Source organism: Symphalangus syndactylus, chromosome 1 (genome assembly GCF_028878055.3).
Source record: "Symphalangus syndactylus isolate Jambi chromosome 1, NHGRI_mSymSyn1-v2.1_pri, whole genome shotgun sequence".
Classification (NCBI taxonomy): domain Eukaryota; kingdom Metazoa; phylum Chordata; class Mammalia; order Primates; family Hylobatidae; genus Symphalangus; species Symphalangus syndactylus.
In genome coordinates this window covers 76,648,513-76,792,691 of record NC_072423.2, presented here as the reverse complement: position 1 = coordinate 76,792,691, position 144,179 = coordinate 76,648,513, and the positions used below count along the sequence as shown (strand labels likewise).

Genomic DNA, 144,179 nt, shown 5'->3' with positions numbered 1-144,179 from the left:
TGGGCTAGGGGGATGACCCTCTCCATGTAGACCATGCGATCCTGCAGGGCCTGCAGCTCCCAGTCCTTGCTGCTGTTCTGCAGCTTCACCTTCTGCAGAATCCCCATGAGCTTGTCGACGTGGGTCCGGAGGTCCTCCACCTCCACCCCTTGGGTTCCCTCCTTGCTGCCACCACCACTGCCAGCTCCACCTCCTTCCTCCTCACCCACGGTGTCCCAGACATCCTGGGCCACAGCCCTCCAGGCATCTCTGGGGCCCTCTGGCTTGCCATAGGTGTGACACAACTCCCACACCTTGAGGGTGGCCAGGGCCTCAATCTCAGCCCGCCCGTGATGGAAGTAAGCCAGGGCCACCTCATAGCAGATCTTCTTCACCTCCTGCATCTTCAGGTCAGGCATGGTGGCCCAGTGGGGGTCTTTGCCCTGCATCCTTTGTCAATGGGGGATCTGATATACTCTGCAAGGGGCCCTGTGCCTACCACCACCAACCACAGTGAGGCGAGCCGCTGGGCCGCAGGCTCTAGCCTCCAGCAGCTAGCCAAAGAGCAGCTCTTGCTGATGGCCGCCTCCTACCACTCTAACCATAACTGTGGTCTCTGTGGCCATCTTCTTTGACTACAAGGGAATAAAACTAGATATCAATAAGAAGAGTAATTTTGGAAACCATACAATCACATGGAAGTTAAACAATACACTCCTGAATGAATGACTAGTGGGTCATTGAAGAAGATACTAAGATGGCAATTGAAAAATTTCTTGAAACAAATGGTAATGAAAACATAATATACCAAAACTTATGATACACAGAAAGCAGTAGAAAGGCAGAAATTTTTAGCTGTAAGTGCCTACCATCCAAACAGAAGAAAAACTTCAAATAAACAATACATCTTAAAGAATTAGTAAAGTAAGAACAAACTAAACCCAACATAAATAATAAAGATCGTAGCAGGAATAAAATTGAAATGAAAAAAATACACAAGATTAAACAAAAAGTTGGTTTTCTGGAAAGTTAAACAAAATTGACAAACTTTTAGTCAGGCTAACTAAGAAAAAATAGAGAAGATTCAAATAAATAAAATCAAGAGACAAAAAGAGGAGACATTACAACTGATACTTCAGAAATTCAAAGGATCATAACTGGCTATTTAACAGGCCAATAAATCGGAAAGCCTAGTAGAAATTGACAAATTCCTAGATGCATGCAGTCTACCCTGGTTGAACCATGAAAACATCCAAGACCTGAACAGATCGGTGGTAACAAGTAATCAGATTGAAGTCATCAGGAAGTCTCCCAGTAAAGAAAAGCCCAGGAACTGATGGCTTCACTGCTGATGGCTTCACACCACACATTTACAGATCTAGTACCAATCCTACTCACACTATTTTAAAAAACAGGAGGGAATACTTCCAAACTTATTCTATGAGGCCATTATTAACCTGATACCAAAATCAGACACAAAGACATCAAAAAAGCAAACTACAGGCCAGTATCTCTAATATTGGTGCAAAAATCCTCAACAAAATACCAGCAAATCAAATTCAACAATACATTAAAAAGATAATTGGTCATGATTAAGTGGGATTAAATTCAACAATACATTAAAAAAAATTCATCATGATTAAGTATCCCTGGGATGCAAGGGCCATTCAACACACAATCAGTGTGATACACCATATCAACTGAATAAAGGACAAAAACCATATGATCATGTCAATTGAAACTGAAAAAGCATTTGATAAAATTCAACATCGCTTCATGCTATAAATCATCAAAAAACCAGGTACAGCAGAAACATACCTCACCATAATAAAAACCACATGAGAGAGACCCACAGCTAGAATCACATGGAATGGGGATATATGGAAAGCCTTTCCTCTAAGATTGGAACATGATAAGGATGCCCACTGTCACCACTGTTATTTAACATAGTACTGGAAATCCTAGCGAATGCAAAATCCTAGCTAAAGCACACCCAAACCGTCCCCTTCCCTGCACCGTGAGCATTGCAGCACCCCATAGCCCGCTCAACCCAAAACCCCCCACGTTACCCCGTGGGCAGTGCAGCCCTGGATAGTACCCTTAACCCACCTCACTGCTGCTGGCAATACAGCCTGGGATAGCGACCCCAACACGCTCCTCGCTGAGGGCAGTGCAACCCCGGATAGGGCCCCCAACCCACCCCCTGGTGCAGGCAGCACAGCCCCAGATAGCACACCCAACCAGCCACCCAAGGCGGGCAGTGACACCTGAGATAGGGCCCCAACCCACCCCAGGCTGCAGGCAGTGCGGCCCTGGATAGCGCACCTACCCCTTTGCCTTTCTCTGTTCTGGCAGACTGCAGCGTCTGTCCCTGCCACCAACCACAGCAAGGCGAGGCAGCAAGGCGAGCCAGCGAGGCCAGCCATAGTCCCGCAAGCTCCAGCCTCCAGCATGTGGCAGAGGGCACCTCCTACTCCAAGCTGGGAATGCAGCAGCTAGGAAGGCAGGCACAGATGAGGCTGGAATGGCATGACCCGTTAACATGCTTTGTATACCAAGTTTATAAACTACATGTTTTGATTGGAATGAAAGGAAAACAGCTAGGCCAACTCTGATTGGACTTTATCTTCTCATTCTGATTGGTTATTCTAAGACTTGCTCTCATCCAATCAGAACATGAAAATAAAGTTCTATTAGAATAGGTCTAGCAGTTTTCTCTCATCCAATCCAGGAACCTCACTTGCATAACCTCAGTATATAATGCATGCTAAGGGGGAGTCCCGCCGTTGCGGGCTGTTCTTTGTCAATCTGTCCAGCCGCTCAGTTTGCAGCTTAGAGGAGGTGGAAGTGGACTCCCCTGCCGCATGCTGGAGGCTGGAGCCTGTGGCACCAGGGCTTGCATCTGCATGGTGTGTGACGGTGATGGAGACTACAGAGCATATGGAGTGGTAGGAGGCAGCTGGCAGTGAGAGCTACTTCTGTGCCTGGCTAAAGGAAGGGAGGAAGAAGGAGGCACCTACTGCAGGCTGGAGGCTAGAGCCTATGGGACTGTGGCTGGCCTTGCTGGCTCACCTCACTGGCTCGCCTAGCTGGGGTTGGCGGCAGCGATGGACACTGCAGCCGGCCAGAGTGTAGAAAGGCGATGGGGTAGGTGTGCTACCCGGGGCCACACTGCCCACGGCCGGGATCTGGTTGGGGTGCTGTTCTTGGCAGCACCACTTTAGGTGTGTTAGGGTGTTATCCTGGGCATCACTACTTTAGGTGTGCTATCTGGGGCTGCACTGCCTGCTGCTGGAGTTGGGGGGGGTTGTCAGCACTATCCTGGGCTGTATTGCCGGCAGCAGTAGGGCTGGTTGGGGGCACTATGGGTGCTACACTTCCCACAACAGGGAGCAGGTTGGGGCTGCTATTGTGGTTACACTGCCAGGTGTGGGGGTGTGGGGACTGGTTGGGGCTCTGACTGGTCCAGCTTCTTTGCCCACAGTGGGGTGGGGATGCTATCCAGGGCTGCACTGCCCATGGCGGGGGGCTTGTTGGGGGCGCTATCTGGGGCTGCAAGGCCAGCAGCAGGGCATAGGTTAGGGGCAGTATCACATGCTACATGGCTGGTAGGGGGTGGGGTGGAGAGGTTGGGGGGTGCAGGGAGGTGCTTGGAGGGGGGTTTTCCAGCATTATCAGGGCCAGACCGCCCATGATAGAGGGTGGGTTGGGTGCACTATTGGGCGATTCACTGCCAGCAGCAAGGGGTAGTTTGGGGGGTATCCTTCCAGTGGCAGGTGGGGTGGTGAGGTGGGTTGTGGGCACTGGAGGGGGACTGCACTGCGGTCAATGGGGGTGAGTTAGGGGCGCTATCAGCTGCTGCACTGCCTGTGGTGGGGGTTGAGTTTGGTGCGCAGTTGGGGACTACACTGCCAGCAGTGGCATATGGGATGGGGCGCTATCAGGGGCTACGTTGCCTGTGGTGGGGTGCGGGTTGGGTGTGCTATCCAGGACGTCATTCCCCATGGCTGGGGGATGGTTGGCGGTGCCATCCGCTATCTGGGGCTGCACTGCCTATTGTGGGGAGCGGGTTGGGGGCCTTAAGGATCCGTGGCTGCACTGTTCATGGCGGGGAGCAGGGGCATCACTACCTGCAGCGGCGGGGGGTGGTGGTACTGTTTGGGGGTCCTATCCGTGGCTGCATGGCCCACGGGAGGGGGCAGGTTGGGGGAGTTATCTGGTGCTGCAACGTCTGAGGTGGGGACGGGTTGGAGGCACTGTTGGGTGCTAAACTGCAGTGGTGAAGGCCGGGTGTCAGGGGTGCTATCCTGGGGCCAAGAGTGGGGTGGCGGGTTAGGGGTACTATCAGAGCTACCCTGCTGGTGGCGGCAGAGTTTGCAGCAACGGCAGTGGCCTCCAAGGAAGGAGACTTCCTCCTCTCCCTGGACTCCAGACTCTCGAGGGCGACCTCCTGCTACTGCTTGAGCACAGGGAGCGCACAGCATTTCCGTGGGAATCCTGAACGTGGCAGGGCCTCCATACCCGCTGTGGTTCTGATGGCCTGGGGCTGCTGCTCGCCTCGCTGTGGTTGGTGGTGGCCACGGAGACTGCAGCACGCCAGAGTGGTAGGAGGACTGCCAGCTGCGGCCGTGGCAGGGGCGGGGCTGCGGCAGTGGCCAGGTGATAGGAGCTTTGTAGGGTGGGCCAGTGCATTGAGAGCAACAGTAGCGATGGTTGTACTGACATCAGCGCTGGTGGGGACAGCAGCAGCAAGTCTGGGGGCCAGGAAGGGGCAGTAAGAGCACTGCAGGGCCTGCCCGGCCAGGCCTTGGGTGGGTAGGAAGCTTCGGGTGCTGTACCACGGGCTTCAGTGGAAGCAAGGGAGGAACAGCCAGGGCAAGGAGGAGTCCTCCCCCTTCTCCTGCAGTCTCTGGAGGGCGCCCTCCTCTGCATGAGCCAGGTGTGAGTGTCAGCATATTATCTCACTCTTTTTTTTTTTTTTCTGAGACGGAGTCTCACTCTGTCACCTGGGCTGGAGTGCAGTGGCGTGATCTCAGCTCACTGCAACCTCCGCCTCCCAGGTTCAAGCTGTTCTCCTGCCTTAGCCCCCTAAGTAGAGTAGCTGGGACTGTGGGCGCTAATTTTTGTATTTTTAATGGAGACTGGGTTTCACCATGTTGGCCAGGCTGGTCTCAAACTCCTGACCTCAGGTGATCCACCCGCCTTGCTATTATCTCACTATTAACAAAATTTAGGACGTGACTACTTGTATATCTTTTTGCTTTTTTTGTTGTTGTTGTTGATATTGGACTTATTCAAATTTCATGAATCAGGGAGAGGAGAAAGTTGTCATAATAGGCCTTCTAATTCCCTCCTCTGTTCTTTTTCCTTCCTTCCAGTCTGTGTTTTCTTCTCGGTATCATCATCTTGTTCCTTCTCCTGTTTTCTTTTTCCCAAACAATGGCCTTAACAAACAACAAACCATAACTGAGTTTTAAGAATAAATTACTTGTTAGTGTGTTGTATTTTAAAAATAATCTGCCCATAACTATGTTTTAGTGATGAGGAAAAAATTAGTTGCATAATTATTTAGTTACTTGAGTAGCTATGCTTTCATGATCCTGTTAATGTGTCCTGACTCCTCACTCACCAGGTGTCCCAGGAGCCCAGACTCCTCACCAGTTGTCCTGGGAGCCCTGACTCCTAACTCACCATGTGTCCCGAAGGGCCCTGGACACCCTTTTGTCCCTTGGGTCCGGCTGGGCCCTGACAAAGGAGTAAATGAGGTCATAGAGAGGTCAAGAGGTCACACATGGGATCAAAGGGTTGAGTCAGCTTCCTGGCTGAGGATCAGAGTCTCCCTGGGGGGTCTCTTTGCCCTGGAGAGACAGTTTCAAGTCCAGTGGGAGGGGGCAAAGGTCAGAGCTCATGGGGTCACTCACTGTGGCTCCTTTGGCTTTTTTTGGGCCCAAAGGTCCCTGTGAGATGAGGAACCGTCACTGCAGGGGAAGGACGGGACTCGGAGGAGTGCAGAGGCCAGGTCCCGAGTCCATAGGAGCCTTGGGTTACCACAGCAGGGGCAGGCATCAGAGAATTTGGGGACTTCGGAGCCCAGGAAGTATGAGGAGGAACCACTGGAGGTGTGAGGACAAATGGGGACCCTGAGGACTCGACGTGTTACACTGGAGGTCATGGGAGAAAACAGTAGGGCTCAGGGGATTTATTGGAGGAACAGAGGGTTGTGTCACGGAGACGCCAGGATCCCTCCAGGACCAATGGGGCTGGATGCTCCTGGAATACCCTAGGGAAGGTAGGGGGCTGGCTCAACTGGGTCCTCCTCCCACCTCTTCCCCAGCCTCTGCTTCCTCCCTGACAGCTAAGTCTCAACCCCACCCCTCCCCACCCCCAATCTGAATCCCACAGGCCCTCTACTCACCACTCACCCTCTGCCAAGGGCAGCCCTGAGGGCCAGGAAGGCCCCATCTTCCTTCTCTCCCTGCTTCCTTGGGGACCTGATCAGTCCAACGAGACCTGGGTGCCCCTAGAGAAGGGAGCAGGTGGCCAGGGGGATGCAGGAGGAGTCACGCACATGGGGGAGAAGGGCCAAGTTACAGAGAGGGACAGGGCACAGGGTCTCTGAGTGGCCCTCCCTGAGCAGGGACCCCATGGCCTGGCACTGGGGACCTGGAGCAGAGCAGGGGCCTTGGGGTCCCATAGGCTTCAGGGCTGAGGGTGATGGAGCGACACCTGGCTGTGTATGTGTGTCACTCACCTTCTCTCCCTTGGCTCCAGGATTGCCCCTGAGGCCAGGAAGCCCTGGGGGTCCCTGTGAGAAGTCCCTCTCTGCCAGGCAGAGGTGAGACCAAGTTCTCCCTATTGCCTCCCACTTCCTCCAGGGCCTCAGCTTGCTGCCCTAGGACACAGGCCCTCATCCCTCACCAGCCCCATCCCAGTCACTCATCAGTCACAAGACTGGAAGGCCTGGCCAGTGGCTCCAGCTTGGCATTGCTGACCCTGCAGATCTGAGGGGACTACAGGGGTGAGGAGGAGGAGCGTCCCCATGCCACACCCCTCCCATGGCCCCTCTCCCTCTCCCCAACCCCAGCCCTGCCCTGCTATGATTCACACTTAGCCCGGGAGCCCTTCAGACCACCAGCGCCAGTCCTCCCTGCTGACCCTGTGGGACCCTGTCTCCCCTGGGGCACCCACAGCATTGTCAGCATCTGGAACACACAGAAGGAGTGTGCATGTGTGAATGCACTGTGTGTGTGCAGTGTGTATGTGTGTGCAGTGTGTGTACATGTGTGCAGTGTGCATGTGTATGCAATGTGTGCATGTCTGTGCAGTGTGTGTACAGTGTGAGTGTGCAATGTGTGTACAGTGTGTGAGTGTGTAGTGTGTGTGTGTGTGTGTGTGTGTAGTGTGCCTGCCTTACTCCTGAAGGGCAGTGGAGGGGGTGTGAACTGGGGCAGGGGTTCAAGGTAGAAGGGGTGAGGCAGGAAGAGGAGCCAAACCCCAGGAGCCTCTCTAACATGGCCTCATGCTCAGACACAGGTCTTTCCTCTGCTGCGCTGGACCACAGTCACAGCCACTCTTGCTTCATTGGAACGCTGAGATCCATCTTTGTTCCTGAAAGCACATCCCCGGAGGTGGAGTACGGACGGAATTATAACAATTCTCCCTTTCTAGTGATTTGCCACTTAGGAAGTAATTTGCTTAGAGATTTTAATCTCATTTTTATTTCATTATATCATGAAGTTCATGTAAGAATGAGTAGGATGAAAGCTTATACAAGCCTCTTAGAATTTCATATAAACCAGAGAACTGATCCATTATAGAAGCAGAGTGTAGTAACAGTCTGAAGTCAAGTTTAAGCAGTTTTCTGGGCAAATGTAATGCTTATGAGACAGTGCAGGAAACTCCTATTCATCTAGCTTTGAAATCACTGAAATTATGGTTACTGGAAATGTCTTCTGTAGTCAACTTTTATGAGAAAGAGACAGAAGACAAATAAACAAATGGGTATCAGAGGTTTGTTTTTAAAGTAGCTTTCAGAGCATATCATGGAGCCCAGTCAAAGGCAGCTCAGAATTTCAGACTTACACAGTAAAGTTCTATTCTTCATAATGAAGAACACGGCCATATGCTTATGTATTTTCTAAATTGTCTAAAACAGATGGCTTTATTTTGTATAGTTTTGCTGTTCTCTGTGTTATAGTTCTTTGAAAAGTAAAATCTATGTATGGATTTTATAATAACTGCATTTACACAAATACGCAGTCAGCCAGCTTGCCTCTCCATGCACTCACAGCTTATGAGTCCTGCCTGAACTCCCCGCCTTCCTGCCCATCCCGTGCTGCACATCCCCTGCTGCACATCTGGCCCCAGGACAGTCGTCTTCTGTTTCCTCTGCTCTCAGAGTCCTCTGTCTGTTCATACCATGCTCCTCTACCAGTGCTCAGGGTCTTCTCACTTAGCTACTAAGGAATCTTGAAATGTCCTTTCCTCTGTGTTGTCAGCCTCTGCTCAGCCCCTGGTTCTTACTCTTTAGTTTATAAGGACTCCCATGGGTCTTGCGCTAAAGGACCACCTTGTCCTTTGGCCTCACCTCATCTTCCAGTTTGTCTGTCTCACCTCCCACCTGCATTCTCATCCCTTTCCATCTCTGTTTTTTTCTGGCTTTTTAAAAGAGAAGTCTGTCCTCATTGTCTCCCCTTCTCTACCTTCCATTTAGTTCACAACTCACTGCTCCATCACACTTATCTTTTCCACAATTCCACTGAAACTTTTTTGATACACATCACCAATTTTCTCCAAAAGGCCTGTGATGAATGATCACCTCTAACCAAAACTGGCCTCTCCTAGATTTGACTCCCTCTTTCTTAAAACTCCTCCATGCACATCCTTTGTTTGCTTGTTTGTTTGTTTGTTGAGATGGAGTTTCGCTCTTGTTGCCCAGGCTGGAGTGCAATGGCAGGATCTCAGCTCACTGCAACCTCTGCCTCCCAGGTTAAGCAATTCTCCTGCCTCAGCCTCCTGAGTAGCTGGTATTACAGGTGCCCACCACCACGCCCGGCTAATTTTTGTATTTTTAGTAGAGACAGGGTTTCATCATGTTGGCCAGGCTGGTCTCGAACTCCTGACCTCAGGTGCTCCGACACCCTCGGCCTCCCAGACTGCTGGGATTTCAGGCCTGAGCCACAGTGAATGGCCTGCACATTCTCATATCTCCTTTTGTTGTCTTAAGTAGTTCCTTTTTCTTGATCTGCTCTTTAAATATTGTTAATTTTCCCCAGATTCTATGATTGGCCATCTTGTGTCTCTAAATACTCTTACTGAAGTAGCAGAAAAAGAGCACAAAACTTGAAGTCATGGAAACCTGGGTATGAATGAGTCGTAAGAGCATGTTCACTATATTTTCAACAAAATTGCATGAAGGCTGTGTCTGAGTTTTCTCATCACTTTTTTTTTTTTTTTAACCAAAAACCAAAACCAGCTTCCATTTACTGATGGGCCCCACCCCCTGACGTCCTGGGGAGAGAGGCCCCCCAAAGAGCCTTTCTCTCCTGGGACAAAATACAAATGGCAGGAAGGGTCCATACAGAAAAGAACGTCTCTGAGGTCCTTGCGTTTTTAATAAAATGGTAAGAGTCTTTCGTGTGGGGCCTCCCAGCTGGGCAAGCCTTGATTGGCCAGGAGTCCAGGTGCCTGAGGTGTGACCTCAGCCCCTCACCCTGAGCAGGGGCTCTGGGCAGAAGCCTAGGCCCGCAGAGGCCCGGGGCTGCCGCCCCATCACACGCTCATGGTCATCCCTGGCGAGTACTGGCCCGCCGTGGTCATGGTCTTGCTCTGGCCCCCGGCCGCCCCGCCGGGGCTTGCCCGCCAGGCCCCTCCGGCCCGACGCCGCCGCGGTGGGCGGGAGTCAACGCAGTCGCGTACGCTTTCGCTCGGGAACGGGTGCAGGAAGGTCCCGGCGGCCGCCATCTAGCCGTCCTCCCGCGGGGTGCCGGGGGCGTTGCTCAGGCCGGCACGGCGCCAGGGGAGCTCTTCGGCAACCTATCCATGTCGCCCAAGCCCAGGGATCCGTTCACATGGTGAGGCTCCATTGCGCTCATGGCGGCCATGGGGCCCTCCAGGCCAGGGCCGAGCGGGAAATTAGCCCTTCTGGGGCCCGGCCCGATGGGGTTCATGATAGTGTACATGTTTTCGCTGGAGTTGGTACAATCTCCAGGGCTAGGCATGATGGATGTTCCAGGGGGCCCACCTCCTCCTGGGGGTCCAGTGTAGCTGCCAGGGGATGAGGAGGAGTAGGGGATCGAGTTTCTACTGGGGCTGGCCCACGGGCCATGAACTCCTGGGGCCATGTTCATGGCAGGCAGGCCTGGGCCAGCAAGGGAGTTGGGTGGGGGTCGCATGCCGCCTCCATACCTCTGGGGCCCCACGCTGACCATGCCGCAAGGAGGCGTCACCCTCTGCATTGGGCCGCCCATGCTTGGATGCCCCTGGGCTCTTGGGGAGGGCTCCATGGCGCCAGGGAGGAGGGGCTGGGAGCCGGGGAAGCCTGCGGGAGGCTGACTTGGCATCCACAGGGTGGGCCGGGGGCCCCCGGGAAGGGCGGTGACATGAAGGGCTGACCGTGAGGCCCCATCATGGGGGCGTTGGGGTTGTGGGGGGACGGCTGGGAGCCGGGGGGGGCCCTGGAAGAAGCCAGCTGCCATGAGGCCTGCGGCCATTGCGTCACCTGGGGCCATACTCCCCATCACAGGGCTGGGGGCGGCTGCAGCGCTACAGTCCTGGAAGGCCTTGGCCTCGCCAGAGTGCTCGCAGGCCTCTCTTCCGTCAGGCGCTGCGCAGTACAGGTCCCAGAAGACGCACCACCAGGAGTGCAGGAACCCGGGGCGCTCCCGCAGCCTGTTGTTCTTCTCCCATCAGATCTCAGACAGGAAGGTCTGGGCTGACTTCTGGGCACCGATGTGCAGCAGGTACTCATAGACGTACAGCGCCAACCACCTTCCGGCCAGAAGAGCCTCTTCTCCAAAATGACCCAGAGGCTGGGCAGAGGGGACAGTCATCTTTGTGGAGGGGTGGGGCATCCCAAGTCAGCTTCTCGCGGGCCTGGCTGTCGGAGAGCACGGCCGAACCCTTGCCCCCTTGGCGTACATGTTGCTCCACGCCGCCGTCGGGGCCCACACCTGTCAGGCGGCGCCGCGGGCCACGCTCGCCGTCGCCATAGCTACCCCGTGCCCCGGGCCTCACAGCCCCGAGCCCCGGGCGGGCACCGTGGGCATCGTCCGTGCAGGGGAGCTCCAGATGGCGGCAGCGGCGGCTCCAGCTCCGGCCTCGGCCGCAGGGTGGCTTTTTTTCTTCTCATCACATTTTATCAAAAATCTAATTTTAATGTCACATACTACCCACTATATTTAAATGTCACATACTACCCACTATATTTAAATAGTATAATTTTATAATTACTGCATATTTAGGCTATTTCCGGTGTTCATGTTGGATATTGCCAGGAATTTTCAGTCCCTAACTGTTCCGATAACTTTTTGCTGACGAGTGCTGTATCTCCTGAAAGACACTGGGCTGTGGGAGTTGGCTTCTTTCTTTCTATGATTCCCAGCACACACACTATGCACACACTCTCTTACCGCCCAATTGCCCCGTTGTTTCTGAGAGTGGGACTAGATGTAGAAAGATATAGAAGTCAGGGGAAGGTGGGGTGATCATGATAATGATAAGAGCAAGAGTCTGGCTTTCTCAGAAGGAGGCTTCTATTCAGGAAGGACAAAGTTGCCCAGTTTCTATTTAGTGCGAATCTTGTGTTTCTGAATTAGGGGGAACACTGTGGGAAAAGAATGAAATATACTTGTATCTTTTTTAAGGCTGGCTTGTTTGCTTGGTTTCCATGGGAGACATACGCATACAACACTATAATTTGAGTTTTGCAATTCAGTTAAACTGACCTACTAGTGAAAATTCCTTTACGATTCTATTTTCAAGGTTCTTAAAGGGATTTTTACTAGTAGCTCAACTTTGTGTGTTTGTGTGTGTGTGTGTGTGTGTCTACTTTCCAGTGTGTCTACATCTACTTTAGTGGGAATTGGTAGAGGAAGCATTATAGACTGCCAATCAGAACCAATCTTAAACCAGAAATCTTGTAGTCAAAGATTATCTTGGAAAATTCATTATTTGATGACGGAGTTAATTATTTAGGATTCACGTTTCTTTTGAGAGTAATATGAAAGTAAGTTTTGGAGAGAAACAATGTTAAGGTGTTGCAGCACCCTCCGTGCATAGATGAGAGTGTTGAAGCATGGATGTTTGTGAACAGACCTTCCCTAGTCTCTACAAAGAGTGAGTAGGTGTGGCAGAGTCTTTTCAGCCTGACTGGCCAACCCAAAATGAGGGCATAACACATGTGTTGAGCTCATTCAATACCTTCTGGAGTTGAGCTATTTGGATATAAAAAATTGCTAAGGGCCAAAGAAACAAATATAATATTTGTTTGCACTTACTGGGACAACGAAAGAAAATTGAAAAATTCAAAAGCTAAAATGGTAGAAATTAATAATGATAAACATTCATCAGTTCTGTTCAGGGAAGTTAGTATATGAAATTTTTAACCTAAAGGGCAAATGTCTTGGCTGCACATATGCCATATTTGGGATTAAAGGATTAAAGACAAACATCTAATAGAAGAGACAATTCACACAACACACAAATAAAATGTTAAAATTGCTGACAAACCTAAGAAAGTTTATTACTAATTATAAAAATATAAGCTAAAATAAAATGTTTTGTAAAAGATAAAACAGATTTATAAAAACTCAATTCAATTGAGCACATATATTTGAATAAATTCGAGGGTTAGAATTTTGATAGTGTTAATCAAAATTTTACGTATACATGTAATTATACTTCTACGAATTTGCCCTAAAGGAATAATTGAATGAATGTTCAAAGATATAGGTAAAGTTGCATATCGCATTCTTATGTATAATAGCAAAACTGTAGATATAAATTTATATACGAATCAGAAATTAAATTTTGTTAAGTTATGGAACACTATATAAGCAGTAAAGTGATTACATGGCTATATTTGTAGACATAGAGTTAATTATATATTAATATGTAATTAAAGCAGGATTCAAAACAGAGTGGTCGTATTTTATATGTGCTGGTCTTAGTGTGTGGGAGTGTCTATGCAAAAATAAAAGACTTTTAGTATTTTTATGTTTTGTAAATCATTATGATATTTTACAAATAAGGAAAAATATAAAGCTATTTATTTTGAAAAGTGCACTATTGAACATATGTTGATAGTGAAACTGATGAATTCTGACTTTTGTCTTTTATGAAGGGATCACCCACCCATCATATAAGATGATAAAATATTAAGACATTATGAAAACTGACAAAGGATATATGGTTGATAAAAAGCAAAATATAAACAACAGCAATTGTCATATACTTATGGGGGTGCCATCTAGATATTTATGATCAGATCAGGGAAAATAGACATTGCAAGGGAATTAGGTAGATGTGAAAAATGATATTTAAAAAATAGTGTCATTAAATATGAAAACTATTAATTAAGGGATGATAAGTAATGTTTTGTCTTACCTCTACCTTTTACAATTACTTTTAATCAATTAATGATAAATCTCGTGTGGGAAATAGGACTTGGAAAATTTTATAGTTCTCACCATTTAACCTAAAAGGCTGAAATTACTTATTTGCTGAGAAAATTGTGTTACTCAGGTACATATCATCCATTAGAGTAGCCATTTCTGGGGTTAAACAGATTTCAGCTAAATTTCAACAGAAGATCATCTTAGTATTGCCAAAGTAAAATGTCACTATTGGTTAATTGAGAAGAAAAATCTATTTTTCTCTTAGAATTTCACATTATGTTCAATGTTCAATGCATGGTAAAAAATCTTGGCTCCTTTGATTAGATATGAAAATCTCTTCCTCTGAAGAGTTAAAAATAATGTAAATGAAGCTTCTGGCAGAAGAGCTATGAGTGGTACAATTTCCTGATATTTTAGTTTCATCACCAATTTCCATGCCAGGCCACATGTTCAGCTGCCTGGCAGCCTCTACAGTATGTGAAAATATTTCCCTTTTTATAGGAATATGCTGGCAACAAACCACCACTTCCATGAATTATTAATCCTTTTCTGCTGATTATTTTGAAGAAGCAGAGGGGCAGGTCCACATTCAGGTGGCTCTCAGTGGCTGTAACATGCTTCATGAAAAACTGTTGAATTAGATGAAAACTGTGCTTCCTTTGACCACCAGTTTTACCACTACATTAGATAACCTAGAGGGAAAACGGAGTTACTTTTTTCTGTAGTAAAAATTGAGCAATGAATCCATTGAAAGAATGATTGGTAAAAGTAATCGATGAAGAAACATGACCAAGTTAATAATGAATTTACAATATGAAGACAGAGATGTCTGCTTTTCCAGTGATGATGTTCATGAAAATATAAAACTGCAAAATGAAAGGAGCCTGTTAAAAACCATTTTGTGGCCAGGCGCAGTGGCTCACACCTGTAATTCCAGCTCTTTGGGAGGCCGAGGTGGGCAGATCAAGAGGTCATGAGATCGAGACCATCCTGGCCAACATGGTGAAATCCCATCTCTACTAAAAACACAAAAATTAGCTGGGCATGGTGGCACGTGCCTGTAGTCCCAGCTATTCGGGAGGCTGAGGCAGGAGAATCGCTTGAACCTGGAAGACGGAGGTTGCAGTGAGCCAAGATTGGGCCACTGCACTCCAGCCTGGGCAACAGAGCCAGACTCTGTCTCAAAAAAAAAAAAAAAAACCCTTTTGTGTTATATTAAGGGAGGAGAAAGACTGAAGAGTAACTTGTCTAAAGAAATAAAGATAACCAGAGGCAGAGCTGTTACTAGAATTCAAATGTCTGATTTCAAGTAATAAGCAAAGCCCTGTGATTTTAAACCACTATTACAGAAAAATCAGAGGAAATAAAAAATAATCGCCCTTGTTCCATCAGCTGTGGAGAGTATATTGGTGAATGACCTTTTGTCTATGTATATTTGCACAGAACGAACTATCCCTGTGCTTGTGGAGTGTTAAACAAAATTAACACAGGAGAATTCTCAGGGCCTGGATGGAAGGTCGTGTGTGAGGAGGTTTGATGACAGAGAACTTCTATAGGCATTCACAGGCTTCCAGAATTCATCATCAGACACTAAAACTTTGTGGAATAAAAAAGGGGTTTGTTTTTTTTTTAATTATAACCAGATGGCAGAAGGAAGACGCATGATAGGGAGAAGAATAAAAACAGGAATATGGAGAAGGAAGGGGAGACTAGAACACAGTCCCCAAGATAAGACGATCCAATGAGTAAATAAGAACATTGGCCCTGGGGTCCCTAATCTCTAACTCTTGGTTTCCTCACCTGAAAAAGGGGTGTAGTAATAGTACTAATTTCACAGAGTATTTGAGAAGTTTAAGTTAGCTAATATATAGGAAGTTAGCACCTACTTGGTAAGGGATTAATAACTGTAAACTATTTTATTGCTGTGTTAATTTGGGGGAAACGCCACTCTTGATTTAAAATAGGACTAAAGATGGCTAGAAATTGTTTGTTGTTGTTGTTGTTGTTGTTTTTGAGAAGGAGTCTCGCTCTGTCACCCAGGCTGGAGTGCAGTGGCGCGGTCTCGGCTCACTGCAAGCTCCGCCTCCTGGGTTCACGCCATTCTCCTGCCTCAGCCTCCCGAGTAGCTGGGACTACAGGCGCCCACCACCACGCCCAGCTAATTTTTTTATATTTTTAGTAGAGACGGGGTTTCACCGTGTTAGCCAGGATGGTCTCAATCTCCTGACCTTGTGATCCGCCCACTTTGGCCTCCCAAAGTGCTGGGATCACAGGCATGAGCCACCGCACCCGGCCTAGAAATTGTTAAACATGCTTCCTCACAACCTAAAATTTGGATGCTCAAGGAATTGTTCTTATTTTCATTGTCTATATTGAGTGCTCTTTGAGATACAGGTATCAGAGCCCCAACTTAAAATGAGAATAGGTGACCCAGGTTATTTTTTCTTCCCTGTAACTGGGAAGTGAGGGAAGGCAAGGGCATCCTGATGGAGTGCACAGAGGCAGATGGGGATGCCATGAGGAGTCAGCCTCCGTTCTCCATCCCTGCTTCCCTCTGCACACGTGACCCATTCTTCCCTCTTACACACTGGCTGTTGTATGTGGCAGCAAACTTGGTCATGAGTGAGCCTGGCTTTCTGGCAGCTGAGGAGAGAGAGCTTCCTACAAGATAGGTGGAGAAACTGGCAGAGGTTCCATCTTAACCCCATGTAGCTAATTGTGGTGCAGCAATGTTATCAGAGAGGAGGCAAAATGGAAGCCACAGAGGTTGACAGGAAGATAAGGTGGAAGAAGGAGGATGAGAGGAGAATGGACAGGCAGAGCTGGGTTCATTCGTAAAGGGGCAATGGCTGGTTTACTTATTGAGGAGGAAACATCCTACCTGAAAGGAGTTTAAAGGCTGGTTTGTCACCCTGGACACACGTGGTAGACCCTGGGACCTGCTGTGCAGCTGAATGCAATTTAGTCCAAGGTTTGTTTACTGTCTCTGGACTCTGCCATCTTCCACTCTGCATTTCAATTCTGTTGACTGGATACTGGATCTACAGAGGACTGTTTCTGAAAGTGAAGAATCACAATTCATTATTTCTAACTGCTTCTTCTAAGATTTGAAAGGAAAAAATCCCTTCTATGAATTACAGTTGGCTCTCCGTATCCATGGGTTCTGCACCCACAAATTCAACTGATCTCAGACCAAAAGTATTTGAAAAAGCATATTTGAAAAAAATACAACAATAAAAACAATACAAATGTAAAAAAAGTACAATATAACAACTATTTACATAGCATTTATATCTATTACTAGGTATTATAATTAATCTACAGATGATTTGAAGTATGCAGGGGATACAAGGTTATATACAAATTCTACACTGTTTTATATCAGGGATGTGAACACTTGCAGATTTTGGGGTCCACAGGGGTCCTGGAATTAATTCCCTGTGGATACTGAGAGATGACTGGACCTCCATTCTCCATGCTATATATTTTCCTTTTAATTATTGTTGCTGTTTCGGTTTCCCTGAAAAATACAACGTTTTAAACTTCTCTATATTATAAATCTCATTTAAAAAGTGTTGAATCAAGGAAGTCTGCCAGCTACTTCTTTCCCCGTGTTGGACTGCTTTGGCGAAAGTGAGTAGTATTTCCTTACCATGTAAAGCATGGTTAATGGCTTTAAAAGAATTCCCCAGCAACTGAATAACGGGCTGCCAGAAATATTCTTGGTGCTAAAGGATCTGGACGTGTCTGTTCCATTTATTGTGTGTTTCTTGTTTCATCATGACTAAGTGTTCACAAAAGACATAAAAATCCAAACCTCTAGGGTATGTGGAGTTTGAGGGCAGAAACCATATTTTAATATATCTAGTCTCATACCTAGCATATTAACATGGTTAGGAAAGTATCAATGGCAAAAAATGATGAACCTGTGGTATGTCGGATACTATAATTATTAATTAAGTTGATTTCTGGTGAATAGAAAGAAGTCGTTCTGCCACTGCTGTTGTGCCTGGTTAAGTGGCCTAATGTTTATTCTCAGGAGTACTGAGTGTCTTGCCCTGAAACCTTTTGACTTGTCCTGCCTGTTTGAATAAGTTTACATTTTGCAGAAATAGGAAAGTGGGTCTTATTTTTAAATTAAAACACGCTGTTAAAAAAGCCTGTTAAAACACTCCCTGTTAAAAAAGACAATGTAGGGGCTGGGCGCGGTGGCTCACGCTTGTAATCCCAGCACTTTGGGAGGCCGAGGCAGGCGGATCACGAGGTCAGGAGATCGAGGCCATCCTGGCTAACATGGTGAAACCCCGTCTCTACTAAAAAATACAAAACAATTAGCCAGGCGTGGTGGTGGGCGCCTGTAGTCCCAGCTACTCAGGAGGCTGAGGCAGGAGAATGGTGTGAACCCGGGAGGTGGAGCTTGCAGTGAGCCGAGATTGCGCCACTGCACTCCATCCTGGGCGACAGAGCGAAAAAAAAAAAAAAGACAATGTAGTATAGCAAAATCATTTAAATTAAAAAATTTACCTGAATAATAAATGGAACCTATTAAGAAAAAAATTGAACCTATTAAAAAATAGGAATAATACTGAAATATCTGAGAAAATAATGGAAATGCAGAAAAATGTAAAAGGTGCTTTGTTTCTTCCATGAAGCAAGAGAAGTCAAGGCGAGCAGCATCTCACCCTCCTCACTGTCCAATCCTTCCCTCACTCTGGGGACCCTCCACACTTGGCCTGTGCTTGGCCACCTGGTTCTCACTTTGGTAGGAGATTCTCATCTCTCCCACCTCGTAGTCTAGGCAGGCAGTTGCCATTGGCCTTGAACACATTGTGGCTTCCACAGGTTATGTATTCTCTGCCAGTCTCTTAATTGCTAGGATTTCAGGGGCAGAATAATTGTCTGAGAATTACACATTGTACATATGTATCAAAATATCACACTGTTCCCATAAATATGTGCAATTATTATGTGTCGATTAAAAATAACACTATTTTTTAAAAGAATTCCTGAGAAAAGGATTCTTAATTGTTTTGCATGTGACTCACAGGACAGAAGACATTCACATGGGACCCACTCCCCTGGGCCAGGGGCCAAGAGAAATTCCTGGGCTGGTTAGCTGAAAGTCTGTGTTTTTTTTTACTCCTACTCAGCAAAACATACTGGAATTCAGCCGGAGAAGAATGACTTCATGTGAGAATATAAGCCTGAATCTACTTTAAATGTGTGTGTGTGTGTGTGTCTAATCCACATCCAAAATTTAGTCCTTTATTATTTATCAAAATGATTTAAAACACTCCATCATGACCAACTAGTATGAACCCAGGTCCCCTGGCAAAACCCCAAGATCATGATCTCCTGGGACTAGTTGAGTCCTTAGAGAAGGCCAGAGAATTGGCCCTGGGGCCTCCCACTCCTCTTGAGGAAGCCTAATGTCTAGGAGACACTGAGTGGCCGTCCGAAGATGAAGCCTTTGAGGCAGAGTTCTCAAGAAATAAACCTAAGCACCGTAGAGTTTAATTTGACTTTAGAAAAAGAAGCCAGGTAGCTTTTCGGCTGCCTTTTAGCTGGGGACTCAGTGCTGAACCCACCATTTCCTATAGACAGAAGTAACTCTATCAGAAAGGCAGTAATTATCAATAACTACCGGCTGTGATTATCAAGCAACTAGTGCACAACACAATTTATGAATTTAGGGCTAGGTGGGTATTTACCTGCAATAGTTACTGAAATCAAAATATGTTTACCATTGATTAAGCATCAGGAAAATGTAAACAAATGCCACGGGTTAGCACAAATCCTTAATTTTGGTAAATGCAGAATTTTTATTAAAAAGGTTTTTCCTAAAATTTAGCACTTTTACTTATATCAGGTACTCAGAAAATTATTATATGCCTGTGATGTAGGGAAGAAGATTACATACAAAAATTGTATAACATCTTTTTTATACCCAGCTGTCCTTCTCTTATGGATTTGGATATACTGTTCTTGATATCAGTTGGAATAGCATTTTTGTGTTCTTCTGATTTAACACATTTAGCTTAGAAAGAAAAAGAAAATGTGAATTCTGTGCTCAACACTGGTAAGATAAAGGCATGATGGGTGATGTGTTGGAACTTCAGTGTCACCTGGCTTTCCAGATTGCTCCACAAAATTACAAGTTGAATTTTAGAACGTACAGCTGTTTGATTATGTTTAACAGGAGAGTTCCACCATATTTCTCTGAGCAAGACACACTTAGATTTTTAGAGAATTATTGAAGTGGCCTAATGCTTTACCAGAGGGGTTGGCATAGAGAGTTCTGTCACATGCAGATTTTGTTGTTTTGTTTTTTCGAGATGGAGTTTTGCTTGTCGCCCAGGCTGGAGTGCAATGGTGCGATCTTGACTCACTGCAACCTCTGCCTCCATGTTCAAGTGATTCTCCTGCCTCAGTCTTCTGAGTAGCTGGGATTACAGGCGCCCACCACCATACCCGGCTAATTTTTGTATTTTTAGTTGAGACAGGGTTTCACCATGTTGGCCAGGCTGGTCTCGAACTTCTGACCTCAGGTGATCTGCCTGCCTTGGCCTTCCAGAGTGCTGGATTACAGACGTTAGCCATTGCGGCCGGCCACATTGCAGGTTATATGCACTTAAATCCCTATGTGGACTCAACTTCTGTAAATGCAGACTTTTTATTAAATTTTCTGTACTCTACAAAGGCCATCTGGGACTGGAGGTGGGGAATAATGCATTTGAAGAAAAACCAGTCATCCTACCTAAACATAAAACCAAATATCTAGCATGTGTGGAAAAGCCAGACAAAACTGAGTCCTTGATGTGCGCTGATTATGTGTCTCCCTTCCATTACAGGCTCAACATGGGAAGAGACATTCCAGCAGATCAGCTTTGAAAGGTAAGCAAGGGTTAGCATGTCTCCATTTTAGTTACTCTTGTCTTCTAAGTAATTTCTTCTAAGTAATTTATTGATTATAAATCAATAGTCCTGTCACCACCCTTTTGGTAACTGTATGACCTTGATCAAGTCATCATTTTGCCCCTCTGAATCTCAATTTCTTCGTAGAGCATTACTTCATAAAGCCTTGCCTGCACACAGAGTGGAAATAAAGATAGAATGGGGCAATTGATGTGAAAACACCTCTTGAACTGTAAAACAGTACACAAAGTAAGTTATGGAATTAGAGAATCCCAGGAAATGGTTGACTCTCCCCTAGCTTCATCACCTCATTTGCCATAATCAATTCTACAGTTTTAGAACAGAAAAGTTTATATTTGTATTGATGTCTTCCCAATTATTAAAATTGTTAGATCTTTTTAGCTTTAAGTGAAAATCTAAGATGATGTTTTTCTTAGCTAAGAGCATCTCCACACCAGCATCTCCCCAAAAGAAACGAAAATAGACTCATTAAAACATCAGAAAATGTGCTGGTAGGTCAATGCAGTTTCTTTTCTTTTTTCTCTCTCTTTCCTTTCCTTTTCTTTTCTTTCTCTTTTCTCCTTCCTTCCTTCTTTCTTTTCTTTTTTTTTTTTTGAGACAGGGACTTGCTCTGTCACCCAGGCTGGAGTACACTGGCATGATCTCGGCTCACTGCAACCTCTGCCTCCTGGGTTCAAGTGATTCTCTTGCCTCAGCCTCCCAAGTAGCTGGGATCTCAGGCACCCACCACCACACCCCGCTAATTTTTGTATTTTTAGTAGAGATGGGGTTTCACTATGTTGGCCACACTGGTCTTGTACTCCTGACCTCAGCTGATCTGCCCACCTCGGCCTCCCAAAGTGTTGGGATTACGGGCATGAGCCACTGCACCTGGCCAGTCAATGCAGTTTCTAAACCACCTGCCCTTGGAATTGAAGGGCAGCATTTTGCACAGCTTTCTGCCAGTGATATTTAGCATCTTATCTCAAAGTTTCAATGGAAATATGGCTATTGAAAGAAAAAAAGTCATTTTAATTTTATTTTACTTTCACAGTAGGTTTTGACTAGTTCTTTTTATCATAGTGAAAATATGTTTTTCTCTGTATTGATCAAGCTGACACAGCACTTAAAGGATATAAAGGAAATAATAAAGTACTTGAAAATGCATTATTTCTCTTGTAGCAATAGAGAATAGCACATCACCAGACCCACTGTGGTAGCACTTTCTTTGCCATTTGTTACATGATTCAAGGATGATTTATTCCTCTACCTACACTTCCAGTCACATCAGTACCATCGCTGTTTGCTGTCTCAGTAATTGCTCATAATTCTTAAGGTATTGGGGGAAGTTGATTTGGGATGGTCAGATCCCACAGGCCAACTTAAAGAATGGAAAGTCATGCCCAGCTTCAGTTCCGTGTGAAATCTTTTTCCAAAGCATCTTTCCCTTGATCCTTCTTTCATATTATCAAACATCTCAAACATACACAAAAATAGAGATAATAGTAGAAAAAGGTCACCTATCCACTCCCCAGCTCCAATAAGTCTTTGCCACATTTACTTTATGTATTTATTTTGGCTGAAACATTTTAAAGTAAAGATCTCAGATACTATGTCATTTCATCCCTACATAGGTCAGCTTCATCACCTCATATGTCATAATCAATTCTATAGTTTTAGTGCAGCCATTTCTGGGGTTAAACAGATTTCAGCTAAATTTCAACAGAAGATCATCTTAATATTGGCAAAGTAAAATGTTACTATTGGTTAATTGGGGGCCCTATCTGGGGCTGCACTGCCCTTGGCGGGGAGCGGGTTGGGGGCGTTATCCCGGACTGTATTGCCAGCAGCAGTGAGGTGGGTTAAGGGTGCTATCTAGGGCTGCACTGCCCACGGGGGCGGGTGGGGTGTTTCGGGTTGAGGGCGCTATGGGGTGCTGCAGAGCCTACGGTGCGGGGAGGGGGCGGTTTGGGGGTGCTTTAGCTAGGAGTTTGCTTTAGCTAGGATTTCCAGTACTATGTTAAATAACAGTGGTGACAGTGGGCATCCTTATCATGTTCCAGATCTTAGAGAAAGAACTTTCCATATATCCCCATTCCATGTGATTCTAGCTGTGGGTCTCTCTCGTGTGGTTTTTCTTATGGTGAGATATGTTTCTTCTGTACGCAGATTTTTGATGATTTGTAGCATGAAGGGATGTTGAATTTCATCAGATGCTTTTTCAGTTTCAATTGACATGATCAAACGGTTTTTGTCCTTTATTCGGTTGATATGGTGTATCACACTGATTGTGTGTTGAATGGCCCTTGCATCCCAGGGATACATCCCACTTGATCATGGTGAATTATCTTTTTAATGTATTGTTGAATTTGATTTGCTGGTATTTTGTTGAGGATTTTTGTATCAATATTAGAGATACTGGCCTGTAGTTTCCTTGTTTGATGTCTTTGTCTGATTTTGGTATTGGGGCAATAATGGCCTCATAGAATAAGTTTGGAAGTATTCCCTCCTGTTTTTCAAAATAGTTTTGAGTAGGATTGGTACTAGGTCTGCCCTCCTGTTTTTCAAAATAGCTTTGAGTAGTATTGGTACTAGGTCTGTAAATGTGTGGTGTGAAGCCATCAGCAGTGAAGACATCGGTTCCTGGGCTTTTCTTTACTGGGAGACTTTTCCTGATGGCTTCAATCTCATTACCTGTTACCGATCTGTTCAGGCCTTGGATGTTTTCGTGGTTCAAACTAGGTAGATTGTATGCATCTAGGAATTTGTCAGTTTCTGCTAGGTTTTCCAATTTACTGGCCTATTAAATATCTAGTTACGATCCTTTGAATTTCTGAAGTATCAGTTGTAATGTCTCTTTTTTTTATCTCTTGATTTTATTTATTTGAATCTTCTCTCTTTTTGCTTAGTTAGCCTGACTAAAAGTTTGTCAATTTTGTTTAACTTCCCAGAAAACCAACTTTTTGTTTAATCTTGTGTATTTTCTTCATTTCAATTTTATTTCTGCTACGATCTTTACTATTTCTTTTCTTATTTTGGGTTTAGTTTGTTCTTTACTAGTTGTTTAAGATGTATTGTTTATTTGAAGTTTTTCTTCTGTTTGGATGGTAGGCACTTATAGCTATAAATTTCTGCCTTTCTACTGCTTTTTGTGTATCATAAGTTTTGGTGTATTGTGTTTTCATTACTACTTGTTTCAAGAAATTTTTCAATTGCCATCTTAGTATCTTCATTGATCCACTAGTCATTCATTCATGAACGTATTGTTTAACTTCCATGTGATTGTATGGTTTCCAAAATCACTCCTTTTATTTATATCTAGTTTTATTCCTTTGTAGTCAAAGAAGATGGCCATGGAGACAGCAGCGTGGTTGAAGTGGTAGGAGGCGGCCGTCACCAAGAGCTGCTCTGTGCCTGGCTGCTGGAGGCTAGAGCCTGTGGCCCAGTGGCTCGCCTACTGTGGTTGGTGGTGGTGGTGACAGAGACTGCAGCAGTATCAGAGTGGTAGGACAGGGGCTATCTGGGGCTGGACTTCTCACAGTGGAGGGTGCGTTGGGGGTGCTCTCCGAGGCGTCACTGCCTGTGTTGGGGGTACCTGTTGGCAGCACTATACGGGGCTGCACTGCCCATGGTGGGGAGTGGGTTATGGGTGCTCTCTGGGGCTGCAGTGCCCATGGAGGAGACAGGTTAGGGGCACTAATCAGGTACTACGCTGCTGGTGGCTTTGTAGGGGGTGGAAGTGGGGGGCGCTATTGAGGCAGGACTAGCCATGGAGGGTGGCTAGTTGGGTGCTGTTGGGGGCTGCACTGCTGGCAGCGGTCAGCAGAGGTGGCAGCGACAGTGGTGGCATCCAAGGAAGGAGCAGTTCTCCTCTCCCTGGACTCCACACTCCAGAGGGCGACCTCCTGTTGCTCATACTGGGGAGCGTGGCAGGTGCACAGTGTTTCCGTGGGAATCCTGAGCATGGCAGAGCCCCCACACCCGCCATGGTTACTGGGCCTATGCATGCTGGGTCTGTGCCACAGAGACTGCCTGGCACCTCTGGGTATGGAGTAGCGGACACCACGGGGAACAGGGCCCTGTGTGTGGAGGCATCCAGAAAGGGAATTGGCACCTGGATGCAGAGGGTTGCCTTGATCTCTGAGTTTCTGCTGCTCCTGCTCCCCGAGGAGTGCAGCCCCAGTGGGCCCAGCAGTTCCTGTGGAGTGGGGAGCTGGGCTTTGTGGTGTCTCCAGCACCCATCTTAGGCCCCAGTTCCTGGCCAGCTTGGGCCAAAAGGAGAGGCTGGACTTTGGAGGCTGGGTGTGAGTGCCTTTGCTGAAACTGGCCTCTGCCACCCAGTGGCCGGCATGACAAGGTGAGGCTCTGACGCTACCACCCCTTACATCTTCCTCTAGGCTCTTCTGGCTTTGTCTGCCCAGCTGCTCCGTGCCAGGAGGAGGAGGAGACACCTGCTGTACGCTGAAGGTTGCAACACTGCAGCTCGCCTCTCTGCAGCATGCCAGAGAGGTAGGAGGGTGGCAACACTAGGAGGGCAGGTGGCAGCAGCCAGGGTGACGGCAGGCCTATGGCAGTGGCGGAGCTGCGGTGGTGGCCAGGTGGCAGGAGCCTTGTAGGGAGGGCCGGTGCATTGGCATTCAGCCTGGCTCCGCCCTGTCTTGGACTGCCCTACTGTTACCTGGCTGTCTTGGCCCTGCCCTGCCCTGCCCTGGCCCCACCCTGGCCCTGTCTTAGCCCTGTGTTATTGTGTCCCTGCCCTGGCCCTACCCTTGCACTGGCCCTTCCCTGGTTCAGGTCCTGGCCCTGCCTCTGCCCTGGACCTTCCCTGAATCTGTGCTGGCCTGGCCTTGGCTCTGATCTGCCCCTTGTGCTGACCCTGGGCCTGCCATGGCCCTGGCCCTGCCAAAGGTCATGGTCCTGGTCCTGTTCTGGCCCTGACCTGGACTTGGACATGTCCTGGCCCTGATTTGTCCCAGCCCTGCCTTGGCCCATCCCTGCCCTGGCCCCACCATGGCCCTGCCCTTTTTGCCCTCTGCTGGCAATGACTTCACCCTGCCATGGCCCAGTCGTGCCATTGCCCTGCCTACCCTGCCCTGGTTGTCCCCTGGCCCTTCCTGGCACTGGCCACTCCGTGGGCCTGCCCTGACTCTGCCGTGGCTTTTGCCCGGCCCTCACTATGGCCTGGTTCTGGCCCTGTCCTGGCCCCGCCCAGGCCCTGGCCCTGACCCTGGTCCTTCCATATCCCTGGCCCTGCTGCTGCCATATCCCTGGGCTGGGACCTGGCCCTGCCAGGGACGTGCCCTGACTCTGCCATGGCTCTGGCCCTACTCTGCCTTGGTCCTGGTCCCAACCTAGACCTTTTCCTGGCTCTGCCCTGGCCATGGTCGTTTCCTGGTTCTGAGCTGGCACTGGTCGGCCCCTGGTCTTGGCACGACATGCCCTGTCGTGCTCTGGCTGTGTCATCACCCTGCCCTGGACCTGACCTTGTCCTACTCTGGTTTGACCCTGCCATGGACCTACCTTGGCCCTCACACTAGCCTTGGCTAGGCCATGCTCTGGACCTGGCCCCAGCCCAGACCTGGTCCTGGCCCTGGCCCTGGCCCTTGCCCTGGCCTTCGTCTTGCCATAGCCCTGGCCCTGGCCCTGAACTGGACTTGGAGATGTCCTGGCCTTGAAGTGACCTGGCCCTGCCTTGGCCTGTCCCTGCCCTGCCCCTACCATTGCCTTGCCCTGTTCTGCCCTGTCCCGGCAGTGACCCAGCCTTGCCATTTCCCTGCCCTACCCTGACTTGGCCATTCCCTGGCTCGGCTCTGGACCTGGCTGTGCCCTGGACATGCCCTGACACTGCCTCAGCCCTGGCACTAGCCTGGCCCTGCCTTGGCATCATGGGCCCTGCCCTCTCTATGGACCAGCTCTGGTCCTGTCCTGCACTGGCCATGCCATGCCCTGCCCTCCCCTGACTCAGCCCTGGCCTTGGCCTTGCCCCTGGTCCTGCCTATTTCTGGTCCTGTCCCTACCCTGGCCTTGGCCCTGACCCTTACCCTGCTCTGGCCCTGCCCTGGCCCTGCCCTTGTTCTGGCCCTGTCCTTGTTCTGGCCCTGCCCTTGCCCTACCCCAGCCCCTGGCCGTGTCATGGCCCTGCCCTGGACCTGTCCTGGCCCTGGCCCTTCCCTGCTTGAGACCTTGCCCTGGCCCTGGCCCTGACCCTGAAATGCCTGGCCCTACCCTGGTCTTGCACTGCTTGGCCCTTCCCCTGATTCTGGCCCTGTCACTGTCCTAGCCCCAGCCCTGTCGCTGGTCTTGCCATGGCCCAGACCCTTCCATGGCCCTGCCCTGACCCTGTTCTGGACCCTGGTTGTGCCGTGAACCTGCACTGTCCTTGCTCGTGTTTTGCTCCTGCCCCGAACCTGGTCCTGCCCTTGCCATGGCCATGGCCCTGCCCTGGCCATTCCCTGGCCCTGCCCCGGTATTGGCAATGTTCTGGCCCTGCCCTGGCTCCTAACTGCTGTGGTTTTCCCTTGGCCCTGTGCTACCCTGGCCCTGCCTCTGCCTTGGCTCTGCTCTGGGCAAGGCCTTGGCCTTCAGCCTGGCCCCGCCTGGACCTGCCCTTCCATTACCTGGCTTGTCCTGGTCCTGCCCTGCCCTGCCCAGGACCTTCCCTGAACCTGCACTGGCCCTGCCTTGGCTCTGGCCCCGTCTCTTGTCGTGACCCTGGTCCTGCCAATGGTCATGGTCCTGGTCCTGTTCTGGCCCTGAGCTGGCGTTGGACGTGTCCTGGCCCTGATTTGTCCTGGCCCTGCCTTGGCCCATTCCTGCCCTGGCTGCACCATGGCCCTGCCTGTTCTGCCCTCTCCTGGTGCTGACCTCACCCTGCCATGGCCATTGGTACCGTTGCCCTGCTTTATCCTGCCCTCGTTGTGCCCTGGCCATACCTGGCGCTGGCCCCTCCCTGGACCCGCCCTGGCCCTGCCTTGGCTTTTGCCCTGCCCTTATGGCCTGGTTCTGGCCCTGTCAAGGACCTGCCCTGACTCTGCCATGGCCCTGGTCCTGGCCCTGCTCTGCCGTGGTCCTGGCCCTGACCCAGACCCTTTCTTGGCTCTGTCCTGGCCCTGGCCTTTTCCTGGCCCTGAGCTGGCACCGGTCTGCCCCTGGTTTTGGCACCACCCTGCCCTGCCGTGCTCTGGCTGTGTCATCACCCTGCCCTGGCCCTGTCCTTGCCCTGCTCTGTCTTTGACCCTGCCCTGGCCCTACCTTAGCCCTCACTCTAGTTTTGTCTGGGCCTTGTCTTGGGCCTGGCCATAGCACAGACCTGGCTGTGGCCCTGGCCCTACCATGGCTCTGCCCTTACCATGGCCCTGCCCCAGACCCTGGCCCTGCCAGGTACCTGTCCTGGCCCTGCTCTGGGCCTAGCTTTTTTCCTGGTCCTTAGATGACCCTGGCCCTGCCCTTGCCCTTCCCCTTTTCCTGGCACTGGCCTTGGACATGACCGTGGTCCTAACCCTGGGCCTGCCCTGGAGCTGCCACTGTCTTGGCCCTGCCTTGGCCTTACACTTACCCTGCTCCCGGCTCTGGCCTTGCCCCCGGCCCTAGATGTGCCCTGGTTGGCCCTGCCCTGCCTTCCCCCTGTGCTACCCTGGGTCTGCTGTACCCTCCCCTGCCCTGAGTTTGGCCCTGCCCTGACTCCGCCTTGGCCTTCACACTGGCCCTAGCACAGACCTGGCCCTAGCCCTGGCCTTGGCCTGGCATTGACCCCTGCTCCTGACCTTGATCCTGCCATGGCCCTGGCCCTGGCCCTGTCTTGGCCCTGGCCCTGAACTGGTTCTACCCTAACCCTGACAGATTACATTAGAATATTATTTAAAATTTTTATTTTAGATTTTTAAGATAACTATAGTAGTAATAATATATCATATGCTATTTATAATAGTAATAGTATCTGTAGTAGTTAATAATCACTAAAATTTTAACCAGTACTTTCTTTGCTCCTGGTACTGTTCTAAGAGTATAGCTGTATAAATTTGTATATATGTGAGGCATTAATTCTCACAATAACTCTATAGGCTAGGTACTTACAGCATCCCCACTTCCAAATGTAAGAAACAAGCATAAAGAGGTTAAATATTTGGCCTGGTGCAGTGGCTCACACCTGTAATCCTAGCACTTTGGGAGGCCAAGGCTGTCGCATCTCTTGAGCTCAGGAGTTCGGGACCAGCCTGGGCAACATTGTGAAACCCTGTCTCTACTAAAAATGCACAAAAATAGGTGATTGATTTGTTTACATTCCTTATAGGATTCTGGTTATAAAACATTGGTCAGATACACAAGTTTGCACACACTTTCTTCCATTCCGTAGCTTGTCTGTTCAGTTGTTTGGTGATGGCTTTTGCTCTGAATCAGCTCTTTCAGAAGTTTATTAGATCCCACTTGTTAAGCCCTATTGTTTTGGCGTTGCTGTTGGGAAACTCAGCCTTATCAATTCTTTGCCCAAGCCCATGTCAAAAATGGTATTTCTCAGGTTTTCTTGTAGGATTTTTATAGCTCAAGGCCTTCCATTGGCATCCTTCATTTGCCTTGAGTTGATTTTTGTATAGGGTGAAGGTAAGGGCCCAGGGATATTCCTTTGCACATGGCTGTGCACTTTCCCATCACCATTGATTCGATAGAGAGTCCTTTCCGCATGGCTTATCTTCCTGGATGTTATCAAAGATCAGGTGGTTTTTGGTGCGTGGGTGTACTTGTGAGTCCTCTTTTCTGTTCCAGTGGTCTGTGTGGTGGAAACGGGTCCCTAGCTTTTCCCTGACATTGGAAATTGGGGAGCGTGATGCATGCGATGGAGTCTGGATGTCTTAGGATTGCTTTGGAAATTTAGGAAATTTCATGGTCTCATGTGAGTTTTACCATTGCTTATTCATATTTCTTAAATCACATTTGACAAATAGTAAATGATTACACTGCGAGGGTAGATTGGGACATGTTGGTCCACGCGTACACTGTGGAATGATGACATCATGCTATTGAGTGTCTCCATGACCTCATACCACTGTGAAAATTTCTTTGTGGAGGCCGGGCACAGTGGCTCACGCCTGTAATCCCAGCACTTTGGGAGGCCGAGGCAGGCAGATCACGAGGTCAGGAGTTTGAGACCAGCCTGACCAACATGGTGAAACCCCATCTCTACTAAAAATACAAAAATTAGCCAGGTGTGGTGATGCATGCCTGTAATCCCAGCTACTCAGGAGGCTGAGGCAGCAGAATCATTTGAACCTGGGAGGCGAAGGTTGTAGTGAGCCAAGATTGGCCACTGCACTCCAGCCTGGGTGACTGAGCAAGACTCCGTCTCAAGAAAGAAAAAGAAAAAGAAAAAGAAAATTTCTTTGTGACGAGAACATTCTGAATCCTCCTTTTCAAGCTTTTTGGAACGAGGTGCGATGATGCCATGAACCGTCATCAATCTGCTGTGGAATAGAAGAGCGGAATTCCTCCCTGTCATCTGAATGTTACTTTGTACCTGTTTCCAGTCCCTGCTCAAGTCTTCTCTTCCGCCCCCCATCTCTGGTAACCAGAGCTGGGGCTGTGCTTTCCTGCCCGGTGGAGCTTTGGCTGATGGAAAGGTCTGTCTAGGGACAGGGGGCAGGGTGGAGAAGGAGGCTCCAGGAGGCCCCTGCCCCTGTGCGCAGGCAGAGCAGGCTGTGTTCCAGGAGCCCGGCCTGATTGAGGAACACAGGTGGATTGGTGAGAGCACGAGGGGTTGGGGAAATGCCTGGCTTTTTTTTTTCCAAAGTTGGGAATGAGGGGTCCTCCCCTTCCCATGAGGAACCTTTATTTGTCCCAACTGAGGAGTGGGTGTGGGGTGTTAAATTTAAGATTTGAAATAGGTTGGGATGCCGTACAGGGGGGTCCGGGAAGCGGCCTGGGGCCAGGCAGCAGGTCAGTGCACCTGAAGCTGGGGGTGCCCATGGCAGAGCCCTCCTGGTGGGTCAGGGGGTGGGCCAGCTTCTCTGCCTCCTGCTCCACTGATTGGCTCCCGTACCCCGTGTCTTCCTTCATCTCTGCTGTGCTGGGCAGCTTGTCTCAGGTCTCTGGACCCCTCAGCAGCCTCACTCCCTCCTTTAGGCCAATGCCAGACAGCGCCTCCAGCAGACCTGCCAGGTCCTCGCCAGCCAGCTCATAGCTGTGCAGGAGTCTGTCACTGGGTGAGGCCGTCTGTTGGTACATGTCCACCAGGCTGTGCAGCCCCAGCTGCTCTGCCAGCTCTGCCCAGCTGCCCTGGGCTTCTGGCCTGTCTAGCAGCTGCTCCAGGTTCTGCAGGGCTGTGTCACCAAGTGACAGCCCTGGCCCTGCAGGACTGGGTGGGGTCAGGGGCAGCTAGCTCCATGGTGTTCAGAGTGGCATTTAGCAGCAAGGTCTTCACCTTGGTGCTGTGGATAAGGTTGAGGCATGTGGCCCTGGAAGCTGCTTTGGGTGTCCTTCTCAGGCCCCTCTGAGTCCGAGTCGTTATCAGAGGTAGGGGGTGAGGGCAGTGGGCACAGGGGCTCCTCGTTCTCAGCATAGATGTCAGCACTAGCCTTCAGAAGGAGGGTGAGGGTTGGGGACTCCAGTCCAGCTGCCAGGTGCAGGGATGTGTTTCCCACAAAGGTGTGAGCATTCCCATTGGCCCGAAGCTTGGTGACCAGATGGGTGACCAACCCCGGCTCCTCCATCTCTGTGGCTAGATGCAAGGCTGTTTGGCCCCCCTGCCGCTCTGTGGCCTCCACTTCAGCCCCGCTGTCCACCAGCAGATCCAGGCACTCGGGGCTTTGGGCTCGGGCCGCCAGGTGTACTGCAAAGTCAGGCATGTGCAACAGCCGACGCACAGCGGGAGCTGCGCTCCAAAGCAGTGCATGCAGCAGCTCGGAGGCATTAGTGCCGGCCTGCAGTGCCAGGTGCATGGCTGAGTCTCCATGCCGATCAGCAGTGCTGGGTCTGCACCCACCTGAAGCAGAAAGCTCACCACCCTCATCTGCCTGGTGATCATTGCCAGGTGCAGGGGTGTCTGGTGCAGGTGGTTGGTGAGGTTGACGATGCCAAGGTGCTTGGTGTGGTAGATGACATGGGCTATGTGTTTGATGACCCTAGTCGGCCCATGGATGATGGACAGGTGTAGTGGCATGTCTCTGTTCTTGTCCTGCTCCAGCAGGTGGCATTGTCCCGCCAGCAGTGCGCGGGCGTCCGTGGTGACACCATAGTTGAGTAGGGCCCGGGCACTGCGCTGTGCCGTGCCACACCAGGCCGAAGAGCGTTGTACTCTTGGGCTCACTGCAGCATCTCCGGGGCCTGCGGCTGGCACTGGGGAGGGGTCCTGGAAGGGGCTAGGGCTATGGCCATGCAGGGCCAAGGCTAGGGCTAGGGCCAGGTCCGCACTAGGGCCAGTGTGAGGGCCAAAGCAGGATCAGGGCAGAGCCAAAGGCAGGGCAGGGCAGGGCAGGGTAGAACAGGCCCAGGGTAGCACAGGGCGAAGGAAGGGCAGGACCAACCAAGGCAGATCTGTGGCTCTGCAGCTTCCTCCTCGGAGTCCTTGCCAGGCACCGAAAGCCTGGCTTTTTTTTTTTTTTTTTTTTTTTTTCAGACGGAGTCTCGCTTTGTCGCCCAGGCTGGAGTGCAGTGGCGTGATCTCGGTTCACTGCAAGCTTTGCCTCCCAGGTTCACGCCATTCTCCTGCCTCAGCCTCCCAAGTAGCTGGGACTACAGGCGCCCGCCACCATGCCCCTAATTTTTTGTATTTTTAGTAGAGACGGGGTTTCACCGTGTTAGCCAAGATGGTCTGGATTTTCTGACCTCGTGATCCGCCTGCCGCGGCCTCCCAAAGTGCTGGAATCACAGGCGTGCGCCACCCAGCAGGCGGCGCTCGCGAGAGTGCGCGGCTCCCGCGAAGGGCCTCGTGGGCAGGCTGAGGTGCGCATGTGCCCTGGTGCCTAACGGTTTTGGGGTGGGGGGGCGTCACCAGCAGGTAGCGCCCGTGAGTGGAGGGCGCCAGGCTCAGGGCTGTTTCTCCGCGGATGGCCTCGTGGGCCGGCTGAGATGCGCATGCGCGCGGGTGCCTAACGGCTCTGCTGGGCTAGGTGCTCCTCCGAGCGGCTGGAGACTGGAGTGTCCCTGACGGAGGTTGCGGCTGGACCTGGTTACGTGCTGGTGCTGTGCTCCAGAGCGGCAGAAAACGAGTGGGAGCTGAGGTGTCTTGAAGCCGTCCCTCAGCCTGGGAGAAGATCTTTGGCTTCAGGATGGGGGTCAGGGAGTCGTTCCTGGGGGCCTGCAGGAGACGCATGGCTACCTGGAGGGAGAATCGTGGCAAGGATGGCTTCTCAAATCCTGGGTACCGAGTCCGGCAGAAGGATCTGGGCATGATCCACAAAGCTGCCATCGCAGGTGACCTGAACAAGGTGATGGAGAGCATCTTGCTCAGGCTGAATGACGTGAACGACAGGGACAAGAAGAACAGGTAAGGGGAACAGGAAGCCGGCGCTGGGGGCTGCGGAAGGAGGCCTGGGGATATGGGAGAAGCCCCTGTTCCTGGTTTCGGGATGGGGGAGATACGGTGCGGGGTGAAGGCATGGGTGAGGTGGAAGTCAGGTGAGGGTGGGTGGGGTGGGGGACTGTGCTGGGGAGTGGCTGGGGGGCGTTGGATGTTGGGGGGACTGTGGTGGGGGTAGAGTTGGGTGGGGGACTGTGGTGGGGAGTGGAGTGAGGGTTGGATGGGGCGGGGGACTGGTTGGGGGTGGGATGGGGTTGGGGACTGTGGTGGGGAGTGGCTGGGGCGTTGGATGTTGGGGGGGACGGTGGTGGGGGTAGAGTTGGGTGGGGGATTGGTGGGAAGTGGAGTTGGGTGGGGGTTGGATGGAGTGGAGGACTGGTGTGGGGGTGGGTGGGGTGGGGGACTGTGGTGGGGGGTAGAGTTGGGTGAGGGACTGTGGTGGGGAGTTGAGTGGAGTGAGGGTTGGATGGGGTGGGGGTTGGATGGAGTGAGGGGACTGGTGGGGGCTAGAGTTGGGTAGGATGTGGGTAGGATGCAAGGGTGGGTGTGGGGGTGGGGTGAGTGCTGTCACCAAGGGCACTGGGCTTTCTACTCTGGCAGGCTCAGCAGCACCTGGGATGTGGAAACCTTGCCTTTCTTCACAAAAAAAGTAACTATTTGTTCTGAAGGCAGAGGGATAACATACTATTTGATGTTTACAATTACATGCGTCGTTGTATGTTTTGGGACTGTGCACTACAGTTGCCTAAAACGACGTCTCACACTCATAGGACTGCTCTACATTTGGCGTGTGCCCATCGCCGTCCAGGAGTGGTAGCTGACTTGGTGGCCAGAAAATGCCAGCTTAACCTCACTGACAGTAAAAACAGGACAGCTCTGATCAAGGTATATGGTAGTCAACTCTTTCAGCATGGGATGGATTTAATTTAAATTCACAGAATAAACTTGAAATGTAACTAGTTGGTGAATCCTGTGGAAGATTTCCTAGAATTTACAGTCTATTTCTTGGTCTAATACTGACAGGCTGTACAATGTCAAGAAGAAGTTTGTGCATCCATCCTGCTGGAACATGGTGCCGACCCAAATGTTAGAGATATGTACGGCAACACTGCTCTGCACTATGCCATTGATAATGAGAATATATCAATGGCAGGGAAACTGCTTGCATATGGTGCAGATATTGAAGCAAGAAGCCAGGTATGATCAACCAATGTTCTTTTCAAAATATTTCAAGTATATTTGTTTTACCATTGACATATGATTTTTTTTAGTAAAACATCTGAAACTAGAAGGAAATAATTACATGCAAATATTTGCTTTACATACAACTATTTAAAAACACATTCATAACAAATATGAAAACACGAGGTCTGTAGTCTAAATGTGTCCCATAGATTTAGTTTAGTTTACCTCCATAAGTTGTGTCAACATGTAAAATTTAGGAAACTCATACACATGTCTAGATTTCGGGCTTCTCTTAAAGGATCACATCTGGATTCCCTTGAGCTCATATCACTGTTCAGTATGCTGTGCAGCGGTTATTCCTTTATGTGAGGCATATGTGCTCCAGTCGGCTACTGTGCCTTCCAGACACCCTAGGAGGGGTATCTATCTGAAAGGGAAGGAGCAGCATGTGGGCAAGCACAGTGGAGTGAGAAGGAAGGGATTGCTTTTTATTTACTTTCTGCTTCATGTTTAAGTTCATAGGCTCTTAACATAAGGTTTTCAGTTCAGTTGGGAAGTATGTAATTTTGTGAATTATAAATTGTTTTTGCTGTTTTGCAGGGTGAACATACATCACTTTTGCTCGCTGTAAATAGGAAAAAAGAGCAAATGGTGGCATTTTTGTTGAAGAAAAAACCAGATTTAACTGCAATAGATAATTTTGGAAGGTACAATAGTTCTTTTTTTGTTCATTTTTAAACCTGAGTGGTGTTCTAGAGTGGTAACAGTCACTTGTCAGAAATATTAAATTGATAAGAGTAACTTATTATTATTGGGATAGAGAGAAATACCAGCACAAGTCATCAGGTAGAAAAACAATTATTTGGACTGGGCAACATAAAAAATAGTGTATTGCAGGATTTGTCTTCTCTTATTATATTGACTGATGTTTGTTGATGGATGAGATGATACTTTGAGTCATATGATTTTATATTAACTAAAGGGATTTCATATTGGTTTTACTTGTTTTAAAAGTGTAGACTTCAGCTTTTAGTTTACTTTGTGACTCAATATTGAAATTTCTTAACTCTTTTATAGTAGTTTCAACCTCTGCTTCTTACATGCTTTTCCTTTAAAAATACTATGTTAAAGATAAATTCGAGTTGAAAATCATTTTGTCTCTCGGATGACTCTTTGCTTTAGCTTGCTTTCTCTCAAAAATATTAATGTTAGGTTATTCCTAAGTGACTATTAATTGCTATTGCCAGATACTGTGGGTTCATTGGGTTTTTTCTTCTTTTTACTTCTAGTGTATTTTGAGGTTATTTTTAATTAGTATGGGCAGAGAGAAAAAGATAGCTTCAACTGGGTAAACTTTTCTTTTAATGACTACAAGCCATGGGTGAAAATGAGAAAAAAGAGATAGGCTATAGATTCACACAAGACTGGGTTTAATTCTTAGCTTTTCTGCTTACTAGATGTGTGACCTTGGGAACATTACTTATCACCAAGTGTTTTCCTTTATGAAAAAAGAGGATAATAATATATCCTTCAAGGATGGTTGTGTATAAGTAATATATGTATATATGGCATTTAATCCAGTGCCTCGCACATGATTATCAGCATTATTAACTGAAACTACTGTGGCTATTATTAGCATTATTATTATTGTTTTAAACCTGCAGATAGCTCTTATTGACCCCACGCTCATTTTGAATTACAATATATTATATTGGACTAGGGAAGAAATGGATAATTTTTCACTTAAATTTTTAGCTACTTTAGATAAGTGACCTGAGCATAGCATTCTGCCCATCAAAGACTTTACTTTAGCAACTTCTGCTATGTCATATCCCAGTGGGACAAGAGGCTTCCTTGTTGTTCCTTCTGTTTGGCTTTGGTGGCAATTTACAAAGATGAACCCTTGAGCACCCAAGATGTTTGTGTTTATTAGTACATATAATTGGTTAATTCTGCATGGACAGGCATATTAAATTGGTAAAGTTTATAAATTTAGCTTTTAACATAACTTTGCTAAAGTTCCTAAGCATGAAATTATCTCTCTTATTTTAGAACAGCCCTCATACTTGCTGCTCGTAATGGATCAACAAGTATAGTCTACCAGCTTCTTCAGCACAATATTGATGTCTTTTGCCAAGATATATCTGGATGGACTGCAGAAGACTATGCTGTTGCTTCTAAATTTCAAGCGTAAGTGTTTAAAAGGCTAGTGAACACTAAATTGAGGTTTAAAGTAATTGCAACCATTGCATGTTATACATCATGTGAGATCTCATAGTTTGGTTCAGGTAGTTTTGGAGTGGCAGTGAGTTAGTCCACTTCATCAGCCAGAAATCAAGCATAAGACTAGACAAGTTATAAGTAGCAATGAGTGTAGGATTCTTTAACTCAAGACTCTTAAGACTTTTATGCTTAGGGATTCTAATGTTTTCCATTTCATTCCAAGTATAACCCCTACGCATGGGATAAAATGATTTTTATAATTAGTTATGAGTCTTGAAGTGTCCAGTGTATCAGAAAATGTTGGACTATCTCCTGGGAGCTATCTCCTATACCCTCCACCTTGAATTTTTCAAGAACCTAAGAGGTTCCCTAAGTCTGAGGAAGACAATCATGTTTTACAAGTCAGTGGGGGGTGGCGGGGGGGGAAGGACATTCTGATTATTTTGTTCTTTCTATGGATTCTGTTACTGCTTTTTGCCATTGAAACTGCTCCTGCAGTCTGGCAAAGATTGACCTTTGCCACCAGGATGCCCCTTCTGATTCAGATCCTCAGTCTTTATAGTAATCTATACATGGGCTTCCAAGTCACATCTTATAGTTCACCTGAATATGCTTATATGCCCAGCTGTTGTTTCCAAAGCACCAGTACCCTGCTCTGGCTGCTGGACATCCTACCTTTACCCACACACGTAGTGAGCAAATTTACCCTTCCCTCCATACTCAAAACTTCATGTGGAGCCCACATCTTAGCCTGGAATCCTAGACCTTCATGGTAAGTTATTCTGTGAGTCCCTTGTTTGTCTTCTCTCTAGCAAATATTAGTTGGGATAGTTCTAAGCTGTTAGAGATGTTCAGATAGTGTTGCAGGAAGATATCAAAGTTTTTTCTTCTTTGTTACCAGATTTTTACCCCAAGCCCCTTTATATCTTATGTAGCAGCTTTTCTTAGATAGAGGAAGGTCTCATGTTATCCGCAGTGGGCACCAACTTGTGGTTGGCCCCTTGAGTGATCTGTTTTCCATAATAATAAAAATCTCCCAGCCCGCTTGCTTCTCTACCTGAAGTTTTTAAAATGTCTTCAAATATTACGTCATAGGAAGTCATTATTCAGAATTATCTCAGTCTCAAGTAGGTGAGTTGGACTGAACAGAGCCAAGCTTCATCCATGACTGATCAGCATCCATTTATAAAAGTAGGGCTTTGTGCTTGCTTCGCAGCACATATTCTAAAGTTGGACCAATACAGAGAAAATTAGCATGGCCCCTGCATAAGCATGACACACTAATCTGTGAAGCAGTCCATATTTTACACAGTTACAAGAAGGCCATTTGACTAGTTTGCTGACAAGTTCCCAGAAAACAGTGTGAGTCAAAGCAAAATAGGTGCTAGCCAATAATGAAATTACGCATTTTCATTACAAAAACATTGGGGTAAGGTAATCTATGAAACGAGAATGGAGCTGAGTAACTCGTGGTGTGTTGTGTGCAAATATATTGCTAGTATGTATCTCAGAAATGAGAGAATAACCACTTGCATCTCCTTCATGACACTTCAAAAATATGAGGGTTTTTGTCTTCCACGTCAGTTGGAGATGACCATGGAGAGGAAGCATCATTCTAACAAAGATCTGCTGGTTCAGAGTTAGAGTCTATAGAGGAAAAATAGTAGTAGTCCAAGCCAGGTCTTGACATCTGTTAGCTTTCTGCCTTTGGTGTGATTGATGACATAAGTAACAATGGATAATCATGTTATCTATTTTAATGAGACAATCTATTTATCAATTTAGTTACAAACTGTGAAATAGTTGAGATGTCCTGAATCATAAGCTACAAATAATAGAACAAGTAACAAGCAAAATTAGGACTTAACATTTTCAAAAGATCATAACATTTTAATATTAGAACATATGGGAAAATACACATTGGGTTTCATCTGGGATTCCAAAATAATTTCAGCAAAAAAGTTCAAGAACAAATTATTCCATCGCTTTACTATTTCTCTGAGCACATTAAAATGTGGTTTCATTAAACGTTTATAATAACCTAGTGAATAAGGTAGTAAAACCTTCATTCTTTAGAAGAAGACATTGAGCCTAAGAGAAGCAACTTGTTCAAGAACAAATACCCGTTGGTCCTATTATGAGTCAGATCATTTTCCATTATGTCAACTTCACATGAGTTAATTTACTGAGTTATACTGTCCTCACTTCATACTTTTTTCTTCTTTAATTAGAAGCTTAATAAGAGTTTTGTAGAGCTTACAAACTAAAAGTGTGTAATTAAAGTTCTGATATTGTTTGATATACTCTTAAGAATTTAATGTATTTGGTAAAGTTTTTCATATCAGTATTAAAATGGTAATTGTATTTACTGCATTTTGATACATAGCATTCGTGGACTAATTTCTGAATATAAAGCAAACAAGAGACGTAAAAGTCTTCAAAATAGCGATCCAGGTATGACTTCTGATAGTGAATTCCTCTCGATGGTCCTGTCATAGACAAAAAAGTAAGAGGAAGGAAGTTTTGATCACAAAACAGCAGTTTAAAAAAACCACTGTAAATTGAATGTATATTTTTTAATTACTTTCTTAGTAATCTAGATTTCAGAATTATTTAAAAAGTTACTTGTAGGCAATTTATAATCTCAAGCAGTATTATCTGAAAAAAATTCATTATCATAGTTTCTGAAATTCTAGATGATATTTTTGTGTAAATAAGAAAAAAGATTAAGTTAGTATGTGGTATGTTTTCTTTCTAGTCACCATATGATGAATTAGACTTGTTATAAAATTGGATATTTTAATTTATAAAATAAATGCTTTGCATTTAGTAAATACATATTAGAGCTGAGCCTTGAGCAGTGTGGGATTTAGGGGTACCAGTCCCCCATTCAGTTTGAAATCTGTGTATAACTTTGGACTCCCCCCTAAAACTTAACTACTCATGGCTTACTGTTGACTAGAAACCTTACTGATTATACAGTTAATTAAGACATATTAGTTATATGTATTACATACTATACTGTTACTACAATAAAGTAAGCTAGAGGAAAAGAAACTTATAAAGAAAATCATAATGAAGAAAGAATATATTTTTATTCAGTGGAAAGTGGATCATCATAAAGCTTTTCATCCTCAGAGTCTTCAAGTTGGCTAGGCTGAGGAGGAGTAGGAGGTGGAGGGAGATTGATCTTGCCATCTCAGGTGGCAAAGGCAGAAGAAAGTCTGCAGATAAGTAGACCCTTGCAGTTCAAACCTGTGTTGTTCAGAGATCAACTCTGACATAGTGATTTGTGTCACTCAAAAAGTAACTGTCTTTAAAGTAAGAATTTCAATGAGACCTTTCTGGTAGCATGAATAAACATCAATAAGAACTGTACCAATACTAACAGGATGTTATTTTTTAAAGATACCTACTGGGTAGAGAAGTCAGAAAATAAATTCCTTATTGAGAAGCACAGGCCATGTTACCTATTCTTATACCAAGAATGTCTCACTAGTATTGACTTAATTCCCTCCAAGTGGAAATAAAATGAGATATATTTACTTCGTTAGCGTGAGATTTGTTCTATCTGCTAGTTAATTGTCATGATAACATCAATTTTGTTAGAAGAAGACAGTCTGTTACCATTAGCTAAAAGATTATTATAATAATAATCGAATAGCCCAACTCTAGGCTCAGCACATTATAGTAAAAGTACAGCAACCATTACCAGAACAGACCAGTGGCTGCCTCTTTGAGGTAGGACACATGCTCTGCCACACAGCCCCACAACTTAAAAATACGTGTAGGATAATGGTATAATTAAGTATGATGTGTTTCATTAAAGATATGCCACAGCACTCTCACATAAGTTTTGACATTTATCCTCTCAGGATCATGATTTGCTATTCTTACTGAAAAACACTTTTTTTTTTGCAAGCCATTGGGTTCGTTTTGGAATATGTGTACTTTTCTTTTTTTAATTATACAACATTTTATTTAAAAACAATTCATAGAATACATTTTCACATTAGAGATTCCCATAGTGGGAAAATAACAATGTATTACTTATAGTTTCATATTCATGGACAGATTGTTTCAGAACAAGTAAAACACATTTGAGAATTGAGTCTCAGTTTAGAATTTGTAATATTTTGATAGGTCTACAAGGGGAACCTTGCCCTTAAATGGAACTTCTCTATATTCAGAAGCACTCCAAGCTTTTCTTCCTAAGATTTAGAAATTCATAATGTGAGATATCAGCATTTCCTAATTTTAAAATTTCCCTAGTATATGTAACCATCAGTTGGTGGTATCTACTGAATAGAGAGGGAAGGTTTCAAAAACTGAACACTCTGCGACATTTTTATTCATGAATTAACAGTATTTCCCTTTGTCCATTATTCCCAGGGCAAAAACAGAAGTTTGATCATATATTAATAGTAATAAAGCTGAATTCTCTTTAAGAGATTGATAAAAGGCAAAAGCTCATATCATGTTTAGTTATACTGTGACTCTTATGAGAAGCTGGGAGGCAACCCCATTAACTCACTGCAATACAAAACTCAGTCTCACAATTTCTTAGTCATAATTCCTCTCAAACATTTTCCTCAAATATTAAATTTGGAAAACAGTCTTGTGATTAAGAGAAAAAGGCTGTCCACCAATGGATTTACCCTGTTATTTCTTCCTTATTGTGAGTTGAATGGCATGACAAAGCAGAGGCAACGAGGCATACATCAGTTCTTCAAAGTATTAAGTCAGAAAGGTCAGAGCTTCCACAGCGTGGCAACAGCTTTGCAGATGCCCGCGTCATGATAGTTGAAATAGCAAAGCCCAGCAAAGGTTAAAGCTGAAAGTGCCAGAATCTCTGCCTTGGGAGCTTTCTGCAAGGCATCCCCATGAACATAGTAACAACTCGTCCAAGGCCTCAGTAACTATGAAGAGTGAGGGTTGCAGCCAGGAGTGGAGTCGGTCACAGAGCCAAGGATTCAAATAAGCAGCTGGAAGCAGGCCCAGGAGCAAAACACTGAGGACCCTCTCACTAGTCCAGTGGAGAGACGCAACCTGGGAACCTGAATGGTGGCTCGGTGACAAGCCAATGTACTGCACTCCACACCATTCTGGGGTAGGTCGGTTCTGAAGTAATGCTGAGATATGAACAGGTCTGACCACTGGGGTTTGCAGCAACAGAGCTCGGCCTCCTTGGGCACCGCAAAGGGTACTCAGTCTCCAGAGAACCGCCATCTCATTCCTGAAGACTCAAGATCATCCACCAACCCCCACTTTCTATTTTAGTTATAGTCAGTTAAAACATAAACTCACTTTTGAAACCTTAACTGCATGTTTTATGAAACCTGTATTATATAAAACTGTTTATCTGGGGAAAGAGCCAGAATCAAAGCAGAGTTTACACAGGTGTTGAAAAATGAAATTTGTCAGAATAGTAGAGGAAAACATGTCAGATATAATGAACGGGGTGTATATGGATGAAGGTATAAGCAGTAACAGTCATATTGGAAGTTACTCATAATGAGAAGCAGGTTTAGTGTGTTATTATAAAGGTAATATTAGGAAGTAAAGAACAATATATAGTGTTAGTTAATCTGTTAATACTGGATTTTCAAATTTTGTTTTTCTGATGGTTTTGTTCATTTATGTTGGGTGGATTCATTTGTGAGCGAATCTTTGAGATGTTGGTCTATGGCTTGAATCTGGTGACATCTTGTGTCTTGCCAAGTAGTTTGTTGAAGTTTTGGAGAACTAGAAGTAATTCTTAAGAAGTAGATATATCGCTAAAGATTAAGCTTCATTAAAATTCTCAATTTATAAAAGAAAAATGTATGTTATTTTCTATTTTTATAAAGACTAAAGTTTTTATCTAATTGTTCTAAGTAGTTCATTTTAACTAAATATATGGATTTGTGAGCAGAACAAAACTTAGAAATGACATCAGAGGGAGAGCAAGAAAGGCTTGAAGGATGTGAAAGTAGCCAGCCACAGGTATGTAAAAATTTAATTTCAAATTTCTGGTTTTCTTTGGTAATGTAGCATAATCCAAATGAAACTACTTTTGGACTAGCCTTTTAGAATCAATTGAATATAATTTAATAGTTAATTTTAATAACATTTTAACTGTTTATAAAACTTAAAGTGTTCTAAGGATCTACAGTGATTTACAGCTAATATTAACCTCGGAACTGAGGCAAAAAGTTCCTGAATATTGTTTGCTGTTCCATTTTTATAACCTAATATAATAAAGAAGGTAATATCAAATATTGAATTATAATTTTAAGCAATAAAAATTATGAATAATTTAACAGTGATGGCTGCTGAGTTGGATTCCTGTTAAATAAGAAATCATTGCCAATGGTCCAAAATTTGCAGTTTTATATTACTGGTGACTAATACCAAGATTAAAAACGTATTCTCCATTGTGATCTCTTACTAATTTCAGTATCTATGTTCAGGGCAGAATGAGGTCATAAAATCAACCCAACTCTACCTATCAAGAGAATCAGACCTTGCAAAATGGCACTTTTGGTGTTCGGGTTCGAGCAAAAATGTTCCCAATTTATTTCAACATAGGATATCTGCAAATATTGTTAAATTTTTAAAATCAACTGTCATTTGTGCACCTGAAAATTTATTAGAACTTGACTTAAGCCTATAGTTTATATAGCTATATAACACTATCATATTACAGTATATAATTTGAATTAAAATGTAAGAATTTGCTTTTCTTTTGATTGGTGTTGATTTTGATTCCTAATAATCTAAAGTTTGCCTACTCACCAGTTAGTAATCTTTGGAAAAAACACTCAAATGTGCACTTTGGGTATCACTATTTCCAGTACAGTGAGATAAAATCTTGTTAAGTGAAGATGCCTTTGTACTACTAAAAATAATCTCTTATTTTCATTTTCTGTAAATCTATCGCACAATGAATTAATGTTACTCCAAACACTGTCAAAGTAAAGTTTGATAGTTTGTGTTTTTCTTATATTTTAGGCTTATGCAAACTTTTTTTCACTTTTTGGTTACAAGACAGTAATTTGGGATTAGGTAAACATAGATTAAGAAATTTAACAGTTAAATTTTCATTTTTTCCATACTTCATTATTTAAAGACAAAGTTATCCTTAAAACATATACCCTGACAGAAAAGACATCTGACAAACAACACTCATAATCTTCCACTTTCACATCTGCAAAAAATGTCTCAACAAACAGAAGTGAACAAGTATTGTAATAGCATATATCTGTATATACAAGACTCCCTTATGTGCAAAAGTATGAGGAAAATGTGGATCAAACAAGACAAATGAGGTGAAAAAACTTTAAAACTCATCAAAATTGAGTTAAAGCAGAATTTGAGTGAAATTTGTGAAGAATACAAAACTGCTGCCTCGTTTTTAGGAAGAGCCACTCCATGATAACTCTACAGGAATAGCAAACTTAAAGAAAATACCCTCAAATTTGACAAATAATGCACCTGATTGTCAGGAAAAGATGTATCTGGAGTGTTCATCTAATATGTATTCCTAATATTTCCTGTTTAAAAATAGTGCAGCCTCATAAATGTCTTTTGATCTCATTTATACTCTTGGTCTCCAGAATTTGCTTGCCAGTCATCTTCTGATTTTTATTTAAATGAAAATAAAGTATACTGTGAAAATAGTAACAAACCAGACACAGAACATGCTTTTAACATAGACCAGGAGAATTTTATAATGACACAAAAAGTACAAAAGCAAGGAACCCAGAAGTAGTTGCCATTGAAATAAAAGAAGACCAAGAGTGTTATAGGTACATGATGAAAAAATCACCAACATAACATTAATTGCAAATTGGACATCAGAAATGTGCCTCAGTTTAGTGATCCAACAAGCCTTTTAGATTTGTGGCTTACCTGCTCCAGAGAAATTAAGTATGTGAGAAAAAAAAAAAACCATAGTGTTTCTGTTGTTACAGACACTTAATAAGAATACAAAACCAATACAGAACTTGTTCCAGAAACCATTATATCATAATTACAGTACAAATAACTATAAAAGAATAGAACTTGGATTAGAAAATGTGCATGCTTCTCCACCACACAGTGACAGAGCATCAAAAGTACATCTAGAAGAATAGTTACAGCACAATATACAAAGACCTAAGAATGAGGCACGCATATTACAGCTAGAGTTCCAGCCCTTGTGGCTGCTTTCATGGTCTGATGTTGAGTGCCTGCAGCTTTTCCAGGTGCACAGTATGAGCTGTCAGTGGATCTACCTTTTTGGGGTCTGGAAGATGGTTGCTCTCTTCTCACAGCTCTTCTTAGAAAGAAAAAAGAAAAGTTCAGAAAGATTTATAGGGTCACTTGCTGCTACTCGTTTTTTTTTCTCTTGACCAATTATTTGGTGCATTCTAATTTTTTACTTATGAAAAGCTCTTATGTAAAATCGGGTTATCTATATACATAATTGTGTGTAGAAATAGATTATTTCTCAATTTAAATGATAGGAGTTCAGGAAAACATTCTATAATGTTCATTACTTAATCAACCCAAGTCTGTCTGTCCATTTTACAAGTGGCAATAGGGACTGGGAAAAAACTAATCTATTCATATATCATGGATATAGACACTTGTAAACTAGGGTTAGCCTATAGGAAATTGCTTAAAAATTTAATAAGCTCTAGGGTTTAATTTTTCCTTATTGACTTAAAGATGAATTGCACTTACTTAAAGTGGGAAATCAGTGCGAAAAAAGCAATGACTGAGAAGTGCTATAAAAATGTATCTGTCCTTGAGAGTTGGAACAAATATTCATGGGCAAAGGAATCTGTATGTTGTGCTTTCAGGTGTGCAAGTTGATCCATTTAACTCAATGTTAAGGCTTATAATTTCATCATGACAACCTTAAGTATGTTTGAAAACAAATGTATATAGATATCTCCATCTATTTTTTAATCACAACTTCCACATGTTTCTGTTAAAGCAGATCTTAATGTGATTTTGTTTAATAGAGCATAAGTTTTAGCATGTATAACTTTATTATGTCAGTACCGTGGACTCTCAGCCAAAAATTTAGTATTTGACTCCAAAGTAGAAACCTGATTTCGGTACACTGAGTTTTAAAGATGGACAAAAATCTGGTGATGTTCACCTTAAAAAGTAAAAGTAGATGAGGCCTCTCAGCCCCTTCTGAGGCATTACGTTACTTTCCCAGAGTTACACTTTTAATTCTTCTGATTAATTTGATGAATTTATCGGTAATTTATCTGATTCAGCATTATGAAACAGTATTATCAGGTATTGTGCAATAAAATGCTAGAAAATGCCAGGGGCTTTAGATGAATCATTTAATCTTTTTTGATAATGGGGCCAAAGTAGATAATCACTTACACTGTATATCCTCCAGCTATAAAATGTCATGGTTACTGAATGTGAAATTTGGGAAGCATCTCATTTTCCAGAACTCTAAAGTAGCATCTCAGCAGTTTCACTCTGCTTCTTTTGTGGTTTCAAATTTTGGTTCTTGTACTTCAGCAAGCACCTTCACATTTCTGATATCCTAGGATCCAAAGGGAAAAAGTAAAATAAAAGACAGTGGGAAAAGAAAGCTTACTGCAGAAAGGGGAAAGCTTCCTTTCTGTTCTTGAAGCCCCACAATGTCACATCCTCTAACTCTGGCCGTTTAGTGTAAACTCCAGGAGGTAAAGATAGAAGAGGACAGATTCGATGGCTTTGTCTTTTTATTTCTCTATTTCTGCTTGTCACAAGGACACCAGGGGGTGAAAATGTATATTAGACAGCAGTGGGAATAAAAGCACAAATTCGGAATGGGCCCATTTTGAAAGTTTTGAAAATTTTATTCACTCAGAAATAAATCAGACTTCATATGAATTTCAATAAAAATTATAATATAACATATATATAATGAAAAAGTAAGCACAAGTATTTTATCATGTCATGACTAATATGACAGACTGAGTCAAGTGATTAAATGAATGAACACAAAAAAGTTATTTCTATTGGATAAAATAATGACAATTATTCTCAGTATGAAACTTTCATTGAAGGTTGAAGAAAAAATGAAGAAATGCAGAAATAAGAAAACGGAAGTGTCAAGAAACGTACATGCTGATGACAGTGACAATTATAATGACGATGTTGATGAATTAATTCACAAAATAAAGAACAGAAAACCTGATAATCATCAATTTCCCGAGGAGGAGAATGACAAGTTTGATAGGTAATCCTGTAGCAATTTAACAGCAGATCATTGTTAATTGTACTATAAAATGAATTCTAATTTGGGTTAATATCTATGATTAACAAATTTTATACTTTTATGAGGAATATTCTGCCTTGCCTGGTAATCATAAAATGCAAATTAAGAAGCAATGAGATACGGTCTTTCCAATCATATTGATGTTTTATTTAAAAAATAGACAAATATGAAGAAAGACATGCTCTTATACACTGTTGCTAAATGAAATTAGTAAATCTTTATTGAAGGGTAGTTCAGTAGCAAGCATCAAAATTTTAAATATGTCATTTCGTTAACTTGATAGCTTTACTTCTGGGTCTAGATTCTACAGGAAAATATGAGTTTACACATACACACAAGCAGTTAAGGTCATTAATTATATATTTGTTACATATATGATATACAGTATATCTTGTATATCATATATATAAAATGCAATAGGCCAACATATATATGTGTGTGTATATAGTTATTTCTTTATATGAAATTGTTGCATGCATACATATGTATGGTAAGAACTTTCATTATAGCATTGTCATATCAAAATGTTTGAGATTGCGTAAAAGTCTATTAATTAAAGGAAATAAATAGTCATACCCATAAAATAATGTACTACGCAACCCTCTTATAAAAATGAAGTTCCATTTATAGTGTAGTGATTATTTCACCAGTAAAGTATCTTTAAAGCATTTGGTTTGATAACACATCTTGTATTAGTCTATTTTCATACTGCTGTAAAGACATTACCTGACACTGGATAATTTATAAACGAAAGAAGTTTAATTGACTCACAGTTCCTCCTGGCTGGGGAAGCCTCAGGAAATTTACAATCATGGCAGAAGGCAAAGGAGAAGCAAGCACCTTCTTCACAAGGTGGTAGGAGAGAGTGAGAGCAAGGAAGTGCCACACTTTAAAAACATTAGCTCTTGTGAGAACCCACTCACTATCACAAGAACAGCATGGGGGAAACAGCCTCCATGATCAAGTCACCTCCCACCAGGTCTCTCTTCTGACAGGTAGGGATTACGATTTGAGATGAGATTTTGGTGGGGACACAGCACCAAACCATATTATTCCACCCCTGGCCCGTTTCGAATCTCATGTCCTTTTCACATTTCAAAACCAATACTGCCTTCCCAACAGTGCCCCCAACGTCTTAACTCAGTCAAGCATTAACCCAAAAGTCCAAGTTCAATGTCTCATCCGAGACAAGGATGTGAGACTGTGAAATCAAAAACTAGTTAGTTAGTTCTAAGATACAGTGGGGGTACATGCATTGGGTAAATGTTCCCATTCCAAACGGGAGAAATTAGCCAAAACAAAGGTGCCATGGGCCCCATGCAAGTCTGAAATTCTACTTGGCGGTCATTAAATCTTAAAGCTCCTAAATGATCTCCTTTGACTCTATGTCTCACATCCAGGGCACACTGATGCAAAATGTGGGCTCCCATGGCCTTGGGCAGCTCTGCCCCTCTGGCTCTGCAGGGTTCAGCCCTTGTGGCTGCTTTCATGGTCTGATGAGTGCCTGCAGCTTTTCCAGGTGCACAGTATGAGCTGTCAGAGGATCTACCTTTTTGGGGGTCTGGAAGATGGTGGCCGTCTTCTCACAGCTCTTTGAGGCAGTGCCCCATTGGGAACTCTTTGTGGGGGCTCCAACTCCACATTTCCCTTCTGCACTGCCCTAGCAGAGGTTCTTCATGAGGGCTCTGCCCCTGCAGCAGACTTTTGCTTGGACATCTAGGCATTTCCATACATCCTCTGAAGTCTAGGCAAAGGTTCCCAAACCTCACCTCTTGTGTTCTGTGCACCTGTAGGCCTACCACCACATGGATGCTGCCAAGGCATGGGGTTTTCACTCTCTAAAGCAACAGCCTGAGCTGTGCCTTGGCCCTTTTTATCATGGCTGGAGCTGGACCAGCTGGGATGCAGGGTGCCATGTCCCAGGTCTGCACAGTGCAGCGGGGCCCTGGTCCCAACTCAAGAAACCATTTTTTCCTCTAAGGCCTCTGTGCCTGTGATGGGAGGGACTTCTGGGAAGATTTTTGACATGCCCTGGAGACATTTTCCCCATTGTCTTGGCTATTAACGCTCAGCTCCTTGTTACTTATGAAAGTTTCTGCAGGAGGCTTGAATTTCTCCCCAGAAAACAGGTTTTTCTTTTCTATGACATAGTCAGGCGTCAAAGTTTCCAAACATTTATGGTTGCTTCCCCTTTAAACATAAGTTCCAATTCCAAACCATCTTTGTGACCACATGAATGCTTTTCAGAATAAGCTAGGTTACATCTTGAATGCTTTTCTGCTTAGAAATCTCTTTTGCCAGATACTTAAATCATCTCTCTCAAGTTTAAAGTTTTACAGATCTCTAGGGCAGGGGCAAAATGCCACTAGTCTCTTTGCTAGAGTATAGCATGAGTGACCTTTACTTTAGTTCTCAATAACTTCCTCATCTTCATCTGAGACCATGTCAGCCTGGACCTCATTGTCCGTATCACTGTCAGCATTTTGGTCAAAACCATTCAGCAAGTCGCTAGGAAATTCCCAACTTTTCCATCTTCCTGTCATCTTCTGAGCCTTCAAAACTGTTAACCTCTGTGCGTTACCTACTTCCAGTCTCTTCCACGTTTTCAGGTTGTCTTTATAGTAGTACCCCACTCTGCAAGTACCAATTCTCTTAAGCAAATTTTGTCAGAATACAATACTGTATGATCTTAATACTTATAGTGTTTACTGAGTTAGAAAAGGAAGCTACATGCTACATTGGCACTTTACTTTGTTACCAACAGAATCGTTAGTTATAAAATTGTTGTTTTTCTCAATGCAAAAGTGCTCAAATATTGGACCTTTATAATAATCTGAATATTGCCAAGGGATTGCACATGGGGATCCATATTTTATATAAATATTTACAATATTGCTAAACATTATCGAAGTATATCAAAGGACCTTTGATCTACCAAGCCAAGAGTTGGCCAACTTTTTATGTAAAGAACCAGATAGTAACAATTTTAGGCTTTATGGACCAGAGGGTCTGTGTTGTTGTAGTCCAACATCTTTCATAGACAATAAATGAATAGGTGTCACTCTGTCACTCAATAAATGAATTGCTGTCATTCAATAAATGAATAGATTTCATTGTCATTCAATAAAAGAACAGGTTTCACTGTTACAAAAAAAAAAAACCACAAACTGGTAGTAGGCTGAATTTGGCACACACTATTAATTTGCTGACCTGTGTGCTTAAAACCAAGGTGCTGCCAATACAGTGTATTTCCTGTTCAGAGGCACTCTCAATGCATGTCATTACTCTTCCTTTGAAAAGTATGCACCACACCGTATTTTTCAATAGTGACTTCATATTGTATAATTTACAAAAATTAAGTTTCAAAATAAGCTATTTTTGCATTGTCACTTTTTATTCTTGTTACAGAATTGAGTGTTTTAGTATGACTAATTGCTTTGTGTATTTGATGAGTATAAAATGTCTCAGAGTTGGGTGAGTTTTCTCAAGTAAGAAATACTGTCCTCGAAATGATTAGTCTTTCTGTGGTCTTTATAAGCATGAGCAAAATGATAATCATTTTCATATAATCTAGAAATGCTTAAGGGGACTTCTAGTTCTATGATTTTATGGCTTTATTCATTTATACCATTGTCTGGCTTATAAAAATGCCATATGTATATAATTTTTAAAATGCTTAAGGTGTTAAAACATACTATGTAATCATTATAAAAGGATTGGGAAATACAGCTGAACAAGAAGAAAATTAGGTCATCCACGATAATGCCACTTACGTATGATGTCTTTGTAATTGAGCCGTCTGTACTCATGGACTCAACCTTCCCTTCTATTCACTCTTGAACTCACTGCCGTAACTTTCACTCTCATCGCTCCTCCAAAATTGTTATTCTTAAGCTTGTCATTTTTTCACTGTAATACATCTAGACATAATTTCTTAGATCTCATTTTATTTAACCTGTCAGCAATATTTGACCCCATGGAGAACTTTCTCCACCATATCACTTTGTTCACTTGGCTTTCAGAATGTCACTCACTCACCTAGATTTTCCTCCTGCCTTTCTAGTTGTTTTAGTTGTGACATTAGGTTGTTAACTTGAGATCTTTCTTTTTGATGTGGGCATTTAGCTTCATCCCTGTGATGCAAGGTTGTTTCAGCATGTGCAAATCAATAGGCCAGGCACAGTGGATCACGCCTGTAATCCCAGCACTTTGGGAGGCTGAGGTGGGCGGATCATGAGGTCAGGAGATCGAGACCATCCTGACTAACACGATGAAACCCTGTCTCTACTAAAAATACAAAGAATTAGCCAGACGTGGTGGCACACACCTGTAGTCTCAGCTACTCAGGAGGCTGAGGCAGGAGAATCACCTGAACCCGGGATTTCTGTTTATTATTGAGATAATCACATCTCAATAGATTCAGAATTGTCTTTTGATGAAATTCAACATTCATGTTAAAAACTCTCAACTAGTTATTGAACTAACATACCTCAAAATAATAAGAGCCATATATGACAAACCCACAGCAAACGTCATACTGAATGAGCAAAAGCTGGAAGCGGTCTCCTTGAAAAGTGGCAGTAGACAAAGATGCCCTCTCTCACCACTTCTTTTCAACGTAGTATTGTAAGTTCTGGCCAGGGTAATCCATCAAGAGAAAGAAATAACAGGCATCCAAATAGGAAGAGAGGATGTCAAACTATCTTAGTTTGAAGATGACATGATCCTATACCTAGAAAACCACATAGTGTGAGCCCAAAATCTTCTTAAGCTGATACAACTTGAGGAAAGTCTCAGGATACAAAATCAATGTGCAAAAATTACTACCATTCCCATAGACCAGCAATAGTGAAGAGCCAAACCAAAAATGAACTCTTAAAATTGCCACCAAAACAACAACATAAAAACCTAGGAATATAGCTAAGTAGAGAGAGGAAAGATCTCTACAAAGAGAACTACAAAACACTGCTCAAAGATAGAGTTTGAGACCAGCCTGGCCAACATGGTGAAACCCCATCTCTACTAAAAATACAAAAATTAGCCGGGTGTGGTGGCAGGCGCCTGTAATCTCAGTTACTCGGGAGGCTGAGGCAAGAGAGTTGCTGGAACCCTGGAGGCAGAGGTTGCAGTGAGCAGAGATCATGCCATTGCACTTCAGCCCAGGCCAACAACAGCAAGGCTCCATCTCAAAAAAACAAACAAAAAAGTCATACTGCCCAAAGCATTTCGTAGACTCAATGCTGTTCCTATTAAACTACCATTGACGTTCTTTACAGAACTACAAGAAACTATTTTAAAATTCATAGGGAACCAGAAAAGGGTGTGAATAGCCAAGGCAGTCCTCAGCAAAAAGAACAAAGCTGGAGGAATCACACTACCTGACTTCAAACTATACTACAGAGTTACAGAAACCAAACAACATGGCACTGGTCCAAAAACAGACACATGGACCAGTTGAACAGAATAGAGAACCCAGAAATATGACCACACACCTGCAACTCTCTGATCTTCAACAAACCTGAGAAAAAGCAACAAGGACAGGACCGTATTTAATAAATGGTGCTGGGATACCTGGCTAGCCATAGGCAGGGGATTGAAATTTCACCCTTTCCTTACACCATAAACAAAAATCACCTCAAGATGGATTAAAGATTTAACTGTAAAACCAAAAACTATAAAAACCCAGGAAGACAATCTAGGCAATACCATTCTGGACATAGGCACCAGCAAAGATTTCATCATGAAGATGCCAAAGCAATTGCAACAAAAGCAAAAATTGACAAATGGAATCTAATTAAACTAAGGAGCTTCTGCACAGCAAAAGAAACTGTCATCAGACTGAACAGACGACCTCCACAAGGGAAGATGTTTTTGCAAACTATGCATCTGGCAAAGGTCTGATATCTAACATCTGTAAGAAACTTAAATACAAGAGAAAACCCCATAAAAAGTGGGCAAAGGACATGAATAGATACTTTTCTTTTTTTCTTTTTCTTTTAGTCTGGCTCTGTGTCCCAGGCTGGAGTGCAGTGCCGTGATCTCGGCTCACTGCAACCTCCCCATCCCAGGTTCAAGTGATTTTCATGCCTCAGCCTGCTGAGTAACTGGGACTACAGGCATGGCCTACCACACCCTGCTAATTTTTGTATTTTTAGCAGAGATGGGTTTTTGCCATGTTGGTCAGGCTGGTCTTGAACTCCTGACTTCAGGTAATCTGCCCACCTTGGCCTCCCAAAGTGCTGGGATTACAGATGTCAGCTGCTGCCCCAGGCCAAGGACAGATACTTTTCAAAAGAAGACATACACAAGATCAACAAACATGGAAAAAAAGCTCAACTTCACTGATCGTTAGAGAAATGCAAATCATAACCGCTATTAACATGCCATCCAATACCAGTAAGCATGGCTATTATTAAAAAGTCCAGGCCGGGCATGGTGGCTCACGCCTGTAATCCCACCACTTTGGGAGGCCGAGGCAGATGAATCACGAGGTCAGGAGTTTGAGACCAGCCTGACCAATATGGTGAAATATCGTCTCTACTAAAAATACAAAAATTAACCTGGCGTGGTGGCACTCACCTATAATCCCTGCTACACAGGAGGCTAAGGCAGGAGAATTGCCTGCACCTGGGAGGCGGAGGTTGCAGTGAGCCAAGATCACGCCACTGCACTCCAGCCTGGGTGACAGACTGAGACTCCGTCTCAAAAAAAAAGTACAAAAATAACAGATGCTGGTGAGGTTGTACAGAAAAAGGAATGTGTATATGCTGTTGGTGGGAGTGTATATTATTAGTTCAGCCATTGTGGAAAACTGTGTGGCATTTCCTCAAAGACAGAAGTACCATTCAACCTAGCAATCTTATTACTGGGTATATACCCAAAGGAATATAAATTATTCTGTTATAAAGACTCATGCATGTGTTCATTGCAGTACTATTCACAATAGCAAAGACCTGGAATCAAAGTAAATGCCTATCACTCATAGACTGGATATAGAAAATGTGGTACATATATACCAGGAAATATTAGGTAGCCATAAAAAATGAGATCATGTCATTTGCTGGAACATGGATGGATCTGGTGGCCATTATCCTTAGCAATTTAACACAGTAAAAGAAAACCAAATACCACATGTTCTCTCTCAAAAATGAGAGCCAAATGGTGAGAACACATAGACACATTGATAGGAGCAAAACACACTGGCACCTTTTGGAAGGTGGAGAGTGGAGGATGCGTGGAGGGAAAGGATCAGGAAGAATAACTAATGAGTACTAGGCTTAATACGTGTGTGATGAAATAATCTGCAACAAACTGCTGTGACACAAGTTTACATACATAACAAACCCGCAGTTGTACCATTGAACTTAAAAAAAATTTCAAGGTTAAAATCTTATTTTTAAAATATTGCAAGATTCAGAAATTATTACTTATATTCAGAAATGGAAAGATAATATGAATTCATCTGCTATCATATTACTTGCAAATAAATATTACTTTCATAGCATATTGTGAAACACGTGTTTTGGAGCCAGAGTTCTTGGGTTTGAATGCTTAGTCTGCTATTGAACAGTTTTATGTGTTTGGGCAAGTTATGTGGCCTTTCTGTGCCTAGTTTCTTTCTTTATAAAATATCTAGTATGTTACCTACTTTACAGAATTGCTGGGAGGGTTTAAATGACTTAAATACATGTACAGTGTTTAGAATAGTGCATAGTACTTGCACAGTATGTCCCCAAAAGGCTAGCTAATGTTATCATTAAAAAAGGGATTCTGTTACATAAGTAATATTTACCAAATAGGTTTTAGTACCAGTAAAACTGTGTTTGTATTGAAAAGGGCGATGAGAGAAAACCCCAAGATACATATTTTTCTATCAAATACTGCAAATAACATGTTTTTTTCTGTCTTTGATTATCAGAAAGCTTGATTTAAACTTAATTTTTTGATACTAGTATATTTCATTTGTCCTATAGTGCTACCATTTCCATTTATAGTTTTTCCCCTTGTAAAAAAAATTGTATTTTGCATCACCTGTAAAAACATTACCTGTAAACATTGTAAATAAGAGAAACTACAAACACAGAGGTTTTACATAAAAAAGTTTTAGATATTCTTTGTATTTTACATATTTACTATTTGCCTGATCAGAATTTTTTGTTTTTTTTTAATTTAGGCTTGCAAGGAAAACCTTTAATGAAAAGAGCAAGGTATTGTAAAAGTAAATTGTCAAGAATGTCGTTGAAAATACCTTAAAGAAGATCATGGTAAAAAACAGAAAATCTTTTGCTGTAAAGACATTGACTTTGATAAAGCAGCGGTAACCATTCATAAAAGCGCCCTTTTAACCAAAGTCAGTTATTTTAAGAAGTACCTGTGTTTTTGCTCATGTAAAAAGATGGATAATTCCCACTGATGTGTATTTAGTATACGCTATAAATATTTTGAGGGCATTTTGAAACAGTTTTATTTATTTTATAGGTTAAAAGCCAAATATATTTCAGGGATGACCTTAATGACATAACTGAGTCATCTGAAAAAACCTCAGAGGATGATGAGTTGCCTTACTCTGATGATAAGAATTTTATGTTACTCATTGAACAACGTGGAATGGACTGTAAAGGTAGGACCAATGCATGAATATAAGGCTCTTTCCCTATCCTATAGTAATGTATGCACATATTGCTTAGCACTGTACCATAGAACACTGATGTGTTATAGGGATGTTCATCTCGGAAATATGCTTCTTGTGAACATAGAATGAGAACTACTCTATCTTGTATACTCTTAGCCAAAGAGCTGTGATCATTCCACTGTACCTTTCTCAGTGTGAATGACACTCCCAATCTATTTGTTGACTCTGCTTCTCTTCTATGCCTTTACCCAGGGTCAGGTTGTCATTATCTCGTACCTGGAATACTGTGATAACCTTATAACTCTTTTCCCTACTGCCCCACCTTCCAAAACCATGGTCTATTCTGCAATCATAATTATATACATTTTTAAAATTCACATCTGATCATGTTACCTGCTTGCTTAACACCCAACTGCCACTTGTCATTGCTATAAGGTAAAGATGACAATGCTCTAGCTTTATACTGCTTCATTTCATACCCCTGTTTCTCTCTGTCTCACAGCCAGTGCCCCAGGTGTTTGCTCCTACAATCAGTAGCTTCAGTGAGGTATAACTGATACATGTTAAAGTGCACATATGTAAAATGTATAGTTTGATAAGTTTTGACAGATACATACACGTGTGAAACTGTCACCATAATCAAGATAGTTATCCATAACCCACAAAAGTGTCCTATGCCGCTTTGTGTCCCCTTTTTAGAAAAAGCTGCCAAATTGTTTTCAAAAAAAGTGTACCATTTCTATCTGATCAGCACAACAGGACAGTTGCGGTTACTGTGTTGTCACACTAAGTATTGCAGTATTTATTTGTAGCCATTCTTATGGGTGTGGTTAATATGCATGATCCTAATGACTAAACATGTTCACCTCATATACATAAACTTTGTTTCATGCACAAAATTATTAAAAGTATTTTTTTTTAATTATCATCTGTCTTTGTCAAATAGTATTTTGTGTTTAGACTTGGGTCCTATCACCAAGATATCTCATTATGTAGATGCAAATATTCCAGAATCCAAAACCTGAAACACTTCTGGTCCCAAGCATTTTTAATAAGGGGTATTCATCCTGTACCAGTGGCCAAGTGTTTTGGTTACTGTTGATGTATGATAATTGTTGAAGCTGATTTTTCTGTTCTTCGTTGTGTTTTGCCTATGCTAGATTTTGCATTTCCACATGAACTTTAGAATCAGCTTGTCAATTTAAAAGAAATTTAGAATCACCTCGTCATTTAAAAATGTCCAACAAGTGCTGGCTTGTTGGACATTAGGTTAGAATTGTGTTGCATTTATAGATAATTTATGGAGAATGGACATCTTAACAATAATGAATCTTCCTACTCTTTAAAAAAATGGATGTCTGCATTTATGTAAGTCATATTTAATTTTTCAGTAATATTTTGTAGTTTTTAGTGTATACATCTTTCTATAGTTTATCAGATTTATCTCTGTTTCAGTTTTTGTTGTAGTTGTAAATCATATGCTTAAAGATTTAATCTGATTGTTTATCATGAGTGTATGGAAATACAGTTGATTTTTGTATGTTGGTTTTGCATACTTCAATCTTACTGAACTCACTTATTAGTCCTGGTACTAATACTACTCACTTATTAATTCTTGGTAGATTTGATCAGATTTTCTACATAGACCAAAGATTTTCAAACCTTTTCTTTCTCAAAGTACCTTCTTATTAAAGACTTGTGGCAAAAGGGGTCTCTGTTGTAGCTGATAGACTCTGCCATTGTAATATGAGAGCAGCCATAGACAACCTGTACAATTAATGAACACAGCTGTGCTCATTGACGAAGACAAGAAGCTGGCCCACAGGTTAGAGTTTACCCAAACCTATTGTGTGGTCATGGTTGTGTACAAAGACAGTTTTATTTATTTTTTCAACTGGGATGACTTTTATTTCTTTTTCTTGCCTGACTGCGCTAGCTAGAATCTTCAGAACAATGCTGCATAAAAGCAGTGAAAGCAGACATTCCTATGTTGTTCTTCATCTTCTGGAGAACATATTCAGTTTTTCACCATGATACATGTTAGCTGTAGGTTCATCATAGATGTTCTTTATCATGCTGAAGAAGGTCCCTGGATTCTTATTTTGCTGAGACTTTTTCATTTTTACAAAATCAGAAATGAGTGTTGAATTGTATCAAATGCCTCTATCTGTCGAGATGATTCTGTGGATCTACTGTTTTCCGTTGTTAATCTGGCAAATAACAATGATGTTTGAATGTTAAGCCAACCCTGCAGTCCTGGGAAAAAAACCCATTTGTTTATGATGCATTGTCCTTTTATTATACTGTTGGATTCAATTTGCTAAATAAGTTATGATAAAGTCTTTATTGGTTTATTATAAAGACTTTATTTTTATTTATTTGGCCAGTTTTATGTTCACAGCAAAATTGAGAGGAAGGTACAGAGATTTTTCAAATACCTTCTACCTGCACACATATGTAGCCTCCCTCCGTATCAGTAACCCTCCCCATAGTGGTACAGTTGCTATAATGGATGAGCCTACATTGGCACATCAGAATCACCTGCAGCCCGTAGTGTGCATTGTACACTGGTGCTATATACATCGTATGGGTTTGGTCTTAAGGTACACTGACATGTATGCGTGTCATATACATTATTTTCACCTCCCTAAAAGTCCTCAGTACTCTGTCTGTGTATCCTTTCCTGGTGTCCCTCATCCTCTGGCAGCCACTGATCTTTTTACCATATCCATAGTTTTACATTGTCCAGAAAGTCATATAGTTGGAATCATACAGAAAGTAGCCTTTTTAAGCCGGGCACGGTGGCTCACGCCTGTAATCCCAGCACTTTTGGGAGGCCGAGATGGGTGGATCACCTGAGGTCAGGAGTTCAAGACCAGCCTGGCCAACATGGCGAAACCCTGTCTCTACTAAAAATACAAAAAGTAGCCGGGTGTGGTGGCAGGCGCCTGTAATCCCAGCTACTCAGGAGGCTGAAGCAGGAGAATTGCTTGAAGCTGGGAGGCAGAGGTTGCAGTTAGCCAAGCTTGCGTCATCGCACTCCAGTCTGGGAGACAGAGTAAGGCTCTGTCTTAAAAAAAAAAAAAGAAAGTAGCCTTTTTAGGTTGGCTTGTTTGACTTGGTAATATGCATGTATGGTTCCTTCATGTATTTTCATGGTTTGATTTGTCATATCTTTTTAGCATGGAGTAATATTCCATTGTTTGGCTGTTTAACCACAGTTTATTCATTCACGTATTGGAGGATGTCTTGGTTGTTTCACAAATTGGTTCAATTTTTACATTCATGCTCATGAGGGCGTTTTTTTTATTGGTAATACCATTGTCTGGTTTTGGTTCAGGGCAATGGTAACATTAAAGAGTGAGTTGGGATGTACTCTTTTTTGTTTCTTTTTTGAGAGTCAGTGTTGAATTGTTTATTTCTTCTGAAAATGTTTAGTGGAGTTCACTGCCATAGCTAGTTGAGTTTGAATTTCTTTTGCTAGGACAGTCCTCAGCTATGACTGAAGTTTGTTTTTTAGATTTAGGGCAATTCAGGTTATTTATTCCTTCTTGGTTGAGATTTAGTAATTTTCCCTTTTAAGGAATTTGTTAATTTTATCTATTTTCTCATGTTTACACATAAAAATTATAATGTCACCTTGGTTTTTTTTTGTATCTGTACGGTCTATAATCATGTGACATTACTCATTTCTGAAATTAGTGATTTGTGTCTTCTCTTCTTCCTGATCAGCCAGGGTAAATAGAGATTTCTAACATTTATCAATCTCCCAAAGTGTTTGGTGTTGCTGATCTTCCTTTTTTTTTTTTTTTTTTCCTGAAACCAGTAGTATAACAAAATACCATAGACTGGGTAGCTTATAAACAGTAGAAAATGATTTCTTACAGTTCTGGAGTCTGCAGAGTCCAAGGTCAAGGTGCTGTCAAATTTGCTGTGTGGTAAGGAACCTTCCTGGATCATACATGTGTTCTTTTTCTCTGTGTCCTCACATGGCAGAAGGGGCGGAGGAGCTCTCTGGGGTGTGTTGTGTAAGAACACTAATCCCATTCATGAGGGCTTGGCTCTCATGATATGACTACCTCTAAAAATCCGCCCTTGTGATTAGGTTTCAGCATATAAACTTTTGAGAACACAAACATTCAGACCACAGCAGGTGGTTTTGTTTTTTATCCCTCTGCTTGCTTTGGGTTTAATTCTCTGATTTTATTTTATTATTTATGTATTCATTTATTTATTTTCATTTTCTTAAGGTAGAAGTCAGGGTTATTGATTTGAGACTCTTCTAATATTGACATTTAGTGCTAAAAATTTGTATTTAGGTGAAGTTGTTGCTGCATTCTACAAACCCTGATATGTTATTTTTTCATTTTGATTCAGTTCAAAATATTTTCTTTTTTCATCATCTCTTTGAACCAGCATTATTTAGATGTGTATTTCTTAGTTTTCATGTATTTGAGTATTTCTTAGCATTATTTTTGTTATTGGTTTCTAATATCATTGATTTGTGGTCAGGATATGTACTTTGTATGACTTACATTCTTTTTACTTAATCTTTTTAATGAGATTTATTGTATGGCCTAAAATATTGTCTGTTTTGGTAAGTGTTCCATAGGTACTTGAAAGGCATGGTGTTGTTTAAGTCTGCTCTATTCTTGCTAATTTTCTGCCTCCTTGTTCTATCACTTCCTGAGTAAAGGGTATCGAGACTTCAGATTACTTAGAAATTGTCTATTTCTTTTTATAGTTCTATCTACTTTGGCCTCATGTATTTTGAATTTCTTATGTTATTAGGGGCATAAACATTTAGGACTATTATATCTTCTTGATTAACTGAAACTTTTATCATTATGACATGATCTTATTTATTGCTGGAAATTGTTTTGCTATGAAATCTACTTTGATATTAATTGAACCATTTCTTCTCAGTAGTCTTCTGTCAAGTGTTAGCATGTATCTTTTTCTATTCTTGCAGCCGATTTGTGTCTTTACATTTACCGTACATTTCTTATAGACAGCATGTAATTGGGTATTGCTTTCTTATCGAATCTGGCAGTCTGCATTTTAATTGAGGCTTGTAGACCAGTTTCATTTATAATGTGATATTCAATATAGTTAAGTTGGTCTGTCATTGTGCTGTTTGATTGCTGTTAGTCTCGCTGTTATTTGTTCCCCTTCTTTTTCTGCTTTCCTTTAATCAGCTATTTTCTGTGATTTAATTTCATATTTCTTTTTTGGTTTATTATATATAACTCTCTGTTTGCTATCTCAGTGGTTTATTTAGGATTTATAGTATATAATTTTAACCTATCACAGTCTACCTTCAAGTAATGTTATACCACATCATAGATGGTATAAGAAAATGACAATGGTACACTTTTATCTTTTTGTCCCAGGCAGTTCCTTCCTGGATCTATGGGAATATGGATTTTGCCAAGTTTAGAATGTTTTTGGCCAATTATTTTTCAATTTTCTTTTCTGACTTTGTTCCTTTCTATTTGGGGATTTATATATTAGTAGCTTGAAGGTTTCTCGTAGCTCATCATGACAAATTTACCATTGTGATCTGTGTTTATTTTCCTCCACTGTAGTTTTACCTCTGACATTGTAATTTACATTTCTGCAAGTGTGGTTTGATTTTTAAAGAAATACCTTTCATGCCTCCACTTACTGTCTCGAGCTTTGTTTGGGGTACAGTGATTTACTTATAAACAGAATTCTTTTTGTTCTTGCTTTTAGATTTTGAGTAATTTGCCACTCCCGAGGCAAGAGTTTTCAGATTATTTATTGTCCTGTGAAGTATGAGTGTTTTGGGCCTGGCTCTTGGGATTGGACCCTCTTCTGGGCACTTTGTGAACAGCAGGCTTGGTTTCTCATCTTTTTCTATCGTGTTACCCCACCGCTCACCACCCCTTGGTCTTAGGAAGTTTCCTAGCACACATCCATTTTTTTCATTATTCCACCAAATACTTTAGAGGGGACCTCTGCAGATCTCCAGGGTTTGTTTCCTCTGCTGCTTTCTCCTCTCCAGTGTTCTGTCCTGTGATTTCTCTCTGCTTTTGTTTTATCGGATTCTTAGCGTCACCACCCCAGCTCAGGGAATCTATGTCAGATTTTCTCGCTTTGTCATGGCCTGGAAGCTCTGTCAACAAAAGCAGCTCTGTCAACAAAAAGGCCTACATTTGTTTCCTGTGTTTTAGTGATGACCGTCTTTATTATCTGAAGACCACTGTGTTGAAAATCATTTTTTAATATATTTTGTCTGTTGTTTTTTTTTTTTTTTTTTTTTTTTTTTTTGAGACGGAGTTTCGCTCTGTCGCCCAGACTGGAGTGCAGTGGCGCCATCTCGGCTCACTGCAAGCTCCGCCTCCCGGGTTCACGCCATTCTCCTGCCTCAGCCTCTCCGAGTAGCTGGGATTACAGGCGCCCGCCACCGCGCCCGGCTAATTTTTTGTATTTTTAGTAGAGACGGGGGTTTCACCGTGTTAGCCAGGATGGTCTCGATCTCCTGACCTCGTGATCCACCCGCCTCGGCCTCCCAAAGTGCTGGGATTACAGGCGTGAGCCACCGCGCCCGGCCCTTGTCTGTTGTTTTTGGTTGTTTCGGGTAAGGAGGAAAATCAGCACCTGTTGCTCCCTCTTGGCTGGAAGCAGATTGCTGCAGAGCTCCAGCGCCTGCAGCAGACTAGCCAGAGTGCTTTGCTTCCTCCTTGGCTCAACTGCTTCCTTCTCATTTTTTATTTCTCAGTGTATCCTTCTCTTCCTCAGGGAAATCTTCCCTGAGCCAAGTAAAGGTCATATTCTCTTATGTGACTAAAACAACTGTGTATTCTTATAGCTTCTATCTGAATTTGTAATTGTCACATTTTTGTCTGTGTTCTTTACTACACTTGAAGCTAAACAAGATCAGATGTGTTGTCTGTTTTATCTGAAGAGCTTTCCAAAATATTTTCCACATTGCAAGCACTTAATTTGTACATGTTCATTCGGTGTATGAATGAGTGCCATGTTGAAATGCATAGTCCTTTGTATTTAAAAACCTACTCATGTATTTTATCTCTATTTTGTTTTCTCCCGGTGACAGATTTTGTTAGCCTGTTGAAAATCAAGAATGCAACAGCTTCATGTGAAAGATCAATAGAGGATAAAAAATGTTACTGTGAACGACTTAAAGTAAAATTTCAAAAAATGAAAAATAATATTATCGTACTACAAAAGGTACTATCTGAAACAGACAAAACCAAATCACAGTTAGAGCATCAGAATCTTGAAAGGAAGAAAAAGCTCTGTAATTTGAGGTATCACATTCTAGTTTTAAAGAAATATTTGAACTATTTATACTAAGGATATGTAGGATAATTTTTGTAATAGCTGACTTACTTTTTAATAGAGAAAAAAACCTCCTAAAATTGTGGAACGTGAAATTTTTGGGTTAAAAATCACAAGTTCTTAATTGTGAATACTTCTCTAATAATTGCATATTCCTTTAAATCATTATTTTAATGGCTATATAGAATTCCACCCTATGGAAATTTCATTATTTAATAAATTGAAATTGGGGGTTTTAATTTTTTGTATTAATGCTGTAAGAAACATCTTACATATCCATAGTTTTCTACATTTCTATTTCTTTGGACAAATTTTTCAAAATAGAGCTATCTGGTTAGAGTAGAGGAGCTTTTTACAACAGATCTTTGATTAATATTACTAAGTTGTTCTTAAGAAAGTTTACAATTTATAATTTGAGTATGAAATGTATACTTTTCTCCACCCACAGTAATTATTTTTAAAATTAACCAGTTGTTTTTTTTTTGTCCTTTTGAGACAGAGTCTTGCGCTGTCACCCAGATTGGAGTGCAGCAGTGAAATCTCGGCTCACTGCAGCCTCTGCTTCCAGGTTCAAGCGATTCTTGTGCCGCAGCCTCCCAAGTAGCTGGGATTACAGGCATACGTCACCATGCCTTTCTAATTTCTGTTTTTTTTTTTTTTTTTTTTTTAAGTAGAGATGAGGTTTTGCCATTTTGGCCAGACTGGTCTGAAACTCCTGACCGCCACTTATCTGCTGGCTTTGGCCTCCCAAAGTTCTGGGATTACAGTGTGAGCAAACACGCCTGGCCCGGTTTTAATATGCAGCGAATGTAAAGTAAAATGGAAAGTGATTACTGATTAGCTTAGTGAACATCTGTCTCTGCTACAGAGTTTAAATTAATTCAAACTTCTATGCGGAAGGCAGATATTATTCTTTGTTGTTTAAATATTAGATCTTGTCTTGTTTCAGAATGGATTTTAAAATTGTTTGTAAAATACATACTAATCAATAGAATAAGTCAAAAGTGTTACCAGAAAAAGAAACGTAAAACGTATGGGGTAACATCTTAGATTCCTTAGCTTAGTCTTGGATTATTGTCATCTGGAGATACATGTTGCAAGAAGGCATCTGAAGGTGCTGTCTTACAATGTAAATCATGTTTAGGGATACCTGCAGTATTTCATGAAGATGAAAATTTATTTCTAGTGAAGGTATCAACTTGTTTATAAAAAATAACTTTTTGTAAATTAGCTAACTCTAAATGATTCACCCTGACTGAGGAGTAATTATTATTTTCTGAAGAAAAGGTAATTTTTAACTTGTAACTTTACCTAATAATTTTCAACATCCTTTTCCATAATATTTACTAGAATTACTAGTAACAGAAGCTAATCAATTAGCAGGATGTTCATTCCTTACTACCTTTCAATTTATATGTCTTCTTTGGAAGACATCGAAGTAAGAAATTAACATGAAAACTAGAAAGAAAAAATATTCAAGAACATGGACACTTTATTAGGATAATAAACCAGCATGTGAGTGTTTTGTTTTTAAAGGATTTTAAGATAAGTATATTTAACTACAGATTTATCTTACAAGAAGAAGAAGAAGAAAGAATAAAGGCTGAAGAGTTGTTTGAAAAAGATACAGAAGAGTTAAAAATAATGGAAGAGCAATATGTGACACAAACTGAAGTGAAACAACTTAAACTGACTCTCAGATCATTGGAAGTGGAATTGAAGACTGTAAGAAGTAACTCAAATCAGGTAAATTAATGTTTGGTAAAATTTTACATTTCTAATTTTATTTTATTAATATTACTTAGAATATCCCTTTGACTTTATATATGTGATTTAGTTCTAAAACAAACCACAAATTTTATTTCATCTTAAAAATAAATGATACTTATAGCTACAATTATTTATTATAAGTTTTGGCTTCAAAGTTATATTTTATTTCAGCTCAAAGACCTTTGGAAAACAATAATATCCCATAATATATATACTTAGTGATATTTTGTTGGTAAGTAATTTGTTCCTAGTGACATAGTTCAGTGTAGTTTTCCCTATTTTGCATTAATTATGGTTTCAAACATTGTGAAAAGGAAATAAAAGTTATCATAAGAGTACATAATCTCAGGATTTCCTAAGAAGAGCTTTATAAATTTCATCTTCTTTGGTGTTTTGAAAGAAAAGGTTTCTACTGTATTTGCATATCTACCCCATGGAAGTAACTGTGATCTGGTGGAGGAGCACTAGAAGCAGAGTCAGAGGACCTAGGAAAAATCCAGCAGCTTGCTTCTATTTTTAACCTTTCCCTGCAGAATTGTGATAACTAAATGAATTTATTGATGTATGCATACAAAAGTGCTTACTACAATGCCTAGATCTGTCATTTATCAATACATGTCATTGTTAAAACTGACTCTAAAAGTGTAAGAAAAGTAGAATTATCTATAAAATATTCACAGGAAAAAGAAACTTAAGGAATTTGGAAAATTTCATCTGTCCAGATATCTGCAGAGCTAAGGCTCTTACCATAGGGAAAGTAAAGGTTAGACGTTAGTGTGTAAACCCAGTTTCTAAATGTAATCATAGTTATTAATCATTTATGTTTTTGGGTTTGTTGAAATTCAGTAAAAGCCTTTTTTTAAAAAAATCAGATTCTTAAAGAATTTCTAGTGGTTTCTTTTTTTTTTGCTTTCATAGATTCATTGTCTTCAAATACGTTTTTGAACTTTTGAGAATTTACGCTCTAAAAGGGTTGAGGTTTTGATTCAACTTTTTCTTTCCAGTTGGATATCCAGATGGCAACTCTTTCATTGTATAAATGTACAGGTTATTACTTATTTAGTTTCAGAAGAAATCATAATATGTCATTTTATTGGGTGCTAGTTGAAAGTTTTCTTTGTTTTATTTAGAATTCTCATACTCATGGAAAAGAAAGAGACCTGTGGCAGGAAAATCACTTGATTCGGGATGAAATTGCCAGACTTGGGCTGGAAATTGACACAATAAAACATCAGAACCAGGAAACTAAAAATAAATATTTCAAAAATATTGAAATTATAAAGGAAAACAACGAAGACCTTGAAAAGACTCTAAAGCTGGATGAGGAAACATTAACAAAAACAATAACCCAGTATAGTAAAGAGCTTAATGTTCTGATGGATGAGAATACAATGCTCAATTTTGAGCTAGAGAAGGAAAAACAAAGCAAGTCAAGACTGGAAGCAGAAATGGAATCATACCGTTGTGGACTGGCTGCTGCCCTATGTGATCATGATCAATGTCAGTCATCAAAAAGAGACCTACAGCTTGCTTTCCAGAGCACAGTGAATGAATGGTGTCATTTACTAGAAAATAGGTATTCTCACATTCAGATTCTTTCTCAGCAACTTTCTAAAGCTGAGAGTACATCCAGTGGCCTGGAAACTGAGCTCCGTTATGAAAGAGAGGCTCTCAAAGAAAAGACGTTGGGTATAGAACACCTGCAAGGAGTCCTAAGCCAAACACAGTGTCGATTGAAGGACATTGAACACATGTACCAAAATGACCAACGAATTTGGGAGAAATACGTGAGAAAGCAGCAATCTGTAGAGGATGGACTATTTCAACTACAAAGCCAAAATCTGTTAATTCAACAGCAATGTAATGATGCTCACAAGAAAGCTGACAATTGGGAAAAAACAATAATTAATATCCAAGCCAAATGTGAAGATACCAAATGTGAAGATACTGTAGAAGAACTTCAAGCTGACTGTAGAAAGCTAGAAGAGAACAATAAGAGGTTGATGAAGGAATGCACTCTTTTAAAAGAAAGACAATGCCAATATGAAAAAGAGAAAGAAGAAGGAGAAGTAAGTATCAATATTCATACCTAAAGTGTTATTTTGAAATTGATTCAATTAATTAGATTACTTTGACAGTTAATTCCAGATTTCCCAGATGAACTACAGTGTATTTCCTATTTTATAATTATTCTTCCTCAATAGCTTTTAATGTATCTTAGTTGGTATAATTTTATTTTTATTCATGTCAATTTGACTTAAATCTGAAAATAATTCAGTCTCAAATTATATATTGATACAACCATTCCATTCTTTAAAGACATCTTTCTTACATTATAATATGGGGAAAATGTGGTAAATGTTGGCCAAACCATATTTGATTTAATCTTCCCACTGGCATTTATAACTTACTTTCAATTTTTCAGTCAAAAATATGGTCGTAATTTTTATTCCAAGGCTCAATGACTCTCATTTGGATATAAGGTTGTCCAGTACAAAGATCAGCTTAGCTGTCTGTGATTTATTAGTTTCACATTGGATCCTCATTTTTAGACTAACGAGGGGTGGTAGGAACAGTGGGAGTAGGGAAGAGAGACAGCAGCTGGGGTCAGGGAGGGAAGTGGAAGCCAGGTTAACTAGAGCCTCTAAGGCCATTGGAATGTTAGTTTTCTTCTGAGAGGGAAATCTATTGGAAGGATTTGAGCTGGTGACTGAATATGTGAGGAACTCTGAGGTTGATTTGAGCTGCTTCTTATAAAAAAGAGGGAAAACATTGCAGTGTAAAATTCACTGCCACCAGTCCCACCCACATACCTGTTTCTTTTTGAGACCTCAGAAGGTTTTTAAACATTGCACATTCATCAGTGCGCTGAATCTGTTGTATGAGTAACACAGCACCAGTTTGGCACAAAGATAACACCTTCTTTATCCTTAACTGGATTCAGTAATAAACAGGAATGTGTACACATGAGGAGGAGAAGAAAAATCAGTGTGTGGTGATATTTTTCAAAGTGTATATATTAGAGTTAAATATTATTGACAAAATTTAATAATAAGGTGATATGTAAAATCAGTAACAAAAATAACATCTTACCAGGTAGTCGTGAGACAGCTTCAACGAGAAGTGGGTGATGCCCTGAACAAACAATTGCTGTCAGAAGCTATGCTAGAGATTTCATCACAACATCGTGTTAATTTAGAAGATGAGACACGAAATTCAAAAAAGAAATTAGGCCAGATGAGAAGTCAAGTATGTATGAAACTTAGCATGTCAACAGTTACTCTGTAGCTGGTTAAATAATATCAAGTGTTTCAGGACACTAGTTTCAGTGGAGAGCTTTCTTTTGTATTTTCATTATAATTAATTTTATTAAAATTTGATTATAATACACCCATTTCTCAATCTCTGCCATGTTTTATAATTATAAATATTTTTCTTACACTATTTCCCTTTATGAAAGTTGAGAATTACACATCATTTCTCACAGAAGATTAGAGAATTCTTTTTTCTTTTTACAGTATATTTTTAGTGATTTTTTTCATTGCCACGTGGAGACAAGCCAGATTAATTCAGGGGATAATGTCTAATGGAATGTTTCAGAAAATTTTCTTTTTTTAATCTCTACTTTTCTGTGTGAATAAAGACTTGTGCTTACTTATTTCATGGGTTTCTGGTTAACTGGTACAGAAAGGCCATTCTGCAGAATAAATTAGTATTTTGATGAAAATCTTTACTCTGACTTTATATTGGGCTGTAGTCGTAGTCATATGACTATGGACAGTTAGCATTTGCCAACATGTATGTGTCTACTTTCTCTTGCTTAAAACAAAAACAAAAAACTTTACAAATGGGGTTATAGAAGGTCAGCAAAGGGTAGGTTTGAGATGTTTGGGTGGGTCAAGTGGGCATTTTGACAACGTGGCTTCTCCTTTGGCGTGTCAATGGACATCCCTGCATTTTAAGATGACACTTTTAAATAAATTCTCTCCTAATGATGATGTGAGCCCTGCCACTCAATAGGAGAATCTATCTATTTTAATTATTTTTCTGTTTATTTTAAAATTTTCTTGTGGTTTCCCTGGAAAGGAAAGATGATGCTTAGTTTTAAATGTTAAAAATGGGTCGAGCGTGGTGGCTCACGCCTGTAATCCAAGCACTTTGGGAGGCTGAAGCAGGTGGGTCACCTGAGGCCAGGAATTTGAGACCATCCTGGCCAACATGGTGAAACCCCATCTCTACTAAAAAAGATACAAAAATTAGCTGGGCATGGTGGTGGTGCATGCCTGTAGTCCCAGCTACTCGGGAGGCTGAGGCAGGAGAATCGCTTGAACCTGGGGGGGTGGAGGTTGCAGTGAGCCAAGATGGTGCCACTGCACTCCAGCCTCGGTGGCTGAGCAAGACTCTGTCTTAAAAAAAAAAAGTGCAAGTTTTCTTGCTACAACAAAAATTAAATGCATACAGACAAAAAAGAAAAGAAATTATAGTTGATATAGTGGTGTTTGGAATTGAAAAATATAAATGCTTACTAGAATTTCCTGTGTTTCTCCATTTTACCAATTTTGTAAATTTGAGTATCTGATAAAATATAAATTACAAAAGAAAAATATTGTGTTTTAATCCTAGAGCATAGGTCAGTAAACTTTTCTGTAAAAGGCCAAGTAGTATTATTTGAGACTTTGTGAGCCATAAGATCCCTGTTGCAACAACTCATCACTACAGTTACAGCACAAAAGTAGCCGTAAACAATATGCAGACTGAAGGGGTGTGGCTGCATTCCAGTAAAATTTAGTTAAAAAACAGGTAATAGGGGCCGGGCGCGGTGGCTCACGCCTGTAATCCCAGCACTTTGGGAGACCGAGATGGGTGGATCACGAGGTCAGGAGATCGAGACCATCCTGGCTAACACAGTGAAACCCCGTCTCTACTAAAAACACATAAAATTAGCCAGGCATGGTGGCAGGCGCCTGTAGTCCCAGCTGCTCGGGAGGCTGAGGCAGGAGAATGGTGTGAACCCAGGAGGCGGAGCTTGCGGTGAGCTGAGATGGTGCCACTGCACTCCAGCCTGGGCAACAGAGCGAGACTCTGTCTCAAAAAAAAAAACAAAAAAAAACAGGTAATAGGTCGATTTGTCCTAGATTATCATTTTTTAATAAAATAGATTGTGATAGTCTAAAAACAGTATTTTATATATAACCATATTTTGTTCATTCATTCACCTATTGATGGGCATTTGGGTTATTTCCACACCTAAAGATTGTTTTTAATTCTTTGTTTTAGTTGCAAGAAATGCAGGATCAATGCACAGAGACTCCAAGATGTGCTGAGGAGATGTCAGACCACGTGCAAAAGTACGATTTAAAGCAACATACAAAATATCTTGAGTATTTATAAAGCAAACGAGTAGTGTAGTAGGAGAATTGTATCAGTTAAGATAATAAGTATGTCTATGTGAAGCCAAGGAAAAATTTCGGCTTTAAGCTATTTTGAAATGCATAAATTTTCTACATTATTTTTAATTTTACACATCATCCACAAAACAAAGGTAGAAAAATAACAGTTTCTCAATTTTCAACTTTTCAGATGTCTCAGAATTTATATAATTATTCCTTCAGATGTTTGTTCAGAATTTATATGATTTAAAAAAAATTATGTCTGAGAATAATTATTTTAAAATATATATTTTAGGCTTAAAATAGAAAATGCCATGTTAAAAATTAGAATGAAAAAGCGAGCGGACAAAATTGAGCAGCTTCAGAAAATTTTGGTAAGTTCAAGTTCAATAAGTCAATCTCTTATTTTCTGTCACACTGAAAATAAATTTTATTTTTCTAGAATATCCCTTGTCCAAAATGTTTGGGAGGACCAAAAGTGGATTTTTTCAGATTTTGGAATATTTGTATACACCTAATGAAATAAATACCTTAGGGATGGTACCCAAGAGTAAACGTGAAATACATTTATGTTTCGTATATACCTTATGCATATAGCCTGAAGATAATTCTACATAATGTTTTACTTTTTTTTCTTTTTTTGCCCGGGGTAGGGGGGTGCAGTGGGGCACAGAGTCTTGATCTGTCGCCCAGACTGGAGTGAAGTGGTATAATCTCAGCTCACTGCAACCTCTGCCTCCCAGGTTCAAGCAATCCTCCTGCCCCAGCCTCCCAAGTAGCTGGGACTACAGGTGCGTGCAGCCACACCAGGCTAATTTTTGTATTTTCTGTAGAGACGGTTTCACCATGTTGGCCAGGCTGGTCTTGAACTCCTGACTTCAGGTGATCCACTTGCCTCAGCCTCCCAAAGTGCTGGGGTTACAGGCGTGAGTCATCACATCTGGCCTGTACAATGTTTTACAAAAATGTTTTGCATGTAACAAAGTTTTAACTGTGTTTCCACCACAGCCTGCCACATGAGGTCAGGTGTGGACCTTTCCAGTTGTGGTATCATGCGTGTGCTCAAGAAGTTTCAAATTGTACAGCATTTTGGATTTCAGATTTTCAAGTTAGTGTTGATCAACCCTCCTTGACATACAATAGGGCTACATGATAATGTCTCTTGTTTAACTTAAACATTATTAATAATATTTGACTGTTTCAGATGCAGCAGGTGTACAAGGAAACATAACTGCAGAAGTAGATGAAGGTATGTTGCCATAAATTATGAATTAAATTTAAATCATGGATTTCTGAAATAAATATAAATAGTGAATGGGTTGCTTGGTTAACAAATACCACGTTAAATACTTTTTCTTATACACATTACTGAAAGATGTGAAAACATAAACATTCATAATGAAAAGTATACTTATGCCTCATTAGTTTATCATCTTCCATAGCTTTAAAAAAAGTCTTAAAAAGTCTGTGTGTATCCCTTTTTTTTCTGGCTCTACACTTGTTCCATCTCTATGGAACTGTCAGCTTGCACACTGAAACTGTTCTCAGAAAACAAAGGCATCATCAACTTCTTCAAGGTTATGGTAGTGATTTAAGGCCAAGAGATGCTAGACTCATGTATCAAGCAATTACAGTTCATAAGCAGTCACTTGACCAGTCATGTTTTAAGAGAGAGAGAGAGAGAGAGAGAGTGTGTGTGTGTGTGTGTGTGTGTGTGTATGTGTGTTTTATGTATACTTGGTTTCTGGACTCTGTTCTGTTCTATTGATCTCTTTATCTTTATCCCAGAATCACACTGTTATGATTTTTGTAGCTTTGTAATAATTCTTCAAACTGGGTTGTATTTTTCCTCTAAATTTATTCTTTTGTTTTTTTCGGAGTTACTGCACATTTCTGTGTCATCTACATGCCATGAAAGTCTTAAAATCAATTGTCAATTTCTACAAAATACCTGCTTGGATTTGGACTGTGATTGCATTATGTCATGAGAAAGAATGAACATCTTAACTATGATGAGTCTCTCAACCTGTGAATAAGGTATTTTCTTAGATCTTCTTTGATTTTTCTCAACAATACTTTTTAGTTATCATTGTACAGATATTTTGCATAGTGTCAGGTATATTCCCAAGAATTTTATATTTTAATGCTATTATAAAGTATTATTTTTTAAATTTCAATTCCTAGCAGTTTATTTCTAACATATAGAATTACAATTGATTTTTATATATTGATCATGTATCCTGCAATGTGGCAAAACTCATTGGTGCCAGTAACGTTGTAATTGGTTTCACTTGGTTTTCCACATAGATGATTATGTCTGTGAATAAAGATAGTTTTACCTATTTCTTTTCAGTCTAGATGCCTTTTGTTTTCCTCCATTTCTTCCTTCCTCCCTTCTTTCTTCCTTTTTTTCTTCCTTCCTTTCTTCCTTCTCCCAACTCCCTTTTAAAAAGTGATTACAGTGGCTCGAATTTGCAGTACAGTGTTGAATAGAAGTGGTAAGAGCTGACACATGCCTTCTCGATCTTAGGGGAAAGCATTCAGTCTTTCATCATTACATAGAATGTTAGCATTAGGTATTTTAAAGATGCACTTTGACATCTCGAGGAAATTCTCTTGTATCTCCAGTTTGCTGAGATTATTTTTTTAATGAAAAATGTTCAATTTTCTCAAATGCTTTTTCTGCATCTAATACATAATCATATGGTTTTTATGTTGTTAATATAATTATAAGATTAATTGATTTGGGGGAGAAGGTTAAGTTGATATTTAATTTAAAATAATTTTTAAATGTAGTTTTTTCTTGAATTTTTTAGTTTAAATCTTGTATTCTGTTTAAAATGCTCTAAACTTTGTCAATTCTTTTTTAAAGTTCTGGTGAAATATACATAATATAAAATTTAGCATTTTAACAATTTTTAACTCCGTAGTTCAGTGGCATTAAGTACATTCACAATGTCATACAACAATCACTACTATCCATTTCTAGAATTTTTTCATCATCCCTAATAGAAACTCTGTACCCATTAAATATCTTCCCATAATCCTTCTCTTCATCCCTAGTAACCTGTATTCTACTTTCTGTCTCTATGAATTTACCTATGCCAGGCATATTATATAAGTGAAATCATAAAACATTGGCTTTTTGTGTCTGGGTTATTTTACTTAGCATAATGTTTTCAAGGCTCATCTGTATCGTACAGCATGTATCAGTAGTTTATTTCCTCTTATTTGCAATTAATTTTCTGTTGCAGAGAAATATTACATTTTATTTAACAGTTGATGGACATTTGTATTGTTTCCAGGTTTTAACTATTATGAATAATGTACTGTGGACACATACGTGGACATATGTTCCTCTTGAGTAAATACTCAAGTGGGAATCGAGGTCAAATGGTAACTGTGTTTAATCTCAAGGAACTGTCAGGCTGTTATTCAACACAGCTGTACAATTTTACATTTCCACCAGCAGTGTATGAGGGTTCCAATTTCTCCACATCTTTTCCAGTATTTATTTTTTATCTTTTTTATTATAGGCATTCTAGTGGTGTGAAGTGGTACCTCATTGTGGTTTTGATTTGCTTTTCCCTTTGATGTTGACCATCCTTTCATGTGGTTACTGGCCATTGTCTATGTTCTTAGATGAAAAACCTGGTCATTATCCTTTGACCATGTTTTAATTGATTGCCTTTTTGTTGTTGATTTGTAAGAGTTCTTTATATATTCTGAACAAGAATGTATTTTTTTACACTTTTTTCATAAACTTTGTTCTAAATCTTGTATTCTTTATTGTTTCTGTGTTTTAAAATTTTGTTTTATCAGCCTTTCTCAAGAATTTACCATATATATTAGTATCATATTTCTGTATTCCAATCTTGTTTTCATGATTTGCTTCCTTGCCCCAAAGAAAAAAATATATTCTCATTACCCAAATAATTTCCCACTTTACTCACACCCACTATTTTTCTATAATCCACATTCTCTCCTGGGGCAAAAGATTGGGAAGATTTATCTTACTGAGGGAACTTCCTTTATATTGTTCAGGAATAGCTTTAATGAATTTAACATACTTGGAGACATCAGGAGAAAGCATGTATGTCACTGCTTTCCTCAGGAGCACTGGCTCACATGCTTTGAAAGGTTTTAGTAGATCTTCAATAAATGACGTAAGATACTAACACCTGCCATGTCATTAAGCATCACATTTACTTATCAAGAAGAAAATAAATTTAGAATTTACCTGTCAAAATCTACTACAAAGATGACACGTATTTGACTAAAACTGCAGTTTGTCCCTATTGACATAACTATAGACCGTGCCTTTCTCATTTGTTTTCCCTTTTTTTTTATTATTATACTTTAAGTTTTAGGGTACACATGTGCACAATGTGCAGGTTTGTTACATATGTATACATGCGCCATGTTGGTGTGCTGCACCTATTAACTCGTCATTTACATTAGGTGTATCTCCTAATGCTATCCCTCCCCCACCCCCCCACCCCACAACAGGTCCCAGTGTGTGATGTTCCCCTTCCTGTGTCCAAGTGTTCTCATTTTTCAATTCCCACCTATGAGTGAGAACATGCAGTGTTTGGTTTTTTGCCCTTGCGATAGTTTGCTGAGAATGATGGTTTCCAGCTTCGTCCACGTCCCTACAAAGGACATGAACTCATCATTTTTTATGGCTGCATGGTATTCCATGGTGTATATGTGTCACATTTTCTTAATCCATTCTATCATTGATGGACATTAGGGTTGGATCCAAGTCTTTGATATTGTGAATAGTGCTGCAATAAACATACATATGCATATGTCTTTATAGCAGCATGATTTATAATCCTTTGGGTATATACCCAGTAATGGGATGGCTGGGTTGAATGGTATTTCTAGTTCTAGATCCCCGGGGAATCGCCACACTGACTTCCACAATGGTTGAACTAGTTTAAAGTCCCACCAACAGTGTAAAAGTGTTCCTATTTCTCCACATCCTCTCCAGCACCTGTTGTTTCCTGACTTTTTAATGATCGCCATTCTAACTGGTGTGAGATGGTATCTCATTGTGGTTTTCATTTGCATTTCTCTGATGGCCAGTGATGATGAGCATTTTTTCATGTGTTTTTTGGCTGCATAAATGTCTTCTTTTGAGAAGTGTCTGTTCATATCCTTTGCCCACTTTTTGATGGGGTTGTTTGTTTTTTTCTTCTAAATTTGTTTGAGTTCTTTGTAGATTCTGGATATTAGCCCTTTGTCAGATGAGTAGATTGCAAAAATTTTCTCTCATTCTATAGGTTGCCTGTTCACTCTGATGGTGGTTTCTTTTGCTGTGCAGAAGCTCTTTAGTTTAATTAGATCCCATTTGTCAATTTTGGCTTTTGTTGCCATTGCTTTTGGTGTTTTAGTCATGAAGCCCTTGCCCATGCCTATGTCCTGAATGGTATTGCCTAGGTTTTCTTCTAGGGTTTTTATGGTTTTAAGTCTAACATTTAAGTCTTTAATCCATCTTGAATTAATTTTTGTATAAAGTGTAAGGAAGGGATCCAGTTTCAGCTTTCTACATATGGCTAGCCAGTTTTCCCAGCACCATTTATTAAATAGGGAATCCTTTCCCCATTTCTTGTTTTTGTCAGGTTTGTCAAAGGTCAGATGGTTGTAGATACGCGGCATTATTTCTGAGGGCTCTGTTCTGTTCCATTGGTCTATATCTCTGCTTTGGTACCAGTACCATGCTGTTTTGGTTGCTGTAGCCTTGTAGTATAGTTTGAAGTCAGGTGGCGTGATGCCTGCAGCTTTGTTCTTTTGGCTTAGAATTGACTTGGCAATGCGGGCTCTTTTTTGGTTCCATATGAACTTTAAGGTAGTTTTTTCCAATTCTGTGAAGAAAGTCATTGGTAGCTTGATGGGGATGGCATTGAATCTATAAATTACCTTGGGCAGTATGGCCATTTTCACAATATTGATTCTTCCTACCCATGAGCATGGAATGTTCTTCCATTTGTTTGTATCCTCTTTTGTTTCATTGAGCAGTGTTTGTAGTTCTCCTTGAAGAGGTCCTTCACATCCCTTGTAAGTTGGATTCCTAGATATTTTATTCTCTTTGAAGCAATTGTGAATGGGAGTTCACTCATGATTTGGCTCTCTGTTTGTCTGTTATTGGTGTATAAGAATGCTTGTGATTTTTGCACATTGATTTTGTATCCTGAGACTTTGCTGAAGTTGCTTACCAGCTTAAGGAGATTTTGGGCTGAGACGATGGGGTTTTCTAGATATACAATCATGTCATCTGCAAACAGGGACAATTTGGCTTCCCCTTTCCTAATTGAATGCACTTTATTTCCTTCTCCTGCCTGATCGCCATGGCCAGAACTTCCAGCACTATGTTGAATAGGAGTGGTGAGAGAGGGCATCCGTGTCTTGTGCCAGTTTTCAAAGGGAGTGCTTCCAGTTTTTGCCCATTCAGTATGATATTGGCTGTGGGTTTGTCATAGATAGCTCTTATTATTTTGAGATATGTCCCATCAATACCTAATTTATTCAGAGTTTTTAGCATGAAGTGTTGTTGAATTTTGTCAAAGGCCTTTTCTGCATCTATTGAGATAATCATGTGTTTTTTGTTTTTGGCTCTGTTTATATGCTGGATTATGTTTATTGATTTTCGTATGTTGAACCAGCCTTGCATCCCAGGGATGAAGTCCACTTGATCATGGTGGATAAGCTTTTTGATGTGTTGCTGGATTCAGTTTGCCAGTATTTTATTGAGGATTTTTGCATCAATGTTCATCAAGAATATTGGTCTAAAATTCTCTTTTTTTGTTGTGTCTCTGCCAGGCTTTGGTATCAGGATGATGCTGGCCTCATAAAATGAGTTAGTGAGGATTCCCTCTTTTTCTATTGATTGGAATAATTTCAGAAGGAATGGTACCAGCTCCTCCTTGTACCTCTGGTAGAATTTGGCTGTGAATCCGTCTGGTCCTGGACTTTTTTTGGTTGGTAAGCTATTAATTATTTTCTCAATTTCAGAGCCTGTTATTGGTTTGTTCAGAGATTCAACTTCTTCCTGGTTTAATCTTGGGAGAGTGTATGTGTCGAGGAATTTATCCATTTCTTCTAGATTTTCTAGTTTATTTGCGGAGAAGTGTTTATGGTATTCTCTGATGGTAGTTTGTATTTCTATGGGATCGGTGGTGATATCCCCTTTGTCATTTTTTATTGCGTCTATTTGATTCTTCTCTCTTTTCTTCTTTATTAGTCTTGCTAGCGGTCTATCAATTTTGTTGATTTTTTCAAAAAACCAGCCCCTGGCTTCATTGATTTATTGAAGAGTTTTTGTGTCTCTATCTCCTTCAGTTCTGCTCTGATCTTAGTTATTTCTTGCCTTCTGCTAGCTTTTGAATGTGTTTGTTCTTGCTTCTCTAGTTCTTTTAATTGTGATGTTAGGGTATCAATTTTAGATCTTTCCTGCTTTCTCTTGTGGGCATTTAGTGCTATAAATTTCCCTCTACAGACTGCTTTGAATGTGTCCCAGAGATTCTGGTATGTTGTGTCTTTGTTCTCATTGGTTTCAAAGAACATCTTTATTTCTGTCTTCATTTTGTTATGTACCCAGTAGTCATTCAGGAGCAGGTTCTTCAGTTTCCATGTAGTTGAGTGGTTTTGGGTGAGTTTCTTAATCTTGAGTTCTAATTTGATTGCACTGTGGTCTGAGAGACAGTTTGTTATAATTTCTGTTCTTTTACATTTGCAGAGGAGAGCTTTACTTCCAACTATGTGGTCAATTTTGGAATAGGTGTGGTGTGGTGCTGAAAAGAATGTATATTCTGTTGATTTGGGGTGGAGAGTTCTGTAGATGTCTATTAGGTCTGCTTGGTGCAGAGCTGAGTTCAATTCCTGGATATCCTTGTTAACTTTCTGTCTCATTGATCTGTCTAATGTTAACAATGGGGTGTTAAAGTCTCCCATTATTATTGTGTGGGAGTCTAAGTCTCTTTGTAGGTCACTAAGGACTTGCTTTATGAATCTGGCTGCTCCTGTATTGGGTGCATATATATGTAGGATAGTTAGTTCTTCTTGTTGAATTGATCCCTTTATCATTATGTAATGGCCTTCTTTGTCTCTTTTGATCTTTGTTGGTTTAAAGTCTGTTTTATCAGAGACTAGGATTGCAACCCCTGCCTTTTTTTGTTTTCCATTTGCTTTGTAGATCTTCCTCCATCCCTTTATTTTGAGCCTATGTGTGTCTCTGCACGTGAGATGGTTTTCCTGAATACAGCACACTGATGGGTCTTGACTCTTTATCCAGTTTGCCAGTCTGTGCCTTTTAATTGGAGCATTTAGCCCATTTACATTTAAGGTTAGTATTGTTATGTGTGAATTTGATCCTGTCATTTTGATGTTAGCTGGTTATTTTGCTCGTTAGTTGATGCAGTTTCTTCCTAGCCTTAGTGGTCTGTACAGTTTGGCATGTTTTTGCAGTGGCTGGTACCGGTTGTTCCTTTCCATGTTTATTGCTTCCTTCTGGAGCTCTTTTAGGGCAAGCCTGGTGGTGACAAAAATCTCTCAGCATTTGCTTGTCTATAAAGGATTTTATTTCTCCTTCACTTATGAAGCTTAATTTGGCTGGATATGAAATTCTGGGTTGAAAATTCTTTTCTTTAAGAATGTTAAAGCTGGGCGCAGTGGCTCATGCCTGTAATCCCAGCACTTTGGGAGGCTGAGGCGGGGGGATCACGAGGTCAGGAGATCAACACCATCCTGGCTAACATGGTGAAACCCCGTCTCTACTAAAAATACAAAAAAAATGAGCTGGACCTGGTGGCGGGCACCTGTAGTCCCAGCTACTTGGGAGGCTGACCTAGGAGAATGGTGTGAACCTGGGAGGCGGAGCTTGCAGTGAGCTGAGACCGCGCCACTGTACTCCAGCCTGGGTGACAGAGCAAGACTCCATCTCAAAAAAAAAAAAGAATGTTGAATATTGGCCCCCACTCTCTTCTGGCCTGTAGAGTTTCTGCCGAGAGATCAGCTGTTAGTCTGATGGGCTTCCCTTTGTGGGTAACCCAACCTTCTCTCTGGCTGCCCTTTACATTTTTTCCTTCATTTCAACTTTGGTGAATCTGACAATTATGTTTCTTGGAGTTGCTCTTCTCGAGGAGTCTCTTTGTGGCATTCTCTGTATTTCCTGAATTTGAATGTTGGCCTGCCTTGCTAGATTGGGGAAGTTCTCCTGGATAATATCCTGCAGAGTGTTTTCCAACTTGGTTCCATTCTCCCCATTACTTTGAGGCACTCCAACTAGACGTAGATTTGGTCTTTTCACATAGTCCCATATTTCTTGGAGGCTTTGTTTGTTTCTTTTTATTCTTTTTTCTCTAAACTTCTCTTAACGCTTCATTTCATTCATTTCATCTTCCATCGCTGATACCCTTTCTTCCAGTTGATCTCATTGATTACTGAGGCTTGTGCATTCGTCGCGTAGTTCTCGTGCCTTGGTTTTCAGCTCCATCAGGTTTTTTAAGGACTTCTCTGCCTTGGTTATTCTAGTTATCCATTTGTCTAATTTTTTTTCAAAGATTTAACTTCTTTGCCGTTAGTTCGAACTTCGTCCTTTAGCTCAGAGTAGTTTGATCTTCTGAAGCCTTCCTCTCTCAGCTCGTCAAAGTCATTCTGCGTCCGGCTTTGTTCCATTGCTGGTGAGGAGCTGCGTTCCTTTGGAGGAGGAGAGGCGCTCTGATTTTTAGAGTTTCCGTTTTTTCTGCTCAGTTTTTTCCCCATCTTTGTGGTTTTATCTACCTTTGGTCTTTGATGATGGTAACGTACACATGGGTTTTTGGTGTGGATGTCCTTTCTGTTTGTTAGTTTTCCTTCTAACAGTCAGGACCCTGAGCTGCAGGTCTGTTGGAGTTTACTGGAGGTCCACTCCAGACCCTGTTTGCCTGGGTATCAGTAACAGTGGCTGCACAACAGCGGATATTGGTGAACCGCAAATGCTGCCTGATCGTTCCTCTGGAAGTTTTGTCTCAGAGGAGTACCCGCCCGTGTGAGGTGTCAGTCCGCCCCTACTGAGGGGTGCCTCCCAGTTAGACTACTCGGGGGTCAGGGACCCACTTGAGGAGGCAGTCTGCCCGTTCTCAGATCTCAAATCTCAAGCTGCGTGCTGGGAGAACCACTACTCTCTTCAAAGCTGTCAGACAGGGACATTTAAGACTACAGAGGTTATTGCTGTCTTTTGTTTGTCTGTGCCCTGCCCCCAGAGGTGGAGCCTACAGAGGCAGGAAGGCCTCCTTGAGCTGTGGTGGGCTCCACTCAGTTTGAGCTTCCCGGCTGCTTTGTTTACCTAGTCAAGACTGATCAATGGTGGGCACCCCTCCCCTAGTCTCCCTGCCGCCTTGTAGTTTGATCTCAGACTGCTGTGCTAGCAATGAGCAAGGCTCCGTGGGCACAGGACCCTCCGAGCCAGGTGCAGGATATAATCTCCTGGTGTGCCGTTTGTTAAGCCCGTTGGAAGAGTGCAGTATTAGGGTGGGAGTGACCCGATTTTCAAGGTGCTGTCTGTCACCCCTTTCTTTGACTAGGAAAGGGAATTCCCTGACCCCTTGCACTTCCCCGGTGAGGTGATGCCTCACCCTGCTTCGGTTCACCCACGGTGCACTGCATCCACTGTCCTGCACCCACTCTCCGGCACTACCCCGTTAGATGAACCTGGTACCTCAGTTGGAAATGCAGAAATCACCCGTCTTCTGTGTCGCTCACAGTGGGCGCTGTAGACTCTGAAATTCTTGTATTGTGTTACTCAACTCCGTCAGGCCTCTTAGGGTTTTGTTTTTTTTTTTCCTATGGTGGCTATTTCATCCTTCAGCTCCTGTATTATTCTATTGTGATTCTCGGTTTGCTTGCATTAGGTTTTGCCATCTTCCCGAATCTCAGCGGTCCTCATTCCTGCCCATAGTCTGAATTCTATTTCTATCACATCAGCCAGCTCAGCCTGGTTAAGAACTCTTCTTGGAGAACTGTTGTGGTTATTTGGAGGACGTATGACACTCTGGCCATTTGAGTTACCAGAGTTCTTGCGTTGGTTCTTTCTCATCTCTGCATGTGGGTGTTCCTTTAACTTCAGTGTAGACTGAGTACAGTCAGTAGACTTCTTTTCTGGATGTTTTCACAGAACTGACACTTTATTCGGGTTTGATTTGAAGCTGACTTCTTGTCTTTGGTTTCAGAAGGGAGTATGTTAGCAAGGTACTTTTGGTGTTGAGGTTCTCGGGTGTGACCCAGTAGGTGGCACTTAGGAATACTGGTCAGTTGGTAAACTCTTGCTCGCTTGTGTGGCTCCTCCATTTCTAACCACACTTGCAGCCGTATTCCTTCCCAGTACTCCGAAAGTATGGGTTCCTCTCCCCCTTGAGTGCTGGCTGTAGATTGTGGCTTGGCACTCCTGGGCTGCCCACTGCAGCTCTGGGGCGATCTCAGTGTTTATGTTCCTTCCCAACTTGGAGGCACAGAGAAAGGGACCTCAGTAGTGGTTGTGGCCAAGGGTCTTTTGCATGTCTCCTGGGGGCTCCACCCAGAGAGATGCAGGTCAACATTCAGTCAGTGCAATCAGCCCAGGATGGAGGGTCTGTGCTGTGGGCCCAAGCCGGGGGTTCCCTGTCTGGTGGTGCGCAGAGGGGAGCGTGTGGGTGTGGGGCCCATGGGAGATTGACTGGCCTCCTCTCCTTGGGTCAACTGCAGCTTATTGGACGTGTGGATCAAGGACATAGGGTCTTTGCTCCTTCACTAGTCCAAGGGTAGCAAGGGCAGTTACACTGCAGAGGCAGTGGCAGAGAGGCTTTCAGTTGGCCCTGGAGGCTGTGTCAAGGGAGTTGTCGAGCTGCCACTGGCTCCACAGGTCTGGTGAGGGGTGGCTAGAGGCCCAGGCCTGAAGGACCTGCCAGGTGAGGAGTTTTGGGAATGGACATCCATGTAACAGTGTGGCCACTTTTCTGTAGGGCTGCTGCAGTACGCTGGGGGCCTGCTCCAGTCCCTAGTCACCTTGGATTTTTCAGCACCTGGAGGTATGAAGGTTGCAAAACAGCAAAGATGGTGGCCTGCCCCTCCCACTGGGAGCTCTGTCCCAGGGAGGTGTGGAGCTGTTGACGGCCTGAATGCATCTGTAGGAGGTAGCTGGAGAGACCTCGGTTGACAGGTCCCGCTGAGTGAGGAGAAGCAGTATTGGGGCCACTTTTCTTTTTTCCTTTTTTTTGAGACAGTCTCACTCTGCCACCCAGGCTGGAGTGCAATGGTGCAATCTGGGCTCACTGCAACGTCTGCCTGCTGGGTTCAAGCAATTCTCCTGCCTCAGCCTCCTGAGTAGCTGGGACTACAGGTGCACGCCACCACGCCTGGCTAACTTTTTGTACTTTTAGTCAAGAGGCCGTTTCACCATGCTGGCCAGGCTGATCTCCAACTCCTGACCTCATGATCTGCCCACCTCAGCCTCCCAAAGTGCTGGGATTACAGGCGTAAGCAATTGTGCCTGTTTTTAGAAAACGGCACTACGTTTTTTTCAAAAACCAGTCTGTGCATCGTTCTGTTGAGCAGCTGTGTTGTGCTGTGCTATGCTGTGCTGTGCTGGGGGTCTGCTTCCATCCCCGATCTCCTTGTTCACTCCTGAGCCCAAAGGCTGGAAGGGCTAAGTTGCCCAAATAGAAGAGATGGTGGCCTACCGCACTCCCTGAGAGCTCCATCTCAAGGAGGCTGGGGACTTCTGTCAGCCAGAGAACACTGGCAAGGGTGGCTGGACACCCCAGTTGAAAGCTCCCACCCAGTGAAGAGGAACGGGATCAGGGACCCACTTGAAAAAGCAGTCTGGCCACATTTTCATAGAGCAGCCCCCAGTTGGCCCTTTTAAGCGGGTCCCTGATCCCGGTGTTTTCCACCTGACAGAGATCTGAAAACTCCCCAGGATGAACCTCCAAGAAGGAGAGGCGGGCCACCATCTTTGCTGTTGGGGCAACTTAGCCATTGCATCCTGCAGGCTTTAGAGGGTTCAAGCCGATCGAGTGTGGCAACGCCAGCCTAGCCCAGCCACACGCCATCCTCACTGAGCGGGACCTCCTAACTGGATCCTCCAGGCACTCTTGCCAGTGCTCTCCAGCTGACAGAGGTTTGAGGCCTCCGGGCGACGGAGCTCCTAGCGGGAGGGGCAACCTGCCATCCTGCAGTTTTGGTGGCTTGGCGGATCCAGCTTTCTGGCTTGGAAGTGAACCCCATGGCGAGGAACGGGAGCGTACCCCCAGCACAGCACAGCTGCTCGATGAAAATATGGCCAGACTGCCTATATTTTTTTAAGCATTGAGAGATGGACTGGCCTCCTCTTTTTGGGTCAACTGCAGCCTGCTGGAGGTGTGGATAAGGCAGGTAGGGTCTTTGCTGCTTCATTAGTCCAAAGGTAGCAAGGGTAGTTCCGCTGTAGAGGCAGTGGCAGAGAGGCTTTCAGTTGCTCCTGGAGGCTCTGTTCAGGGCGTTGCAGGGCTGCTACTGGCTTGGTATCTCTGGTGGGAGATTGCTGGAAGCCCAGGACCAGAGGACCAGCCCTCTGAAAAGATACAGTAACGGGCATCCACGTGACACTCTGGAGACTTTCCTGTAGGGCTGCTGCAGTATGCTGGGGGCCCAATCCTGTCCCTAGCCAGCTCAGATCTTCCAGTACCTAGAGGTAACATGAGTGAAGGCTGTGAAACAGCAAAGATGGTGGCGTGCCCCTCCCTCCAAGAGCTCTGTCCCTGGGAGGTATGGACCTGTTGGTGGCCCAAACACACCTGTAGGAGGTGGCTGGAGACCACAGTTGGGAGGCCCTGCCCAGTGAGGTGGAACAAGATCAGGGCCCCCTTTAAAAAGCAGTCTGGCCTCGTTTTTATAGACCAGCTGCGCTGTGCTAAGGGTCCGTGCTTCAGCCCCCAGTCACCTAGAACTCTCCAAAGCCCATAAGTTGGAATGGCTGGCTAAGCCACCCAAATGGCAAAGGTAGCAGCCTGCCTTTGCCTCTGGGAGCTTCATCCCAGGGAGTTTGGAAACCTCTGTTGGCCGGCAGACACTGGCAGGGGTAGTTGAAGATCCCTGCCAGGAGGTCTCACACATTGAGGAGGAACAGGATCAGCAGCCCACTTTAAAAAAGCAGTCTGGGCTGGGCGCGGTGGCTCACCCCTGTAATTCCACCACTTTGGGAGGCTGAGGCGGGTGGATGGCTTGAGATCAGGAGTTTGAGGCCAGGTGGGCAACATGGTGAGAACCTGTCTCTACTAAAACTCCAAAAATTAGCTGGGCATGCTGGCCTATGCCTGTAGTCCCAGCTACTCGAAAGGCTGAGGCTGGAGAATTGCTTGAATCCAGGAGGCAGAGGTTGCGGTGAGCCGAGATTGCACCATGTTTTCATAGAACAGCTGTGTCGTGCTGTGCTGTGCTGTGTTGTGCTGGGGGACCACTTCTGCGCCAGGTTGGTCTGCACACTCTGAAGGCCAAAGGCTGGAATGGCTAAGTCGCCCAAATGGCAAAGATGTTGGCCTGCCTCTCCTTCTGGGAAGTCCCGCTGCTCTGCTACCACCCCTGACCACATGGTCTTGGACTCTCCAAAGCTCAAAAAAATGCAATGGCTAAGCTGCCCAGACAACAAAGATGTCAGCCCATTTCTCCTTCTGGTATGTTCAGAAAGGTTTCAGATCTCTCTTGGCCAGAGAATACCACGACTGGAGACCCACTAAAAAAAGTCAGTGAGGGGCTGTTTTGCAAATACATGGCCAGGCTGTTTTTTTAAGCCCATAGAGAGGTGGGTGTGGATGGGGTCCGCCAGCACATCACAGGTACCCTGTGAAACGAGGCCAGACTGCTTTTATAAGCAGTCCCTGTTTCTGTTTCTCTTCACTGGGAGGGAGCTCTCAACTGGGGTCTTCAGCTACTCTTGCCAGTGGTCTCCAGCTAACACAGATTTGACTCCTCTCTAGGATGGGGCTCCCAGAGGGAGAGGTGGGCCATCTTTGCCATTTGGATGGCTTAGCCATTCCAGCCTTTGGCCTTCAGAGTGTGCAGACCAACCTGCGGCAGAAATGTTCCTCTAGCACAGCACAGCAGAGCTGTTCTACGAAAACTTGGCCAGGCTGCTTTCTTAAGCGTGTCTTGGATCCCGTTTCACTTCACTTTGTAGGACCTCCCAAACAGGGTCTCCAGCCACCTGCACCAGTGTTCCTTGGCCGACAGACATCTTAAACCTTGCTCTGAGGGACCTCCCAGAAGGAGGGGCAGGCCACATCTTTGCCATTTGGGCAACTTAGCCGTTCCAGCCTTCGGAGAGTGCAGGCCAACCTGGGGCAGAAGTGGTCCCCCAGCACAGCACAGCACAGCATAGCACGGCACAGCTGTTCTATGAAAACGTGACCAGGCTGCTTTCTTAAGAGTGTCCTGGATCCTGTTTCTCCTCACTTTGTGGGACCTCCCAACTGGGGTCTCCAGCCACTTCCACTGGTATTCCTTGGCTGGCAGACATCTTAAACCTCACTCTGTGGGACCTTCCAGGAGGAGGATCAGGCCGCCATCTTTGCTGTTGGGATGGCCATCTTTGCTGTTGGAAGGCCATTTCGGCCTTCAGTCTTTGGAGAGTCTGAGGCATCTGGAGGCTGGAGCAGACCACTAGCATAGCACACTTGCTTTATGAAAATGGGGCCAGACTTTTTTGGGTGTGTGTGTGTGTGTGTGTGTGTGTGTTTTGAGATAGAATGTCCTTCTGTTTCCCAGTCTGGAGTGCAGTGGCACAATCTTGGCTCACTGCAACCTCCGCCTCCGGGGTTCAAGCAATTCTCCAGCCTCAGCCTTTCGAGTAGCTGGGACTACAGGCATAGGCCAGCATGCCCAGCTAATTTTTGGAGTTTTAGTAGAGACGGGTTCTCACCATGTTGCCCACCTGGCCTCAAACTCCTGATCTCAAGCGATCCACCCGCCTCGGCCTCTCAAAGTGGTGGGATTACAGGGGTGAGCCACCGCGCCCAGCCCAGACTGCTTTTTTAAAGTGGGCTGCCGATCCTGTTCCTCCTCAATGTGTGAGACCTCCTGGCAGGGATCTTCAACTACCCCTGCCAGTGTCTGCCGGCCAACAGAGGTTTCCAAACTCCCTGGGATGAAGCTCCCAGAGGCAGAAGCATGCCGCTACCTTTGCCATTTGGGTGGCTTAGCCATTCCAGCTTGTGGGCTTTGGAGAGTTCTAGGTGACTGGGGGCTGAAGCGCGGACCCTTAGCACAGCGCAGCTGGTCTATAAAAACGAGGCCAGACTGCTTTTTAAAGGGGGCCCTGATCTTGTTCCTCCTCACTGGGCAGGGCCTCCCAACTGTAGTCTCCAGCCACCTCCTACAGGTGTGTTTGGGCCACCAACAGGTCCATACCTCTCAGGGACAGAGCTCTTGGAGGGAGGGGCACGCCACCATCTTTGCTGTTTCACAGCCTTCACTCACGTTACCTCTAGGTACTGGAAGATCTGAGCTGGCTAGGGACAAGATTGGGCCCCCAGCATACTGCAGCAGCCCTACAGGAAAGTCTCCAGAGTGTCCCATGGATGCACATTACTGTATCTTTTCAGAGGGCTGGTCCTCTGGTCCTGGGCTTCCAGCAATCTCCCACCAGAGATACCAAGCCAGTAGCCGCCCTGCAACGCCCTGAACAGAGCCTCCAGGAGCAACTGAAAGCCTCTCTGCCACTGCCTCTACAGCGGAACTACCCTTGCTACCTTTGGACTAATGAAGCAGCAAAGACCCTACCTGCCTTATCCACACCTCCAGCAGGCTGCAGTTGACCCAAAAAGAGGAGGCCAGTCCATCTCTCAATGCTTAAAAAAAAATAGGCAGTCTGGCCATATTTTCATCGAGCAGCTGTGCTGTGCTGGGGGTACGCTCCCGTTCCTGGTCACGGGATTCACTTCCAAGCCAGAAAGCTGAATCCGCCAAGCCACCAAAACTGCAAAGATGGCAGGTTGCTCCTCCCGCTAGGAGCTCCGTCGCCCGGAGGCCTCAAACCTCTGTCAGCTGGAGAGCACTGGCAAGAGTGCCTGGAGGATCCAGTTAGGAGGTCCCGCTCAGTGAGGATGGCGTGTGGCTGGGCTAGGCTGGCGTTGCCACCCTCGATCGGCTTGAACCCTCTAAAGCCTGCAGGATGCAATGGCTAAGTTGCCCCAACAGCAAAGATGGTGGCCCGCCTCTCCTTCTTGGAGGTTCATCCTGGGGAGTTTTCAGATCTCTGTCAGGTGGAAAACACCGGGATCAGGGACCCGCTTAAAAGGGCCAACTGGGGGCTGCTCTATGAAAATGTGGCCAGACTGCTTTTTCAAGTGGGTCCCTGATCCCGTTCCTCTTCACTGGGTGGGAGCTTTCAACTGGGGTGTCCAGCCACCCTTGCCAGTGTTCTCTGGCTGACAGAAGTCCCCAGCCTCCTTGAGATGGAGCTCTCAGGGAGTGCGGTAGGCCACCATCTCTTCTATTTGGGCAACTTAGCCCTTCCAGCCTTCGGGCTCAGGAGTGAACAAGGAGATCGGGGATGGAAGCAGACCCCCAGCACAGCACAGCATAGCACAGCACAACACAGCTGCTCAACAGAACGATGCACAGACTGGTTTTTGAAAAAAACGTAGTGCCGTTTTCTAAAAACAGGCACAATTGCTTACGCCTGTAATCCCATCACTTTGGGAGGCTGAGGTGGGCAGATCATGAGGTCAAGAGTTGGAGATCAGCCTGGCCAGCATGGTGAAACGGCCTCTTGACTAAAAGTACAAAAAGTTAGCCAGGCGTGGTGGCGTGCACCTGTAGTCCCAGCTACTCGGGAGGCTGAGGCAGGAGAATTGCTTGAACCCAGCAGGCAGAGGTTGCAGTGAGCCCAGATTGCGCCACTGCACTCCAGCCTGGGTGGCAGAGTGAGACTGTCTCAAAAAAAAGGAAAAAAGAAAAGTGGCCCCAATACTGGTTCTCCTCACTCAGCGGGGCCTGTCAACCGAGGTCTCTCCAGCTACCTCCTACAGATGCATTCAGGCCGTCAACAGCTCCACACCTCCCTGGAACAGAGCTCCCAGTGGGAGGGGCAGGCCACCATCTTTGCTGTTTTGCAACCTTCATACCTCCAGGTGCTGAAAAATCCAAGGTGACTAGGGACTGGAGCAGGCCCCCAGCATACTGCAGCAGCCCTACAGAAAAGTGGCCACACTGTTACATGGATGTCCAGTCCCGAAACTCCCCATCTGGCAGGTCCTTCAGGCCTGGGCCTCTAGCCACCCCTCGCCATACCTATGGAGCCAGTGGCAGCTCAGCAACTCCCTTGACACAGCCTGTAGGGGCAACCGAAAGCCTCTCTGCCTCTGCCTCTGCAGTGGAACTGCCCTTGCTACCCTTGGACTAGTGAAGGAGCAAAGACCCTATGTCCTTGATCCACACGTCCAATAAGCTGCAGTTGACCCAAGGAGAGGAGGCCAGTCAATCTCCCATGGGCCCCACACCCACACGCTCCCCTCTGCTTACTACCAGACAGGGAACCCCCGGCTTGGGCCCACAGCACAGACCCTCCATCCTGGGCTGATTGCACTGACTGAATGCTGACCTGCATCTCTCTGGGTGGAGCCCCCAGGAGACACGCAAAAGAACCTTGGCCACAACCACTGCTAAGGTCCCTTTCTCTGTGCCTCCAAGTTGGGGAAGGAACATAAACACTGAGATCGCCCCAGAGCTGCAGTGGGCAGCCCAGGAGTGCCAAGCCACAATCTACAGCCAGCACTCAAGGGGGAGAGGAACCCAACTTTCAGAGTACTGGGAAGGAACACGGCTGCAAGTGTGGTTAAAAATGGAGGAGCCACACAAGCGAGCAAGAGTTTACCAACTGACCAGTATTCCTAAGCGCTACCTACTGGATCACACCCCAAAACCTCAATGCAAAAATACCTTGCTAACATACTCCCCTCTGAAACCAAAGACAAGAAGTCAGCTTCAAATCAAGACCCGAATAAAGTGTCAGTTCTGTGAAAACATCCAGAAAAGAAGTCTGTTGACTATACTCAGACTACACTGAAGTTAAAGAACACCCACATGCAGAGATGAGAAAGAACCAATGCAAGAACTCTGGTAACTCAAATGGCCAGAGTGTCATACGTCCTCCAAATAACCACAACAGTTCTCCAAGAAGAGTTCTTAACCAGACTGAGCTGGCTATGTGATAGAAATAGAATTCAGACTACGGGCACGAATGAGGACCGCTGAGATTCGGGAAGATGGCAAAACCTAATGCAAGCAAACCGAGAATCACAATAGAATAATACAGGAGCTGAAGGATGAAATAGCCACCATAGAAAAAAAAAAACAAAACCCTAAGAGGCCTGACAGAGTTGAGTAACACAATACAAGAATTTCACAATGCAATTACAAGTATTAACAGGAGAATAAATCTAGCTAAGAAAAGAATTTCACAGCTTGAAGTCTGGCTCTCTGAAATGAGACAGTCAGACAAAAAACTATTAAAACAACCAGAAGACCTGAACAAAACCTCTGAGAAGTATGGGACTATATAAGGAGGCCAAGTCTATGAATCGTTGGCATCCCTGAAAGGGACGGAGAGAAAGCCAACAACTTGGAAAACCTATTTCCGCATATTGTCCATGAAAACTTCCCCAAGCTTGCTAGAGAATGAAACAAATTCAGGAAATACAGAGAACTCCTGCAAGATTTTACACAAGAATACCATCCCCAAGACATATAATCATCAGATTTTCCAAGGTCCAAATGAAAGAAAGAATGTTAAAGGCAGCAAGAGAGAAAGGGCAGGTCACCTACAAAGGGAACCCCATCAGGCTAACAGTAGACCTCTTAGCTGAAACCCTACAAGCCAGAAGAGATTGGGGGCCTATATTTGACATTCTTAAGGAAAAAAATCCTTTAAACAAGAATTTCATATCCAGCGCAAGCAAACTTCCTAAGTGAAGGAGAAATAAGATCCTTTTCAGACAAGCAAAAGTTGAGGGAGTTTGTTATCACCAGACCTGCCTTACAAGAGATCTTGAAAGGAGCACTGTGCTCGCTTCGGCAGCACATATACTAAAATTGGAACGACACAGAGAAGATTAGCATGGCCCCTGCGCAAGAATGACATGCAAATTCGTGAAGCGTTCCATATTTAAAAAAAAAAAAAGAAAAAGAAAGGAGCACTAAATATAGAAAGATCACCACCAGCTAGTACAAAAATGCACTTAAATACACAGACCACTGACACTGTAAAGCAAGCCAACATAACAGTTGGCTAACAACACAACATCAGAATCAAATCCACAATTATCAACACCAACTTTATATGTAAATGGGTGAAATACCCTTCACTAAAAAGGCACTGCGTGGCAAGGTGGATATAAAAGCAAGAACCAATCATATGCTGTCTTCAAGAGATGTGTCTAACACATAATGACACCCATAGGCTCAAAAGAAAGGGATGGGGGGAAATCTACCAAGCAAATGGAAAACAGAAAAAAGCAGGACTTGCAATCCTAATTTCAGACAAAACAGATTTCAAACCAACAAAGATCAAAAAAGACAAAGAAGGGCATTAAATAATGGTAAAGTGTTGAATTCAACAAGAAGACCTAACTATTCTGAATGTGTGTGCATCCAGCACAGGAGCACCTAGGTTCATAAAGCGAGTTCTTGGAGATCCACAAAGAGACATAGACTCCCTCAAAATAATAGTGGGAGACTTTAACACTCCATTGACAACGTTAGATCACTGAGGGAGAAAATTGACAATGATATATGGGAACTGAAGTCAACACTGGACCAAGTGGGTCTGATAGACCTGTACATAATTCTGTTCCTGAAAACAACAGAATATGCATTCTTTCATCACCACATGCCACATGCTCTGAAATCAACCCCATATTGGATATAAAATAATCCTTAGCTAATGAAAAGAACTGAAATCCTACCAAACATACTCTTGAACCACAACACAATAAAAATTGTTAGAAAGATATCAAATTAATGACCTAACATCACAATTGAAAGAATTAGAGAAGCAAGAATAAATCAACCTCACAGCTAGCAGAAGACAAGAAATAACCAACATCAGAGCTTAACTGAAGAAGGAAATTGAGACTCAGAAAATTATTCAGAAGTTCAACAAATCCAGGGGTTGATTTTTTGAAAACTTTAATAAGATACATAGACCACTAGCTAGACTAATAGAGAAGAGAGACGATCCAAATAAACACCGTTAGAAATGATGAAGGCAATGTGACCACTGATCCCACAGAAATACAAGTAACATGAGTAACTACTACATATGCTTCTATGCACACAAACTAGAAAACCTTCTTAGAAGAGATAGGTAAATTTTTCTACACATCCACCTTCCCAAGCCTGAATCAAGAAGTAATTGAATGTTTTAACAGACCAATGATGAGCTCCAAAGTTGAATAGGAATAAATAAGCTACCAAAAAAAAAAAAAAAAAAGGCCCAGGACCTGATGGATTCACAGCCGGATTTGACCAGATGCACAAAAAAGAGCTGATACCGTTTCTGCTGAAATGCTTCCAAAAAAAAAAAAAAAAAAAAAAAAATTGAGGAGGAGGGACTCCTCCCTAACACATTCTATGAGGCCAGCATTCTCCTGATACCAAAACCTGCAGAAACACAACCAGAAAATAAAGCTTCAGGCTGTTATTCTTGATTAACTTCAATGCATAAATCCTCAACAAAATCCTTGAAAACTGAATCCATCAGCACATCAAAAAGCTAATCCACCACGATCAAGTAGGCTTCATCCCTGGGATGCAAAGTTGGTTTAACCTATGCAAATCAATAAATGTGATTAATCACATAAACAGAAACAAAGACAAAAACCACAATTATCTCAATATTTGCAGAAAAGGCTTTCCACAAAATTCCACACCCTTCATGTTAAAAACTCTCAATGAACTAGATGTTGAAGGAACATGTCTTGAAATAATAAGAGCCATTCATGACAAATCTGCAGCCAAGATCATACTGAATGGGCAAAAGCTGGGGGCATTCCCCTCAAAAACCAGCACAAGGATGCCCTCTCTCACCACTCCTATTCAACACAGTATTGGAAGCCCTCACTAGAGCAATCAAACAGAAATAAATAAAGGGCATCCAAAGAGGAAGAGAGGAAGCCAAACTATCCCTGTTTGCAGACAGCATTATTCTATATTTAGAAAACCCCATAGTTGAAGCCGAGATCGTGCCATTGCCCTCCAAGCTAGGTGATGCAGCAAGACTCCATTTCCAAAGAAAACAAAACCCCATAGTCTCAGCCAAAAATCTCCTTAAGCTGATAAACAACTTTAGCAGTCTGAGTACACAAAATCAGTGTACAAAAATAACTAGCACTCTTACACACCAACAACAGTCAAGATGAGAACCAAATCAGGAATTCAACCCCATTCACAATGCCCACACAAATAAATATTTAGGAATATAGCTAACAAGGGAGGTTATATTTAGGAATATATAGAATATGTATATAGAATATATATAATTAGAAATATTTAGGAATATAGCTAACAAGGGAGGTTATATAGCTCTACAAGGAGAAGTACAAACCGCTGCTTAAAGAAATCAGAGATGACACAAACAAATGTAAAAGCTAAAAAACTTTCATGCTCATGGATAGGAAGAAGCAATATCATTAAAATGGCCATACTGCCCAAAGCAATTTGTACTCTCAAAGCTATTTATATTTAACTACTAACGATATTCTTTGCAGAACTAGAAAAAACGGGCCAGGCATGGTGGCTCATGCCTGTAATCCCGGCATTTTGGGAGGCCAAGCGGGGTGAATCACTTAAGGTCAGGAGTTCAAGACCAGCCTGGCCAACACAGTGAAATCCCATCTCTACTAAAAATACAAAAATTAGCCGGGTGTGGTGGTGCACACCTGTAACCCCAGCTACTCAGGGGGCTGAAGCAGGAGAATCACTTGAACCTGTGAGGCTGAGATTTCTGTGAGCCAAGATCACATCGCTGCACTCCAGCCTGGGTGACAGAGCGAGACTCTGTCTGGAAAAAAAAAAAAAAAAGAAAAAAACGATTTTAAAGTTCATATGGAATCAGAAAATCTAGAATAACCAAGGTAATCCTAAGCAAAAAGAACAAAGCTGGAGGCATTAGATTACCTGACTTCAAACTATACTATAGGGCTACAGTAACCAAAATAGACATATATACTAAGGGAACTGATGAGAGAACCCAAAAATAAGGTTACACACCTTCAACTATTTGTTCTTTGACAAAGCTAACAGAAACAAGCACTGGGGGAAAGATTACCTGTTCAGTAAATGTCTTGAATAACTGGCTAGCCACATGCAAAAGATTGAAGCTGGACCCTTTTTTACACCATACATAAAAGTCAACTCAAGATGGATTAAACTCTTAAAAGTAAAACCAAAAACTATAAAAGTCCTGGAAGACAACCTAGGCAATACCATCCCAGACATTGGAATGGCCAAAGATTTTATGAGAAAGACAAAAAGCAATCACAGTCAAATCAAACATTGACAAATGGGGTCTAATTAAAATTAAGAGCTTCTTTATGGCAAGAGAAACTATCAACAGAACAAACAGCCTACAAAATGGGAGAAAATATTTGCAAACTATGAATCTGACAAAGCTAATATCCAGCATCTATAAGGAGCTTAAACAAATTTACAAGAGAAAACAACCCCATTAAAAAGTTGGCAAAGGACATGAACAGACGCTTTCCAAAAGAAGACCTACGTGCAGCCAACAGGCATATAAGAAAAACCCAGTATCACTGATGATCAGAGAAGTGCAAATCAAATCCACAGTGAGATACCATCTCCCACTAGTCAGAATGGCTGTTTTAAGAAAGTCAGGAGACAACAGATGCTGGCAAGGTTGTGGAGAAAAGGGAACACATACACTGTTGGTGGGAGTGTTAATTAGTTCCACCATTGTGGAAAGCCGTATGGTGAGTCCTCAGAAAGCTAAAAGCAGAACTACCATTCCACCTTAAAAGCAGAACTAGCATTCCACCCAGCAATCCCATTACTGTGTATGTACCCAGAGAAATACAAAGCATTCTACCATAAAGACACATGCATATGAATGTTCATTGCATCACTATTCGCAACAGCAAAGACATGGAATCAACCTAAATGCCCAGCAGTGACAGATTGGCCAAACAAAATGTAGTGCATATATACCACGGAATACTGTGCAACCATAAAAAAGAATAAGGTCATGTCTTTTGTGGAGACATGGGTGAAGCTGGAGGCCATTATCCTTAAACTAATGCAGGAACAGAAAACTGAATACCACAGATTCTCACTTGTAAGTGGGAGCCTAATGATGAGAACTCATGAACGCAGAGAAGGGAACAGCAGACACTAAGGTCTGCTTGATAGTGGAAGGTGGGAGGAGGGAGAGAAGTAGAAAAGATAACTATCAGGTACTAGGCTTAATACCTGGGTAATGAAATATGTACAAGAAACCCCCGTGACACAAGTTTACCTGTGTAACAAACCTTCACATGTACCCTGGAACCTAAAATAGATGTTAACAACAACAAAAGAAAATGTAACTGTCCGAAGTGTAACTCTCAGTCCTGGACTAAGATGTATCAGAAATGTAACTTTATTTTCCCATAACAATTTTTATTCTAGTGCTTATTCTGGCTTGAAAACTTAATATAAGTTTGTTTTATGAAAATTTAATAGGAGTAAATGTGAGTCTCCACATCCTTTTCCTTTAAATAGTGGCTAAATCACTGGGGACTTGCATGGTGCCAGGACCTTGCAGGAGACAACATCTTGGCTTTATTGCCCGGTTCTCAATCCCAAGCCTACACAGTTTATTGTGAAAGATACCTTCTTCCTGTTTCCATTGCCTTTTTTGTTTTCTGACTCCTGTGATTCTAGACTCCTGCCATGGAGCACACATGAAGTTCCTGTGGACATGTGCTTCCTGGTCCCCATGGGCCACTGCTCTTGAGGCTGTCGATGACCTATCTGCCTGGGCTTGGGGGATCTGAGCCAGGCCTAGGTGTACAAAGTTCCCCTTTCTTTATTCTCTTTATTCCCTTCCTCTCTTAATCTCAATGATAATCTCTTAGAGCCATTTTCTTTGTAATGATTTCCCCACAAGGAGCTCCTAGTATATTCTACCTAATGTCTTTAGGTGTTAGGAAATACCAAAGCAGAACCTAGCTGGCCACTTGCATTTTCTACACTGTCATCCCTCCTAAGACTGAACCCTGGAAAGAGTACTTCCTTCAGTGAGAGAAAGTACTCCCCTACTCTTGGGGAGATAGGGGGAAATAGTGGGAGGAAGAAAAAGTCAATTGGTGATATGGCTTAGATATTTGTCCCCTTTAAATTTCATGTTGAAATGTGATCGCCAGTGTTGGAGATTTGCCCTTCTGTGGTAATGAGTGAGTTCTCTGTTAGTTCAGGCCAGAGCTGATTGTTTAAAGGAGCCTGACACTACCTTCTCTCTCTCTCTCTCTCTTTCTCTCTCTCTCTCTCTCCTTCCCCCCTCCCTCTCCCTCCCTTTCTCTCCTTGCCTCCTCTCTCACCATGTGACACACCTGCCTGCTCCCCCTTTGCCTTCCACCATAATTGGAAGCTTCCTGAGGCCTGACTAGAAGCAGATGTTGGTGCCACACCTCTGGTGCAGTTTGCAGAACCATAAACCAAATACATTTCTTTTCTTTATAAATTACCCAATCTCAGGTATTTTTCTGTGGCAACATGAGAAGAACTAACACAATAGGTATTTCAAAAATATTCTCCAACTCCATAATCCATTAAACCCCTCCCAGTCAAAAGGAGTATCCCACATGTCATGGACTAGTAGATCCTCATATTCTTCATGGTTTTGTTTCTGCTTGCTTGCTTCTGTGAAATCTGTTTTTTAATCTATGGATTGGATCCACTACTGAGTCAGGACGTTGATTTAGTGGGTAAAGAACAGTATTTTAAAAAAGGAATATACTAGAATAGAATAGGAAAACTTATAGAGCATCACATAATATGTCTAGATATTACTTTGAAGCTTGCATTTTATACACATCTGTGTGTTCTAAGCTATGAGGAGATGCATCTCTTACTGTTGGCTCTAATCAAAGTTTTAAAAACACCATTTTAGAGCATTTTTAGCTGTCACTGAATTTGCTATACCATTTAGTTATCTCTTGAATATTTTTGTTTTCATAGAAAATATCCTATATTAATTTTTAAAAATATGGTGTACGGGGGTTGTAACTTTGAGTCATTGCTTGATTGAAAATGTCACATTTTTGTCTTCATAGGGTAGAAAAGTATTTTTCCTCTAGATTTTAAAGGCATAGTTTTGCTGGTAAGATATATGATAACTTCCTCTCTCACTCTCTCGCTCGCTGTCTCTTATTTTTTTAGGAGAGGGCATCTCACTATGTTGCCCAGGCAAGCAATCTGCTCGCCTCGGCCTCCCAAAGTGCTGAGATTAAAGGCAAGAGCCACTGTGCCCAGCCGAAGATAACTTTATAGGCAAACTTTTTTCTCCTTCTCCAGAAGCTTTCTGAAGTTCTACTTTTGGATGCTGAAATCTCTCTAGGGTATGTCTGATAAAGATATTTTGCTTGTTCTGCTGGGCACTTATTTCAACAAGCATTTTTTAAAATCACTTTTCAGACTTTTTATAGAGTAAAATTTATTCTTTCCAGAATATGGTTCTATGAGTTTTGACAAACACCTGTAGTCAAGTAACCACGACCATGATCAAAATGTAGAACATTTCATCACTCAAAGTGACCCCTTTGTGATGAACTTGCCCCCATCCTCACCCCTGGCCCATGTAAATTACTAATTTCAACAGGTTTTATTTTTACTTCTTCAGTAGGTCTTTGATAATTTTTGATTTCCATTTTTTGCCTTGCCAGTTTTGTTCTTTGGTGAACTAGACTGTGTTGTAATATTTAACATAATATGATGTAATATCCTTTGAATGTTTTTTGTTCATGAGTTATCTGTTTGAAGGTTTCTCATCCATGAATTAATCTGTTTCTCCCAGGGCTAGTGTGTTCGCTTGTGCTCAGATTCTGCCTCGCTTTCTGTTTACATCTTTGTCCTTTCCTTTCTTGCTGTTGGATTTCCTTAAGTGACTGGGTGGTCATTGGCTGTCTGTTCATTTGTATGAACAAGGAGGAGGCTGAATAGTATAGGTGGCCGAATGGGTTTCCACTGCAGCTGGAAAGGTCTGATTCCTGAGCAGGTCTTAGAGGTCTTGGCTGGGATGGGCAACTATGGGCTTCTACAAGTGCTGCCAGTGGACAGGGATGTCAACAGACCAGCTTCCCTGTGGTGCGTAGGTGGGAGTGGCTAGGGTGAACCCCTTATGTTCCTGGAACAAACAAAAGCAGGGAGGCTGTATTTTGGGGTCATGAGCTTTAGAACACCTTACCCTTGGGTAGTGTTGTCTTCCCCTTCCAGCGACAGGTTTGGAGATCCACAAGTCACCTCCAGACCTGCCTTCCTCATCTCAGGCCACAAGACAAGGTGTGTCCCCACATAGGCATGTGGCTCACTCTATTCAGAGACAGACCTAGGTCTATGCTGGAGTATAAATACCTCTCCTGCCAGAGGAACGTGCTTTCTTTAGAGGTAGTAAATGAGAAGGCAAGGGACCTGAGTAGCCAGCTGATGGTGATCACACCTCTTTGAATAGCCTGGTCATTGTGGCTTTGGTGACATTTCCAGAATCCCTTTCTGTCTGGTATTTTTGGCTGTTGTGTTCTTTCATCATTGTGTTTCTATCCGTTAACTATCAGCTAAGGTGTCTTCCTTCTTTTGTCTCTACCATCAATGCTTTTATTATTTTAAACCTCTCTTCCTCTGTATGTGCAACCTGAAAAGATATTGCAAATAGGATTACTTTTGCAAATTGTTAATACCTTACAAAATTGCTTTAGAAATTTTTTTTTTTTTTTTTTTTTTTTTTTTTTTTTTTTTTTGAGACCCAGTCTCGCTCTGTCGCCTTGGCTGGAGTGCAGTGGCGTGATCTTGGCTCACTGCAAGCTCCGCCTCCCAGGTTCACGCCATTCTCCTGCCTCAGCCTCCCGTAGCTGGGATCACAGGCACCCGCCATCATGCCCAGCTAATTTGTGTGTGTGTCTGTGTTTTTAGTAGAGATGGGGTTTCACCGTGTTAGCCAGCATAGTCTCGATCTCCTGACCTCGTGATCCACCGGCCTCGGCCTCCCAAAGTGCTGGGATTACAGGCGTGAGCCACCGCGCCTGGCCAGAAATTTTTATTTAACACACATTTAAAAATATTTCAGTTGGGCTTTGAGTGGGAGGTGCTTCGTTTGCCATTTGAGTTGGAAGTGAATATATATGATTTTAGAGGTAATAAGTATATTTCTTTTAAAAAATGGGGCCTAGTTCAGACCTTCCACAAAATTCTTCCTATGCCATTAACCTGTGATGGAAAAAGTTTAAAGCTGGACATCTTTCTCCTCATGCAAGACACTGAACACAGCAGAAGTATAATGACCTATTGAGTTTTTTTAATTATATAATAAATGACCAGGAAAACGTGTATTTAAAGAAGAATGTATATATTTTGTAGTTAGACCCTGCTTTGAGGTATCTAGGGAAGAAAAATGATTTGAGTTGCTTGGAAGAGGTGAGGAGAATAGTCAGGGATACAGTAGTTGGCATTGTTGTTCATGATATTTAGTTCATTTTCTTTAACACATACTGGTATAAAAGATGCTGATTTGCGGGTAATTTTCTCCCCTGCCCTCATTCTGCCTATCCTGAAAAATCATATCTAAGTGAATTTAATGTACAAAATTTGGTACTTAACAAATTGACATGCGTTAGACCGTTTCTCCCTTTCCCCAAGGATGGCTTTCTAATTCCATAGTGGAGGCCAATAGTTAGATTTTGGTCTGTTGACATTACTTTTATGTACAGAAAGTTAGGAAATAACTAATCTGCAAATTGTCCAATAAGTAGAGTCTATAGGTTACAAAGAGATTTGTCCTGTGGTTCAGGATGTTTGGTAGCAGTTGCCTGGATATCTGTGTTGAGAAGAATGTTGGATCTTTTGTGGACTCTGCAGAGAAATGTGATGAGTAATGTCTGCCCTGAGCACATGAGATAGCACATGAGCTAAGCATAGATCATTATGCCAGTGGTGGTGGTGGTTCTCATAATTATTATTATTAGTTACTAGTTTCTCAGAGTTTGTTTATCTTATTATTTTTGACCATAAGTGTATCTGTGAGACTATAACGTTTTTATGGAAAATATACAGCTGAATAAAACACTACATTTTTAGTTTTGTGTAGGTCTTTTCTAAGAAATAAAATTATTTTATGCTTTCACCCATTCTTTAGGTTTTAATTATCTTTAATCACCTTGCACACTTACTATAGGTACAATATTTATTACTACCTTTAACAAAGGAATGGAACGTGATCTTTCTTGTGTTTCAAATATTCCGTTTTCTTATAAACTTAGTTTTGGTATTTTTCAGGCTATAATCATGTCTTAGATACTTGAGCCCCAAATCTGCCTGTGTTCCTCTTGGCTGTAATTAATAGTGCTGTTTGGTGTTCTGGGGTACAAATCATAGGGCTGCTCAATGTCCCACATTTCCTTGTTGGTCAATGTCATCAACGGCGTAAGCAATAGAGGCTTTACCATAAGCTCATATTCATATTTTTCTTAAACAATGTGTGTGTGTGCATGTACATGTGTAGGTGGGTGTTAATTTCTCACCTTTTATACCATAATTCAAAATCTAGGTGACATGTTCCAATAGCTGATAAGCATTTCATAGTGTGGTAGGTCAGGTTTAGCATGTAATGCCTTTGATAATGCCTCCTTTTATATGAGAGAAGTTTCAATGGAGTCCTGCTGAGGAAGTAAATCAACAGCGGGGCAAGTAGTTTGACCCTTCGAGCCAGAGAGAATTTGGTAAGTTTTTAGACAGGTTACTGACTGCCCTTTAGAGGTTCTGTAACTCCTTTCAGCTGGGGCTTGTATTTCATGTATGAGAGGACTACATTATCATAATCCATTTTTTTGTTTTTATGTTATCTATCAGCAGCTATTATAAGGCTGCTTTCTGAGGGGTATTCCCCATTTACTTGCTGTAATTCACCTTCTTTATTTCTTTAATCGTGAAATTGATGTTTTGCAACCAGAGGGAGGCATTATATGTAAGTTGTTTGTGGAGGTGCTACAGGGAAGAAAATTAGTGGTAAAATTAAGAACAAAAAATGGCGGTGGAATAAATTCATGAATAGACATTGCCTCAGTGCCTTAGGAAGATGTGCTCAAGAAGCATGTTAGACCCGAAGATCCTGGAACAATGTCAGGCTCATGATAATTATAATTATGATATGTCTGTGGCTGATGCTGAAAAGTGCTCATGACACACTAACAAGTTTTTACTTAAGTGATTCTATTTGGTAGAAAATACCCAGATTTACCCTAACATGTAAAAAAGGTACTATCTTAAAATGTGTCTACCTATTAAACAGTGATTCCTCAGGCAGTCCTCAAACTGAAATCAGTGGAAATGTGTAAAATTGTTGATGCACTCATGTTACCATCTGAGTCTTAAAACATTTGATGTATTTTTTTATTTATACAATTTTACACACCTGAAAAGATAATGCAAATAGGATTACTTTTGCAAATTGTTAATACCTTACAAAATTTCTTGGACATTTTTATTTAAATTTTTAAACATCCTTTTTTATTCAAGAGAAAAAATTTCAGCCTATATCATTCTCTCATATAATACGCCATTTTCCTTAACAGTTCTTTTTATAAATTTTTATTTTGTGAGTACATAGTAGGTATATATATTTATTGAGTACATGACATATTTTGGTACAGGCGTGCAATGTATAATAATCAGCATGGAGAATGGGGTATCCATCTTCTCAAGCGTTCATCTTTTGTGTTACAAACCATCCAATTACAGTCTTACAGTCCTTTTAAAATGTACAGTTGTTATGGACTATAGTCACCCTGTTGTGCTACCAAACACGAGGTCTTATTCATGCTTTCTATTTTTTGTACCCATTAACCAACTACCATCTCCACCTCCTTGCTACTACCCTTCCCAACCTCTGGCAACCATCCTTCTACTCTCTATCTCCATGAGTTTAATCGTTTTGAATTTTAGATCCCACAAATAAGTGAGAACGTCAATGTTTTTCTTTGCCTGGCCTATTCCAATTAACATAATGACCTCCAGTTCCATCCATGTTGTTGCAAATGACAGGATCTCACTCTCTTCTGTGGCTGAATATACACAACTCCATTGTGTATATGTACCACATGTTTTTATCCATTCATCTGTTGATGGACACTTAGGTTGCTTCCACATCTTGGCTATTGTAAACAGTGCTGCAACAAACATGGGAATGTAGACATCTCTGATATTCTAATGTCCTTTCTTTGGGGTATATACCTAGCAATGGGATTAATGGATCATATGGTAGATCTAGTTTTTTGAGGAACCTCCAAACTGTGCTCCATGGTAGTTTTATTAATTTATGTTTCCACCAACAGTGTAGAGGGTTCCTTTCTCTCCATATACTCAACAGCATTTGTTATTGCCTGTCCTTTGGATAAAAGCCATTTTAGCTGGGGTGAGATGATACCTCACTGTAGTTTTGAATTGCATTTCTCTGATGATCAGTGATGTTGAACTTCTTTGTGTGCCTATTTGGCATTTATATGTCTTCTTTTGAGGAAATGTCTGTTCAAATCTTCTGCCTATTTTTAAGTTGGATTATTAGATTTTTTTCCTATAGTGTTTTTTGAGCTCCGTATACTCTGGTTATTAATGTCTTGTCAGATGTGTAGCTTGCAGATATTTTCTCCCATTCTGTCAGTTATCTGTTCATTTTGTTGTTTCCTTTGTTGTGCAGAAGCTTTTTGACTTGATGCCAGCCATTTGTTCATGTTTGCTTTGGTTCCCTGTGCTTCTGGGGCATTGCTCAAAAAAATCTTTGCCCAATCCAATGTCCTAGAGAGTTTCCCTGCGTTCTTCTAGTAGTTTCATAGTTTGAGGACTTAGATTTATGTCTGATCCATTTTGATTTGATTTTTGTATATGGCAAGAGACAGGGGTCTAGTTTCATGCTTCTGCATATCGACATCTAGTTTTCCCAAAACCATTCATTGAAGAGACTGTCTTTTTCCTCGGTGTATGTTCTTAGCACCTTTGTTGAAAAGAAGTTTACTGTAGGTGTGTATATTTGTTTCTGGGTCTTCACTCTGTTGCATTGGTCTATGTGTCTGTTTTTATGCCAATACCATTCTCTCTTGGTTATTATAGCTCTGTAGCATAGTTTGAGGTCAGGAAATGTGATTCTTCCAGTTTTGTTCTGTTTACTTAGGATAGCTTTGGCTATTCTGGGTCTTTTGTGGCTCCATGTAAATTTTGGAATTTTTTTTTCTTTTACTGTGAAGAATGTCATTGGTATTTTGAGAGGGATTGCATTGAATCTGTAGATTGCTTTGGGTAGTGTGGACATTTTAACAACATTGACTCTTCCAATTCAAGAACATTAAATACGTTTCCATTTTTTGTCTTCTCTTCTTATCAGTGTTTTATAGTTTTCATTATAGAGATCTTTCACTTCTATGGTTAACTCCTAGGTATGTAATTTTATTTGTGGCTATTGAAAATGAGAGTACATTTTTGGTTTCTTTTTCAGATTGTTTGCTGTCAGTATATAGAAATGCTACGGAGTTTTGTATATTGATTTTGCACCCTGCAACTTAAATCAATTTGTTTGTCAGTTCTAATAGTTTTTTGTTTGTGTGTGAAGTCTTTAGGTTTTTCCAAAGACAAAATCATATCATCTACAAATAAGGGTAATTTGACTTCTTCCTTTCCAATTTGGATGCACTTTATTTCTTTCTTTTGTCTGATTGTTCCAGCCAGAACTTCCAGTAGAATTTTGAATAACTGTTATGAAAGTGGGCATCTCTGCCATGTTCCACATCTTAGAGGAAAGGTTTTCAGTTTTTCTTCATTTAGTATGATACTAGCTGTGGGTCTGTTATACATGGTTTTTATTATGTTGATGTAGATTCCTTTTATACCCAGTTTTTTGAGGGTTTTTATCATGAAGGGATGCTGAAGGGAACTTTACCAGATGCTTTCTCAGCATCAATTGAAATGATCATATGGTTTTTGTCCTTCATCCTGTTGATATGATGTATCACACTGATTGATTTGAATATGTTGAACCATCCTTGCATCCCTGGGATAAATTTCACTTGGTCATGATGAATGATCTTTTTAATGTATTGTTGAATTCTGGTTTCTAATAGTTTGTTAAATTTTTATATCAATGTATATCACAGGTATTGTCCTATAGTTTTCTTTCTTTGACACCTCTTTGCTTTTTGTATCAGTTTAATACCGGCCTTCTAGAATGAGTTTGGAAGTATTCCCTCTATTATTTGAAATGGTTTGAGTAGGATAGGTATTAATTCTTTAAATGTTTAGTAGAATTCAGCAGTGAAGCCATTGGGCCTGGGCTTTTCTTTACTGGGAGACTTTTTATTGTGGCTTTGATCCCATTACTTGTTATTGGTAGGTTTAGGTTGTAGATATTTTTTCATGATTCAATCTTTGTAGATTGTATGTGCTTAGGAATTTATCCACTTCCCCTACATTTTCCAAGTTAGCAGCGTATAGTTGCTCATGGTAGCCACTAACAATCTTTAAGTTTCTGTAGTATTAGTTTTAATGTCTTTTTTTCATCTCTGATTTTATTTCCGTGGGTCTTCTCCCTTTTTTTCTTTGTTAGTCTAGCTAAAGGTTGTCAATTTTGTTTATCCTTTCAGAAAAACAACTTTTTGTTTAATCTTTTGTATTCTTATTTCAAATTCATTAATGTGTGTTCTGATCATTTTTGTATCTTACACTAATTTCAAATTTGGTTTGCTCTGGATTTTCCAGTTCTTTAAGATGCATTGTTGTGTTGTTTATTTGAAGTTTTTCTTCTTTCTTGATGTAGGCACTTATAGCTATAAACTTCTCTCTAGTACTGCTTTTGCTGTGTCCCACAGGTTTTAATATGTTATGTTTTTATTATCACAAGTTTCTAGAAGTTTTTCAGTTTCCTTCTTAATTTCTTCATTGACCCACTGGTTATTCAGGAACATATTGTTTAATTTCCATTTGTAAATATCTATTAGGTCCATTTATTTTGTAGTCCAGACTAGGTCTGACTTTTCTTTGTCAATTTTCTCTCTGGGACGTATGTTCAATGCTGAAAGTGGGATGTTGAAGTTGCCAGCTGTTATTGTATTTAGGTATATCTTTTTAGCTGTAATAATATTTGCTTTATGTATCTGGGTGCTCCAGTGGAGGGTGCATATGTATTTACAACCATTGTATCCTCTTGCTGAATTGACCCCTTTATCATTATATAATGACTTTTTTCTCTTACAATTTTTGTTTTGAAATCTATTTTGTCTGATAGAAATACAGCTATTCCTGCTCTTTTTTGGTTTCCTTTGCCATGGAATGTTTTTTTCCTTTCATTTATTTTTGGCCTATGTGTATCTTTATAGGTAAAGTGTGCTTCTTGTAGGCAACAACAGATCATTGAGTCGTGCTTGTTCATCCATTAGGCAACTCTGTGTCTTTTTATTGGAGAATTTAGTCCATTTCCATTCGATGTTATTATTGATAGGTAAACACACCTACCATTTTGTTATTTGTTTTCTAGTTGTTTTCAAGTCTTCTTTTCTTCCTGCCTATCTTCCTTTTAGTAAAAATGATTTTCTCTGGCGGTATAATTTCTTGCTTTTATTTTTTGTGTATCCATTGTGTTTTTCAATGTGAGGTTATTATGAGGTTTGCAGATACTATCTTAAAACCCATTATTTTAAACTGATGACAACACTAATTGCATAATCAATCACACAAAAAACTAATAAAAACTCTACACTGTAACATTATCTCCCAAGTTTTTAACTTTTTGTTGCCTCTCTTTATGTCTTATTGTACTGTATATGTCTTGAAAAGTTGTGGTTATTGGTTTTGTTTGGTTCATTTAGTCTTTCTACTTAAGATAAGAGTAGTTTCACACCACAATTACAGTGTTACACTATTCTGGGGGGTTTTGTGTGTTTACTATTAGCAGTGAGTTTTGGTCCTTCTGATGAATTCTTATTGCTCATTAATGTCCTTTCCTTTCAGATTGAAGAACTCCCTTTAGCTTTTTTTTGTAGGGCAGGTCTGGTGCTAATGAAATACCTCAGTTTTTGTTTCTCCTTCATGCTTGAAGGATATTTTTGCCAGATATACTATTCTAGAGTAAAAGTTGTTTTTCTTCAGTACTCTAAATATGTCATACCATTCTCTCCTGGCCTGTAAGGTTTCCACTGAAAGCTTTCCATCTGCTGTCAGATGTTTTGTAGCTCCACTGTATGTTATTTGCGCCTTTTCTCTTGTTGCTTTTAAGATCCTTTCTTTATTCTTGACCTTCAAGAGTTTGGTTATTAAATGCCTGGAGGTAGTCTGTTTTGGGTTAAATCTGCTTGGTGTTCTATAACCTTTCTGTACTTGGATATTGATATCTTTTCCCAGGTTTGGGAAGCTCTTTGATATTATTCTTTTGAATAAACTTTCTACCCTATCTGTTTCTCTACCTCCTGCTGAAGACCAATAACTGTTAGATTTGCCCTTTTGAGGCTATTTTCTGTATCTTGTATGTGTGCTTTATTCTTTTTAATTTTTTGACTTAACTGATTGTATTTTCAAACATCCTATCATGAAGCCCACTGATTCTTTCTTATGCTTTATCAGTTCTGCTATTAAGAGACTCTTATACGTTCTTCAGTATGTCAATTTTTCAGCTCCAGAATTTCTGCTTTTTTAAAATAATTTTAATATCATTGTTAAATTTAATAAAATTCTGAATTGCTTCTCTGTGTTACCTTGAATTTTTTGTTTTAGTTTCCTCAAAATACACACTTTGAATTCTCAGTCTGAAAAGTCACATATCTCTGTTTTTCCAGGATTGGTCCTTGGTGCCTTATTTAGTTCATTTGGTGAGGTCATTTTTTTCCTAAATGGTCTTGATACTTGTAGCTGTTTATCAGTTTGGGCATTGAAGAGTTAAGTATTTATTTATTTGTTATACTTTAAGTTCTAGGGTACATGTAGGTTTCTAGGAAACGCAGGTTTGTTACATACATGTACATGTGCTGTGTTGGTTTGCTGCATCCATTAACTCATCATTTACATTAGGTATTTCTCCTAATGCTATCCGTCCCCCAAACCCCCCTCAATGACAGGCCCCAGTGTGTGATGTTCCCTGCCCTGTGTCCAAGTGTTCTCATTGTTCAATTCCCACCTATGAGTGAGAACAGGTGGTGTTTGGTTTTCTGTCCTTGTGATAATTTGCTCAGAATGATGGTTTCCAGCTTCATCCATGCCACCACAAAGGACATGAACTCATCCTTTTGTATGGCTGCATAGCATTCCATGGTGTACATGTGCCACATTATTTTTTTAGGTTATACTAAGTTTTTTTAATTTTATTTTTTCTTTATTATACTTCAAGTTCTAGGGTACATGTGCACAATATGCAGGTTTGTTACATATGTATACATGTGCCGTGTTGGTTTGCTTCACCCATTATCTCGTCATTTACATTAAATATTTCTCCTAATGCTATCCCTCCCCCATTCCCCCACCCCATGACAGGCCCTGGTGTGTGATGTTCCCCGCCCTGTGTCCAAGTGTTCTCATTGTTCATTTCCCACCTATGAGTGAGAACGTGTGGTGTTTGGTTTTCTGTCCTTGTGATAGTTTGCTCAGAATGATGGTTTCCAGCTTCATCCATGTCGCTACAAAGGACATAAACTCATCCTTTTTTATGGCTGCATAGTATTCCATGGTGTATATGTGCCACATTTTCTTAATCCAGTCTATCATTGATGGACATTTGGGTTAGTTCCAAGTCTCTGCTATCGTGAATAGTGCCACAATAAACATACTTGTGCATGTGTCTTTATAGCAGCATGATTTATAATCCTTTGTGTATATACCCAGTAATGGGATGGCTGGGTCAAATGGTATTTCTAGTTCTAGATCCTTGAGGAATTGCCACACTGTCTTCCACAATGGTTGAACTAGTTTACACTCCCAAAAGTGTAAAAGCATTCCTATTTCTCCATATCCTCTCCAGCATCTGTTGTTTCCTGACTTTAAGGATTGCCATTCTAAATGGTGTGAGATGGTATCTCATTGTGGTTTTGATTTGCATTTCTCTGACGGCCAGTCATGATGAGCATTTTTTCATATGTCTGTTGGCTGCATAAATTTCTTCTTTTGAGAACTACCTATTCATATGCTTTGCCCACTTTTTGATGGGGTTCTTTGATTTTTTTTTCTTGTAAATTTGTTTGAGTTCTTTGTAGGTTCTGGATATTAGCCCTTTGTCCAATGGGTAGATTGCAAAAATTTTCTCCCATTCTGTAGGTTGCCTGTTCACTCTGATGGTAGTTTCTTTTGCTGTGCAGAAGCTCTTTAGTTTAATTAGATCCCATTTGTCAATTTTGGCTTTTGTTGCCATTGCTTTTGGTGTTTTAGTCATGAAGTCCTTGCCCATGCCTATGTCCTGAATGGTATTGCCCAGGTTTTCTTCTAGGGTTTTTATGGTTTTAGGTGTAACATGTAAGTATTTAATCCATCTTGAATTAATTTTTGTATAAGGTGTAAGGAAGGGATCCAGTTTCAGCTTTCTACATATGGCTAGCCAGTTTCCCCAGCACCATTTATTAAATAGGGAATCCTTTCCCCATTTCTTGTTCTTGTCAGATTTGTCAAAGATCAGATGGCTGTAGATGTGTGGTGTTGTTTCTGAGACCTCTGTTCTGTTCCATTGGTCTATATCTCTGTTTTGGTACCATTACCATGCTGTTCTGGTTACTGTAGCCTTGTAGTGTAGTTTGAAGTCAGGTAGCATGATGCCTTCAGCTTTGTTCTTTTGGCTTAGGATTGTCTTGGCAATGCAGGCTCTTCTTTCATTCCATGTGGACTTTAAAGTAGTTTTTTCCAATTCTGTGAAGAAAGTCATTGGTAGCTTGATGGGGATGGCATTGAATCTATAAATTACCTTGGGCAGTATGGCCATTTTCACGATATTGATTCTTCCTATCCATGAGCATGGAAAGTTCTTCCATTTGTTTGTGTCCTCTTTTATTTCGTTGAGCAGTTGTTTGTAGTTCTCCTTGAAGAGGTCCTTCACATCCCTTGTAAGTTGGATTTCTAGGTATTTTATTCTCTTTGAAGCAACTGTGAATGGAAGTACACTCATGATTTGGCTCTCTGTTTGTCTGTTATTGGTGTATAAGAATGCTTGTGATTTTTGCACATTGATTTTGTATCCTGAGACTTTGCTGAAGTTGCTTATCAGCTTAAGGAGATTTTGGGCTGAGACGACGAGGTTTTCTAAGTATACGATCATGTCATCTGCAAACAGGGACAATTTGACTTCCTCTTTTCCTAATGGAATACTCTTTATTTCTTTCTCTTGCCTGATTGCCCTGGCCAGGACTTCCAACACTATGTTGAATAGGAGTGGTGAGAGAGGGCATCCCTGTCTTGTGTGTTTTCAAAGGGAATATTTCCAGTTTTTGCCCTTTCAGTATGATATTGGCTGTGGATTTGTCACAAGTAGCTCATATTATTTTGAGATACGTTCCATCAATACCTAGTTTATTGAGAGTTTTTAGCATGAAGGGCTGTTGAATTTTGTTGAAGGCCTTTTCTGCATCTATTGAGATAATCATGTGGTTTTTGTCTTTGGTTCTGTTTATGTGATGGATTACATTTATTGATTTTCATATGTTGAACCAGCCTTGCATCCCAGAGATGAAGCCAACTTGATCTTGGTGGATAAGCTTTTTGATGTGCTGCTGGTTTCTGTTTGCCAGTATTTTATTGAGGATTTTTGCATCGATGTTCAACGGAGATATTGGTCTAAAATTCTCTTTTTTTGTTGTGTCTCTGCCAGGCTTTGGTATCAGGATGATGCTGGCCTCATAAAATGAGTTAGGGAAGATTCCCTCTTTTTCTGTTGATAGGAATAGTTTCAGAAGGAATAGTACCAGATCCTTTTTGTACCTCTGGTAGAATTCGGCTGTGAATCCATCTGGTTCTGGACTTTTTTTGGTTGGTAGGCTATTATTGCCTCGGTTTCAGAGCCTGATACTGGTCTATTCAGCAATTTGACTTCTTCCTGGTTTAGTCTTGGGAGGGTGTATGTGTCCAGGAATTTATCCATTTCCTCTATATTTTCTACTTTATTTGCATAGAGGTGTTTATAGTATTCTCTGATGGTAATTTGTATTTCTGTGGGATCAGTGGTGATATCCCCTTTATCATTTTTTATTGCATCTATTTGATTCTTCTCTCTTTTCTTCTTTATTAGTCTTGCTAGCGGTCTATCAATTTTGTTGATCTTTTCAAAAAACCAACTCCTGGATTCATTGATTTTTTTAAGGATTTTTTGTGTCTCTATCTCCTTCAGTTCTGCTCTGATCTTAGTTGTTTCTTGCCTTCTGCTAGCTTTTGAATGTGTTTGCTCTTGCTTCTCTAGTTCTTTTAATTGTGATGTTAGGGTGTCAATTTTAGATCTTTCCTGCTTTCTCTTGTGGGCATTTAGTGCTATAAATTTCCCTCTACACACTGCTTTGAATGTGTCCCAGAGATTCTGGTATGTTGTGTCTTTGTTCTCATTGGTTTCAAAGAACGTCTTTATTTCTGCCTTCATTTCGTTATGTACCCAGTAGTCATTCAGGAGGAGGTTGTTCAGTTTCCATGTAGTTGTGTGGTTTTGAGTGAGTTTCTTAATCCTGAGTTCTAATTTTATTGCACTGTTGTCTGAGAGACAAAAGTTTGTTGTAATTTCTGTGCTTTTACATTTGCTGAGGAGTGCTTTACTTCCAACTATGTGGTCAATTTTGGAGTAAGTGCAATGTGGTGCTGAGAAGAATGTATATTCTGTTGATTTGGGGTGGAGAGTTCTGTAGATGTCTGTTAGGTCTCCTTGTTGCAGAGCTGAGTTCAAGTCCTGGATATCCTTGTTAACCTTCTGTCTCATTTATCTGTCTAATGTTAACAATGGGGTGTTAAAGTCTCCCATTATTATTGTATGATAGTCTAAGTCTCTTTGTAGGTCTCTAAGAACTTGCCTTATGAATCTGGGTGCTCTTGTATTGGGTGCATATATGTTTAGGATAGTTAGCTCTTCTTGTTGAATTGATCCCTTTACCATTATGTAATGGCCTTCTTTGTCTCTTTTGATCTTTGTTGGTTTAAAGTCTGTTTTATCAGAGAGTAGGATTGCAACCCCTGCTTTTTTTTTTTTTTTGCTTTCTATTTCCTTGGTAGATCTTCCTCCATCCCTTTATTTTGAGCCTATGTGTGTCTCTGCACGTGTGATGGGTCTTCACTCTTTATGCAATTTGCCAGTCTGTGTCTTTTAATTGGAGCATTAAGCCCATTTACACTCAAGGTTAATATTGTTATGTGTGAATTTGATCTTGTCATTATGATGTTAGCTCGTTATTTTGCCCATTAGTTGATGCAGTTTCTTCCTAGCATTGATGGTCTTTTTACTTTGGCATGTTTTTGCAGTGTCTGGTACCGGTTGTTCCTTTGCATGTTTAGTGCTTCCTTCAGGAGCTCTTGTAAGGCAGGTCTGGTAGTGAGAAAATCTCTCAGCATTTGCTTGTCTGTAAAGGATTTTATTTCTCCTTCACTTACGAAACTTAGTTTGGCTGGATATGAGATTCTGGGTTGAAAATTTTTTTCTTTAAGAAGGTTGAATATTGGCCCCCACTCCCTTCTGGCTTGTAGCATTTCTGCTGAGAGATCCACTGTTAGTGTGATGGGCTTCCCTTTATGGGTCAACCCAACTTTTCTCTCTGGCTGCTCTCAGCCTTTTTTCCTTCATTTTAACCTTGGTGAATCTGACAATTATGTGTCTTGGGGTTGCTCTTCTCGAGGAGGAGTATCTTTGTGATGTTTTCTGTATTTCCTGAATTTGAATGTTGGCCTACCTTGCTAGGTTGGGGAAGTTCTCCTATGTAATATCCTGTAGAGTGTTTTCCAACTTGGTTCCATTCTCCCTGTCGCCTTCAGGTACACCACTCAGACGTAGATTTGGTCTTTTCACATAGTCCCATATTTCTTGGAGGCTTTGCTCGTTTCTTTTTACCCTTTTTTCTCTAAACTTCTCACTTCGTTTCTTTAATTTGATCCTCAGTCACTGATACCTTTTCTTCCACTTGATCGAATTGGCCACTGAAGCTTGTGCATGTGTCATGTGGTTCTCATGCCATGGTTTTCAGCTGCATCAGATCATTTACCATCTTCTCTGTGATGTTTATTCTAGTTAGCCATTCGTCTAATCTTTTTTCAAGGTTTTTAGCTTCTCTGCAATGGGTTCGAACATCCTCCTTTAGCTCGGAGAAATTTGTTATTACTGATCATCTGAAGCCTTCTTCTCTCAACTCGTCAAAGTCATTCTCCGTCCAACTTTGTTCCCTTGCTGGCGAGGAGCTGTGTTCCTTTGGAGGAGAAGAGGCGATCTGGTTTTTAGAATTTCCAGCTTTTCTCCTCTGGTTTCTCCCCATCTTTGTGGTTTTATCTACCTTTGGTGTTTGATGATGGTAACGTACAAATGGGGTTTTGGTGTGGCTGTCCTTTCTCTTTGTTAGTTTTCCTTCTAACAGTCAGGTCCCTCAGCTGCAGGTCTGTTGGAGTTTGCTGGAGGTCCACTCCAGACCCTGTTTGCCTGGGTATCTCCAGTGGAGGCTTGCAGAACAGCAATGTTGCTTCCTGATCCTTCCTCCAGAAGCTTCGTCTCAGAGGGCCACCCTGCCGTATGAGGTGTCAGTTGGCCCCTACTGGGAGGTGCCTCTCAGGCTACTCGGGGGTCAGGGACCCACTTGAGGAGGCAGTCTGTCCGTTCTCAGATCCGTGCTTGGAGAACCACTACTGGTAACTCAGGTACCTGTAACATTGGCTTATGTGGAACATTAAATTTCTGAAAAAAGCTCAAAAAATGGGACATGTATGTACATATTCCTACCATGAATCTGACTCCACAGGGCTACAAAATATTTAACCTTTATTTCAGAAGTGCTAGCGTGCTTCAGGTAGGTTTTATACAGTTTATTTGTCCTGACAAAAAATTACCCTATCAGCCTTCTCATGAGCATCCAGTGACAGAGATGTGGAAAAGAACCATCTATGGGGAGAGTAAAGTTTGAAACAGTGAGAAACAGAGGATGATGTTCGAGAAGCCACAGGAGGAGACACCAGTGGACACCAGGAAGGAGAGGAGCCAGGGAGAAGGAAATGGGGAGGACATTCCTCAAGGAGCAGCCCTGAGCTCTGCAGCTTTGGGGGCCATGGAGTCACAACAGCTTAAGATGTCCCCTCAGCACCAGCTGGGCATGGGCAACAGTGAGAGGAGAGGGTGGCAGCTATGACATCAGTGTTTGTGTCTTTACTGCACATGGGGAGAAAATTCCATCTGTTTCCCATAAGTAGGGTCATCTTTGAACAGAAGAGACAGTTGTGTGTTTCCACAAATGTGGCGACATACGTTGTAGGACACGCCAAGACTTTGCTGTAGCCCAACCATAGGCTCTTAGACTTTGGCTGGTTGTTCTCTTCCCCCTATTCCTTCATTTCTTCTGTCCACCAAAATGTATTGAGATCATCCTGGGAGCCAGACACTGCTAGGTGCTGGGGATATAGGCAGGAATGTGCTTTCATGAGAGACAAGAAAGCCTGACCTTGCTGCCACAGAAATTTCACTGCACCGTGAGACAGAGATGTGCCAATAGAAAGATCCACATGAGCATAAGAAGCATTAGAACGGGCGTGAAAGTCCATCCAGGGGACATTTTTGACCCAAATTCGAGAGGCCAGGAGAGCTTCCTGGAGAAAGTGACATGTAAGGCAAGACCTGGAAGACAAACCCAATTACCTGGGGAGGTGAGGAAGGAAGAGGGACAGGTGTTCCAAGAAAGGCAGATAGCATATTGAGGGGAGCAGTGGGAAAGAAAAGGGGAACTCCAGGAACTGAAGTGATCCCCACCACCAGAGCATGGAGTGTGAGTGAAAACTCTGCAGAGGGCTGGCGACAGGGACCTCTGAACACGGGAGGCCAGACAGTATTCTAAGATCAACGGGAAGCCATTGCAAGGTTTCACCCTGAAGAGTAATGTGATCAGATTTACATCTTAGAACAGTTGTTTTGGCACTTCTGACTGGAAGGGCAAGAATGGCCAGTGTTGTTGTTAAATGAAGGGTAAATGTGGCCCACAATATGAAATGCAGTGAAGAAGGAGACATATGCATATATGTAAGTAAATATAATCGAGGTATATTTAGCAGACAGAATCAATAGACTTGGTGAGTGATGGACTGTATGTGTGAGGTGTCTAGATCACTTCCAGGTTGCTGATTTGGACAACTCAGTTCTAATCAATGAGAAAGAAGATCCACAGAGAGGAACTTGTCTAAGGGGTGAGGTGGGGCTGAACAGCTGCGTTTGAGACTGGAGAAGTGTGTGCTGGCCATGGGATGCACAAGTGGAGATGCCTTTGGTCTGCAGCTCAGATGTGGGCGTGACCAACATAGAGATAGAGAGGCCCCAGGCTGCCAGGTAAGTGTGATCCCCCAGGTGCTGGTGTCAGCTGAGAAGGGAAGGAAGCCCCTGTGAGAACACTGAAGTGGCGAGAGCAGACAACACGGATTCCACAGGAGACAGGGAAGGAAGAACTAGAGGGAGGAGCCAAGCCAGGCGTGCGTGATGACATAGGAACCGAGGGAGAGAACATCTCAAGATTGAGGGGACGCTGCACAACAGGAAGACTGTGTGGTTTTTGGCCACGTCCACAGGAAGTCACAACAGGAAAGGAAAAGAAACTGGCAATCAGACATGGAGTTGAGGAGTGAATCAGAGAGGAGATGGGCAGGGACGGCAGGGTGAGGCCTCTTTCTGAGGAAGTTTGGCTAAAGGATAGATCAGCTGGGACACATGCTGGAAGGGTGTATGGGGTGGAGGGAGAAACGGTGGAGGGCAGGAGAGCCTTGAGCCTGAGAGAAGAGTTTCCTAGAATAGAGAAGCCAAGGTTAAAATTGTGGGAGAGAGTGGGGATAACTGAGTGACAGATAATCAGGAGAACAGAAGGAGCTCCAGAATCATGACAGAGAGATGACCTTTGCCAAAAGCACAGCCCCCTCCCCTGTGACAGAGGGATAGGACAAAACAATTGGTGTTCAAGTGTTGGTTTGTAGCACAATGTTTTAACTATGTCCTTTAAAACATTTCTCCACAGAGACTACCCAAAGCAGTCCTTCACTACAGTGGCAGATACACCTGCAAATCTTCGCCTAAAACAGTGACCTGAGGACCAAGCTAACTGCTGCTGCCTGGAACACTGTCCTTACCTTAGAAATGTCGACCAGATTGTAGGATACCCAAACAACCTTTTCAAGCAGAAAGCAAATAGATTAAGAAAGTAGCCAGTTGAGTTAGCGAGCCCAACAGTGACTTTTGTTTCTTTTTTTCCCTGTTCCCTTTTCTTTTCATGGTGGAAAAGGCTGGACAGGGATGCGTTGCAAAAGCAGTGATCTAGCTTATCTTGCCACCACCCAGGATAACCCAGGATGTGGGTTCTCCTTGAATGAATCTTTGGCAGTCTGCCAGCCTGACATGGTCTGTCTCCTTCTTTGGTCTGAGCTTGCCCACTGCTTAGAAAGGGCCATTGGCAGTTCTGGCAGGGAGTTTTCCCAACATTGAGAAGGTGACATTTTTACTCCCTGGTGCAGTCTGCACCTCTGATCTGTGGTCAGCAGACAGGACAGAGGCACTCAGTAGGCAGAGCTCAGAGGACAGCACTCAGTCCCGGCAGAAGGCTCAACGTCCAGCTCTGCACCCACCCTGTGTGACCACAAGCAGGCTCCATGACCTTGTGGGTCAGTTTCCTCACCCTGTTCAGGAGGAATTGTACTACCAACCTGTTTGGAAATTTGTGAGGATCACCGCGTTACTCATGTAAGGTCTTTGGAAAGTGTCATGTTACTGTTTATTAACTGCTTGTTGGTGGCCTGGCTGACCCACATCCTTTATGAAAACCAGAACCCCTCAGCAGGTGTGGGTGTCTGTGCAGCCTGAGACCCTTGTGTGAACAGCCTTCTGGCAGCTGTTTTTTCCCCTTGCCACAATCAGTGCCTCCCTGTCCCCAGGCATTGCTTTCTCTGCTGGGTGCTGGGTGCTCCACTGTTTTCCTACACCTCAGTTGTCTACAGGTGTATGTCTGTTCTGGAATCTAGCTGAGGTGGCATCAATAGCAGTTCTGCTGTGGCACTGCCCTTCTTCTTAGGTTGTCTTTTGAGAGCAAGAGAGGTCCCTTCACATACCCCAAGAACTTACCTGCATTTGCCCACATAGTCTCCATTTAGAAAATGGGAAAAGTCACGTCTGCCTTCCTGCCTGGGATGTAAGAGGTAAGTTTCTTGTTGAAATCGGAGCAGAAAAATATGACCAATTCTATACCCACTGAAGACATGTATGAGAAATTAAAACAATTCTTTTTTTTTTTATACTTTTAAGTTTTAGGGTACATGTGCACAACGTGCAGATTTGTTACATATATATACATGTGCCATATTGGTGTGCTGCACCCATTAACTCCTCATTTAACATTAGGTATATCTCCTAATGCTATCCCTACCCCCTCCCCCGACCCCACAACAGGCCCCAGGGTGTGATGTTCCCCTTCCTGTGTCCATGTGTTCTTATTGTTCAATTCCCACCTATGAGTGAGAACATGTGGTGTAAAACAATTCTTTATGGACTGTACCTCATATAAATTCCTAGAATTAAGTTCTAAAAAAAAATTCAAGGAGGACATAATAATTTTCTATAAATTAGAAAATTCTATACTGTGCAATTAAATAAAATGGCAGCATAGCTTTGAAACTAAAATGAGATAAGGTAAATTGAAGTATGTGATGAATAAAAATACCATAAATTCTGACCAATATGATTTCAAAATATGATATGGTAGATTAACATTGAAATTGCAATAAATAAAATTAGCCACCATAAGAGGTTAATAGAGAAAAAATATGATTATTGCAATAGATACAGGAAACTCATGGAATAACATTCACCATATATTTACAGGACAACTACCTTATAAACTTTAAATGACTTATTGCAACCATCTGAATTAATGTTGCTTAAACAGCATGTATCTTGGCTGGTTAAAAACCAGATAAGAATTTCCATAACATTAATTTATTTATAACACCATATTGGGTGTGAACCTATCATAAAGTTCACCCAACTATAAAGGCATACAATTGACGATTTATTACATTGACAGTGTGTAGCCATCACCATGATCTAACTTAAAAATGTGTCTCTCACTGAAGTTCTCTCTTGCCCATGTCAATCCCTACTCCCGTCTCCAGCCCTAAGCAATACTGCTCTGATATTCTCTCTGTATAAATTTCCCATCTGTGTAATAGAAATGGAATCATACCATATATTATATTGGGGTCTGACTTCTTTCATTTAGGTACTATTCTTGAAGTTAATTGGTGCTTTAGCATGTGCCGGTTATGTGTTTTCCTTTTCATTGCTTCATAGTCCATTGTGTGGATATATAAACAGTGTTTATTCATTCATCAGTTGATGGACATTTAATTATTTCTGGTTTTTTGTATTATGAATAATACTGCTTTGAGCATTCATAATACAGTCATGTAATGTATGATAACATTTTGGTCAATGATGGATAGCATGTATGATGGCAGTCCCATAAGATTATGGTAGACTTTAAAAATTCCTATCACCTAGTGTCTTGTAGCTGTCACAAGTGTGTAGTGTAACACATTACACAGGCATCAGTGATGATGCCGATGGAAAGGAATCTACTGGTTTTCCAGTTACGTTAAAGTACTGTATAGAACATACAACTATGTGCAGTATATAATACTTGGTAGTGAAAATAAATGACTGTGTTCCTGGTTTATGTATTTACTGTGCTATACTTTCTATAATTATTTGAGAATATATTCTATCTGCATATTAAAACAAACCACTTATCTGTAAAACAGCCTCAAGTAGGCCTTTGAGGATGTATGCTAGAAGGTGTTATCATGAGAGATGACAGCACCATGTGTGTTTCTGCCCCTTCCGGTGGGACAACATGTGGAGTTGGAAGGCAGTGACACTGCTGATCCTAATCCTGTGTAGGTCTAGGCTGATGTGTGTGTCTGAGCCTCAGCTGTTAACAAAAAAAGTTTAAAATTTAAAACTTAAATTTTGAAATAGAAAAAACATAGAATAATATTTTTAAAATTTGCACAGTTGTACAATATGTTTATGTTTTGAGGTAAGTGGTATTACAAAATAGTTGTTTTTAAAATTGTTAAAGTTTATAAATTTTAAATGTTACAGTAGGCTAAGGTTAATTGTTGAATAAATAAAAATATATTTCTATAAATTTAGGGTAGTCTAAAGATACAAAGTTCATAAAGTCTATAGTAGTGTGCAGTAAGGTCCTAGGCCTTCACATTCACTCACCGAATCACCCAGAGCAACGTCCAGTCCTGTAAGCGCTGTTCATGGTAAAGTGCCCTATACAGATGTACTAATTTTTATATTTTATACCATATCTTATTGTAGCTTTTCTATATTTAGATTTTAGATATATAAATGCTTACTGTTTTGTTACCTTTGCCTGCAGTATTCAGTACAGTTACATGTTGTACAGTTTGAAGCCCAGAGCAATTGGCTGTATCATACAGCCTAGGTTTTTAGGGGGCTATGCCATCCAGGTTTATGTAAGTGCACTCTATCATGTCTGCGTGATTACTACATCACTTAATGATGCATTTCTCAGAACACATCACTGTCATTAAGAGACACATGTCTGTACAAATGACTTTGGAGAATATGCTTTCAGTTCACATGGAGCATTCCTGGGTGTGGATTTGCCGGACCAAATGGTAAGTTCAAATTTAATTTTTTTTAAGAAACAAGAAAGCTATCTTCTAAATTAGCTGTGCCAATGTACATTCCTGCCATGCTGCATAGTACCAATTTCATTGTACACTGTATGGTAAGCCCCAGCATGTAAGAAATGAATAAAGTAACACATATAAAGATTAGTATACAGCAAATGAGATTATTATTGTTGTTATTGTCTTTGTCAGATTCTCAAAATAATTAAGAATATGTATATTTTTTGTTTTGTTTTATTTATTATTATTATATTTTAAGTTTTAGGGTACATGTGCACAATGTGCAGGTTTGTTACATATGTATACATGTGCCATGTTGGTGTGCTGCACCCATTAACTCGTCATTTAGCATTAAGTATATCTCCTAACGCTATCCCTCCTCCCCCTCCCCCCACCCCACAACAGTCCCCGGAGTGTGATGTTCCCCTTCCTGTGTCCATGTGTTCTCATTGTTCAATTCCCACCTATGAGTGAGAACATGCAGTGTTTGGTTTTTTGTCCTGGCAATAGTTCGCTGAGAATGATGGTTTCCAGTTTCATCCATGTCCCTACAAAGGACGTGAACTCATCATTTTTTATGGCTGCATAGTATTCCAGGGTGTATATGTGCCACATTTTCTTAATCCAGTCTATCGTTGTTGGACATTTGGGTTGGTTCCAACTCTTTGCTATTGTGAATAGTGCCACAATAAACATACGTGTGCATGTGTCTTTATAGCAGCATGATTTATAATCCTTTGTGTATATACCCAGTAATGGGATGGCTGGGTCAAATGGTATTTCTAGTTCTAGATCCCTGAGGAATTGCCACACTGACTTCCACAATGGTTTAACTAGTTTACAGTACCACCAACAGTGTAAAAGTGTTCCTATTTCTCTACATCCTCTCCAGCACATGTTGTTTCCTGACTTTTTAATGATCGCCATTCTAACTGGTGTGAGATGGTATCTCATTGTGGTTTTGACTTGCATTTTTCTGATGGCCAGTGATGATGAGCATTTTTTCATGTGTTTTTTGGCTGCATAAATGTCTTCTTTTGAGAAGTGTCTGTTCATATCTTTTGCCCACTTTTTGATGGGATTGTTTTTTTTCTTGTAAATCTGTTTGAGTTCATTGTAGATTCTGGATATTAGCCCTTTGCCAGATGAGTAGGTTGCGAAATTTTTCTCCCATTCTGTAGGTTGCCTGTTCACTCTGATGGTAGTTTCTTTTGCTGTGCAGAAGCTCTTTAGTTTAATTAGATCCCATTTGTCAATTTTGGCTTTTGTTGCCATTGCTTTTGGTGTTTTAGACATGAAGTCCTTGCCCATACCTGTGCCCTGAATGGTATTGCCTAGGTTTTCTTCTAGGGTTTTTATGGTTTTAGGTGTAACATGTAAGTCTTTAATCCATCTTGAATTAATTTTTGTATAAGGTGTAAGGAAGGGATCCAGTTTCAGCTTTCTACATATGGCTAGCCAGTTTCCCCAGCACCATTTATTAAATAGGGAATCCTTTCCCCATTGCTTGTGTTTGTCAGGTTTGTCAAAGATCAGATGGTTGTAGATATGTGGCATTATTTGTGAGGGCTCTGTTCTGTTCCATTGATCTCTATATCTCTGTTTTGGTACCAGTACCATGCTGTTTTGGTTACTGTAGCCTTGTAGTATAGTTTGAAGTCAGGTAGTGTGATGCCTCCGGCTTTGTTCTTTTGGCTTAGGATTGACTTGGCGATGTGGGGTCTTTTTTGGTTCCATATGAACTTTAAAGTAGTTTTTTGCAATTCTGTGAAGAAAGTCATTGGTAGCTGGATGGGGATGGCATTGAATCTATAAATTACCTTGGGCAGTATGGCCGTTTTCATGATATTGATTCTTCCTACCCATGAGCATGGAATGTTCTTCCATTTGTTTTTATCCTCTTTTATTTCATTGAGCAGTTGTTTGTAGTTCTCCTTGAAGAGGTCCTTCACATCCCTTGTAAGTTGGATTCCTAGGTATTTTATTCTCTTTGAAGCAATTGTGAATGGGAGTTCACTCATGATTTGGCTCTCTGTTTGCCTGTTATTGGTGTATAAGAATGCTTGTGATTTTTGTACATTGATTTTGTATTCTGAGTCTTTGCTGAAGTTGCTTATCAGCTTAAGGAGATTTTGGGCTGAGACAGTGGGGTTTTCTAGATATACAATCATGTCATCTGCAAACAGGGACAATTTGACTTCCTCTTTTCCTAATCGAATACCCTTTATTTCCTTCTCCTGCCTAATTACCCTGGCCAGAACTTCCAACACTATGTTGAATAGGAGTGGTGAGAGAGGACATCCCTGTCTTGTGCCAGTTTTCAAAGGGAATGCTTCCAGTTTTTGCCCATTCAGTATGATATTGGCTGTGGGTTTGTCAATAGATAGCTCTTATTATTTTGAGATACGTCCCATCAATACCTAATTTGTTGAGAGTTTTTAGCATAAAGCGTTGTTGAATTTTGTCAAAGGCCGTTTCTGCATCTATTGAGATAATCATGTGGTTTTTGTCTTTGGTTCTGTTTATATGCTGGATTACGTTTATTGATTTGCGTATGTTGAACTAGCCTTGCAACCCAGGGATGAAGCCAACTTGATCATGGTGGATAAGCTTTTTGATGTGCTGCTGGATTCGGTTTGCCAGTATTTTACTGAGGATTTTTGCATCAGTGTTCATCAAGGATATTGTTCTAAAATTCTCTTTTTTTGTTGTGTCTCTGCCAGGCTTTGGTATCAGGATGATGCTGGCCTCATAAAATGAGTTAGTGAGGATTCCCTCTTTTTCTATTGATTGGAATAGTTTCAGAAGGAATGGTACCAGCTCCTCCTCATACCTCTGGTAGAATTCGGCTGTGAATCCATCTGGTCCTGGACTTTTTTGGTTGGTAAGCTATTGATTATTGCCACAATTTCAGGGCCTGTTATTGGTCTATTCAGAGATTCAACTTTTTCCTGGTTTAATCTTGGGAGAGTGTATGTGTCGAGGAATTTATCCATTTCTTCTAGATTTCCTAGTTTATTTGCGTAGAGGTGTTTGTAGTATTCTCTGATGGTATTTTGTATTTCTGTGGGATCGGTGGTGATATCCCCTTTATCATATTTTTTATTGCGTCTATTTGATTCTTCTCTCTTTTCTTCTTTATTAGTCTTGCTAGCGGTCTATCGATTTTGTTGATCTTTTCAAAACACAAGCTCCTGGATTCATTAATTTTTTGAAGGGTTTTTTGTGTCTCTATTTCCTTCAGTTCTGCTCTGATTTTAGTTCTTAGTTTCTGCTAGCTTTTGAATGTGTTTGCTCTTGCTTTTCTAGTTCTTTTAATTGTGATGTTAGGGTGTCAATTTTGGATCTTTCCTGCTTTCTCTTGTGGGCATTTAGTGCTATAAATTTCCCTCTACACACTGCTTTGAATGTGTCCCAGAGATTCTGGTATGTTGTGTCTTTGTTCTCATTGGTTTCAAAGAACATCTTTATTTCTGCCTTCATTTCGTTATGTACCCAGTAGTCATTCAGGAGCAGGTTGTTCAGTTTCCATGTAGTTGAGCAGTTTTGAGTGAGGTTCTTAATCCTGAGCTCTAGTTTGATTGCACTGTGGTCTGAGAGACAGTTTGTTATAATTTCTGTTCTTTTACATTTGCTGAGGAGTGCTTTACTTCCAACCATGGGGTCAATTTTGGAATAGGTGTGGTGTGGTGCTGAAAAAAATGTATATTCTGTTGATTTGGGGTGGAGAGTTCTGTAGATGTCTATTAGGTCTGCTTGGTGCACAGCTGAGTTCAAGTCCTGGATATCCTTGTTAACTTTCTGTTTCGTTGATCTGTGTAAAGTTGACAGTGTGGTGTTAAAGTCTCCCATTATTATTGTTTGGGAGTCTAAGTCTCTTTGTAGGTCTCTAAGGACTTGCTTTATGAATCTGGGTGCTCCTGTATAGGGTGCATATATATTTAGGATAGTTAGCTCTTCTTGTTGAATTGATCCCTTTACCATTATGTAATGGCCTTCTTTGTCTCTTTTGATCTTTGTTGGTTTAAAGTCTGTTTTATCAGAGACTAGGATTGCAACCCCTGCCTTTTTTTGTTTTCCATTTGCTTTGCAGATCTTCCTCCATCCCTTTATTTTGAGCCTATGTGTGTCTCTGCACATGAGATGGGTTTCCTGAATATAGCACACTGATGGGTCTTGACTCTATCCAATTTGCCAGTCTGTGTCTTTTAATTGGAGCATTTAGCCCATTTACATTTAAAGTTAATATTGTTATGTGTGAATTTGGTCCTGTCATTATGATGTTAGCTGGTTATTTTGCTCGTTAGTTGATGCAGTTTTTTCCTAGCCTTGATGGTCTTTACATTTTGGCATGTTTTTGCAGTGGCTGGTACTGGTTGTTCCTTTCCATGTTTATTGCTTCCTTCAGGAGCTCTTTTAGGGCAGGCCTGGTGGTGACAAAATCTCTCAGCATTTGCTTGTCTGTAAAGTATTTTATTTCTCCTTCACTTATGAAGCTTAGTTTGGCTGGATATGAAATTCTGGGTTGAAAATTCTTTTCTTTAAGAATGTTGAATATTGGCCCCCACTGTCTTCTGACTTGTAGAGTTTCTGCCGAGAGATCAGCTGTTAGTCTGATGGGCTTCCCTTTGTGGGTAACCGACCTTTCTCTCTGGCTGCCCTTAACATTTTTTCTTCATTTCAACTTTGGTGAATCTGACAATTATGTGTCTTGGAGTTGCTCTTCTCAAGGAGTATCTTTGTGGCATTCTCTGTATTTCCTGAATGTGTATGTTGGCCTGCCTTGTTAGATTGGGGAAGTTCTCCTGGATAATATCCTTTAGAGTGTTTTCCAACTTGCTTCCATTCTCCCCGTCACTTTCAGGTACACCAATCAGACGTAGATTTGGTCTTTTCACATAGTCCCATATTTCTTGGAGGCTTTGTTCATTTCTTTTTATTCTTTTTTCTCTAAACTTCCCTTCTCACTTCATTTCATTCACTTCGTCTTCCATCACTGATACCCTTTCTTCCAGTTGATCGCATCAGCTCCTGAGGCTTCTGCATTCTTCACGTAGTTCTCGAAACTTGGCTTTCAGCTCCATCAGCTCCTTTAAGCACTTCTCTGCATTGGTTATTCTAGTTATCCATTCATCTAATTTTTTTTCACAGTTTTTAACTTCTTTGCCATTGGTTTGAATTTCCTCCTGTAGCTCGGAGTAGTTTGATCGTCTGGAGCCCTCTTCTCTCAACTCGTCAAAGTCATTCTCCATCCAGCTTTGTTCCATTGCTGGTGAGGAGCTGCATTCCTTTCGAGGAGGAGAGGCGCTCTGCTTTTCAGAGTTTGCAGGTTTTCTGCTCTGCTTTTTCCCCATCTTTGTGGTTTTATCTACTTTTGGTCTTTGATGTTGGTGACGTACAGATGGGTTTTTGGTGTGGATGTCCTTGCTGTTTGTTAGTTTTCCTTCTAACAGACAGGACCCTCAGCTGCAGGTCTGTTGGAGTTTGCTAGAGATCCACTCCAGACCCTGTTTGCCTGCGTATCAGCAGCGGGTGGCTGCAGAACAGCGGTGGCTGTAGAACAGCGGATCTTGGTGCACCGCAAATGCTGCTGCCTGATCGTTCCTCTGGAAGTTTTGTCTCAGAGGTGTACCCGGCCATGTGAGGTGTCAGTCTGCCCCTACTGGGGGGTGCCTCCCAGTTAGGCTGCTCGGGGGTCAGGGACCCACTTGAGGAGGCAGTCTGCCCATTCTCAGATCTCCAGCTGCAGTCTGGGAGAACCACTACTCTCTTCAAAGCTGTCAGACAGGGACATTTAAGTCTGCAGAGGTTACTGCTGTCTTTTCGTTTGTCTGTGTGCTGCCCCCAGAGGTGGAGCCTATAGAGGCAGGCAGGCCTCCTTGAGCTGTGGTGGGCTCCACCCAGTTTGAGCTTCCCGGCTGCTTTGTTTACCTAATCAAGCCTGGGCAATGGCAGGGTGCCCCTCCCCCAGCCTCACTGCTGCCTTGCAGTTTGATCTCAGACTGCTCTGCTAGCAATCATCAAGACTCCGTGGGCGTAGGACCCCCAGAGCCATGTTCGGGTTATAATCTCCTGGTGTGCCGTTTTTTAAGCCCATTGGAAAAGCACAGTATTAGAGTGGAAGTGACCTGATTTTCCAGGTGCTGTCTGTCACCCCTTTCTTTGACTAGGAAAGGGAACTCCCTGACCCCTTGCCCTTCCTGAGTGAGACAATGCCTCGCCCTGCTTCAGCTCGCACTCGGTGTGCTGCACCCACTGTTCTGCACCCACTGTCTGGCACTCCCTAGTGAGATGAACCCGGTACCTCAGATGGAAATGCAGAAATCACCTGTCTTCTGCGTCACTCACCTGGGAGCTGTAGACCGGAGCTGTTCCTATTCAGCCATCTTGGCTCCACCCCAAGAATATATTTTTATATAAATTGCTTGGCAACATAGCTGAAAACAGCATTAGTAGTTATATACTTTTATCAGTAACAAAGACATAAATTTTCAGGGAGAAAAACACTTGTAATAACAGTGTCAGAATTAACATACAAATTCTGCAAGACATTTTTGGCAGTTTAATTGGGGCAGTGTTTTGTAGACAAATGAACAACTTAAGTAAGGGGAATCAACAAAACGGGTTTCAAAAGTTATCTGGGTTTAGAGTGTGAAACTTCGTCGGAGGACACACACGTTGCGTGAATGAGATGCCTCGGTGTGTGTGGACAGGTTGGAGGTACAGCATAATGGTGGCTTCCTCCAGAAAGGGACATTTGGGGTAGCACCAATGGCTCCTGTCTCACCGTGGATTCATTCCACCTAGACAACACAGCCTGATGTGGCATGGACATGAATGGAGGTTAAATGGACAGTAGCTGAGAGGATCAGCCCTGACAAGGGCCAAGGCGAAAGACCTGGGAGTCTCTTCAGGTGCAAAGTCTTCAGTTGAAAAAAGGAGGTGGTCACAGGAGATACTGAGCTGGATCAATAAAGTGCAGGAGAGAGAGTTGTTGGCCCTGGGGAGCGAGTAGTATGGACCCTTAAGTTTTCTCCTCCCTCCATTAATTTCTCTTCCAATGCAGACTTCAGTCATAGACTTCTCAGCTGCCTTGAGGGATTGGATGAGCCTTGGCCAACTCTTGAAGGTAAAGGAAAGCACCTAGCAAGATTGGCATCTGGGCTTGGCTGTGCATGTTTTCTATTCTGGGAAAATATACATAACACAATATTTATTTTAACCTTTTAACCAATGTGTGCACTCAGTGGCGTTCAATATATTCACAGTGTTGCATAACCAACACTACTATCTACCTCTGAAAATTTGATTATTGCTAACAAAACCTTGAAGACAGTAAGCAATATACTTCCTTTCCCCCTATTTCCAGCCCATGGTAATTTCTTTTTCTTTTCTTTCTTTCTTTTTTTTTTAGGAAACAATAAAATCACTTTAATATGCTACTTTTCATTTTGAAGTCATTACAGTATCATTTGCAAAACTCAACAAGGAAAGATGCCTGTGGATGGCCGTGTTCTTGGAGTCACTGAGATGAGGTGCTGCCTGCTTTCACCCAACCTGATCTGGGGCTCAGACAGCTACAGGCCCGAGTGGCTGGGAGGTTTGGAGGGAACCAGGTTTAGCTGTGATGAGAGCACCTTGCTGTGGGCTGGGAGGTGGGAGTGCAGGGCAGCCTGGGCTCCCCTGGCCCCATACTCAGATCAGCAAGTGCCCAGCGGAGGCCACATGGCCCCAGCACCAAACAGTGTAGGGTCTGTGGGTCCCAGCATTTCCACATCCTGAAAAGTGACACGTGAACTGTTTCCTAGGCAAGTTCTCTTCCACCATGTTCTGGATGAGGTCCGTGAGCTCCTTCCAGTTTCACAAAGAATGTGCAGAAGGTGGAAAGAGTGAGGGACGCAGGCCCAGCTGCAGCTGCACTCAGGCCCCTCAGTCATAAAGTCCGGGTGAGGGGCTGGATAGGCGCTGACAGGAAAGCAGCCCCTGTTCCTCTTCCCTAGCCAGGTTCTCACATGTCCCTGAGGAACTAGAGAGGAACGCCTCTGGGAAGCCCAGCCAGGGCCAACCGGAAGGGCCTTTGGGTGAAGTCTGACATCCTACATTAGTTTCTCTGGACCTGGTGAGAACCAGCCCCCAGGGGAAGGACTGTTTTGCCAGCACCAACTCTCCAGCTGGGCTGTTGGTTCCCATTGCCTCCCGTCATGGATACAGAAAAGCAGCCAGGCTATTCCAAGTGGAGTAAATACAGAGCTGGCTGAGGCAGGGCCAGCTGAGGTGCAAACTCCATGGGGTTTACTGTCACTCCGCCAGTCATCTGTCCAGCAGGCCTCAGCTTCACACACAGGGAAACAGAAGGAATGCATCTACTCACTGGGCGTCACACTGCTCCCGCTCACAGCCACCGCCTGCATCGAGGCAACATGCAGGCGGGAGCTTGGTCCCAGGAGGTGTCTGTAAACTTATGTCCTGGGGTGGGCCACTGCAGATGGCCTGTCCTTGCCTTCTCATCACCAAATCCCCATTTTTGGTGCTGACGCAGATGTCCAGACGTTAAAATCGCTGATGTTTTCACAAGACCCACAAAGAGGGAGGGTCCAGGCACATTTTTTGTTTCTGTATCACCCTGGAATTATGGGCAAATTTCCCCAAAAACCATGTGTACTGTGATTGTACGTACTGGGGTGGATATATTAGACTAGGGGGCCGCAGATGGGCGGGGAAAATCTTTTATGTGAGGTATTCCTCTAAGCAATTCTTGACAACTCTTCTCCTCCCTTCTGGAAGCTTCTGGCACTGGATGTGGAGACATGGCATATCAGGGGTGCAGGTCAAGACCACACGTGCTTGGCACAGTGCACAGAACTTGGCTGGGCTGTGGGTGAGTGAGCATATGCGGGAGGGCCCTTGGCTTTGGCCACCGAATGCCCCTTGTTGGCTAGTCAGCCAGGACCCCTGCCCCTCCCACTCACACGTTAGGCAAGCTCTTCACAGATCCTGCGTGTGTCCTCAGGCACCGTCATGGAGTAGCCCACGGTCCTGGAGTCTGTGAAGGTCTCATGGTCGTTGCCACCTGGTATGATTTTGTCTCCATAGAAACAAATGGCCTTATAACCGTCGTTTTTCACATGTCACAGGCAATACCTCTTGCCCCATCCATCAGGAAAGACATCAAAGCTGACCTGGCTTCCCATGAAAAACATGAGGCCTTCTCCTGCAAACTCTTTCCTTGATCTGCTACAAGTTTTTCTCCTACATTTTCTTTGTTATTGAATTCGTAGAACTCAATGCATTCTTCTTGGCTGCAGCTTCTTCCAAATAGGGGACATGTTTAATATCCCATTTCAGAATTCAATGAAAGTACCCCTCTCCTTCAGGAGTTTAATTTTTGCATTGTAGCTCAGGCAGTAGTTGATGAAATCTTGGATTAGGACCTCACCCAGGTGACTTTGAATATTCCATTTACATGAGCATTTCCCATCTTTGTATGCTACCAAGCCATTTTCTGGAAACGCGTAATCATATTTTTCAACCACATCACTTCCCAGTTGCTCCTGCACTTCCTCAAAGTCTAACCTGCCTACCACTCCGATTTTGATATTCTGCCTCAATTTTTGTAGGAAGTCATCCATTTCTTTGGTAATTTTCTGCTGCGGGGTGGTCAGGGTCCCATCAACGTCCAAAAGGCAGACCACTGGGCCGGGTGCTGCCATGTCCCCAGTTTCCAACTGCACCTTACAAGACTGGTTGGCACTAGCCCATGGTAATTTCTATCCCATCTTCTCTGCATTTGATTATTCTAGGCACTTGATTTTAGTAGAATCCTACAATATTCCTTTTGTGTCTGGCTTATTTCATTAGGCACAATGTTTTCAGTATCCATCCACATTGTATCATATACCAAAATTGTGTTTTACAGATGGATGATGTACCATTGCATGTATATACCACTTTGTTTTTATACATTCATTTGTTCATTGATAGTTGGATTATTTCCATCTTTTGGCCCTTGTGAATAGTGATGCTATCAACATTCGTATACAAATATCTGTCTGAGTTCTGTTTGCCATTCTTTTTGGTATATACCTACTAGTAGAATTCCTGGGTCCAATGGTAGTTCTATGTTTAACTTTTGGAGCAACTGCAAACTGTTTTTCACAGTGATTGCAACTGTATACATTTCTACCAGCAATGTATCACAGTTACAATTTCTTGTTTTCCTTTAAACACTTATTTTAAACTTATTTTCCTTTAAAAAAAATTATCCGGCCAAGCGCAGTGGCTCACGCCTGTAATCCCAGCACTTTGGGAGGCCAAGGTGGGTGGATCACAAGGTCAGGAGATCGAGACCATCCTGGCTAATGCAGTGAAACCCCGTCTCTACTAAAAAATAGAAAAAAAAATTAGCCAGGCCTGGTGGCGGGCACCTGTAGTCCCAGCTACTTGGGAGGCTGAGGCAGTAGAATGGCGTGAACCCAGGAGGCGGAGCTTGCAGTAAGCCAAGATCGTGCCAGTGCACTCCAGCCCAGGGGATAGAGCAAGACTCTGTCTCAAAACAAAACAAAACATAATTATCCTAAGGCCAGGCACAGTGGCTCACACCTGTAATCCCAACACTTTGGGAGGCTGAGGCGGGTGGATCACGAGGTCAGGGGTTCAAGACCAGCCTGGCCAAGATGCTGAAACCATGTCTCTTCTAAATGTACAAAAATTGGCTGGGCGTGGTGGCACGTGCCTGTAATCTCAGCTACTTCGGAGGCTGAGGCAGGAGAATCGCTTAAACCTGGGTGCCAGAAGTTGCAGTGAGCCAAGATCAAGCCACTGCACTCCAGCCTGGGCAATAGAGCAAGACTTCGTCTAAAAAAAAAAAAGAAAATTATCCTAGTAGGTGTATATTGGTACCTATTTGTGCTTTTCACTTGCATTTCCCTAATGACTAGTGATGCCAAGCAGCTTTTCCTCTGCTGGGTATACCTCCTTTAGAGACTTATATATTCAGGTACTTTGCCCATTTTTAGAGTTGTCTTTTGTCTTTTGTTTGTTGTTGTAGATTTTTAGGAGTTTCAGAATATAGTCTAATTTTTAATCTCTTACAAGATGTATAATTTGCAAATATTTCTCTCTTTGTTTAGAACTTTAGATGTACAAACTTCCTTAATTTGTATAAAATTGATTTTTTCTATTTATTTACTATATTTTAAGTTCTGGGATAAAAATTGATTTTTTAACCATTGCCTTATTTTTAGTGTCATATTCATTAGAAGGTTGCTAAATTCACTGCTATGAAATCATATCCCAATATTTTCTTCTGAGAGTTTTATAATTTTAGCTCTTATATTTAGGTCTCTGACACATTTTGAGTTAATTTTTATGTGGTGTAAAGTAAGCATTCAGTTTCTTTATCTGAATGAGAATGTGCAGTTTTACCAACATCATTTGCTGAAGAGGCTTTCCATTTTCCGTTGTATATTTATGGCACTTTGTTGAAGATCACTTGGCTGTATATGTATGCATTTAATTCTGGGCCCTCTATCAATCCCAGTGGTCCTCATGGGTGCCCTAATTCTAGGACCATACTTTTTGAGTATATGTAACTGTATTGTACATTTCAATCTCATAAATGTGTGTCCTCCAACACTATTCTTTTACAATGTTATTATTGAATATTTGAGACCCCTGGAAAATTCATTCAAAATTGAGGGTTTTCTTATCCATTTTTGCAAACAGGGTTGTCAGCAGTTTGACAGGGGTTGTGATGCATCTGTACATCACTTTGTATAGTATTGCACTTGAATGATGTTTAGTTTTCCTGTCCATGAATACAGGATGCCTTTCTACTTATTTATATCCTCTTTTCTTTCAGCAATGTTTTGTTCTTATTGAGGTATAAGTATTTTGCTTCCTTGGTTAGCTATCTTACTAAGTATGTAATCATTTTACATGTTACTGTAAATGGAATTACATATTCAGTTTTCTTACTGGACTGTTCATTGTTGGTGTATATTAACACAGCTGCCATTTGAGTGTCAACCTTATACTCTGCAACTTTGAACTTGTTAACACTAATAGCATTTTTATAGGTTATTTCATATTTTCTATATATAAGAAGGTAGAGAAGTTATTGGCTTCTTATCTATTTTCTCAAGATATGAAATGTATATTGCTACTCTACAGTTAAATTCATACTCCCTACTGAATGATGTCTTCCAAATGGCCTAGATTGTTCAAAAAATAATTTGTCTTCTTATTCCACAATTTATAGTTTTAGTTCTTTCTTCATGATGATGTCTTTGTTTTTTTCCTTTTAGTAATATGTAGTATTTCTCATTCTGTTCTGCACACCAAGGCTCCCTGTTAGTTAGTAACTGGAAGAATATGGCAATGTCTATTTTGTTTCTGCTTTAACATCATTAATGACCTTTTTAATTACTAATATCAGAAATTCGCAGTGCATCTGGAGTGGAGGAAATGTGCAGGGAAGCATTTCACAAATGAAGGAAGCCTGACCTTCCTTTTAACATGGCTTCCTTCTTTTCCTGAGATGGAAATGTGTACTCATGAGCTCATGTCATGTGAGAGCCTGTTGCTTTTACTTCTCCTCATATCATGAGTTTTCCCAAATATCTAATGACAATGTCTGTGTCTAGGTCCATTTATCTACCAAAACATGATTCCTAAACATATTTTTGTGTATTACCCAGAATTCTCTACTTACAGACATATCAATAATATACTTTCACCCAACCCATTGCCCTCCTCAGAGGTAAGAGATGCCCAAAATGGTTCTCCTGTCGCTTCATCCTGAGCACTGCTCCAGGGCTGGGCTGTCCTCATCTCCGTAGCTGGGCAATGGGCTCAGGCAGAGCCACTTACATTTGGGAGGAATAAGTCATATGAGATAATAGTGAATCATGAGTTTAGAACACCAAGATAATATAGCAGGTCATTCTCCTTTCCAGGTAAACTGGTGTTCATCCCATTGGACCAGGTATCTGTGGATTTTTTGTCAGGTTAGTGGTTCATTTCGTAGACAGCATGCACTTTAAAAAAATTTTTTTTGGAAGTAGCCACTGCATGGAATCAGGATGTCACCAAAAGCATTTTTGACACCTAGAGCTATTTGATTCCTTCAAAACCAAGTTTAGGCTAAGCTGAAGTGGTTATTTTTGGACAAAACAGGTCTGTGTTATGGAATCAGCCCTGACCTGGAAGCTTATCTCCTGGGTTTGAAAGCAGCTCTGAATCTTGCGAAGTTATAAGACCTGAGACCTCAGGCAAGTCAGTTCACCTCTAATTGACCTTGCTGACCATACACAACACACACTTTACTTTTAGTATCCCATTCAATCCTCACTACAAACCTCACCTAAGTTGTGGTAGTTTCCTGTCCAGACTCCTTAGATGGAGAAACTGAGGTGCTAAATGAATGTGCCCAAACTTGCAGGCTCCTAAGTGAAGGAGACAAGATGTGAACCTAGACATGTGGCCCCAAGGCTGATGCAGTGAGTCGCTGAACTGCAGTTATCACACTGAGAAGGGTGGCTCTCAACCCTGCCATGAATTACAACCATAGATGGCTCCCTCACTCGTGTGTCCTAGATTTCTGTGAGTCTGCAGACATCCCAAGCACTGGCTGTGATTACAGGGTGGCCGCAGTAATCACATAGCTTAGGGCAGACATCAGTGAATGTAACTGTATCACTGGGCATAGCCATTGGTGTGGGCAGTACAGACAGGGCCCAGATAATCCTCATGCCATGGCCAGGTCACAAGTTCTGGCCACTGGGAAGCAGCACTGAGAGACTTTCATGAACTTCTTTCAGTGCTGAGGACACTCCTCAGCAATTGGCCCCAAACAGGTAAGATTGAAGAAATATTTTTGAAACAGTAGAGTGTATTATCACCAAAAGACCTAGGAGTGATCAAATCCTGCAAGCTACACATAAGGCACGATGACAAATAAGGCAGCAAAGGGCCATTTGGTGATTAGTTCACCAAACTTGTTGCAACTGTTTGTACTGCAGAGTTAAAACATACCAGTATTCAACCCACATCTCTCCTGAAATAAACTGTCCAACATTAGCTGGCCAGAACAAGCACAGATGTTCTTCATGCTCAATTAATATGCATACATGACAAAGAAAAGGAGGTCTGGATGAAAAAATAGTGTGTTATTAATAATGGTTATTTTAAAGGATATAATTTCAGTGTTTCTAATTCTGTCATTGGTTATAACAAAGGATTAGTGAATAAATACAATAGACTGTTTTGCCTGGAATTTAATCCAATCTGTCTATTAAACTTTGCTTTTATTCAAGTGCAAAATCCTATAACACATAATAACTGCAGTGACAGCCAATGTGGATCCATAGACATAAAAGTGGTCTTGGGACATAAATCTTACAAGCTAATATCGTTTTACCGGGTTTAGAAAACCATTTAGCTGGGTTTCAAAACCAGCAGTGTGAGTAATGGGATTCTCATCAAATTACAGCGTGTACTTCAGTACTGTTTGTAGACTGACTTATTCTTGTTGCCTTAAGTTGCCATTAGCAAAATGCCAGGGACTCAGTTTCTCACTCCTTTCATGCTCCTCTTTCTTGCCTGTCTTTTCATGAGGAAAAATTTTCTAGCACAGTCCAAGCTGTGCTTTTAACCAAACACATCCACACACACAGTCCTATTGTCTACATTCAGCGGAGCTCCCTGAATAAATCATGAACAGAAGCATCTATGACCGACAGTTGCTCTCTGTCCTTCTAGCCTCTCAGGATTTTCCAGCTCATGAAGGCAGAGGAGATGAAGAGAGGCCGATTGATGTGAGGGTGAGGTTGCCTTGCTTTCCCTAAAATAGGCATGTTCCTTTCTTGGTTGCTTTTTCAGTTAACTTTACATGTAAAAAAAATAATGTGCATTATAGATATTAAATACTGTTTTCTGGGGTTGTGGAAGAAGAGATCTTAGCAACTGATATGTAATCCAAAATAACATTTACATATGATGGCCTCAGGTTATAGACTGTATCCATGGGGTCCTTGTTCTTGAAAGCAATGTCTTCTTGGATTAAGCATTTTGCACTTGCCAACCTAAACGGACCTAAGAGATACACCTTCTAGGAAAAGCTCATGTCTTTTCCAGTGTGCATCCTACCCTTGTTTTGGGGGCCTTGGAGTTGACTACAGTTTCTGATCCAGTCTTTAATGCTCTTTGAGAGAAACAGAGCCATGTGCAAACAATCCACAGCTCAGTGTGCCCCTCATAAAGCTTTGTTCTGTATTGCGGGTCGTGCAGGTGGCGCCTCTGAGGTGTGACTCCAATAAGTACTCTGGAATTACTTGCTGAGAAAGAAAAGTCTGGATGCCAAGAAAGGTGTGACATCCTTGCTGGCTTCAACGTGAAGAGCCACCCTGATTTTGGGATTCTGATAGGAATAAGGATAGTGGACTTTTTTTTTTTTTAAGTTCTCCAGGCAAAAATTATGACCAAATGTCTCCATCTGATGAAGCAGCTGCACTCCTATGGGGGTACTGGGCTGTGTGCTTGCCTGGTGTCTTATGAGTCTGCATTGTGTGACGTGATTGTGTGTGTTTTAGTATAGGGGAGGCTGTGTGTTTTCTCAGGAGAGATTTTCCATTTACACAGCACAATTGCCAGTCTCCACTTCTAAAAAGTAAAATCCACCCCTGTTCTACTCTATACATGACTCATTCACCCGTGCCAGAGCCACCTTTTATTACCCTCACTGCTCAGGTGGAGAATCTGAAGGGCCAATGGGAATGGCCCCAGCTTTTGAGCTCCTGAATGAAAAAGTCAAAACATGAGCTCAGGTGTGTGGCCCAATGCTGACACTGTCACCTGCTGACACGCACTTATGCCTCAGTCACAGGGTGTTCATTACCATGCAGGGAGTCCAGCATTCATGTACAAGCCCTAAAGCACTGAGCCTGAGAGGTCCCAGACTCTGCCCATCACCATGAAGTGACCTCCGTGGTCACATAACCCAGAGCAGTTACAGGCACATCTTCCTACAGACGAGCATTGTCATCAGTGTCAAAATCACAAAGATTCCCGGATGTTTTGGGTCAGCTCACAGGTTCTAAGACGTGGGGGACCATGTAGAACAGTTCTGACAATTCTGAAGGTATTTTTCTCAGCAGCTGGCCAAAGCTTATAAGGAACAATGATATATTTCAGTAGATTTAGTAATGTTCACAAGCCCTAAAATGCTCAAATCCTGCCGGCTAAAAATGGTGAAGAGACAGATAAGAACACTGCACCACTCAGTGTGGTTTCCGTTGCCTCGTGGCAACTCTGTTGTATATCTGGACTAAGGACCCTCAGCCTCAACCTAGCCTTTCCTCCATGAGGAACCATCTCACTGTTGACTGACTAGTGTAGCCTGCATGGCCATTAGCCTACGTGAAATGAAGTTTTGCTTTAAAACAAGTGTAAATCTCATACAGCAGATAAGTGCAGTAGCAGCATGATCTTGCAAGTTGTAAAGAAGACAGCAGCGATGTAACTGGACTTGAAGCCAGACAGGAGGAATGAGGGAACTCTGTCACTGAATTACAGCACGCAGAGTTGAAGACCATTTATAGACAATTTCGTGTTACAGTAGGTAGCCTTTAGCTAGTAAGCAAAGGTCTCTATTTCTCAGTTCTTTCCTGTTCATCTTCATTGTTGTCCTTCCAAAAGGGCAAACAGCCCAAGCAGAAGGCAATTTTAGTATTAATCTAACTAAGGTTTTGTGTAGTTTACTATCATCCAGGTAAGCAAATACAACTGCCTGCCTGCATGCCTGCCTGTCCCCAACCCCTGCTCTGTGTTTTCATTTAATAAATTATTTGGTGTTCTACTTGCCATGTGCTAGATTTTCTGAAAACCACAAAGAAAATGAGATAGAGTCTTTATATTGACAGCTGATAAGTTAGATTTAACATAACTGACAAAAATTAAAAATTGCAACTTTTATAAAAATATATATTTCTGAATACATACTGAATGTAAGGTAGTTAACAAAAATAATTACACTTGCACTCATGGGCAGTTTCTTATAAACTTGTCAATTTCTATTTTTTCTGCTTCCTCATTTCAGTAGATGATGCATATCTGAACCTGGAAACGGCTTCCCGCTGTAGAGCGTGTTCTGAGTCACTTCCCTTAGCTTCCCCAGAGCAGGTCCAGCAGGCTCTGAGCTTGGCCTCTTTGCCTGAAACAAGACCTCTAGGTAATGTCTCCAGGGAGGGTGGCACAAAGGATCCTGGATCTCCTGATCACAGCAGCCCAAGACTGCTGTGCGTGCACCATGGCTCAAGAAGATTTAAAAAGGGGAAAGTATGACTATTTCTAATCTGTAGTAGTTCAGTATTTTTAATGTTTCGGTTATCCATATGAAAAAGAATTTGCGATAAATAGAATAATTTGCCTACAATTGAATATTTCACCAATAAAATTGGCTTTTAATCAAGTGATAAATCCTGTAAAATAGATAATAGATGCAGTACCAACATAATTTGATTCTAGTACACTGAGATGATCTTGAATACGTTAAGAAAGTGTTGTTTGTGTAGAAGAGTTTCAAATCATGTGAGTGATGAAGAGACCCTTCTGTTGAACCTTGGTGTGCATTTTAGGTCCATTTTGGGTTTGCTTCTTTGTGCCGCTTCATGATGCCTTAGGACAAGGACAAGGCCTAGGCCTCCTTGTCTCAGTTCCCTCTTGCTCTCTCTGTTGCCCTCCTCCTTCCACCTGGAGCATGGCCCAGCATCAGGTTGGTGCATGCTGTGATCAGCCACCTCCATGCACCACACCAAGCAGAGCTCTCTGGGTGACACAGTTGCTGCCACCAGGGCACTGACCTTTACTCTGTGTTCTCCTAGTTCCTCCTGAGGGTGCTGTAGGAGGCATCTGCAAAAAAGAAGATGCTGGCAATGTAAGACACTTTTCTTGGTCTTAAACAGAAATGTTACTTTCCTGGCTGCTTTCCTTTCCAGTCAAATATACACATGGGAATCTGACAGTGTGCATTATCTATGATGTCCACAGTTCCCTTGCTGGGTGGTACTGGTTGGCAGCCTCTCACCAACCCACACCTGGCATACTGGGGCCTTGTAGATGGCAGCATTCCCTATTCACTGCAATGCAGAGGGCTTTCCCTCAGCAGTAGTTTTTCCCATGGATAAAGAGTTGTGAAACTGGCTGGGTCCAGTGGCTCACACCTGTATTCCCAGCACTTTGGGAGGCCAAGACGGGCGGATCACCTGAGGTCAGGAGTTCAAAACTAGCCTGGCAAACAATGATGAAACCCCGTCTGTACTAAAAATACAAAAGTTAGCTGGGCTTGGTGGCATGTGCCTGTAGTCCAGACACTTGGGAGGCTGAAGAAGGAGAATCGCTTGAACCTGGGAGGCGGAGGTTTCAGTGAGCCGAGATCAAGCCACTGCACTCCAGCCTGGACAGCAAGACTCCGTCTAAAGAAAAAAAAAGAGTTGTGAAACTGCCCATCTAAATAAACCTTAAAGGTAAATTCTGTTGGAAAAGTTCTTGTCTTTTCTATAGGTGTACTTTGTGCTAGTTTTGGGGGACTTTAACCTTTGACTCTACCACTATACTTATAATTTTCTAAAGTTGCCAAGAGAATAACAGATATGTGTGACATAAGTGACATCATCTAATCCTCCTAATGTTTTCTATAATTGCAGATGCCATCAACCTCAGAGGGGAGTATTTACCTTGAAATAACTCACTTCCTGAGGAACAAACTTGCTGGATCTAATGTACAGAAACCTGATTCTGGGTTCCTTTGGGAAGGAGCATTTTGGGCCTGGTGAGAGTAAATGACTTTCAAGTAGAAAGCTATGGCCAGAGAGGCTGCAGGAATATCTGTGAACCCACAGGAAAGACCAGGGAATCCTGTGTGAGGCAGTGGGGCTTCAGCGGTAGTAGGAGTGGGTAGCCTCTCCCAAATGACTTCTCCTAATGTTTGTGTTTCTCCAGTGTGAGTGCTGGAGAGCATAACTGATGAGGAGGACTCTCCAAGTAGGGAACTGCTTTCCAGGTGGGACTCAGTGGGAGAGGGTCCCCAGGGGCCTTCACGGTATTCCTGCTGCTTGGGAGGCTGAGGGAGGGGGCATAGAATCAAAAAGAAAAAGGAAATATGTGTAAAGTTTGGTTTGGTCTTTTCCAAGTTTATTGGCGTAATGGTAAGAACTGTCTCTATGGGCTATGTGGGTGCTGTGTTATTTAAAGATGATCTTTCCCAAAACACCTTTTCTGCCTCTGCATCTGCCAAACATCACAACCTCTGCATTGAATTAGTCAGCACTCCTTGATATTGTGCAAAGGAGCTTTAGGGTTCCCTCAACCCGTGGTGGAGGGAATGTGAGGGCCGCAGCCTCTCACAGGCACATGCTTGAACCTGGAGACAAAGTACTCCTAGGGTTTGCCCAGGGCTATAGGAAACCTTAACGATCATCCTCTGAACTTTTAGGACTTTTAAAAGCACATTCATGTTTCTGTCCTCGCTGTTGACTCCTGGTTTAAAGGGATCTCCCAGGGTGGATGACAGAGGGAATATTCACCCTGGGCTCACTGCTGGAGCTCCAGTGCCCTGGGAGGGGAGAGGAGAAGCCTGACCTTGAGCACAGCTCCAGTCTCCACTCCCCACCCCTATCGCAGGCTCTGGGCTGTGGTTTCATTTTCCCCAGTTCTCTAACTTCTCAGGAAGCCCAGAGTTTCTCCCTAAAGAAAGATGGCCCTGCACTCTTTCCTCTCTTCCAAAATTAGGCTTCAGTAGTTGTCCTCTAAGTTGATACTTAGAACTTAAAATCTAGACTTCTTGGATCACCAAGAAATACACAGGAAGTTCCACGTGATCTCTTGTGTGATAGCACGTAACTTAGTGCTACAGGTGACAGTTTTATTTTTGGAGGAGTCTTATTTTACATAGGGAAATAGAAAACTAAGTGGCCTCCCTTGAGGCAGCCCGAGGGCTCCACTGGACCCAGAACTCTGAGTTCTGATGCTGCCTATCATTTGCTTTTCCTCATGAGCTCCTGGACCACCTCATATCATCAGCACCCTCTACCAAGGTCCTGGAGCCAACACTGGAGTAAAAGAGCACAGGAGAGCTCCTTAGAGGTGGAAGGTAAGACAGCCCCGCTTTCTCCCTGAGATTTCTCTGCAAAAAGTGCAGACAAAAGTGAATTGGAACCCCTCAGTGGGGTTCCATTGGAATTATCCACAGAGTTTTAGAGTGGGGAAGGATAGCAGAGAACATTTAATTCAACCTTTTCTCTTCCCAGATACAAAAATAGGGGTTATACCTTTAACCCTAATTAAAAAATAGTAGTTACTTCATCATTACAGATGTCCTGTTTTTTTGTTTTTTGTTTGTTTGTTTTTTGTTTTTGACGGAGTCTCGCTCTGTCACCCAGGCTGGAGTGCAGTGGTGTGATCTCGTCTCGGCTCACTGCAACTTCCACCTCCCAGGTTCAAGCGATTCCCCTGCCTCCGCCTCCCAAGTAGCTGGGACTACAGGCACATGCCACCATGCCCGGCTAATTTTTTATATTTTAGTAGAGATGGGGTTTCAACATGTTGGCCAGGATGGTCTTGATCTCCTGACTTCGAGATCCACCCACCTCAGGCACCCAAAGTGCTGGGATTACAGGTGTGAGCCACTGCACCCGGCCCCTTACCGTCTCTTATTTCTTCCTCTTCTTATGCTCTCTGCCTTAAATGGGGTCCTCAGGACCGTCCATCAGTGTCTTCATAGAGAATGGAATTTGCACCTTCTCTGTGGGATAATGCATTGCCTCCACACAGTTCATGCATATTCTATGAAAGCAGTATCCAGCCATTAACACATTACTACAGTGTTTACCAGTGGCATTCAGTAAGAGTTTGGACATGATGGACAAGGACAGACTCAGAAGGGACTAATTTCAAGAGGATACTTTGTCAGGTCAGGCCAAGGGTCCCTGAGGGCAGTGGGGTGAAAGGCAGCAGCCAAAAAGGACGTTCGACATTTTCTCATTTTCCGTTCACAATTTTCAAATAGACCTATGTTGTCACAGGAATTTGTAAAACATCTCAAAATTAAATTTTAACACACGTGTAGAAAGCAGGGAAAACACAAATGTACAGCTCAGTGATTCCTCACAAAATGAGCACCCATGCACTCCTAGTCAGGTCAGTATTCCAGACCCACTAGCCACCTTTGGGTCCCTTCTGAAGGTGATTGCTGTGACTTCTAATGCCGTTTAGACTTCTCCAGGTTTGGATAATTATGCATAGAAGAAGTCAATATGTATTGCTCGGTGTCTGGCTTCTTTGCTCATGTTGTTTTAGAGATTCAATCATGTAGTTAAGCATAACCATAGCCCTTTCGTTTCCTCACCATATAGTATTCCACTGCGGTCACATGTTGTAATTTATCCACTACTATTGATGGACATGAGGATTTTTTTATAATTTTGGCTATCACAAATAATGCTGCTTTGAGCATTTTTGTCAATGTTTTTGAATAATACAGGCACCCATTTCTGTTGAGAAGATTGTGAGAAGGGTGCATATCTTTTATTTTCATTAATAACGCCAAACTTTTTCCTAAATGGTTACATTAAATTATGCTCCTTTAACAGCCTATGAGAGTAGCCATTTCTCCAAATCTTTGTCAAGTTTTAGTTTTATCTCTCATTAAGAGTTGAATTACTCTGGTTAGTCTTGCATTTGAATAGCCTTTTTTTTTTTTTTTTTGAGACAGAGTCTCGCTCTGTCGCCCAGGCTGGAGTGCAGTGGCACAATCTCGGCTCACTGCAAGCTCCGCCTCCCAGGTTCACGCCATTCTCCTGCCTCAGCCTCTCCGAGTAGCTGGGACTACAGGCGCCCGCCACCAAGCCCGGCTAATTTTTTTGTATTTTTAGTAGAGACGGGGTTTCACCGTGGTCTCGATCTCCTGACCTCGTGATCCACCCGCCTCGGCCTCCCAAAGTGCTGGGATTACAAGCGTGAGCCACCGCACCCGGCCCTGAATAGCCTTTTATTTTTAAAGTGTAACAAACTTCATCTTATTCTAATCATGTTAAGCACACCATCAGGCATCTCGAACAGATAAGTGGTGGTAGCTTATTTTTTCCTGGGCAATGCACACATTTTCCATTTACAAACATTAATATGACCGGGCACAGTGGCTCATGCCTGTAATCCCAGCACTTTGGGAGGCTGACGCAGGCAGATCACTTGAGGCCAGGAGTTTGAGACCAGCCTGGTCAACATGGCAAAACCCCATCTGTATGAAAAATATAAAAATTAGGTCCAATATGGCGGCGCCCAGTGGCTGTGTGAACTGTGAGGAGTTCGCCAAGTTCCAGGAATTACTCAAGGTGATGAGGCCTATTGATGACAGAATAGTACATGAATTAAACACTACGGTTCCAACAGCTTCCTTTGCAGGGAAAATTGATGCCAGCCAAACCTGTAAACAACTTTATGAGTCTTTGATGGCAGCTCATGCCAGTAAGGACAGAGTCAAAAAAAAATTGTATAGCCCAGACTTCAGCAATAGTAAAAAACCTCCGAGAAGAGAGAGAAAAGAATTTGGACGATTTAACGTTATTAAAGCAACTTAGAAAAGAGCAGACCAGGTTGAAATGGATGCAGTCAGAACTCAATGTTGAAGAAGTGGTAAATGACAGGAGCTGGAAGGTGTTTAATGAATGCTGCTGAATTCACTTCAAGCCGCAAAAGAATGAATAAAGAGAGATTTTTTTTTTTTTAAGGATTGGGTCATCTCATAAGAGCTAAGCATGACAGGTATCAACAGGGCGGGTTTTCTAGGATTATTTCTGAGCCAACAGTCCAAGACCTTTTGTTGATTTCAGTCCCACTTAGCCAAGACCTCAAGTATAAATAATTCTGATAATTATGGAGAAATCAACTGCTATTTTATACTGGTTCTGAAAAAAAAGTTTTGTAACTATTAAAATAATTTTCTGAAAAAAAATATAAAAATTAGCTGGATGTGGGGGCACATGCCTGTGGTTCCAGCTACCGGGGGCTGAGGGATGAGAATTGCATGAACCCAAGAGGAGAAGGTTGCAGTGAGCCGAGATCATGCCACTGCACTCCAGTCTGGGTGACAGAGCAAGATTCTGTCTCTTAAAAAAAAATTAATATACCAATCATTTTGAATTGTAATCTTTCTGTAATGCTTCCTATTAATATTTACAAACGGAGGAAACTAAACTATTGAAATTTTGTGAAGTAGTAAAATTATGATTTCAGCTGTGCCCCTTATCCTGCAGTACTCATTTGTCAGTGCCTTTAGGACTCATGTCACATGGATTAAACTTAGAGTGAAACACAAAGCCAAAATTATGAACAGGGGGTTGTTGACTCACATGACCTCTTCAGGAGGCAGTTTGGTTCTGCCAAGGTTAAAGACAGTGTAACTTTCTAGCCATCCTACTTCCAGGAATGCTTCACCAGATACAATCATGCATGAGTGCCAGGAGCGATGCAGAAAAAGCTGTTCACTGCAGCATGGTTTCAATAGCAAGATTACTTTATAGCTCTTAAATAATGAAATGGATTTACATTTGAAATGCAGAATGGTAGCTAAAATGCATTGACCAGCGATATATGCAGAGCTACAGAAGACTTTGTATAAATATAATCATGCAGAAGCATGCGTTCTTGGTGCTTGTTTGTATTTGCAGATACAGTGCAGGGATGATATGCAAACAAAAATGCTGACTTGGTGTTTGGGAGTTCAGAGTGGAAGGTAAACTTCCTTTCAAACCCTTTCAGATATTTAGAATAATTTCTAACCATAAATACGTAATACATTTAGAAATCTAAGTTAATAAGAAAAGCTTACAGTTCCTGTTCTTCTCCTGGGCACATGTCTGGTGGACATGGGGCTGTCATAATAAGTAATGTGTGCAAACTGAGAAAAATCCAAGAATGGGAGTCTGCTTTTTTCATCAAATAATTCTTAAGAGAAGTAGTGTGGTGGTTATTTCTCATTGATATATTATAAATATGTACTAGATAATAATTTCTGACATTTGAACTGTATTTACACATGTTGAATTGAAATACCTAGATAAAAATCGAAATACTATATAAAATATTATGACTAATATAGGCAAACAATTGCTTTTTTGGCATTTTACAAACTGATCAACGTTCCTCATGGCACAGGTTCATGTGATAATCAAGTAGCTTGCTTTGTTTGGGAAAGGCAATGATGACTGCAAGAATCACTTCAAAAACTAAAGTGCAATGGAGATTTCAATTGTGTTCTGTTTAATATTTGAATATTTAATTGCATTCCCAGGTTATTTCTCATCCTAATAGTTCTCATCCACATCATGTGGGTCCCATTAGTACAGGTATCTCCGAATGCTCCACTCTTCCATTACATTGAGTCAATTGCTCATGACCTTGGGCTTCCAATTGGGGCTATTTTCCTGCTATCCATCTCCTGGTCTATAGTAAAAGAGCCAATGAGCAGATAAGTGAATACTGAAAAACATTTTCCCGCTGGAGTGAGAAATAAATGCTTTCTTTCAATAGGGTAGTAAAATGCATCTTTCCCAACCTATTTATATGACTCAAAGCCCAGATGTGGTTAGCCTTAATTCCTGATTGTCATCTATGTGTGTAAATACATAGCACATACATATTCTAGTCTTTATTTCTTATGAAATGTTTTTGTCTCCCATGGCACAGTGCAGAAGAACACAGGTGTTTGTGTCAGACAGCCAGGGTCCAATCCTGCTTCTGCTGTACTGCAATGTAGGTAATATCTGGCCTGCATTTGGTTTGTATGTAGGAACTCTATCTTGGTTTAATGATTTTTAAATGCAACTAAATTCAGCCTCAGAGGAAGCTGTTTAGATTTGTAGAAAATGGAAACTTTAAAAAATTTTCTTCCCAGAAGCCAAGAACACTTGATTCATGTCAAGTCTACCTATTTATCCACCTGTCCATCTGTCTGTCCATCCACCCATCATCCAACCATGGAACTTGGTGCCAACTCCTGAGGTGATAATGCATTACGGACTCTCCTGTTCTTTCTAGTCACATATTAAAGTGTTCATAAGTTGACCTTGATTGTGATAAGCATCAAGCCCACTTTCTCCAACACTGTGGATTGCTATCCCCCAACACCCCCTCCAGCTCAGTCAGGCAGGCAGGCTCCTGCACTTCATAACAAGCTTACTAGAATATTTCCACCACCTACACAAGAGGGAAAAAAAGTTGTCTGTTCTTTAATATTTTGTTTTAGCATGACATCTTTCATGAAAATTTCTCCAGTAGCCACTCCCAGAGCTGTTTTTCCCCTAATATTTTAAAACCACTGAAAAGGTTTCACAATATGCAATGTCGTCTTGCACAATACACTGATTGCCTTGTTTTCTTTGGTTTGGTTTTGGTTCTTCAAATTGACTTAAGGATCAGTGCTTTCTACTCTGTTGATTGCATCTGTGCTCCTGAGGAAGATTAGCTTCTGATTTTCCTCTGGGATTGCAAGAGACAACCCTGCTTTAGAGATGAGAAATCTGACACTCTAGAGGTGAAACACTCACCTAAGAGGACCAGGGAGTTAAGTCCATGTTTTATGCCAAAGCCCATTGTTTTCCAGCAGCCATGACATCATTTCTTACCGTATTGGTAGACACTTGGTAGAGACACTCACCTTTAAAATCTCCTGTGGCTGGTGGTTTCCTGAGTATGTTGTGTGTTCCTGGCAGGGTATTGTACAGCACTGCCTATGAGGCATGGAAGAGTCTCACATGAAGGCCGCCTGCATCCTGGGGGAGTTCCTGAAGCTGCTGCCCATGTTTCTCACAGGGAGGCCAGGGAAGATCAGCCCCATTGTGTACACATGCAAGCCGTGAACTGAGGACTTCCCTTTCAGGGTATGAATTCTGAAGAATGTTTCTAAGGTGTAGAGAAACATGAAAAACTAGAAATCCATTACGTCTGGAGGCAAAAACAGAAGACCAGAGGGACAGAAGAGCTTGTGCAGCAGTCAGAGGCAGGGATATTTGGTGTGTTTGCTGCTCTGCTCACCTCGCTCTTCAACCTCCCTGCTGGATTTTTGGAGTCATTTGGGTCTGGGTGTCCCATTTTGGTGAGTGGCTTGGACTGGAGGAAGTCCATAGAGTATGGCAGAGGGTACTGGAGGCTGAAGTAGAATGAGGTAAATGGGAATTGGATAAGATGCACTGGCTGCATTTGGTGA

The 144,179-nt window shown here is 42.2% G+C and overlaps 1 protein-coding gene, 2 non-coding genes and 5 pseudogenes across 9 annotated transcripts; 4 read left to right on the top strand and 4 right to left on the bottom strand.

The window, feature by feature from the left end:
* Positions 1-9,575: 9,575 nt before the first annotated feature.
* LOC134736555 (single-stranded DNA-binding protein 4-like) lies at positions 9,576-18,423 on the bottom strand (annotated as a pseudogene).
* An 11,490-nt stretch (positions 18,424-29,913) lies between these two features.
* LOC134736553 (nuclear factor NF-kappa-B p100 subunit-like) lies at positions 29,914-32,575 on the bottom strand (annotated as a pseudogene).
* On the top strand, positions 32,522-136,409 carry LOC134736893 (ankyrin repeat domain-containing protein 62). 7 transcript variants are annotated; one of them, XR_010121346.1, is made up of 21 exons: positions 32,522-32,985; positions 33,789-33,903; positions 34,042-34,215; positions 34,804-34,910; positions 36,256-36,393; positions 38,813-38,880; positions 42,341-42,411; positions 46,476-46,648; positions 54,861-54,894; positions 55,166-55,307; positions 62,401-62,614; positions 64,211-64,391; positions 65,546-66,484; positions 67,512-67,664; positions 69,693-69,763; positions 70,101-70,179; positions 71,010-71,054; positions 71,684-71,842; positions 124,989-125,051; positions 125,337-126,800; positions 132,683-136,409. XR_010121346.1 is itself a non-coding variant. In XM_063641348.1 (18 exons), the coding sequence occupies exons 1-17, from the start codon at positions 32,768-32,770 to the stop codon at positions 71,034-71,036; spliced, it is 2,904 nt and encodes a 967-aa protein (XP_063497418.1). In that variant the 5' UTR covers positions 32,522-32,767; the 3' UTR covers positions 71,037-71,054; positions 71,686-71,982. The 7 variants fall into 7 exon arrangements, 4 of the variants coding, with proteins under 4 accessions (XP_063497418.1, XP_063497423.1, XP_063497430.1 ...); XR_010121347.1 differs by lacking the exons at positions 124,989-125,051; positions 125,337-126,800; positions 132,683-136,409 and adding an exon at positions 73,111-74,119; XM_063641348.1 differs by lacking the exons at positions 124,989-125,051; positions 125,337-126,800; positions 132,683-136,409 and having other exon boundaries at positions 71,686-71,982.
* On the top strand, positions 37,628-37,733 carry LOC129461158 (U6 spliceosomal RNA). The gene has a single exon (XR_008650406.1). It is a non-coding gene; the product is annotated as a U6 spliceosomal RNA (small nuclear RNA).
* Positions 41,141-41,659, bottom strand: LOC129460556 (succinate dehydrogenase [ubiquinone] cytochrome b small subunit, mitochondrial-like; annotated as a pseudogene).
* LOC129461116 (U6 spliceosomal RNA) lies at positions 89,858-89,964 on the top strand. Its single transcript, XR_008650382.1, has one exon. It is a non-coding gene; the product is annotated as a U6 spliceosomal RNA (small nuclear RNA).
* On the bottom strand, positions 126,895-127,700 carry LOC129488370 (phosphomannomutase 2-like; annotated as a pseudogene).
* Positions 136,410-140,081: 3,672 nt separating the features above from the next.
* On the top strand, positions 140,082-141,293 carry LOC129460551 (protein MIX23-like; annotated as a pseudogene).
* Positions 141,294-144,179: the final 2,886 nt, after the last annotated feature.

Bases quoted from the DNA above. Each gene is read 5' to 3' on its own strand.
- LOC134736893 (XM_063641348.1), top strand. From the start codon at position 32,768: ATGGGGGTCAGGGAGTCGTTCCTGGGGGCCTGCAGGAGACGCATGGCT. The intron at 34,911-36,255 runs GTACAATAGTTC...CTCTTATTTTAG, and splicing joins GCAATAGATAATTTTGGAAG to AACAGCCCTCATACTTGCTG. The intron at 55,308-62,400 runs GTAGGACCAATG...TCCCGGTGACAG, and splicing joins ACGTGGAATGGACTGTAAAG to ATTTTGTTAGCCTGTTGAAA.